This window comes from Trachurus japonicus, chromosome 2 (genome assembly GCF_045865225.1).
Source record: "Trachurus japonicus isolate A0001 chromosome 2, Traja_1.0".
Taxonomy (NCBI): Eukaryota; Metazoa; Chordata; class Actinopteri; order Carangiformes; family Carangidae; genus Trachurus; species Trachurus japonicus.
In genome coordinates this window covers 14,377,597-14,521,775 of record NC_140908.1, presented here as the reverse complement: position 1 = coordinate 14,521,775, position 144,179 = coordinate 14,377,597, and the positions used below count along the sequence as shown (strand labels likewise).

General features: G+C 40.3%; 1 protein-coding gene across 1 annotated transcript; it reads left to right on the top strand.

Moving 5' to 3' along the window:
• The first annotated feature begins 35,743 nt into the window (after positions 1-35,743).
• On the top strand, positions 35,744-133,775 carry nlgn4xa (neuroligin 4 X-linked a). Its single transcript, XM_085802331.1, has 6 exons — positions 35,744-36,229; positions 47,936-48,668; positions 69,576-69,728; positions 116,900-117,085; positions 122,414-123,203; positions 131,373-133,775. The coding sequence occupies exons 2-6, from the start codon at positions 48,218-48,220 to the stop codon at positions 132,274-132,276; spliced, it is 2,484 nt and encodes an 827-aa protein (XP_085658457.1). The 5' UTR covers positions 35,744-36,229; positions 47,936-48,217; the 3' UTR covers positions 132,277-133,775.
• The last annotated feature ends 10,404 nt before the right edge of the window (positions 133,776-144,179 follow it).

Here is a 144,179-nt window from a genome sequence, read left to right as displayed (position 1 = left end):
GAGAGTCAAAAGCTGATTTCATTTTAGCTCTAAACTCTGTAAATATATCACTTTATCGACATTTCAAACATGTTTAGGTGAGAAAGTAGCCGTTTAGATCAGCAGTGTGTCGTTAATTTGTCTAAATACCAGCTGTTTACAATTTTGTTCGGACGAATTCGACGCTACTCAAGCTAGCCGTTGTGACCAACGCACTTCCGGTTACTTTGACAAAATAAAACACCCGTTGCCCTTTACATACAGAAAACATTGACGATAGAATTTGTGCTTTTACTTTGAAATAGGAAGCTAACCTACCCTCGATGTAGCTAGCTTGAACCAAAATAAAGCGTCTTTGCTTGAACCCTCCGTTTTGACCGATCTCGTCCCGTTAGCGGCATTTGACCGCTCAAGATGCCTTACCGGAGAGTTTTGTCAGCTCTGAGACCAAGATCGGTCCGTTTACAGTTGCTGAAGAGTTTCTCTGATGACTTTAGGTGGAGGCAGGCTAACACTACCTATACACTTCCAGTGTTTGAGCTAAGCTAATAACGGGCAATACGGCTCTATCTCCCTTGTTACTGCACGCACAGTCGAAAGGATGGTGTCTATCTGCTGGTCATGGACTCAGGAGTGAGGCAAGACACGAAAAAAAATGTTGGCGTATCCCTTTAAATGCTGTTTTAGATGTGTCATCATTCACATGGCCCCTACAGTGCAGCAAAAAGGAAATGATCCTCATTTCTCTCAGATACTTGGAGACAATTTTGCACTAGAGCAAACAAACTTTTATGTATTGAACTTACATCTCTCTGCTAATTACACATACCAACCCTGGAGACGGTTGTGGAGAAACAGAGTACAGAAGGTCAATTTATTCATTTTTGTTGCTTCTGTTATTTAGTTTCATGGTATTATGATATATTTGCCTTTTCCAAAAATGACTTTTTTTTGTATTTTTTTATACAGTTCACGATAATGAGGAATTGTTGTATCTGTTTTGCTGTAAGGCAACAGTAGTGCCATACAGTAATGTGACTAGTTTGAGCTAAAACTGTTCAGACAGGATTCAGTTGCATAGCTTGGGGTTTGTTGTTGGATTTTTTTCTGTATCAGTGAAGACGACTTGGGTGGCATCAAAACAATTATTCAAACAAATTCCTCTACATTGCAGGATTTTGGACTTTCCAGCTGAACATGAGTATCAACGATGGATCAAGACCTTTTGGAACCGTCCAACCCTGAACCGGCTCACAGTTCTTCAGGAACTTGGTAGGTAAGAGTGTCTTCTGTCTCCTCATGTGATCCTGAATTGATTCCAGTTATTTAAGACCAGGGGCCGGATTCACCAATGTGTTCTTAAGAAATGTCTTCAGAAGAAAATTAAGTGCAATTCCTCAAAATCTTCTTAAGAACAGTCATTTCTTACGAATTTCTTATTTTTCCTACTTAAGAACTTCTTAAAATACGTCATTGCATTGCACGCACCACAGAATATAGTTTGCCTCTTAACCGTCACTCACTCACTAACCATGGATAAGGACAAAAAGAGATGCAGAAACTTTTAAAGGCAGGAGCTTGAGGTTATGGTGGATGAAATTAATGTATGAAAAAAATTACTACTGGGGAAAATTAATAATGGGAATAACAGCGGAAAATAAGACAAGAGGGTGGGCCAAAGTGGCTGAAGCTGTGTCAGCGGCCTTAACATGCTAACTAACAGTTAACAGGCTCTTTGTGTGATTAATTAAAAAAATATATTTACTGTATGACCTACTAGTCTAAACTTGTCTAAAATTTGTTGAAAAATGTGATATTAGAGGCTTACCTATTCACCGTAGGAATTTTAAGACAGGTCAAGATTGTCTTAAAGTTAAGAAAAAAGTTAAGAACAAATTTGAAAACTTTGATTTCAAGAATACCATTTATTCTTAAGTTTTTTCTTAAGAAGAAAGTTGAGAAAATACTTAAGATTTTTTTGGGAGAATATGACTTATTCTCTTTTTTCTTCTTAAGACTGAAGTTAAGAAAAAAATGACACTTACGAAGACTTTTTTTCTTAAAAAGGTTTTGTGAATCTGGCCCCAGGTAACCATTAAGAATTTTGACTAATTTGGGCTAAAAGTGGTGAAACATGGCCTGTTTTGGTTACTTAGCTTGGGGTCTGATATTGCATGTTTCGCCCAATCAGAGAAGAATGTATGGCTCTTTGATTGACTCCAGTAGCATCTTACCAGTGTAAGGCCTTGGAGACTTGAAGGTCAATAGAATTGGGAATATTATCTGATAACTGGGGTGTATAATGGGCCAGAAGATGATGATGATGGTGTGTGGCAGAATTTCATCAGTGCAGAACCGAGACCTGGGCTGTAATGCTACTGTATGTGTAGCTGTTGTAAGGTCATACAGGAAGCTTTTTCTCCTGAGCACCATCCATAAGGGGGCATTACTGCTTGATTGATGTACGGGATGTCAGTCATTTTGACAGCTTGTGGCGGATGCTTCGTATCAGCTGCATGTGAATATGTGGGTGTCATGGCAACATACAGTACTGTCCCTCATGGATCATGGAGTTGTGTATCGATTCTATATCTGACACGGAAGCCGGCAGACGTGGAAAATCACTGTCACAAGAGTGTGTATGTTTGAATTTAAAGGGATAGTAGCATTTTTTTTTAAAGGGGGGTTGTATGATCTACAAATAGCCCCTAAGTACTTAAATTGCAGTAGAAGACTCTCTGCACAACGCCAGCCCATAATAGCCCTGCCCAGATATTTACAACATACAGTGTTGTGAACAGACCCAAAGAAACGGCCTATTTTCGCGGCCTAAAAGAGGTTTTACCAACTCACGTATCCCTCCGCCCAGGGTTAGCGCCCGCCGATCAGCAGTTGGTTAGGTCTCAAATAAAAACTGTGTTTTTCCTGCACTTTGAAGGGCTGGAAAATATTATATTATAGCGAACAATGGAACTGTGTATTTTTTTTCAGGTAAAACCTCTTTTAGGCCGTGAAAATAGGCCGTTTCTTTGGGTCCATTCACAACAATGTATGTTGTAAATCTCTGGGCAGGGCTATTATGGGCTGGCGTTGCTAACGGGAGGAGTGCAGAGAGTCTTCTACTGCAATTAAAGTACTTAGGGGCTATTTGGAGATCATACAACCCCCCTTTTAAAAAAATGCTACTATCCCTTTAAATTCAAACATACACACTCTTGTGACAGTGATTTGACAGAAAATGCTACTATCCCTTTAACTGGAATCAGGACCCATGTCTAAATTAGAGTGCGAACCAGTCACCAGCTAAGTGACAGTGTTGTTGGTCGGCTGTTAAATCAAATGAGCTCATTAGAAAAAGAATGATTTCAGAATGAATCCGTGGCACATGCATGAGTGTGTCATCCTCATAATCACGGCTGAATGATCTTTAATAAAGATAAATGAAGCATGAAGCCTTAACTTCTTCCACTAACTTTACTCAGCTCCGTTCAGCCTTTACATTAACAGCATCTGGTGACGTGTAGTGATTGTACGGCCGAAGCACAGCTCATTCTGTCTTATACAGCTTAACTCTTTATCAATACGCTGCTCCTGCTGAGGGATCAGCTCCGAACAGATGATAAAGTCATTTATATCATCTTGCGTGTGGCTTGTCAGAGCCAAGTAAAACGATGGATGATATTAGCCCGAGGCTGGTTCAATACCTAATTTAACCTCCCTCTCTACTGTCTTAAATGATAGATCAATCACAGATCGACTTGATTTACATTTCAAGAGCAACAGGCACAGCCACACCGCACACAGAAAGCACATACCCATAAACCATGTGCTCAAATACAGATTTTTTTCATTTCCAAAAAATGACTTCATTATTTACACTATAATGAAATTGATCAAAATGCAAAGTGAAGCTCAGGCGCCAATATTGTGATGATTTTGTTATCTGAGGAGCCTTGTTGTGCATTGATAGAAACACCTCGCATGCCCAACAAGGCAACAAGGCTCCACTAATGTTTTATTAGTATTTTAATAAAATACAATATGTAACACACTTTGAACATCAATTTAAAGGTGAATCTGTATCTGGAAATATTGCTTACCAAATGTTGTTTTATAGCCTACAACTTAATAGTAAGGAGTATGTTGACTTTATTGGTCTCTTTCCATCAAGATTTATATAGGACTAAAGTGTAACCAAAAGTAATGAATCCAATGAGTTAACCCCTAACACCCACTGGCCCATTGATTAGAAGCAACAAGACCCACAGGCCAACACCATATAATATATTGAATGAAACTCTGAACATATTGAGTGAAGATATTCAGAGTTTCATTCAATATATTCAGAGTTTCACTCAATATATTCAGAGTTTCATTCAATATATTCAGAGTTTCTCTCAATATATTTAGAGTTTCACTCAATATATTCAGAGTTTCACTCAATATATTCAGAGTTTCATTCTGTATATTCAGAGTTTCATTCACTCAATATATTCAGAGTTTCATTCAATATATTCAGAGTTTCACTCAATATATTCAGAGTTTCACTCAATATATTTAGAGTTCCATTCCATATATTCAGAGTTTCATTCCATATATTCAGAGTTTCATTCCATATAGTCAAAGGTTCACTCAATATATTCAGAGTTTCATTCAATATATTCAGAGTTTCATTCAATATATTCAGAGTTTCATTCTATATATTCAGAGTTTCATTCAATATATTCAGAGTTTCATTCTATATATTCAGAGTTTCATTCTATATATTCAGAGTTTCATTCAATATATTCAGAGTTTCATTCTATATATTCAGAGTTTCATTCAATATATTCAGAGTTTCATTCTATATATTCAGAGTTTCATTCAATATATTCAGAGTTTCATTCTATATATTCAGAGTTCATTCCATATATTGAAGGTTTGGGGTAAACCTGCTATATACTCAATAATAAATATTAGTCCAGAGAAGTAGTATTCTTTAGTGGCAAATCAAATCAGTGAAAGACATGACCACGATTGATTGATTGATTGATTGATTGATTGATTGATTGATTGATTGATTGATTGATTGATTGATTGATTGATTGATTGATTGATTGATTGATCCCCGTTTTGGGGCACAAAATTGAGTTTGACATCTTCACCACTCAGCTACATCAGCTAAAGCTAAATTTACATCAGCTAAAGCTAACATTACATTAAAGTAGAATAAAATAATAAATTGTTGAAATAAAAAATAACAGATAAAAGACACAACCAAGACAATACAAAAATAAAAAGTCGTCGATGGGCATCAGTGTTTTGGAAGTGTGGGAAAAATCTGTTTCACCCAGTTGGTGGTCCTTTAAAAGACTTTCATGAACTCTGCCTACCTCTGACTGAGCTGGTCCGAAATTAGACACAACGTTTTGTTTAGTGCCTTATCACTTCTTATTGCTTTACTTGTCCAGTTTTTAGTGTGATCTGTCGACTCGGCAGCACATTATTTATTCATTCCAAAAAGAGCCTCTCTCTAAATGTGTTTTTTGTACAATTTAGTTGTAGAGAAATGTAATTTCTCCGAGTGTTGATACACTGCTCAAGTAAAAAGAGGAGCAAAGGATCAATTTTCTCAGCCTTACCCACAGCCTTGAGCTGTTTACGTCTAAGTCTACTAACTCTTTTCAAATGCGCATACAACCAACTACGACTGCTTCCTTACAATACAGCAAACAGAACATTAGATTGATTACATGTCATGAGAAAATACTGCAGTGAAAGGACCTTGAGGTAAAAAGTTTGAGATGAGCTGAAAAACATCAAAGCAGAGGAAGATGAATGTGAGAACTTATTAAATCTTCATGTCCTGGGTTTATTTTAATCTTTCATCGGAGAGGAAACAATATCAAGAAGTTTATTCCACGATATTGCTTCATTTATTGATGCTTTTAGGATAATTCCTCGCTGTATATCGGCTGCAACTTCTCTCTGAGACTTTATATTTCTCTGTTTATGGAGTTAGACTCTCCATTTTCTCTCATCACCTGTAATGCAAAGGAGGACACCCATTTCAGGGAGAATTTTCACAGTAATATCCCAACGCTGAGACACAAATCAATTGCAAGGGGCAAATAGCTTTTTGATTAAGATTCCCTGGCTGCCTAATGAAGAAAGCTCTCTGTGCCTATACCCTCCCCTTCCCCTCATCCTCTGTAGCCTTATTGGAGGGGAAGTTAGAATCTATTAAAATGGAGAGCTCTCGTCTGGAGATGTGGCACAGTTAGTGGGAAACATGCAGACCTCTGGACGTGAGGGATGAAGCGAGGGAGGCATTACAGATGGATGGAAGGCAGTGGGCGTATTGATCGCGCCCCAAAACTCATCAAGCCATTCCAAGAAAATGTCCGATGGATCTGACAGCCAGTCCACTCAGCCCTCATGGGTGGCTAATGACAAATCTACAGCTATATGTCATATAACCATAGGGCAGGCGCTGGCATTTGTCAGCAACTCCTGTTGCAAACTCTTTTTTTCCACCACACTGATAGCATTCAGATGTAGTGTAGTGCTGCTGAGGATGGGATGCCAACCCAAAGATGAAGGCTGGGAAGCTGCCAACAGTCATCACTTTAAAACTTTAAAGCTCCATTGTGATGAAAGTGAGATCTTTTATAATTACAAGACATGTCTAGGTTCTCTATTAATATTATTTAAAGGGATAGTTCAACATTTTGGCAAATTGGCCCATTGCCATAATCCCTATAGTTTTAGGAGTATGTTCGTTACCTTCAGACTAAAAACAGTTGGGTTAAAAAATAACCCAATTTTAACCCAACTGCTGGTTCAGATAAGGACAAACCCCTTTTTTGGGTTAATTAATCTTTTTGACCCAACCTTTGGGTTGAATATTCAACTGTTTCACTGAAAAATAACCCAATTACTTGAACAACCCAGGAATTGGGTTAAATTCATAGCCTATAACCCTGAAAATGGGTTCCACTCTGGGAAAATAACCCAAAAATGTAACTCAACACCAATAACTCAGAAATTGGGTTAGATTAATAACCCAACATTTTTTAGTGTGTTTAATTGTCGGTGCAAACTATTTTTAGAACGGTGGAGCAGAGTGGTGAGCTGCTTCGTTATTATCCCATAGCGTGATGAATGTGCAGGTCACAACTTGTCCACCAGAGCGTTTTGGAGTTGTTGGATTGTGTATTTGATGAGTTTTATGAGGGAAACCAAGAAATTCCATTAGCCTCCGTAGCGTAGGTCTGAGCAGCTCACGGCTCTGCTCCGCCGTTCAAAAAATATCTTGCACCGACACTTAAAGGCAACAAACCTGCTCCTAAAACTATAGGGATTATGGCAGTGGGTCAATTTGCAAAAATATTGAACTATCCCTTTAAGTATCAAAGTATTCAGTCCACAAATAAATGCACACATCCTATTTTTAGTAGTTTACCGTTAAAACAAGCTATCAAGACTTAGTGTATTTTGTGATGTCACAACTCCTGTACTTCAGCAACATAAAACAATTTTTTAATCAGATATACTTGCTTTTGCAACTGTAGTTGGGGTCACATCGTACTGGCTAGTTAGCTAGTTAGCACACTAAGCTAAAAGACACACACTAAAAAACGTTGGGTTATTTCTGTAACCCAATTTCTGAGTTATTGGTGTTGAGTTAAATTTTTCGCTTAACTTTCCAGAGTGTAACCCATTTTCAGGGTTGTAGGCTATGAATTAAAGCAATTCCTGGGTTGTTCAAGTAATTGGTTTATTTTTCAGTGAAACAGTTGAATATTCAACCCAAAAGTTGGGTCAAAAAGAATAACCCAACCTGTTTTGGTTAAAATTTACCCCAAAAAAGGGGTTTGTCCTTATCTGAACCAGCAGTTGGGTTAAAATTGGGTTATTTTTTAACCCAACTGTTTTAAGTGTGTGGATGTTGGAGGACGATCTTTGATTTTACACACTTCCTGACTCAACAATATTCTCTACACTCCATTCATAATTTTTCCTGAGGACCCACCAGGGCCTCTTGAATGGCCCCTGCATATCCCAGGATCCCACTTTGAAACACCCGACTGGTGAATCCATCATTCCCTCCGCGTGTCCAGCAGTTCTGCTCTCTGTTTGCCCTCCCCGGTTTCATAAGAGGCTTTCTGTGTCAGTGAATTTTCTGCACCCATGCCTCCCGTCCACACACTAACCCCAGGGGCGCAGCCTTGTTTTATGCATGTCCTCTTCCTGTCGCGAGGCCCATAAATGGTCTCTCAGTGGGGAGAAGTGGGCCACTTCTGCTGCATGCCACTCACATGGGAAGTGCAGGGCAGCTGAATGCCACTGATGGTTCTGCCCTGAGTCCTGTTTACTGTGTCTGATTAACCCCCCCCCTCACACACACACACAACTCCCCATCCCCATCCATATCCCTCATGCCTGCTCCCTTCCTTAATATACTCTTGCACACTGCACACTCCCTGACTCCAGGAAACTGGCTGTAAAACATTGATTGTACGGGTCATGCACTCAGCAACTGCTTGTTTTCTTCTGCTTGTTTTATTTTTTATAGCAGCAAATATCACCATTGAATCCATGACTCAGATTCAGCCGGTGGAAACGAGGGTACAAGGTACGACAGGAAGGAAGACACAGTTTTGCTTGACATTCAGACAGATGATCATTTGGGAAAAGGGCAAATCGTAAATGTTATAGACATTACACATTCAGAGGTCGGGTTGTTGAGTATTTTCTAAAACCAGATTCACTTGTGTTTGCTTATAAATAAACTTAACCCTCCTGTTGTCCTCCTGGGTCAAGGAAAAAAGGAAGGAAGGATGGAAGGAAGAAAGGAAGGGCAAAGGGAAAGAAGGAAGGAAGGACAAAGGGAAAGATGGGAAGAAAGAAGGAAGGAAAAATAGAGGGAGGGAGGGAAGAGATTGGGTCAATTGTGCCAAACAGGAAGGAAGAAGTAAGGACGAAGGGAAGGAAGTAAGGATGGAAGGAAGGAAGGGACAAAGGATTGTGGAAAGGAAAAAGGAAGGAAAGAAAGATGGCGGGAGGGAACATACGTATTTGTTCATGGAAGGAAGGAAGGAAAGAAAGAAGAAAGGAAGAGAAGGAAGGAAGGAAGGAAGGAAGGAAAAAAAAGATTGTGGAAAGAAGGAAGGGAAAAGGGAAGGAAGGAAGGAAGGAAAAAAAGATTGTGGAAAGAAGGAAGGGAAAAGGGAGGGAAGGAAGGAAGGGAGGAAGGAAGGGAAAAAGGAAGGAAAGAAAGATGGCGGGAGGGAACATATTCGTTCATGGAAGGAAGGAAGGAAGGAAAGAAGGAAGGAAGGAAGGGGAAAAGGATATTGGAAAGAAGGAAAGGAAAAGGAAGGAAAGAAAGATGGCGGGAGGGAACAGATTCGTTCAAGGAAGGGAGGAAGAAGGGAAAGAAGGAAGGAAAAGGGATTGTGGAAAGAAGGAAGGGAGAAAGGAAGGAAAGAAGGAAGGATGGAGGAAGGGAACAGATTGGGTCAATTTGACCCAGAAGGACGACAGGAAGGTTAAACTCTAAGGACTGAACCAAAACTGTTCTGATCGACTACCTCTACTACATAACTGGATACAAATAATGTAATAGCTGTATTTTACTTTTATTCCTTCATCCCTGTTAATCTAAGGAGCCCCTGTATTTATTTAAAAGGTGATGAACTTGAGATAATGTAATTTTAGTCCATTTTCTGCATGTGTAAAACATCCATTCATCTTTGTTTTCTTGTTAAATTTGCCTGTGTGGCTGTAATTACAATGTTTCAACCCTCCTTGATCTTGTCAGCAGATAATAACAAGACTCGGCTCCTGCGGTTGGAGTTATATATCTAACGAACCGTGGCGGTTACACAAGCGCGCGCTCGTCCCACGCGACGTGCCAACACTGATTGGCAGGTGGGGGCCATTTTATGTGTTTAATCAAAACCGCTGCATCGACATGAGGGCGGAAAAAGTTTGGATTCCACAAGTTGTCAGAAACTTTCTGTCCTTTTTTTCCCCCCAGCAGAAATAAACGTGAGATTTAGACTTTATTGCTCATTTCCTCCATCAAGACAGACGGTACACTGCAAAAACTCAAAATCTTACCAAGAATATTTGTCTTATTTCTAGTCAAAATAAATCTAATTATACTTAAAATAAGACTCATCACATAAAAAGTAGCTTGTTTTTAGACACTTTTTACTTTTTTCAAGCAAATTTTCACTTGAAATAAGTAAAAAAAATCTGACAGTGGAGCAAGTTTTTCTTTCTTATTACGAGCATAAAAAACTTGCTTTCACTGGCAGATTTTTCTACTTATTTCAAGTGAAAATTAGTTTGAAACAAGTGAAAATTATCTGAAAACAAGTTCATTTTTAGGTGATGAGTCTTATTTTAAGTGGAAAGAGATTAGTTTTGACTAGAAATTAGACATTTTGACAAGAAATAAGACAAATATTCTTGGAACGATTTTGAGTTTTTGCAGTGTAATGGTGTTTTTTTTTTTTTTTTAAACCACCAGTCAAAATTTTGATTAAGGTCATGACTGCTTCGAGTGACAAATGGTCGCAGTTGCAGTCTGCTAGGTGTAGCTATGCTAGGGGTCACCAGAGCTAATTCCAGTCGCTGAATGCTATTTAGTAGCAGTGTTTATTATGCTAGTGTGTTTTTTTTGGTTTGTTTATCTTTTTTCATCAATAATTTTAGCACTATAATCAGCAATGTTGCCAACTTGACGACTTTCTCGCTAAATCTGGCAACTTTCTAAACCCTCTTGGCGGCTTTTTTTGTCAAAAGCGACCAGCGACAAATCTAGCGACTTTTTCCGGTGCTGTTACAAACGTTTCTGGTTTGGAGACTCGGACCTGAAAGCGACTTCTAGCGACTTCTACGACAGCCAATAGCGACTTTCCTTACTAAGGAGTTGGCAACACTGTCTGCACTCACCACACCTGCACGCTAAAAACAGTTGGGTTAAAAAATAACCCAATTTTAACCCAACTGCTGGTTCAAATAAGGACAAACCCCTTCTTTGGGTTATTTTAACCCAACAGGTTGGGTTATTCTTTTTGACCCAACTTTTGGGTTGAATATTCAACTGTTTCACTGAAAAATAACCCAATTACTTGAACAACCCAGGAATTGGGTTAAATTCATAGCCTACAACCCTGAAAATGGGTTACACTCTGGAAAAATAACCGAAAAATTTAACCCAACACCAATAACTCAGAAATTGGGTTACAGAAATAACCCAACGTTTTTTAGTGTGTGTCTTTTAGCTTAGTGTGCTAACTAGCTAACTAGCCAGTACGATGTGACCCCATGTGGATTCATCCACATTAATATGAGACTTTTTTTATAACCAAATACAAACTCCTCGTCCCTTTAAAATTACTAGATCTAGGCAGGAGTACCTGATTAGAGAGTGGAGGAAGGAATGGATTAAAGGGATAGTAGCATTTTTTTTAAGTGGGGTTGTATGATCTACAAATAGCCCCTAAGTACTTTAATTGCAGTAGAAGACTCTCTGCACTCCTCACGTTAGGGCGTTAGGGCTATGGGCTGGCGTTGCTAACGGGAGGAGTGCAGAGAGTCTTCTACTGCAATTAAAGTACTTAGGGGCTATTTGTAAATCATACAACCCCACTTTAAAAAAATGTTACTATCCCTTTAAGACAATGAGAAAAGAGATGCTCATTTTTGAGCTAAATCAGCTACCAAGCAGACAAAATAACTCTTTGCCTTTGCTTTCACAGCAATGTCCATACAGTAGCTGTATTTTTAACTGTGGTTATAGCAGCATCTAGACTAGTATCCTCTTGGGAAATGAATGCTCTCAAGAGATATATGATGAAATACGGCATAAACTCCCAGAGGCTGCTTTTAAATTGTGATATGCTGTTGAAGCAACAACAGTGCACTGTATAGTGTTTATGGAAGGTTTAAAGGGGAGTTAATGTTATTATAGTGGATACATGTTGAATATTGTGCTTGTAGCTCTGGGATATTTGAAGTTTCCCCCATGCACATGTGTACATTTACAGATATGAAAAGTCTGGTAACATGAGGTGGTCCTCCTTGTGATGCCAAGCACATTCACAGCATATAAAGCACTGTGATGTTAATGCATACAGATGAAGGTACATTACGGTGGGCCTGGGTTTTCCACAGAGAGACACTGTTGTTTCTGATCTTTTCTTTCTGTTTGCACAGAGCAATCTGCAGCTAATTTGTCTGTCGAAGACTGTTTCAGAGAGTGTCCGGGGACTGCCTGCATTACAGTGCTGCATTAACTCACAAACCATTCAATTGTTTCATTATCCTCAACGCTAAAGGGGCGATCAATCAGCGACTGCCAAAATGTATACATCTCATATTCACAAATATACACTGAATATGCAGTTGTTTCTTCTTTTTATTTAAAATTTCTCAATTTCAGTCTAATAAAAAAACACATATCAATGTAAACACTGTAGCTATATGCTAATGTTCCTCAAACCTACAATAAACTACAAATAAGAAGAAAATGCATTGTGCAAGTTATGCTTGGAACAAAGTTTTCAACATTAAACATTCATGGAATTAACAATGACATAGCCTACCAGAACATTGATGAGGATAACAAATATGATATAGATTGAATTAAAAAAAAGACAGATACACAACCCATTAAGTAGAATTTTAGGGTAATAAAAATGTTATGTTTAAGTGCTAACATTGGCAATGGCAGTTTTTTAGACAAAATAATGTTGAGGTAAAGTATTGGCGAGTTATGGAAAGCAACTCTCTTTTTTTTGCTAGAAAGCTAGTTAGCATGCTAACCACCTAGCCTGAACTTGGTCGTTTCACAATACTGACAGTTTAAATTCCATCTGCTCAAAGGATGTATTACAACCTCTTGACACGTCAAATTCAACTTCAATGCTAATATTGGATGTACTAAAACTTTCACATAGCACCTTTAAACCCTCTGGTAAAGTGTTCCACAGTCTTCACTGTAACTAATGACGTTAGTCAACTGAACTGTTTGGCCTTGAAGAACATTTGTTGCATTCTTAATTGCCAGAGTCCACACAACAAGTAGCTACACATTAAGTATCCAACTGCACAATGAAAAGCAAAAATGTACTGTATCACCTTGACAATGCCATTCCACAACAACAGCAGCAACAACAACAACCAAATATATTCACAGTGAATCATCATCTTTAAGTCTTTTCTAGGATTAAATTGCCAAATTATAAAAATTGTATTTTCGGTCAGCACTTGGGCTCAAAAATATATATTTAAACAAAGGGACTATAATGCTTTCAGTATTGGTATATTCCATCAAAGTGTGTTGTGTTAAGGTATAAAAAAATACTTTAAAGAACGACAATGCTTGCAGTTAGAATGAAAGCAGTCTCTTTGAGCCTTTATTGCTTTGGCTCTCCTGTCATCAGTGGTGTGCACAGACTTTTTGAAGGGCAGGGGCGAAAAGGAAAAAAGAGGGCACATATAGCACGTCCTTGCCACTGAAGAGGGCACTTTAGCACGCGTTTTGGCTCCTAGAGGGCACTTTAGCACGCGTTTTGGCTCCACGAGGGCACTTTAGCACGCGCGTTGGTTCCTAGAGGGCACTTTAGCACACGTTTTAGCTCCTAGAGGGCACTTTAGCACACGTTTTAGCTCCAAGAGAGCACTTTAGCACACGTTTTAGCTCCTAGAGGGCACTTTAGCACACGTTTTGGCTCCACGAGGGCACTTTAGCACGCGCGTTAGCTCCAAGAGGGCACTTTAGCACACGTTTTAGCTCCAAGAGGGCACTTTAGCACACGTTTTAGCTCCAAGAGAGCACTTTAGCACACGTTTTAGCTCCAAGAGGGCACTTTAGCACGCGCGTTAGCTCCTAGAGGGCACTTTAGCACACGTTTTAGCTCCAAGAGGGCACTTTAGCACACGTTTTAGCTCCAAGAGAGCACTTTAGCACACGTTTTGGCTCCACGAGGGCACTTTAGCACACGTGTTAGCACCAAGAGGGCACTTTAGCACACGTTTTAGCTCCAAGAGGGCACTTTAGCACACGTTTTGGCTCCTAGAGGGCACTTTAGCACGCGTTTTGGCTCCTAGAGGGCACTTTAGCACACATTTTGGCTCCTAGAGGGCACTTTAGCACACGTGTTAGCTCCAAGAGGGCACTTTAGCACACGTTTTAGCTCCAAGAGGGCACTTTAGCACACGTTTTGGCTCCTAGAGGGCACTTTAGCACGCGTTTTGGTTCCTAGAGGGCACTTTAGCACACGTTTTGGTTCCTAGAGGGCACTTTAGCACACGTTTTGGCTCCTAGGGGCGCTCTAGCACACGTTTTTCAACAATTGGGCCACAAGGTGGAGGCAACTGCCACCCCTGCCCCCCCTGCCCCACGCCACTGCCTGTCATGGTTTGTCTTTTGTATTTCCTGTCCTGTTTTACTTAGAAATTCCCTGTGTCCTGCCTATGTGCTCTACCTCTAATGTGTCTCACCTGTGTGTGTTTGCTCCACCTGTGTCTTGTCTCCACCCTTGTGTATTTCACCTCAAATTGCCCTTGTCGGTTCATCGTGTTCAATACTCTCATTTTAGTTTTCTGCCTTATTTCCTTGTTGCCTTTTGATTTCCCTTTGGGTTCTCCAGCTGTTTTCAGTTGCTTTGCATTTGTTATAACGATCTTTAATGTGATAATTTGTTTATTCCCCTCCACCATTTGCGCCGTCTACCCTCTTTTTGGGCTCGACTGAAAACCTTCGCCTCGGCATCTCCGATAGTCTCAGTAGGTTTACAACTGCCTGCTAAACTTAAGTGGTTTAATAACCCTCCGTGCAGCAGACCAGGCAGCAGCTAGCTGCGGGAGTTCAGAGTCCTTCAGAAAAATTAATTTAAGTTGGCTAAAAAAGATGCCGCTGCTTAAAAAATACATGGCGGAAGGGAAAAACATTTCAGTGGACCTGAGTGAATACTAAGCAGCTCCATCTCCAGTCTGTGTTTCCTTTTGTGCAGAAAGTGATGGGGTCAGTGCAGACCGCTTTGAACCAATTCACAGTCTGGCTTCAACAGTCAGGTAAATCCCAGCGCGGCTCAGATCAAAGTGTCAGATGACAGCGCTTTCTTAAGGCTGAGCCGAGCAGCAGCCAAACGTTCCACTTGTTCCCAAGTGCACGTGTTTGAATGTTGGATCTCTTGTGCACAGCGAGCGGTGCAATATCACTGAATCTGGTTTCTAATTTCTTTTGGCCCCATTTATCTTGCGATCACAGCTTAATTATCTCATTATTCAAACATAACAAATGGGGCTCAAATTTAGCCTTTTTTTTTAAGTTTTTTTTTTTTTTTACTTTTCTGCAAGATTTAATTACAATGTTATCTTCGTATATCAGATACAGTTTTCCCATGATCGTCTTATTATCTGGATTCATTAATTTGTGGTCTTCCCTCTCAGACTCCATAGAAGGAGATGCAAAAGTAAAGAGAAGGGAGATGCGATCACACGCCCTTTTATTGAGATTACAAGATGTGATCATCAAACATATGTAGTTTGTTGTAGTTCTTTGAAATACTTCTCTGAGCAACCAGATTTTTAGTTCCTGTTGGAAACACTTTGCGTATTCATCTTTATTTTGGATATACTGACTAAAAGAGGTCCCTAACAGCTGGTTGTAGCTGACACAGGGCCGTAGCTAGGAATTCTGGGCACCCTGAAAGAATACTGAAGTGGGCCCCTGACTTTTCCACTTTTTTTCTTAGACTACGTATGTATTATTATTTTTTATTTAGCCTACTTTGTTTTGATGCTAATGCAGCATTACTATGAGTATTAGTCAGGGTCTAAGCAGAATAATTCAGTCATACAAAGATTAGACTACTGGGGTTTTTTGTGGGGCCCCACTGGGCGCTGGGCCCCTAGAATTATCATCACCTTTCTCCCCTATACAACGGCCCTGAGCTGACATCCATATAAATACTGGTAGGATCTGGACAAACAGGGTGCAGCCACCACCATGTGTTTTATTCAGGGGGACCGGGATGCTCCGCTCCACGATATAGAACGATCATTTTCAAAGTGTTACATAAGTTCACATCTGGCAACACGAGTGGAGACTCACTAATGGCAGAAAAGAGAGCAGCTCAACTGGATGAAAGGAAAAGCGAGGGAGAAAGAGGGAGAGAGTGTGTTCTCTGCAACATGTTGAGTGTTTGTTGTTCCTTGGAAAGGAGGGCACCCAACGCCGACTGTTCAACTGAAGTCACACCAAGTAAGAAGCTAAAAGGAGAGCTCCCCCTCCTCGTCCCTTTTGGTGTTTGACTGACAGCTAAACTAAAAAAATAAGGACCAAAACAAGCTAACGCCACTAACAGCATACAAGCTAACAGTGCTAACAACATGGGAATAACGGCATTACGAATAAACAAAGCTAATAAAAGCGCTACCTATTTCAGTAATGAGTAGCCTACTACTGACAATAAAATGCGCCGTTACTCACCGCTACTTGACCCAAGAATTTCGTCACAAAATAGTACAGTGTACGTTATATACGTACATTTTTTTCAGACCATTAACTGGTCAGAAAAAGCAGTTTATCTGGAACTAACTAACTCACTCAGTATGGGCGGTTAGAGGGGGAACGCAATAGTTAGTACTTGGTAATGGTACTTTTATAATGTAGAAACTCACTTACTAATTAATTTTTGGGGAAAGTAACGAGTAACTACTACTTTAAAACTACTTTAAAAGTAACGTACCCAACACTGGCTAACAGTAAGAGCCACAACTGATACTAGAGCTAGTAAGCTAACTAGCTTACAGAGAAATAAGCAAGGTCGTTTTAGCTAAAACAACTGCCAGATTCAGGTTATTTTTAAAATGCAGACATTAGTCAGGAAGCTAAATATGTGAAGCTGCTTTTGTGTCACATTAAAGCCGCTGTCTGGATGTTAGCAGCTGTTAGCATTGGTCCTTTTATGCAGATGCAGGTCAGTGGTTTGATTTAAATGGCTTGTCCACAAAGGAATAATAGCTTCCCTGCTGAATTCTGAACAGACACAACCTCTGAATCACTGCCTGGTACATCCATCTATTAATGGAGCCTCCCACTCATTGCCATTCTACACCTGTCCACCAGATGCCCCCAAGGGTTTCCCCCTCAGTCACCCGATCTCTGAACCTGACTGCATGAGATGGATGAAGCTTGCTGCTATACAGTCAATCTCTTTAGGCTATATGTTCTGGACAGGGCCGTTGCTAGGAATTCTGGGCCCCCTTAGAATACTAAAGTGGGCCCCTCCCTCTAACTTTTCCAGTTTTTTTTTTTTCTTAGACTACGTATGTATTATTTTTTATTTAGTCTACTTTGTTTTGATGCTAATGCAGCATTACTATGAGTATTAGTCAGGGTCTTATCCAGAATAATTCAGTCATACAAAGATTAGACTACTGGGGTTTTTTGTGGGCGGGCCCCACTGGGCGCTGGGCCCCTTTCTCCCCTATACAACGGCCCTGGTTCTGGAACCAGGCCCACAGAAACTAAAAGATGATCCCCAAGAATTTTTAGATTACTGAGGTAATTAATCGGAATGGAAAAGCTAATTGAAATGTGTACCAATTAAAAAGCATTGAGAAAAAATAATGAGAAATTACAAAGCCATTGCTTTAAAAACCAATGCAGCAGAAAGAGAAGTAAAGCAACAGAGGTGCTCAGCAGGTTGCTGTTGTTTTCTCTATTTTGTATCTGTTTCATTGATTTGTAGCTACTTGTGTGTGTTGTGACTCCATGGTGGAGGTCAACACTGCAGCGCTGTAAAACTGTGTGTCGCCACACTCCTCCTGTGGACCCCCTCCCGTTTTTTTTTTTTAGAAAAATGCCTGAAAAGCTCTCCAAACAGTTCAACGGGGGCGGAAAACAGCATTTGCATGGAGAGGCAGTGAAAATGAATTCAAGGCCAACTGTAAAATCAGAAGGAGTTTCCATCACTCATGCTAATGAGAAGGCACTCAGAGTGCAAACCTCCGTAAAAGCTGAACTATTCCTGAACTGGAGTTCCACCCAGCAGCATCATTTCTCCCTCTTAGATTTTAACTTAATTCGCCTTCCTGACCCTGAAAATACACCCGGAGGATCTGGCCTCTCTGAGAGCTTCATACCTAAGATGAAAACAAGATACTTTTGGTGAAGATTATAACCAAAATCTGAAGCCAATCATCTCGTCTGTCCAAGTTCTGAGGAAGCAAAAATATGCAAAATTGGAAGATTGTCCTCCAAAGATGATTGGCACCATTTATATTGTCCGATTGGTCTCATTAAAGGTTCCTCAAACCTTTAGTGAAGCAGTCGTCAAAGTATAATTTGAGCCCAAGTCCTGATCCAACTTTTTAGTTTAGTGTAAAACTCTCACCAAACCATAAGTAAAGTAAAAAAGTTCTGACCGTCCTCCCAAGACAATTGATACCATCATTATGTTCTTCTATACATGATCTCATTGAAGGTTCCTCAAGCCTTTAGTGAGGTAGTTAATCAAACCCTAGGCTATATTGTTTGAGCCCAAGTCCTGATCCCCCATAGACCCCCACTAAACCTTAACTATAGTGGTGATACATCATAAAACAACAAGATACTTTAAGCAGAGATGCAGAAACAGATTAGAACCGAAATCTGAAGCCAAAACTTGTTTGTCAAAGTTTTGATGGAGCAGAAAACATGAAAATTCTGAAAACCATCCTCCCAAGATGATTGACACCATCATTTATGTTCTCAGCTTGGTCCAGTCAGGAGAAACTCATCTGAGATACATTTAAAAACGGATGTATTTTGTAACAGTCAAGTGGTGTGGTCATTGTGATGTCAGATCAGATGTTTCATACTACAAGAAGTAGCCTACAGATAACATATTACCTGTTTTAGTTTGGGTTAATTGGTGGAAATAAATACAAATGCCTATATGGTACTGAATGAGGTCAGTTAAAACGAACCAACAGTCACTGTCTATCTTACATTATCTACTCTCTTGATATTTCATATACTGACTTTGACTTCTCTTTCTAAAGCTGTTTGTATTGTCTGCTTGGAAAATGATTCCTGTCTTCCTGAATGCCACCCAGCCTGCAGCTATTCTGTTGATAAACCTTGAGTTGATTCAGCAAGACTCTCAATGAGCGGATCACAATGTGTGCTGTTGCTTGGTTCACTTCTCTAACTAGATGCTGAACTCCTGACACATGTGAACGCCTCTCTGTAGCTGCTATTTGATATTCCTTTTTTATCAGTTCTGTTTTCAGCTTTAAAAATGAAAAGTGAATTAATCAAATTTTTCTGATATCCTCCATATTCTAATATAGTCAATTTTCTTTCGGACTACGGTATATGAAAATGATTGTGAGCAGGGAGGGAGGTTGAATCTTATCTTTCACTTAATAAAAGCAGCTCTTTCCAGCATATTAAAGGGGCTATATATAAATTTTCTCCAAAGGTGCTTTCTTGTTGGAAGTGGATGGTGATGATGCCAAGAGGTTTAGCCATGTTTGTGTTTATAGGACAACGTCTAAGCAGTGGCATTTCCTCAGGACATAGCCTACTGGATGCTACAGTGTTGAGACAAACTAGCACGCTAGCACGCTAACTTCAATAGAAAATAAGAAACAGAAGCAAAGGATTGAAGTTTGTTGTGTCTTTGAGACTGGTACTAAACTGCTAATACTGCTAACATTAGCTATGTAGCAATAGCATTGTGCTCCCTTGACAAAATGGTGACCCTTCCCGGCACTGGATGCTACAGTGTTAGAAAGCCATGAGACAAACTAGCACGCTAGCATGCTAACTTCAATAGAAAATAAGAAGCAAAGGATTGAAGTTTGTTGTGTCTTCGATGCTGGTAGCCTACTAAACAGCTAATACTGCTAACATAGCTATGTAGCAATAGCATTGTGCTCCCATGGCAAAATGGTGACCCTTCCAGTCACTGGATGCTACAGTGTTGGAAAGTCACGAAACAAACTAGCACGCTAACTTCAATAGAAAATAAGAAATAGAAGCAAATGGTTGAAGTTTGTTGTGTCTTTGAGACTGTAACAGCTAATACTGCTAACATTAGCTACGTAGCAATAGCATTGTGCTCCCATAACAAAATGGTGACCCTTCCAGTCTTATCACAATATAAAGTGAATACCGTTTTTTTGGATAGGTGATTTGGAATAGGAACAATTACAAAAACAAATGCACTTTAAATACCAAACAGTTAGGAGTTGTTCAGCCCTTCTAGAACTGCAGTGTTGTTATTGACTTAAGGAGCAGCCAAGTGTTGAACACATGTCCTTGTGGTGCTCCATTGATTTCCCCACACACTCTTTGACTTTCAGTCTCAAATGAGCTGGAAGCGTTGAAAGTTAACCGGCAGCTGAGGTGGAATAAATAGAAACACAGCGGCATTTCCACGATTGTTGAAGGAACCAAAGCACCGGCACAGCCAGGTTGTTGCCAATCAGCGATCGCGTGGGATTACTTTTCTGCCAAACAAATAATCCATTACTTTTCTGCCAAACAAATAATCCATCTTAATCCAACATGGCAGCTGTGTGGCCGCGGCCTCCCACCCTGCCACTTACTGTCCAACGGATAGAGCTTAAATGCAACTTCTACTGAACATTTGACACACAGTGGTCTGTTTCCTCACTTGCTAACTCACACAGCCTGCAGACATGCATGATTACACAAACTAATGCCCACAGCTTATGATTTTTTTTTTTTTTTTTTGTGATTAAACAAAGTTCCTAAACCCAGGCAGAGAGAGCTGCAGCATCCGCACCACCTGCCAGCGACTAATGGGCTCTCTGTGACTGCAGCCAGTGAGCAGACTGCTGCGAGGCAGGGCTCGCTTTTATACGGGTCAAGGTCATGGACTCATTTTGGTCCTAATAGTCCAGCTTTGCGTTCTGGGGGGTTGGTTGGATGTTTGTTTAACTGTTCTACCCAGGGAGTCCCTGTCCTGAAAATCTCCCCAAGACAGTGGACAGTAAAGCCACATCTTGTCTTCATAATTTGTTGATCTAATTGGTTTGAAAATTATAAAAACTACAACTAGCCTACCTACATTTGTATCCACTGCTAATATTTGAACAGTTATGTAGGCTCCAAAAAGTGTAATTTCCTCCATATCCACAACCAATCGTAAAAGTATGATTAACATGAACAATCTATGGAATTTTACATTACAAGTTTTTAAAGGCCGTTTTCTCAAAATGAGTTTTTCCTCATACTCTGAACCCAAAATCTCCACTTCAGCAGCACTTACAGACACCAAACCTTCCAGTTTTATTCCTGTCTATATTCCGAAGGTTTTTACAAAGGGGACTGTTGATATATCATTCACAGCCTGATTTATACATCATTTCATTCCTAAAAACAGGGCAAAATTAGATTTTTTAGGGCTGGTGACAGTATTTTCTCATTTACAGAGTGATAAAAAGAGATATCCAAAATCCCCTCTGTAAAAACTTCTGACTCTAATATGTCAACAAAATAAAACAAGAATTTTGAAAGGGGCTTTATCCATTGTTTAGAGTTCAGTTCGGGAAATGTATGCAAATTAGTGCATATTTCATCAGATATTGCCTCATTTACATATTTAAACATAAAATTTGACAAAACTTATAATACAAAAAATATTTGTCTGAATGTAAGTGATAAACTTGGGACGTTTCATGGTTATATCTGTAATTTAAATTTTTTACCCCATTCACCTGCAGTGTCTCCCCTTAAATATGAATAATACAATTATACATAAAAACAAATACAATACTCTGATATTATATTGCAATGCAAAAATGTAGACATCTTAATTGGATGGATGTCTTATGTGTTAAATGTTTTTGCCAGAGTCTATTGACATCCATTCTGGTGTTCAGGACCACGGACAGCGCTACACCCTACATGACCAAAAAAAACATGCAAAAAAAACAAAAACACACAGGTTGGTGTAGTTAGATTTTTTTTTTTTACAAAGAGCATTCACCTCCACCTACCAAACTAAATAACACCAGTACTCCTCAGGGCATCAAAGGTAAAACCTCATACAAAACAATAGGACCGAACTCAATGCAATTTTCAGTGCAGATTCTCCCCAGACCGGCAACAAGCACTTCTTTCTGTACAATTTCAGTACACACACACACACACACACACACACACACACACACACACACACAGGCAAGCCAATTTGAAACGCTACAACAAAACACATAGCACAGAGAGTGAGAACGAAAGAGAGGGAGAAAGGGGAGGGTGTAGGCTGACACAGATAAGAGACAGAGCATCCAATGTGGAAAGGGGAGGGGGGTAGGGGACCCCATCCTGAAATCAGATAGATGGAAAAACTCACTTATTCAAGAAACCGAGGACTCATTTACCAATTAGTTTAAAGTTATTAATGAGGACTTTCCATTACCTTTCTTGGCTGGAGGACCAAGTAGTCTATTCTTACTCTGCATGCTTTTATTGGAACTTGTCCAAAAGGACCCTCCTGGCAAAAGCGGGCACTCCCCACCCCCTCCCTGTCTCTGTGCACTAAGAGAAACTTTCCCTGTAGACAAATTCACCCCTCTGGGAATTCCCTCCCTAAGCCTCATAGAGTATTATTCTCATTTTACATCATGTAAAAGAATGTGATTGCTTTTTGTTGTTCTCAGACTCCAGGATGGTAGCTTCCTAAAAGTCAGCAAATCTAATCCACAAATATTAAATAAAATGATTTGAGCTGAGCCTAATAAACCGGGAAAAAAACACAGATGTATTGATCCATCCATCCATTTTCCAAATCCCAGGTCTGGCTCTAGTGGCAGCAAATCAATCAGTAGTAGTAGTCCAGATTTTTCCAGCTCCTCCTGGGGGATCCTGAGGGGGTCCAAGGTCAGATGTGATCTATAGTCCTTCTTGTGTGTTCTGGGCCTACCCTTGGGACTGGTTGGACAAGCCTTTAAGACTTAAAGGTGAGCCTGCCCACGAGGTACCTGGACCACCTCAACACCCTGACCTTCTGGATGTCCAAGTCAAGAGTGACGACTTCCCAAAGCAACATGAACCCCAATGGATGCATAGTCGTAGTGCAAGGAACTATGATTCATAGGCATTTTGCAAGTAGTACCTAAAGAACAAAAGCCATTTAGCCTGGGTTTACCCATGATGCCTTGCGCACAATTTTATTCGCTCTGCAAGTCAGCCTGGAAACCACGGACCCAATCACAGAACGGGGGAGGGGGCAGCAAGACGATGACGACACACCAAAGCGACTTTGTTGATAGCTTGTCGATCCAACATGGCGGCGGGCGCTTTACCTTTCGATGCAGCGTTAGAAAGTGTTTTAAGTAGTTTAGACCGCCAGTTTAGTGTTTTTTTGCCTCATCGTATTTCTGTCGCTCTACATCTACGTCATCGGGTATGATTGATACGATTGGCTATAAGCTACGTACAGACGCATTTGATAGACATTGGTAGCGCCCAATAAACAGCTCTGGGCTTTCGTAAACCACGCTTCAAATACAAAAAAATGAACGGCTGGTTCCCAGCCATTAGAAATGTTTCACTAACTATCAGCCATGTAGTATGCGCAAGGGAACAAAGTTGTACTTGGAACTATTATTGTTGTGGCCAAATGTCACTGCCCCTTGTTGCTGTTTTGGATAGTTCTAGTAACTCCAACGTCCTATCAAACAAGACTAGAACTCTCTTTCCCTTAGAACACTTTCTAGCTCTTCCAGAGGAATTGACCCTTTGTCAAGTCCTGCCCTCCACGGTTACTGTTGTTACGGTCACGGAAGGGTTCAAACCCATTGGAAACCATTGAAAATTAGGCAGATTTAAATTGCTTGTAAGGGAAATTTTAATTAACTTACACATCAGAAAAATGGTGTCCGTGATAGAAGACAGACGTGGCTAAAGAGCGATTGAACGGGCATTACTTGACTTTTCCGAAAAATGGGGAAAAATCATTGTTTTGGTCACTCACTCACTAGTAGCTAACGATGCTAGCTAACAACGCTTAATCTCCGCCTATCTTCCGTTTCTCCTCCTTCACAAAGTTCAAAAGACATTAGCAACGGTAATCTTACGTTTGCTAGATAACTTTGAAGATTAAAGTAATATGTAGTATACATAGGCTAAGTATGTTTATTGATGTCTTGGGTTTGGGGAATGGGATAAAAATTACTCTGGGAATGCGTTCCAGTCACTATTGCAGGAACTCCAGGCACATTTGAACCATATTGAAAAATTATTAGTTTGAGGGATGCGCTCAGACTAAGCCAAAAAGAGAATGATGGGCTGTTTTGAATGCCTCTCGGAAATGCAACACAGCCTTAAGATCTAACAGCCTTCAACGAGCCGCATTCCACATCACTGGCTTCACTTAAATTTACGAGCACTGACAATAATACTGTCTGTCCAAACAGACGGGGGGACATCATGCTGAGACATCTCCAGCAGATGCTGTGTTCGAGTTTAAAAGTTAAACTACCTGAAACTTCAGCTTTACCTGTCAGGTTTAAGGACTCAGGTATCTGATAGAAAGAAGAAAAAAAAAGGCAAAGATGCATTTTTTCCCCCCTCCTTGACAGTAGTCTCAGTGGACCATGATGCAATGCAGCCAAAAGACGGCAACACTTCAACAGAGGTGCGACATATCACAACTTCAGCCCTTTTGTGTGTCATTTTTGACATTTAAAAGCAACATATTTAGGTCTATTCTTAATAAATCAGGTCTATAGGCTCTATTTACAGACTCCAGTCGGGTTAAATTGCTTGTAAATTGGTTGGCTTTCTGTTGTAAGACTTGATACTTGGTAGCCATGGTAACCACACCTATTTTTTTTTCATAACATCAATACACCTGTTCAGCCTCTCCATCAGATGCTCGGATTAAAGCCAACTGAGTGCTTTTGGACAAGCCAAGACGTTGTCGGGTAATTGTGATGCAACGGCACAGAAAAAGAAAAGCAGAATAAAAAAAGAATTGAATGACATTAAGGCTTATATGTTGAGACAGAAAAGCCAGTGAGAAAGTTATTGCAACAGGACAGCTTTGTGACAGCTGAATACTACTCAAATGCACTGATTATACCTCAAATGATGACATACTTTGATTAAAATACACAACAAACACCAGCTGCGGCGCTGGAAAAAAACCCTGCCTCGCCACAGACTTTATGATATCCTGTACATATTGCGATCCATGACACCCCATCTGTCCGTCTGCCTGTGCGTTATGGCAGCTGCCGTTTACAATTTGGATCAAAAGCCCCGGTTTGGTCAGCGGATCGCTCTGAAATTTGCACGGTCTAAGGTCGGGGACGTACTGTGGGCGACATCAATCCAAATTCATGAGAGTCATGGGTGACGTGGGACAGCTGGGAGGTGCGCTTCTGGGTTTGGCAAAGCAGGGTCAAGGACAGGGAAGCGTGGAAATATAAATGCAAAAGAGAAAAAAAAGGTAGTTCAAGGGGAGGGAAAGTTAGAAAGATGAAGTATACAAAGAAAAGGTGTGTGGAATCTGAATTCTTCTGTGCACACAGGGCCGTTGCTAGGAATTCTGGGCCCCCTTGAAGAATACTAAAGTGGGCCCCTCCCCCCTAACTTTTCCAGTATTTTTTTTCTTAGACTACGTATGTATAGGGTTGCAAAGGGGCAGAAAATTTCCATTACATTTCTGGTAAATTTCCAGAAACTTTCCATGGGACGTTAAACTAGGATATTTTGGAAACATTCCATTGTAATTATTGGGAATTTATGGTAATAAACTGGAAATTAGCAGGAAATTGGGGGTAATTTAAACTGTATCATATCCAAACATAAATGTAAATATTTTGTTTTGTCATAAGCAGACATCCATGCAAAATAATACAATAAAAAAATGACATTTCAACAGATTTATTTGTGATTAGAACTTTATCAAGTTTTAATTCTTGTATGAACAATCAATTATTTTACTAAACAACAAAAACATGACTACTTGGATTAAATCTGTTAGTTTTAGCCAAGATTATGCTACAATATATTTTCCCCAACTATATTTAAATTCCCTGTTAAGGGCCAACCTTCAATTTTGTAAATTTAGTATTTTTTCCCATTTATTCCCATATATTCCCGTTAATTCCCATAGAAAGTTTACAACTTTGAAAGTTCCTGGAATTTTGCAACCCTCCGTATGTATTATCATTTTTTATTTAGCCTACTTTGTTTTGATGCTAATGCAGCATTACTATGAGTATTAGTCAGGGTCTTATGTAGAATAATTCAGTCATACAAAGATTATAGACTACTGGGGGTTTTTATGGGCCCCTTTGGGCGCTGGGCCCCTAGAATTATCATCACCTTTCTTCCTTATACGGCCCTGTGTGCGTACGGTACATTTCAGGATTAATTCTACGCAAGGTTTTGCACACGAGGACTCAGCTGGAGTTGAGGTTGTCCTTCATTTACAATGTCTGCAGGTCAGTGTGCGAGCAAGGCACTGAACCCAATTTCCACTTGATGAGCAAGTCGTTTGCTGCTGTCATTGTGCTAGTTTGTCCTAATAGGTTAAATGAAAGGGAAATTCTTAAGTGCTTTGCATAAAGGGATTATATAAATGCTGTCCATTTACCATTCCACAGAAGTGATGTCAGTGTCTGTCTAGACATTCTGTCTTAGTACATAGCTGCAGATCATCATTTAAACAGACAGTCTTGCTTCACAATGATATACTGTCCTGTACTGTATGTCTCCAGGAGATTCTATTCTGTTCTTAGACGGGAACAGAAACGTCAAAACCTACAGTCTGGTTCCACAGGGTCTTGGTGATTGACCCTGTTCTTAATGACCAACTAAGACTACGACTAAGTAATTCAAAAAACACCCAACACCAACTGTGACAATTAAATATTCAGTTTAAAGGGATAGTTCAACATTTTTGGCAAATTGGCCCATTGCCATAATCCCTATAGGCATAGCAGTAGGTTCATTACCTTTAATTGTCGGTGCAAGCTATTTTTAGAACGGTGGAGCAGAGCCGTGAGCTGCTCAGAGCTACGCTACGGAGGCTAATGGGATTTCTTGGTTTCCCTCATCAAACTCATCAAATACACAATCAAACAAATCCAAAACGCTCTGGTGGACAAGTTGTGAGCTACACATTCACCACGCTATGAGATAATAACACAACGTTACCACACAGAGTTGTTTTAGAGGTAAATACAGAGACTGCTTGATGAAAAACTGTCCCTGAAGGCAACGTGGATCAGCGGTTTTGCATGAATTTACCTCTAAAACACGATGTGTGGTAACGTTGTGTTATTATTATATCTCATATTTTTCCAGAGTGTAACCCATTTTCAGGGTTATAGGCTATGAATTTAACCCAATTCCTGGGTTGTTTAAGTAATTTCAGTGAAACAGTTGAATATTCAACCCAAAAGTTGGGTCAAAAAGATTAACCCAACCTGTTGGGTTAAAATAACCCAAAAAAGGGGTTTGTCCTTATCTGAACCAGCAGTTGGGTTAAAATTGGGTTATTTTTTAACCCAACAGTTTTTAGTGTGATGCTTTAGAAAAGCTTATTATGCTATATTACATTATAGTGTTATGTTTTGTCATTTGGGTCAACACGGATATTATCGGGGATATACATTAAGATCTCTTTATTCATCACCGTGCTGTGAAATGATTTCTGTGGCGGAGGGGGGAAAAAATAACCTGGATGATGTTATTGGATGCAATCCAGTCTCTGCCGTTTGTGAAATAGTCACAAAATTTCCACAAATGATTTGTCTTGACAAGATTGTTGTTTGCGGTATACAATATATGTAACAAAAATACAATACCCTCAGCTCATGGATCTCAGTTAACGTCATTGCTGCCTCCTGGATTCTGTAGATATTGTGAAATCTTTTAATCTTGAACTCACTGGGCATCATTCTCGCCTCTGCTTTCACTAGTGATAGTGTTGATATCTGTGAGGAAAAGCTTTACAAAACTCTTATTTTCAAGGTCCTGCTCCCCCCAGTTTCCACTCTGTTGACAGCTCTCACAGCTGCATGAGCGAAATTGCAGTAATCATTTATGTAAAATGATTCTCGATTCTGTTGCGCCTACAAAAACCAGGAGTCAAACTGACTCGTAACACGTCTGGGCTGAATAATAACACCAGGGGAATAAGGAGGACATTCGGAGGAGTAAGTGGGAAAAAGACGGACTGGTGGGGTCATATGAAATTCTGACAGAACTCATGTCCACATATCATGAAGCAGTAAAGGATGCCAAGTCCAATATCCGGGGTCCTTTTTCAAAACCACCAATTCTCTGTTTAATCCGTTTTCTAACAAACTGCAGTACCCACTATGTCTGTTTATGTGACGAAGCCAAGCTCTACCATATGAATCTAAAAAGAAATAAATGACTGTATTGAACTGGAGAAACATGTCCTACATTAAATTCAGTCAAACTATTGGATTTACAGGACACACAATGTATATTTTATTTTAGAGATTCTATATTTTACACTTTTCAGAAGCAAAGCACCTCAGTGTAGGAGCTCTAGCAGCAACGGTCAGAAAGGAGTTTCTCTTCTGAATTTTGTTTTTTCAGAAAAGAGGCTCTCCTCTGATTGGCTGCCAATGATCTAACAAAAACATAGGTGATAAAGTAAGTAAGTAAACTTGCAGGACATCCTGATAGCTCATTTTAAAGTAGTTTTTTTCTCAATACAGGCTTTGTGCATTTCTCTATGGACTGAAATTGAATACATTTTCTAATCAATATCTGTCTCTCTGGGCGGCATAGCGTGGAGAGTTCTACAGTGAGCCAAGAACACTAAAGGACCTTAAGTTCCTGTTTGGCATTGACGTTGGTGGAGCCCTGATTGGAAAAAAAACTGGTGAGTTTTATGGGGTTTTTTTGTCTTAAAGGGGCCATGTTATGCAAAATCTACTTTATACTGGTTTTGTAGCAGTTATATGTGTTCCCGTGGCCTTTCTATGACGCCGAACGTGAAAAAGGACCGTTCTCAGGAGAGCTACGAATACAATGTGGTTGGACCACTTAGAACTATGTGAAATGGTTGAAAAACAGGATAATATGGGACCTTTAAAGTCACGCCAACATTTTTTTTTTCGTGTCTTGCCTCACTCCCGAGTCCATGACCAGCAGATAGACACCATCCTTTCAACTGTGCGTGCAGTAACAAGGGAGATACGGGCAGAGCTGGTGCACCGCTGATTATCTTAGCTCAAACACTGGAAGTGTATGGGTAGTGTTAGCCTGCCTCCTACCTGAGCTGAAATCAGCAGTCAGAAACTGATTTCATTTTAGCTCTAAACTCTGTAAATATATCACTTAATCAACATTTCAAACATGTTTAGGTGAGAAAGTAGCCGTTTAGATCAGCAGTGTGTCGTTAATTTGTCTAAATACCAGCTGTTTACAATTTTGTTCGGACGAATTCGGCGCTACTCAAGCTAGCCGCTGTGACCAACGCACTTCCGGTTACTTTCACAAAATAAAACACCCATTGCCCTTTACATACAGAAAACCATGACAACAGAATTTGTGCTTTTACTTTGAAATAGGAAGCTAACCTACCCTCGATGTAGCTAGCTTGAACCAAAATAAAGCGTCTTTGCTTGAACCCTCCGTTTTGACCGATCTGGTCCCGTTAGCGGCATTTGACCGCTCAAGATGCCTTACCGGAGAGTTTTGTCAGCTCTGAGACCAAGATCGGTCCGTTTAAAGTTGCTGAAGAGTTTCTCTGATGACTTTAGGAGGAGGCAGGCTAACACTACCCATACACTTCCAGTGTTTGAGCTAAGCTAATTAGCGGTGCACCAGCTCTGCCCATATCTCCCTCGTTACTGCACGCACAGTCGAAAGGATGGTGTCTATCTGCTTGTCATGGACTCGGGAGTGAGGCAAGACACGAAAAAATGTGTTTTTGGTGTATCCCTTTAATAATTTGGGCGAACTGAACCAGAATCAAAGTATCTGAGGTAGGTTTCATTAGGGTCCACACTCCGGTGTCCTGAGAGCGGGAAAGCAAACACGCCAAGTCTCTGCCTGTTTATCAAGCCTGAATCCACCGGCGTCTTTTGTAGTTAGAGTCTAAACATCTCCTTTAAAGGCCCCTGTGAGAAAAAAGAGTGAACAGAAGCTAGCTGCTTCATCTCTATTGCATCAAGGCAGAGACTACTGTATGTCAAAAAGCCAATAAAGGCAGACAAAGTGCACTTGTTGCTAAGTATTCGCTGCAGAGACCTCGTCCTCGTCCTCGTCTTTCGCATGTCAACACCAGAGAGCTGGCTGCTCCTGAAGAATCCCATCGTCATGCCTCAGCGGCCTCTTTACCGCCTTTATGTATCTGTTTGCTACCCCGAGGCGACAGGGATCGTCTGTGCTTAAACACAGAGGAAGAGAGGAGTTCTCGCCACTTAGATCCCCCACCGCCCCCCACCCTCCTCTGTCTCTGTCTCTGTCTCTCTCTGCATGTGGTTACTGCCACTGTTTGTCTAAATCATCAGAGGCGAGCTTGTCCTCTGTGAAGTATGAAACGCCGCACTTCTTGCCCTCATCTGTAAGTCTGCAGGTCTGACAGCGTCTTCGTTCTGGAAGGAGACCACACAGCTGCACACCCGGGATCTACACTGGGAATCATGGGTATTTTTGTTTCTGCCAAATCCTCATCAAGGTTAAACAGGCTATTAATATTTAAATATTATTAGTGGTAGATAATTGCATTTTTTAATGATATACAGACTGATCTTGATGTTGAAAACATAAGAGTTAAAATTATCTGAATCATTTAAAATTGATGTTAGCATTAGCATTCAAGATAGCATTGGCTAGTTTTTAGCCTTAAATGTGTTTGCTTGTCTTCTCACCTCTGTGTTCACAAATAACTATAGGCTTACATCTATAACCAAAATAAATCACCAAAAACATTTATTTGTTTAGGTGCTTTTTTGAAAAACAGTCGCTATGGGGTCTGAAGAATAGATAAAACGCAAACCAACGTGCTAATATAAATTGATTTTGAAAGAGCAACAATCCATTGGGAAACTCCAAAAATGGCACGCGGCCCCAGTGGTATAACTTGATCACTCACTCAGTCACTAACTCACAAGTTAGTAAATGATTAACTCTACCAGTTAATTATTACTATACTATATTACTAATAATATTCTGCATGTTTAACTTTAAATGCACAAATGGGAGAGTATCTATAACTTAAAGGGATAGTTTCCTTTTAGAACATTTTGTCAAATTGGCCCATTGCCATAATCCCTATAGTCATAGCAGTAGGTTTGTTACCTACCTTACCATCGGTGTAAGATAATTTTAGAACGGCGGAGCAGAGCTGTGAGCTGCTCAGAGCTACGCTACGGAGGCTAATGGGATTTCTTGGTTTCCCTCATCAAACTCATCAAATACACAATCCAACAACTCCACAACGCTCTGGTGGACAAGTTGTGAGCTGCACATTCACCACGCTATGAGATAATAACACAACGTTACCAGACAGAGTTGTTTTAGAGGGAAATACAGAGACTGCTTGATGAAAAACTGTCCCTGAAGGCAACGCGCATCGGCGGTTTTGCATGAATTTCCCTCTTAAACAACTCTGTGTGGTAACGTTGTGTTATTATCTCATAGCGTGGTGAATGTGCAGGTCACAACTTGTCCACCAGAGCGTTTTGGAGTTGTTGGATTGTGTATTTGATGAGTTTGATGAGGGAAACCAAGAAATCCCATTAGCCACCGTAGCGTAGCTCTGAGCAGCTCGCGGCTCTGCTCCGCTGTTCTAAAAATAGCTTGCACCGACAATTAAAGGTAACTAACCTACTGCTATGACTATAGGGATTATGGCAGTGGGCCAATTTGACAAAATGTTGAACTATCCCTTTAACATGTGCTATATTCCATGCATTTCCAGAACTGAAATCTGCCAGGTTTAATTTTGTTGACACATTAAAATTCCTTTCACTTGTTAAAAGGTTTTGACAAAGGGAAGTTTGGATTGTTCTTTTTGTCATTGTCCAATGTCATGACAAATCATTTTCTGCCAAGGTTTAGGCAGAAAATGATATATAAATGAGACGATGAAAGATATAGGTGGACAACCCCTCTCTAAAAACCTACAGAGTAGAGAGTTATAATATTATATGGAATAAAACTGTACTTTATTGGAGATTTCTGGCTCAGAGCAGCAGAACAAAACTCATTTTGAGGAAACAGCGGATTGAAAAGCTCCATGCATTTTTATCGGAAACTGCTATTTACACACAGAATGTCTGATACAAATAACCAGGTTTGGATGCGGCATTGTGTAAGGACAGAGAAAGTGTTTTACAATGCTACCGGTGATGATTGTGTTGGTGCATTGGTGGATTTAGGGGAAATCATACAAAACGTTGTAGAATAAATAGAGAAAATGTGGATTTTTGGGTGTTTCCTCTTGCAAATCACTTATAAAGTCAAGCAGAGACAAATGTTAAAGACTAGTGTTTAAAGGGGACTGATGGAAATATTCAAGGTTTTTTATTTGAATATAAAGTGCTGTGAGTTGGCATTAGGGTTGCAAAATTCCAGGAATTTTCAAAGTTGGAAACTTTCCATGGGAATTAACGGGAATATATGGGAATTAACGGGAATATATGAGAATAAACGGGAAAAAATACTAAATTTACAAAATTGAAGGTTGGCCCTTAACAGGGAACTTAAATATAGCCGGGGAAAATATATTGTAGCATAATCTTGGCTAAAACAAACAGATTTAATCCAATATAGTAAGTAATATTGTACTCACCATTCATGTTTTTGTTGTTAGTGAAATAATTGATTGTTCATACAAGAATTAAAACTTGATAAAGTTCTACTCACAAATAAATCTGTTGAAATGTCATGTTTTTTAATTGTATTATTTTGCATGGATGTCTGCTTATGACAAAACAAAACATTTACATTTATGCTTGGATATGATACAGTTTGTTTAAATTACCCCCAATTTCAAGTTCATTTCCAGTTAATTCCCATAAATTCCCATAATTCCCATGGAACGTTTCCAATTTGGAATGTTTCCAAAATTCCCCATCTGAACTTCCCATGGAAAGTTGCTGGAAATTTACCAGAAATGTGATGGAAATTTTCTGCCCCTTTGCAACCCTAGTTGGCATTATTTGTCTTCCGTATTGCGACTACCCACATGTTGATGAAGGGAAGCCACTGTCCTGCAAAAACTCCTCGGCTATTTTGAGCGGACTGATGATGAAGTTGGGTCCTCTATACATGTTTTCTCTTCACTAGTCCTAGAGATGAGAAATATTCTACAATTCTGAGTCAAATTATTGCTAATGAAGGTCATAAATGTCACACCCAGAGGTTACAGGTGGATTTGCAATCCTGCAAAAGCATTTGATTCGGCTTCACTCCAGCAACGGTGACGTCCTGTCTCATCGGCCTGGTGAAAGTCACCCAGTCACACTGGGGCCGAGCCGCTGACTGAGCCTGATATATACTTCAGAGGCACGGTGGATACCCCCGACCGCTGAGGGTTTATGATGTGGGGAGAGGGAATAAATGATGACCATATCAAAGCCGGGCCTGCCTTCTGTGCAGCCGCCGTCCTCCAAGCCGCTCGCTCTTTGCTCGCTTCCACGGACAACGACGATGATGAGAAGCGTTGATTTTTCCCAGAACGTGACCTTGATATTGCAGGGAGGCCGACTGCAACTTCAAAAAGCTTTTGCATCCGTTTCCTTTTATCATTATCTAAATTTAAACACATCCCGTCGAAGGGAGGAGGTTCTGAATGTGCTTGTCCTTGATTTCTTGAAATGAAACAAGTGTGAACTGTGAACTACAAATACACTAGACAAGCACGTTATGGAAAAGCCTAGAGAAGACTTAGAGCAGTGGTTCCTTATCTTTTCCAGCTCATGTCCCACTTAAACATCTCAAAACTGTCTGACCCAGGAAAAATATGGAGGCCAAACGATGCCTCCTCGGAGCTATTTTTATTTGCATACTTGTAGTTCTTTGTTGCTAACCAGCTATCAAATGTAATAGTCCTGGTTTTGCTTAGAATGTAATCTTTTAGGACATCTTGAACCGAAATTGCAAATAACCAGTCTATACGTTATACTGTTCTTAATTATGAGCTACATGAGCTTCCGTAGTTGGATCAATCCGTAAATTCCCCTCAGACACAATTGAAACGTCAACATGGCAGCATGCGCTAATAAAAGAAAGGAGATTGTTCCCATAAAAGGCAAAGTCCCAGTCGTCTGGAAGTGGATTGTCAGGTTTTTAGCGTCCAATCTTAGTCTCAATGAACCTTTAACATGTTAAAAATAATCATCTCCAAATATGGATTACATTGTCTTTTGCCGATCAAACTTGCTTGTCCATTAGAAATACCTTCAACACAGAGGTTTGGAATCACTGGCCAAATAATGTTCTGGAGCATCAATTTTAGTTGCTGTAAATGAAATGTCTTTGAAGATAGTTGGACCAAACTATGTGCACTGAAAAATCTGCAGATTTCTTCATTTTCTTTGGTAAATAACAACTAATAATTTGGCTTGAACGCTTGACGGCAAGAAGGCATTAGTTGTCTTCCATATGGTAACTACCCATAGGTTGCGAATCACTTATAAAGTCAAGCAGAGACAAATGTTAAAGACTGGTGTTTAAAGGGGACTGATGGAAATATTTGATGTTTTTTATTTGAATATAAAGTGCTGTGAGTTGGCATTAGGGTTGCAAAATCCCAGGAATTTTCAAAGTTGGAAACTTTGGAATTAACGGGAATATATGGGAATAAATGGGAAAAAATACGAAATTTACAAAATTGATGGTTGGCCCTTAACAGGGAACTTAAATATAGTTGGGGAAAATATATTGTAGCATAATCTTGGCTAAAACAAACAGATTTAATGCAATATAGTAAGTAATATTTTACTCACCATTCATGTTTTTGTTGTTCAGTAAAAGAATTGATTGTTCATACAAGAATTAAAACTTGATAAAGTTCTACTCACAAATAAATCTGTTGAAATATCATGGTTTTTTTTGTTGTTTTTTATTATTTTGCATGGATGTCTACTTATGACAAAACAAAATATTTACGTTTGGATATGATACAGTTTGTTTAAATTACCCCCAATTTCCACTTAATTTCCAGTTAATTCCCATAAATTCCCATAATTCCCATGGAAAGTTTCCAATTTGGAATGTTTCCAAAATTCCCCAGCTTAACTTGCCATGGAAAAGTTTCTGGAAATTTCCCAGAAATTTAATGGAAATTTATATTCTGCCCCTTTGCAACCCTAGTTGGCATTGTTTGTCTTCCGTATAGCGACTACCCACATGTTGATGAAGGGAAGCCACTGTCCTGCAAAAACTCCTCGGCTATTCTGAGCGTACTGATGATGAAGTTTGGTCCTCAGTCCACTGCTTTCTATACATTTTGTTGTGAAGTTTAGCAGTGGACTTACTCAGAGGGGCCCCTATACTATACTATGGGTTAGGGCCCCGGGACTCCCAGTTCCATGCCAGAGCTGCCACAACACAGCAGCTGCTTAAGGGTGATGGAGAGAATGCGGCAATCCATTGGCTGCAGGCTTGGTAAATTTCAGTCAGTGTAGTCCAATGGCAAGCTAGATGGAGAGAGAGAGAGAGAGGGAGAGGAAAAGAGAGAGGGAGGAGGAGGAGAGAAAGACCTGGTTTCTCTATCACTAATCTTGTCCTCGCAGTACACTCGCACTATGAGAGCAATTAGATTCAGAACCGTTTCTAGAGCCTCTGCAATGACTCATTGAAACATCTTCTGTGCTGATAAAGCCGCATCTCTGTTCCCACTCCCCCCACCCCCCCTCCCCCTACACACACACACACACACACATTTCCCACTCACACACACTTTACCCACATGCACACGCACGGACGCGCGCCCAGGACGTATAGTTGGGGGGGCTGCCTTCAGTGGCAACACCGGGACTGCGCTTCTCCTTCTCCTCCTTCTCCTTCTTCATCTTACTTTGGATTTTGCAGAGCTGCGGACTGGACGTGGACTTTATTCTGGGCTTTTTTTTCTTTTTTGCTTTTGCTTTTTGACACCTACGCGGTCTGGATTTCGCCTCAAGTCGGGACTTATACAGAGATAATAATACATTAAAACGAGAAAAAAGAAAAAGAAGAAGGAGGGAGCCAGACGGTTGGGAGATTCAGGCTGAGGTAAGTGCGCTGCGAGCGGGATGGGATGCGCAGCCTTCCCAGCGTCTCCTCCACACAGATGTAGCGCGAATTTGTGCGTTTTCCAACCGTAGTCCTATCTGTCATCCTTCCATCTTTCCATCCTCTCATCATCCTGGCCATTTCAGAGCTGCATCTGTCATTTTTCACCATCATAAACACGCGTAACGTGGAGTTTTCTCATCCAAAAAAAACCCCGCATCATCAGCCAGCAGCAGCGGGTCGGGGATCAGTCTTGCGCACTTTTTTCATCCGACTCCAGCTTCTGCTTCTTTTTTTCCTTTTTGGGAAATGAATCGTGATAAAAACATAGACAAGTCGGGAGATAGATAGTGATCACAGCGCAAATCACAACAGCAGAACAGCTTGGTGATTATGCACGGGGAATCGGCGCTCCAGCCAAACTCGGTGCCAAATTATGGAGACAGAGAGAGAAAAAAAGCAACAGCTCGATGAAGTTAAATGGAAACGACTGGAGGGGCTGTGGTGTGGTGTCGTTAAACTCATTGCAACACAACTCAAACACAGTGTGTGAGGTGCAACAGAGACCGGCATCTTCCTCCAGCAGCAGCAGCAGCAGCAGCAGCAGCGGTGGTGGTATAGAAGCTGCTGTCTGCTGGGCGCATCTCCATCCAGGCAGCCACAAGATGGTGGTGTGGATTTCTGGATGTGGATTTCTGGGGAAAGGGGGAGGGGGGGGGGGGGGTTGGAGGATTGAAGTTTGAAGATTTTTTTTTTTTTTTTTTTACTTCTTCTTACAGCCACACCGCTGCTAATGCTGTGATTTTAAGCTTGTATTCACACTGGGTGGCATTCGAGGCAGCCTCTGCAACAAGGGGAGGAGGAGGTGGTGGGGGGGGGTTGCACTGCAGCTCCATGCAGGATGATGCTATAACGTGAGATGACCTTGTGTATGTGTGTATAAGTGTGTGCAGGGCCGTTGTATAGGGGAGAAAGGTGATGATAACTCTAGGGGCCCAGCACCCACAAAAAAAACCCCAGTAGTCTAATCTTTTTGACTGAATTATTCTGCTTAGACCCTGACTAATACTCATAGTAATGCTGCATTAGCATCAAAACAAAGTAGGCTAGATAAAAAATGATAATACATACGTAGTCTAAGAAAAAAAGTGGAAAAGTCAGGGGCCCACTTTAGTATTCCTTTAGGGGGCCCAGAATTCCTAGCAATGGCCCTGCATGCATGCACTCTTCTAATCGGTTTCAGCAGCTGTTTGAAGGCCTCATAATGAGACTGACATTCATTTTCTGTTAGAGATGTCAATGTTTTTTCCTCTCGATTGAAAGAAATGTGAGGAAACAATATTGCACCTGCTTTTAATGTAGCTAATAATAATAGAAAGCAGACTAAAGTGTAAGCAAATAGCAGTGGTGTGATGTATGCAAAACCTGGAGTTGCCATCTTTAAGATTCACATATAAAAACACTTTAAAGGTCCTATAAGGTATAAAGGTTTATTTCATTAACATCAAAACAAAGTAGGCAAAATAAAAAATGATAATAGATACGTAGATTAAGAAAAAAAGGGGAAAAGTCAGGGGCCCACTTTAGTATTCTTTAAGGGAGCCCAGAATTCCTAGCAACGGCCCTGGTGACTGGTGACTGATAACTGGATTGATTGGCAGGTGTGAACTCCAACTTCCACTGAGGTGCACAGTCATCATGTTTCCATCCCAGCTTTGCAGTGCTGATCCTGGAAGTCCAACATTCCTGGAAACACGTCAACACGGGAACAAATGCAGGGAATTACTGTCGTTTTTACAATACTTTCCCCAAACGTCACAGCTCTATAGCGCGTGAGGAGTGAGGAATCCTTCCCACCGTGCATGAAGGCCTCTGGTCGTTCCGTACTGTACACCTCTGTTGAGGTCGGCATGACGACACTGGGATGCTGAGCAGGCAGCTGTCCAAGCCATATGCACAGACACAAACATGCGACTAACAGGTAGAAACAGCAGGAGCGCTGCGTAACAGTGTTGACGCTGATGCGTTTTCATTTTGTTTACTGGAGCTGTGAAGGAGGGATTATTGCACAGTAAGATGTCCTTGTTGTTTGTGTGTGTGTGTGTGTGTGTGTGTGTGTGTGTGTGAGTCATACACACTCATTACCCCATCATTCCTTTGTTGTGTGTAGTGTACGTTCGCTGCAGCAACCTGCCAACATCTGCAGTGAATCTACTTGTTTAATTTCACATTAGTCATGTGTGTGTGGTTTCGCTTTTGTTTGTTCGTTAGCTGCTTTTGCCTCCAGGTCAAACTAAACATTAAAGGTCCATAAAGTGTAAAGTTAAATGTGCATTTTTGGGAATTAAAATGCAGCTCTTGGTGCTTTGTCAATACTGTTAAAGTATTAAAGCCTCAGTCCACAGAGAAATCCACTGAGGAACTGAGCCTTAAAACAAGCCGTTGGGACTTTCTGGACTTTGTGATGTCACAACAAAGTATAATTACTGTAAACACCAAATCTGAAACCAAATCCTGCAACTTTGGTACACACTAAAAACAGTTGGGTTAAAAAATAACCAAATAACCCAATTTTAACCCAACTGCTGGTTCAGATAAGGACGAACCCCTTTTTTGGGTTAATTTTAATCCAACAGTTTGGGTTATTCTTTTTGACCCAACTTTTGGGTTGAATATTCAACTGTTTCACTGAAATTACTTGAACTACCCAGGAATTGGGTTAAATTCATAGCCTATAACCCTGAAAATAGGTTACACTCTGGAAAAATAACCCAAAAGTTTAACTCAACACCAATACCTCAGAAATTGGGTTACAGAAATAACCCAACATTTTTTAGTGTGTAGCGGTTCCATTTTTGATGCATTGCTGGGAGGTGGACTTGTTTTTTGTGACATCACAATGTACAGGAAGTCCAAACAGCTCATTTTAAGGCCCAGTTTCTGAAGACAGACTATGTGCCATTCCCAGTGGATTGAGGCTTTCACAGATATGAATCTGTATGAATCTAGACCAGTGGTTCCCAACATTTTTTGGCTTGTGACCCCATTTTGATATCACAAATGTGATCACGGCCGTTAATCAAGATACGCCAGATTTTTATATGCTGCATTTTATTGGAACTCGATTTATAATCAAGAAAGTTAAAGTATAGACATATATACAGTTGTTTCGGATTGTGTGTGGTGTTTTTAATCATAATTTAAAAAAGAATAATTATTAGTTAAAATAAATATTTTTTTCCAATTACTAGCTATTTCAGGTGACCCCTTTTGAACTCCAGGCGACCCCATGTGGGGTCCCGACCCCAAGGTTGAAAAACACTGATCTAGACCCTAGACCTGCTTCATAATTAACAACACATGGACATCTACCTTTTATACCTTATGTGACCTTTAAAGTATGTTTATACGTGAATGTTAAATAATTATTCTAACCATTACTCTTAGTATCCCACAATGCACCCTGAAAAATAGTATACAACTGATGGTCACTAGCCAGGCGATATATATACAATCATACAATGTGGCCACACTGAAAGGCAGAAATATGACAGAGAAAAAGTAAAATGAAGGTAAACACTCAGGAAAATCCTGCAATTTTGGTAGTGGTTCCATTTTTGATGCATTGCTGAGAGCTGAATTTGTTTCTTGTGACATCACAAAGTTCAGGAAGTCCGAACAGCTCATTTTAAGGCTCAGTATGTGCTATTCCCAGTGGACTGACAGATTAGCTTTGACAGATACGAATCTGTTAAAATCTAGACCCTAGACCTGCTTTATAATTAAAAACACACATCTACCTTTATACCTTATGGGACCTTTAAAGTGTTTTTATATGTGAATCTTAAAGATGGCAACTCCAGGTTTTGGATCACACCAATGCTATTCGCTTACACTTTAGTCTGCTTTCTATTAATATTAGCTACATTAAAAGCAGTTGCAATATTGTTTCCTCACATTTCTTTCAATCGACAGGAAAAAACATTGACATCTCTAACAGAAAATGAATGTCAGTCTCATTATGAGGCCTTCAAACTGCTGCTGAAACCGATTAGAAGAGTGCATGCGTGCAGGACCGATCTTAGGCATTCTGGGCCCCCTTAAAGAATACTAAAGTGGGCCCCTCCCCCGTTACTTTTCCAGTTTTTTTTTTTAGTCTACGTATGTATTATCATTTTTTTATTTAGCCTACTTTGTTTGGATGCTAATGCAGCATTACTATGAGTATTAGTCAGGGTCTTATGCAGAATAAATCAGTCAAAACGTATTCGCAACCAGTGCACAGTGTAAATTTGCAGTCACTCAAAAGTGCGGGGGACATTTTCTAGTCCAGAGGACAAGGGTGCCTCTGACAGGATCATTTCATAATGATTGAAATGCAAATGACAGTGAGCACCCTCATTGGTATTCATAAGACTTATCTCCTATAATCATTAAGAGTGAGAACAATGTTCGCAACTACCACCCCCCACACCCCCCCCCCCCCCCTTACCTTTGGTGTGTTGAGTGTGTTACTGCCAAGAGCGCACTCTGTATGCGGTGCAACCTCCCCCCTCCCTCCCTGCCTGAAGGACGGTTTATCATAAAACGCCACGTTATTATAGATACTGTACGCCGTGTCAATTTATCACAGGAGCGTTTACAAGCCTATATAACCTCATAGTGAACAATGAGCAACAATTTCCGCGTTACCGTGTCGACCCAACCTCCTTTTTTTATTTTCTATTTTTTACAGTCTGAGGCAGCTGCGTTCATATCATAGTACATTTACTTTACACGTTAAATAATTGCTTTACTTACAATATCACACATCCCCTGTTGTTAGGATGTGGATATGTAGTGGTATTAGGGTAATTAAAATATAATTCATGTCCAGTGGTAGAGTCTACAAAGCTGTATGCATTAAGCTGTTTAATGAATCAGTAGAGCCATGTTTCTTTCTTGTGTTTTTATTCTTATTCCCTATTAATTAATATGTAAATGAGTTTAATGTGATCAGTGCTTAGAGGAGAAGCTGTGGTGTTTATTACCTTATATTCTTGGGTTAGCATGTTCAGTAACTTAACATAACCATGAGTGGTGACAATGCTAATGTGAATGTTGTGTAGTAGTGACTTAAAGTTTTTTTTCTCAATACAATAATTATTAATCTAGTTCTTTATTGATGTTCATGTTATTTTCTAAAATGACAGTTTCAACAGGATTAGACAAAAACAAAACACTGTATAGAATGTATTTAAATACAATTCATCAGTCAGCATTATTTTATTATTAAACAAGAGCAGCAAAAAATATGTTGCTGGTGACAAATGTAATGAAAACAACAAAATCAAACTGTTAAAGTGCATTTTTAGGGAACTATATTCAGCGGCGAATGAATACACATTGATTTTTATTGGAAACAAAAAGTAACATCTAGATTACCACTACATTTATTCATTCAAAATTCAAATATTTGTATTTCACATGCTTATTTCTGCACTTGTAGACTCTGTACATTTAAATTTGATGATTTGTGGCTTAACTAAGCAAATGTATATAATTTATATCACAAGAGTTTACCCATAGTAAAGAGGCTGGATTAGTTAGGCCAATATATTTGACCCCCCATGAGCTCCAAGTCCATTATTCAGTTAATTTACCATAATTGAATTCATTCTAAATGTGTTTGCTAATACTATATTCACCACCACATCATAATATAAACTGTAAAGCCACATTTAAACTCTAGAATTGCCCAGGCATCAGTGGTGTATTCCTGGTCATGGAAAACCCAGCAGTGATAGTGACTGTTACTTCACAGTCAGTTCAATCAATACATGAACAACTCTGTCCCAGAGCTAGTGACACTTTGCAGAGTCGCTCCATTAACGGTGTATCAGACCGTGACTTGGTGGACTCACACCGTGTTTGCTTGACTTTTTACAACCCAATAGTCTTTATTCACAATGACACAATCACATGGGTTTACTGTGCCGCCTCTGAAATGTCAGTTGTTCTTCAAAGCTCTCAGAATGCCACTAAAAGTTCGACCTGGGCACCATCAGAGTGGCACTTGCAGTTATTTATGAAGCTTCCTGTACTTACATCATTGAGTAAGAGTGGCACTTTGGTTTTGGCTAGTGGTTTGTATTTGTCAGTGGAAAGTAGGGGAAATTGGGGATGGTTGCAAAAAAAGTTCTCAATTTGGACTGGACCAACTAAACTATTATAAAAATAAATCTGTTCTCTGATTATCCATCACATTTAAATATGTCTTTTATACTGCTTATGTGAATGGAAGAAATTGGATAAAACTGCAACAGACCCCAATACTAGGGACGGTTGCAACACTGACAAGCTGCATCCAGTTGCAACATATAAAAAATAAATCTGTTCTCTGATTATCCATCGCATTTAAAGATGTCTTTTACACTGTTTATGTGAATGGAAGAAATTGGATTCAACTGCAACAGACCCCAATACTAGGGACGGTTGCAACACAGACAAGCTGCAACCAGTTGCTACGTATTAAAAATAAATCTGTTCTCTGATTATCCATCACATTTAAATATGTCTTTTATACTGCTTATGTGAATGGAAGAAATTGGATTGAACTGCAACAGACCCCAACACTAGGGACGGTTGCAACATGGACCGGTTGCAACACTGACAAGCTGCAACCAGTTGCTACGTATTAAAAATAAATCTGTTCTTTGATTGTCCATCACATTTAAATATGTCTTTTATACTGTTTATGTGAATGGAAGAAATTGGATAAAACTGCAACAGACCCCAATACTAGGGACGGTTGCAACACTGACAAGCTGCAACCAGTTGCAACATATAAAAAATAAATCTGTTCTCTGATTATCCATCGCATTTAAAGATGTCTTTTACACTGTTTATGTGAATGGAAGAAATTGCAACTGCAACAGACCCCAACAATAGGGACGGTTGCAACATGGACTGGTTGCACAAGCTGCAACCAGTTGCAATGTATTAAAAATGCATTACATTCCACTGATTAACTTTTCTTTTTGAATCAAAAAGCAAAGTTTTGATCATCACAAAACTGAGTAGCCTACATACAAAATTCTAAGATAAATCCCAGGAATATGACGTGCTGCAACCGTCCCGTGTTGCAACCGTCCCCCGAAAGTGGTACCACTTTTTAAATTTGTATATAATTGATCATATCAAAATAAAGAAACATATGATACCCACAGAATGAAAAGGGGTAAACGTAACCAAGATTTACAAGATTGATTTATCGGTTGTGTTAGATCTGTTCCCAGGTGTTGTGAGGTTGCAACATCCTTGGCCTTTGTGGAGAGAATGTGTACTTTCTTTTGCCTCCTGGCAGTACTTTTGTCCAGACTGTACAGTATTTCTCTTTGTTATGGTCATCCATGAACAAATCTCCTCTCTCAGACAGTACGCTTATTTTCAGAGTTTACAGGATGTGTGGAAGTGTAAACAGAACCCAGCAAACATCAGCTCAAATATAGATTTTAATATGATGAGGTGCACTAGCTCTGGAACCCTGTAGCATCACAGTGAAAGCTGAGCCTGACCTCATAAATGTCGGTTTAATTCATTCTGAGGCATTTCAGCGTTGCAGTGTATTCTGGGTATTCTCTTTTCAAGAATTTTGAAAGACAGTTACAAGGGCATTCGGAGATGAGACGGCAGCATAGAGGCCATTCTGCTCGTTTCTTTAGAGTTTATTTGCTGCAGTATCGTCTCATTGTCGGCTCCACGGCATTGTCAGGAAAACAGAAACTTGAGACTTTTTTTTTTGTTTTGTTTTTGCTCAAGTTTTTGCCAGTTGTCAGCAGGTGTCATTGATTGTTACCATGGAAACACCTGCGAGGTCTGAAATGAGCCTTGGGGGTAGGATAGTAAACTTAAAAAAAAGAAAAAAGACACATTTCCGAGTTAAGCCAGGGGAAAATTCAACCACAATTAAAGTGTTTTATTTTGAAACTGCCTGCATCTTGTGTGTCTGTGCCGCCCCCCCCCCCCCGTGATTACCTCATGTGTTCCACCGGTGTGTGATTGCCCCAGCTGGGTCTCGTTTCCCCCATCTGTACTTTACCTCAGTGTTTTTTTCCCCCATTGCCCTCTGCTGGTTTGTCTGCGTTCATTCCACCTGTGTGTTCCCCAGCGTGTCGTTTGTGAGTCAATAGATCACATCTTTGTTCTACTGTGCCTGTTTCTGAATTTCTGTTTGCCTTTTGGTCTCTTTGTCAACATGTTTTGACCTCTGTGCCTACAAATTTCAATTTTGGAAACACCCTCACAGATATCTTTGTTGTTTGACTGCGGCTGAGTGATTTTCCCAAAACACTGTTCAGTGTCCGTTTTTGTGTAAGTTCCTCCAGAGGAATTTCTTTATAGAGCTGGCTTTGTGGATGCAGGCACTGATGTGATGAAATGAATACTAAAACCAACATATTTTAATGTGGATTAACAGTTTCAGACTTTACCATTGACCCACTGCATACCACAATGTACAACTGCTAGAGCAAATCTTATAAACATACTTGTTTTTAAAAGAGCATGTTGCATAAAAGGAAGGGAGGACTATTTTTGTGGCAAATTAATACATATTTGGTTTTAAAGTAAGTATTTGGTGCAGCAGGATGGTGAGTTTAAATAAACTAAATGGTATTGTAGTATACGTGGTAACTATATGGTTGTGATGTAATTGGTTTGCTTGGTTTTGCTTTGCATGTGGAATTACAAACAAGTTGGTCTGTTATTTATTAGACTAGTCCAACAGATTAAAGGTACAGTAGTTTCTTGGGAACTTAAAGTGAATGTATTGCTGAGGCCTTCAAAAGTTGTGCATCCACTTACTATACTTTTTTGATCTGCTGGGGCCACCGTATAGGTGGCAATGTTCTGTGTGCACAGTACTTATAAATATTAAATGAACAAGTGTATACTTATCACCTTAAGCAAATGTCATATATGTAATTATATTACACTTCAATACAAGAAACTTATGTAAAACAGAAATATTGTGTGAAAAGAATTTAAATTATTAGAACTCATAAATGTATGTATACATTTAATCCAACGGTAACATACGAACATAATTCTATATGCATTTTAATAAATGTATAGGAATTTATCTTATCATATGTTATACTATAACAAATATTCATAGATTTTATTTAAATCTGTGCATACATAGATTTCTATGATTATTTCATTTACTTGTATCCTCATATAACCAGAGCTTGATATCAGGACATTTACATTATATTACATTTTTGCGTGGGTTGTGTATATTTGTCCCTCACTCTCATATATTACAATATTATTCCCCATCTATTGTCATCTAGTAAGTCTACATTTAATAACTTCCTTACATGACAAATACTATACAAATGTTGTATCGGTCGCATCGCTGCATTTACTGCAGAAACTAGATAACCTTTGATGATCGTAGCCTCACAATGTTATGACATCCTATTCCTAGCAGATAACAGCAGATAATAAAGCTTGTTCTGGGTGATAGTAAACTCAGCCAGCTCTGGTTATGATGCCGCCCTAATATGACACCGTGTTAGCCACTTTCCTGTCTCTGTGCTGATGTGTTCCCAGGCAGACAGGCCGACATGACAGATCCTCGCAGCTGCAAGTCGGGAACAGCTTGAATCCACTCTGTTCTGTTTCACTAATCCTTGTTTGAAAACTGTTTAGTTTTAAAAAATCGTGCTCACAAAGATTGGCATGTACTTTGACTCTATTAGCAGAATTCAACTCATTTATTCATGCAGCTTTTTCATTTATATTTGATTTCAGAAAGGAGTCAGTGCTGGTCAGCGTGAGATTTAATAATTGATTTGGCCTGACTTTGAGTGGCATGTAGTGTTTTTTTTTTTTTGAGTGAGAGGGTAATTAATCAACATTTCTGGATTGGAGCAGTCAGGCGTGGGATTTTCCTCAACCCAACCACTTAAAATATGAAAAAAATAAAAATATATATTTAAAAAATGTCTTAAGACCTGGGGGCAGTGGAATGGGGTGAGAGCTCCAACAGGAAATTGAATTAACAGTTTTGCCTGCCATCTGGTTTTGACACAAATGTCCATGAGACGCCTCCAAGCCCACAGAGCAGATTTCTAATTCAAAGGGCTTTCCAAAAAAACCCTCAGAGAGGAACCTGAGAATTAACTGCCATCAAATTATTTCAACCAATCTTCACGCCTCAGTTGGCCTACACTAGCCCTTGAACAGTTTTTCCCCAAAACAAAAGATTCTGAGTTTAATTGTTTGTTGTTATCAGGTTGAATGTTGAAAATCTAGTATAATTCACTGTGGCCTCAGTGGCAGCCTTTTACAATCCTTTTAACAAGAGTTTTCATTCATGCTAGCAGCAATGTGAGAATGTTCCTCACTGTGTAACAACATAATGATAGCACTTTAATGCTAATTTGATCATCTATTACCATATTGTAGTGGTGTCTAAAAAGATGCTAATCCAAGGGACTACATGTACAATGACTGGTAGTCAAGCTAGCTCCAATGGCTACTGGGGTTAATAAATTAAATAATGGATGCAATATTTCATACCTTGATTCCTTTTCTTTCTTTTTTCAGTCATCATTGCTGGTCCCAAACAAATGTTGTTGGGTTAGGCTTATCCTTTAAGTTGAGTTTTTAGTATTTGCTTATTAGCAGTGTATCAATCTACTAACCAGTCTGCCAACCTGAACAAACTACCTATATGAACATAAACATGAAACAACCTAAATTTGATGGTGGTTTGGTCTAATTTGCATTTGAATTATTGGTTAATTTTCCCAATTGATTAATAAGCCAAAAGGTAACTTCAACAAGTCTTACAGCTTTATCCATGATTGTTCTATGCATGGTGTCAAATCCTAATTGTGCATCATAATTTATCCATCTCGGCAGTATTTTTCCATTTTGTGTCAACAGACATAACTGAAATTGTTGAGTTTATGCCAACAAGACTTCAGAAGTTCAGAGTTGTGCGTTTTGTCCAATGCTTCCTGCCGAGGTACAAGGCAAAACCTGCCGAGTTCATATACAGTTACTCAAATTCACTTTTGTCATCTTAGGTCATGTGGGGTATAAGTTCTCAAAACTAGTGAGTGAACTTTATCCAACTGCAGACATGACAGGATATGTGAGATATGTTCACGTTGAGTGCCCTCGGAGATCCGTGCAAAGTTTCACAGCAATCCATCAGACAATAAGGAACACAAAAATGAGAGTTTGTTTGTGCCTCTGGGAAATCACAACTGTTGGACTCATCCATTGGGGGTCAATGCAAGCATCAAATTCCATTGCAGTTCATCCCAAAGTAGTTGGAATGTTTCAGGACTCATGGTAGAATTGGAAGAAATAGGCGGGTACCTCCAAATTTACCCAATAGATCCTCAAGGGACAATGAATGGATGAGAAAAATGTGGGAAAATCCATCCATCCATCCATTGTCCACCGCATTGTGGGAAAATCACAAGTGGGAAATCACAAGTGTTGGCTTCATCCATTGGGGGTCAATGCAAGCATCAAATTCCATTGCAGTTCATCCAAAAGTAGTTGGGATGTTCCAGGACTCATGGTAGAATTGGAAGAAATAGGGGGTATACCTCCAAAGTCACCCAAGGCCAAGGGACAATGAATGGATGAATAAAATGTCTTACCAATCGATTTGACAACTCTTTTTTCTCCTATTTTCAGGATTTCCCATCAAACTGGAGCCGAGGTAACCTAAGTGCATCCTAGGCTCTCTCCTGTTTGGGACAAGGGAGTCTCACGACAGCGATCTCCATGCCGGCTCTCAGGATGGGGAGCTTTGAGAAACCTACTTTGTTTCGTGGGGGCTCCTTCTCTCAGCTCGCAGCCTGAGGAGGGGCGGGTAGCGTTTTTGGTGGAGGGGGGCAGAGGGTTCACCGAGGACCCCGAGGTTGGTACCATAACCACGACCTGCCAGACTCAGGCTCGGCTCAGCACAGCGGGAGCATGTCGGCGCCTAGAGGTCCCTCATGGATGTGTTGCTCCGCCGCCAAGGGCAACCTTCTGCTGTGGATTGGGCTGACGTCCCTATGTGTGGCGACGGTTCACGCCCAGCAGCAGCCAGTGGTCACCACCAATCATGGAAAATTGCGGGGTGTGAAGGTTACTTTACCCAACGAGATCCTGGGACCAGTGGAACAGTATTTGGGAATCCCTTATGCATTGGCGCCAACGGGTGAGCGGAGGTTCCAGCCTCCCGAGCCGCCCATGTCCTGGCCTGGGATCAGGAATGCTACTCAGTTTGCTCCGGTTTGTCCTCAGTTCTTAGAGGACCGCTTTTTACTCAACGACATGCTCCCCGTGTGGTTCACCGCCAACTTGGATACACTGGTGACCTACGTGCAGGAGCAGAGCGAGGACTGCCTTTACCTGAACATCTACGTCCCTACAGAAGACGGTAGGTCAACTGAAGGTCTTCTTCCTGTCTTGTTCGTCTTTTCTTTATGTCATTGCATTGTTTCCTGTTGTTAAACTTGTGTAAATCTACCTTGAACATCAGTCACAAGTAACACACATTACGGAGAAAGATTGAATGAAGTGACTGGTGCTATGGTAGCGACTAACATAGTTAAAGGGATAGTTCAGTATTTTGGCAAATTGGCCCATTGCCATAATCCCTATAGTCATAGCAGTAGGTTCGTTACCTTTATTTGTCGGTGTAAGCTATTTTTAGAACGGCGGAGGGAAATTCATGCAAAACCGTTGATGCGTGTTGCGTTCAGGGACAGTTTTTCGGCTCCGTCTCGTAACGTTCCATTATTATCTCATAGTGTGGTGAATGTGCAGGTCACAACTTGTCCACCAGAGCGTTGTGGAGTTGTTGGATTGTGTATTTGATGAGTTTGATGAGGGAAACCAAGAAATCCCATTAGCCTCCATAGCGTAGCTCTGAGCAGCTCGTGGCTCTGCTCCGCCTTCCTAAAAATAGCTTGCACCGACAAATAAAGGTAACGAACCTACTGCTATGACTATAGGGATTATGGCAATGCGCCAATTTGCCAAAATGTTGAACTATCCCTTTAAATGACATGTTTTGATTCCACCAGAACAATATAACATATGAAGATGATGAGCCATATATAATTTGGTTAACGTAAGTCTTTAACCACATCTAAAATTAGTTGAAAAATGTTTGTGTCTGTGACTATGGCTGTCGAGAAACATTTTACATCTTTTATCGAAACGTAGGAGTGTTGTGACGGAGGATCACACTGCAGTTAATACTCGACACTGTCGGGCTTGTTGCAAACACTGTCACCACTGCTACGATTGCAGTGATAGCTCGGCGTGGTAAATGTTGATCTAAGGAAAATGTCTTCATTAAGATGAGCGAGTGTACCATTTTTAAATGGCTAAATCCATTTTCTGCCACTAATCTGGGTCAAGGTTGCATCTTGTAATTATTTCTATAATTAGGATTTATTGTCATGTGATGCTGGGAAGTGGTGTAATAATAAATAAGTCTAAGCTTGAATATAACATAATATAGGGTATTATCTTGAACTGATCCTTCTGGAACCCTTATAGGACATAAAAGAATTGATCACATGGGTATACGTGGGTGGGGGAATTGAAGGTCCAATATTGTTGAGTATGCTTTTTTAAAAATATATAACAGCAGGTCTATGGCCTTTATAATAGTGTGAAGGAATCACACACTAAAAACAGTTGGGTTAAAAAATAACCCAATTTTAACCCAACTGCTGGTTCAAATAAGGACCTTTTTTGGGGTTATTTTAACCCAACAGGTTGATTTATTTATATTGGGTTATAGAGCAGCTCTCCGGTTGTGATAGCGCTCCGGCCGTCACATAAAAAAAGAGTAAATAACGGATATTCACAGGTAGCTGTGGTGGCGGGCGGAGACAGATAGCATTTTTAAAATTAACCGGCCGGTTAAGTCACAGAATTACCCAACCCTTAACCCAATGAATGGGTTACTCACTGAAAAATAACCCAATTACTTGAACAACCCAGGAATTGGGTTTAATTCATAGCCCTATAACCATGAAAATGGGTTACACTCTGGAAAAATAACCCAAAAATGTAACTCAACACCAATAACTCAGAAATTGGGTTACAGAGATAACCCAACATTTTTTTAGTGTGCAGTGTACTGAATCCAGAGAGAAATGCACTCAGCCGGTATTCTGAAACTGAGTTTTAAAACTAACCATAAGCACATCCTAGCTTTGTGATGACATATAACATAATTATTTATAACATATACAATTTTATTGGTTAATGGTGTAGTCATTCTGTTCTCTGCAGCTGTCAATCAAATGCGCACACCAACACGAGGCTGAACATTTGTGACACTACCTCAAAGAGCTTTTGTTTCTTTAAATAATGAAAAATTAACTATTGAGAATAATTCTTAAAATCACTTTGACATGACAGAGCTTCATTCAGGGATGTGAAAGCTTCCTTTTTTTTACAGTGTATTTTTATTGTGTTTTCAGGAATCGATGTGTCGTAACCTTTTGCGGTGAGCATGATGGTGGAATTAAACTTGTTGCCTCGTAATTACATGGGAGCTCTTCATGGATCCCTTGATTTCGCCAGCAGTCTAATCAGCGAACAATGGTTCAGCCAAAAAAAAAAAGAGAGGAGCTGCAGAAAGCTCTCGTCAAAAGTGCTGAGAGCTTTGCTTTGTGCTACGGCTGAGAGGAGTGCTGTTAACCAAGAGCGATGTAAAATTAAAATAAAAAGAAGCTCAGAGTGTACGCTTTTGTATTGCTCTCAGGTTGAAGGCTCGTCCGTAATGGCTTGTTTTCTGCACTCCCTTGTTTGAGTGAGCACTTGTGACTTGGAGTGGGTGTGACACTCGTAACAGCCGAGCACTTTTTTTTTTTTACCCAGCAGCGGCCTCGGAGTGTGTCCCGTAAAAAAAGCAGTGTGTGTCAAACATAACCCCGAGTGGTGGGAGGTCAGGGGGAGCAGGCTGTTTTAGGAAGCAGTGCAGGACAGTGTGGGATAGCGAGGCGCATTAAATGTGTGTCTGGCTGAGATCTTTGACAGCTCCGTGCTAAATTTAGGTTGAGCTCTTGAGTACATGTTAGATTAAAAAGTGCAGGAGAAGGATAATCTCACAATCCTGCACCAGTGGGCTTTTCTCAAATGATTCAGAATCTACCCGAAAAAAAAAAAAAGTTATTGTACTTGACTGCAGTACATGTAATGCAATTTGTTTTATGTGCATTTTTCCAACAGTATTAGCAAGCCAGTAATCAGGATTTTACGTTCCGCTCTGGCCAAGCTGCACAGCAGAGAATAGTTACGCAGAGCTGCATGCTGCAGTGGCATGCACATATTTTTGAAGGAAAAGGAAAGAAAAGGGCACATATAGCACGTCCTTGCCACTGAAAAGGGCACTTTAGCACACATGTTGGCTCCTAGAGGGCACTTTAGCACATGTTTTGGCTCCTAGAGTGCACTTTAGCACGCGTTTTGGCTCCTAGAGGGCACTTTAGCACATGTTTTGGCTCCAAGAGGGCACTTTAGCACGCGTTTTGGCTTCCAGGGGGCACTTTAGCACACGTTTTGGTTCCTAGAGGGCACTTTAGCACGCGTTTTGGCTCCTAGAGGGCACTTTAGCACATGTTTTGGCTCCAAGAGGGCACTTTAACACATGTTTTGGCTCCTAGAGGGCACTTTAACACGTGTTTTGGCTCCTAGAGGGCACTTTAGCATGCGTTTTGGCTCCTATAGGACACTTTAGCTTCTAGAGGGCACTTTAGCAGCATTTTGGCTCCTAGAGGGCACTTTAGCACACGTTTTGGCCCCCATGAGGGCACTTTAACGCGCGTTTTGGCTTCCAGGGGGAACTCTAGCACACATTTTTCAACAATTGGGCCATAAGGGGGGGCGACTGCCACCACTGCCCCCCCCTCCTGTGCACGCCACTGGCATGCTGTGATCCTGCAGGGCTAGCCCCAGCCAAAAGTGGGTTTGTTGTCGTTTGTAGCTGCATTTTGGAGTTCAGTTTCAGTCTTGTGTTGTCCTGAGGATAGTTGCAACAAATCTTACTCATCCAATTGCAAACATGCTATGTCCTGACCTTTTGTTTGAATGAGTCAATACTGATTTAGTTTGAATCATTGTTTTGATGCATCATTCTTTAGCATATGTCAAGGACAGAGAGCCTATAGCTAGCACATGATGTTGCTTCATGGTCGATAGCGTGGGGGCACTTGCAACAGGTTGCAACTCCTTAAGTTAAGCAGCCAAATCAAAACAGACCCTGCAACAGTCATTTTCAACAGTAATTCTTCATTATTTGTATAAGTGACTGAAGAAATGCACATTTTCCAAATTACACTTGTTGCTGTTTGAAATGTAATGTCTTTTTAATATGTTGCAACCACACCCAGGGCTGGGATCAGTTGCAACATCTGAACTTTAATTGTTCCAAAATATTACTATAAAATTGTGGTATAAATAAAGAATATAAAACATATTTTTCAGAGTTCTAAATTCTAAAGATAACTTAAATGTAATGTATTTTCATATTTCGCAATTGCTGCTGATCTGTGTTGCAACCATCTCCAGGATTGATGCCAGTTGTACCTCTGAATTCTTCCATTTAATTAAATATTGTGAATGATATGTCCTACTGTATATGTAGTCATGCGTAAAGACAGAAGACAGATGAAAGTGTAATATGTAAAAATGTGTAATGGTTCAGTCCAAATAGATCAAAAAAATATAAGAACATGAATAAGAAAAAGTGCAACCATGCATAGTCTCTGCTGCTGTCACAATTGAGCCTTTAAGTTTGCAATGATTATATCAGTAAAGTGTTTGACCTTGAACATATATTAGAAGTTTGACAAAAATATATACAATTTAAAGTTCACTTTCAACCACATCTTAGACTTTTCAGATGTAGTTTGCTCAGCTGCCTTATTAAATTAAGTATACTCCGTCGAGTAAATTCCATCCAGTGATGAAAACCTCTGTAACAGTGGAGTCTAAACATAAAAGGTGTCTGAGAATTAAATGGGCTGCAAACACAAAATCCTTTTTACTGTTAATAAGGCAGCAGCATGTAAAATGTCCCAATATAATTTCACTTTTCTGTTGCAGGGAGCATCACTTGAAAACCGTAGCAATGAATTCTCTAATAGTGGCTTTATTTACCGGAATGACAGAGAGAAGCAGGCTTACCGAAGCAGGCCCACACTAGAGGCAAAGACTTTATTTCTAATTTCTAATTTCTAATTTCTCTGCTCCCTGATGCAAGATCAACATGCAATTATTATTATTATAGCTTTTCATTTCAAAAATAAATGAGTGAACGAAACAACCTGTAATGTTCTCAATGGTTGTTGCACTGATGGAGTTTCTCTCCAGTGGATGGGTCTAATCATGTTAATAAAAAATAAATGAAGTAGTATATAGCATATGTAGAAACATGGTTATCTATCTTCATACTATATGTGTTTTTTAATAGCATAACTACTATTGAAATTACTCACATATTTACAATATTTACACTTTTTATTTGTCATTTCTTATGCACCAATGTACATAAACGTAACATACACATAACAAATTGGTGTAATCTCCATTGAAACTTCTCCAACTTCACAACTAGACTATACTTATACTGGATTGATGGATGGTTTATACCCTCTATATATAATTTGTAAGCAGTTTTAACACTTTATATAAAATAATATAATTGTCAAGTTATTAGCAATTAACCACAATTAGCATCTGGATGGGAAAACTGTTTAATTTGGTAAATCAAATTGTGACATCTCAGATTATGACTTTAAATTACCAGACAGAATGGTTAGCATTAAAGAGTAAAAACACATCATCATCGATTGTTGAGTTACAATAAGACTCCATTTTACTAGCAGTGGAGTAGCAACCCTCAACTTGATCTTGCTAAATAGAGAGCCCTCATTAATAGTAGCATAGCGTCCCTTACAGTAGCTTTATCTTGCTAAATAGTGAGCCCTCATTTAATGTATTAGTAGCAGAATAGCGTGCCTTAACTTGATCTTACTAAATAGTGAGCCCCAGGGCCGTTGCTTGGAATTCTGGGGCCCCTGAAAGAACACTAAAGTGGGCCCCTGACTTTTCCACTTTTTTTCTTAGACTATGTATGTATTATCATTTTTTATTTAGCCTACTTTTTTTTTATGCTAATGCAGCATTACTATGAGTATTAGTCAGGGTCTAAGCAGAATAATTCAGTCATACAAAGATTAGACTACTGGGGTTTTTTGTGGGGCCCTACTGGGCCCCCCCTTTCTCCCCTATACAACGGCCCTGGTGAGCCCTCATTTATGTTGAAAAAAAAAAAACAGTTTTAACTTGTTTTTAATCCTATTTGTGATTTATTAAGTTTAAATAACCAACTTAATTACAAACTGTGTACAAATCCTTTACGTGGCAGTACTTAAATTCGTAATAGGTTGTGTTATTGTGCGTCCCCAAATGGCAACTTTCCCGCAGCCTCCAAAATAGACCGCTGTTCTGCATCACCACCATGACTTCATCCATTTATCCAACAGGGTTTTTGAAAGGTTTTCATCAGAGCCGGCATTGTGAAACATGATGCACTACATTAGTCCAGGCAGTGCTACGTCTCTAAGCTATTTTAATGGATTTTTGAAAGCAACGGGCGCCTGCGTGTATGTGTATGTGTATGTGTGTGTGTGTGCTGGAGGTGAGGTGAACCTGTAGGAAAAACACACATTAAAACCACCTCAAGTGGAGTTACGAGGTTTTGTCCATCACAAAAAAAAGAAAATGTGAGGCTTGCTCAACACTCCTTGCTTGTTAAATGGACCAAAGAGCACTTTGTAGATGTAGATAATGTACTGCTGCAGTCATCCCGTTATTTCCTGTTATTGCAAATAGAGAAACACAAAGTCTGAAGAGCGATGGGAGAAAAGAGTCATAATAATAATATCTCCCCAGCTCTGTGGGGAGTGACAAGTCTATCCCAGTTAGAGCTTCCCCTCGCCGCCCGTCATCTTTATATCCCCCAAGTTGGCCTTTTCAGAAATCTGGTGTAATGTCAAAATATCCTGCCAGCCGAGGATCAGGGACAGATTTATAGTTTTACCGCACCTCGAGTGGGTCGACAGATTAAGAGACTGCTTATTGTCTGTCATCTGATTTGAAGTTGAAAGAGGAAATCCACTACGGTCTGGTTCTGAGCACTCTCGAACCACTCCATTGTCATCGCGTTTCTGTTTAGGGGCCTATGCAGCTGGGACCCTATTGTTATTATCGTCAGTATTCTTCTTCTTATTCTTCTTTTTCTTCCTAAGAAATCCTACCTCTCATACATGAAAAATGACCAAACTTTGCACAAAGGTCCAGTCCCCAGATATTCTCAGATATCAGAACAGACATGTCATAATCCTCGTGGGTGGGTGGGTCACAATAAGTCTCTCAAATTAAAAACTTTGAAAAGTTGTAACAAACCAACCATAACTGCTGCAGTTTTGCAACTTTCACCAAAATGTAGCCCCAATACTTGAGAAGCTTTTGTACGATTGAATCCAGTGTGGCTCAGTTGACACCAATTTGCTACACTGCATCTTCAGACTGTCCTCCACAAAAATACCACCCGGCTTTTTGATATTTGAAAAACTGAGCCTACAGTGCATGAAAACGTATGACTGAGCCAATTCTTGTTAAATACATTTTCAATCTTCCTGAAAAAAATTGACAAAATGGTTGATAACGTTTCGAAGATATCAGGATTTTATCTCAAAAAAGTGAATTTTGTAAAACATTTTGAATTCTGCTCTAATGGGAACAATTACAGTCAATGTAAGAATGGCATTTTTAAACATCAGTTTTTCACCGATAACACTTATAAGCAGGGCCGTTGCTAGGAATTCTGGGGCCCCTGAAAAAACACTGAAGTGGGCCCCTGCCCCCTGACTTTTCCTCGCCACTTTTTTCTTAGACTATGTATTATTTTATCATTTATTATCATTCTTTTTTCTGTTACTCTTTGTTCTTGACAGTGCCTGATGCAGTATACCCAATTATTATAGTTTGTGGGGAGCTACTCTTGCTCTAACATGGACTAAATCATTTTTTATAAGAAAGTAGGGGGTTATTGCTTGGAAAATAAACCGTATTTCACGAATATTACATATTTTGTGGCTTTGTTTTGATGCTGATGCAGCATTTGTAAGAGTATTAGTCGGGGTTATATGCAGAATAACTTAGTCAAAAAAAGATTAGGATACTGGGGGTTGTTGGGGGCCCTGCTGGACTGTGGGCCCCTTCTCCCCTATGCAACGGCCCTGCTTATAAGTGACCAACATTTCCATGCTGTCAAAATGCAAAATATGTATTTTCAGATTTTTGTCTTGATAACAGAATTTTGGACATTTTGACAACTGTTTGAAATCTGCCTTGACAGCTGCTGTCAACACAGTGACTGGCTAAATACATGTGTACAGCCACACAGCAAATCTCACCTTCTGCCTATTAGCTCCATGAGTTAGGAAATGGTTGTTAGTGTCAGAGGTTATGAGTTCAAACCTCAGCTAAGGTGATATTAATGTTGTAATGTTGATGTTCTTGTCCTATTTTGTCTCTTTTTGCTCAGAATTGCCTAAATTTGTCTAAAATTGCCTTTAAAGGGATAGTAGCATTTTTTTAAAGTGGGGTTGTATGATCTCCAAATAGCCCCTAAGTACTTTAATTGCAGTAGAAGACTCTCTGCACTCCTCCCGTTAGCAACGCCAGCCCATAATAGCCCTGCCCAGAGATTTTACAACATACAGTGTTGTGAACAGACCCAAAGAAACGGCCTATTTTCACGGCCTAAAAGAGGTTTCTACGTGAAAAAAAACACAGTTACATTGTTCGCTATAATATAATTTTTTCCAGCCCTTCAAAGTGCAGGAAAAACACAGTTTTTATTTGGACCTAACCAACTCACGTATCCCTCCGCCCAGGGTTAGCGGCCGACGATCAACAGTTGGTTAGGTCCAAATAAAAACTGTGTTTTTCCTGCACTTTGAAGGGCTGGAAAAAATTATATTATAGCGAACAATGGAACTGTGTATTTTTTTTCAGGTAAAACCTCTTTTAGGCCGTGAAAATAGGCCGTTTCTTTGGGTCCATTCACAGCACTGTATGTTGTAAATCTCTGGGCAGGGCTATTATGGGCTGGCGTTGCTAACGGGAGGAGTGCAGAGAGTCTTCTACTGCAATTAAAGTACTTAGGGGCTATTTGGAGATCATACAACCCCACTTTTTAAAAAAATGCTACTATCCCTTTAATGTTCATTTAGATCTCACCTCAGTGCAAGGGCCAAGCTGACAAACCAAGGTACTGGCTGCTGTGCATGAAGAGAGAAGCTAGTTATGAGAGTGTTGAGGTGCTGAGGCTGGTTTTCTCAGGCTCTGCAGGAACAGCAGGGCTGACTGGAGGTGGCATGCAGCTGGATAGTGAATTAATCAGAGAGAAGATGTTTCCTCAGGGGGCTATAATACAAAACCAAGGCTGCCTCGCCTCCATTTTTTAATTGTCGACATCTCCAGCATTTACGTCTCAACACTCGGATGTTAAAAAAAAATCTGCCTATTCCCTTTGCATGCTCTTCCACGGCGGCTTAATGTTTCAGCAGCGACCGTGATTTATTCCAAAGCTTCCAAAAGCTAGAGTGAATTTTTCAAGCTTTTTGTGCAAGCTGTTCCTGAAATTAAAACACTCTCCGCAGCACTTTACAGGGGCAAAGATAAAATGAAGTAAACCAAGGGAAACATGGAGAGGGAGCAGCTTGGAGAGTGCATTTTTCTGAACCGACCGCTGCTCACTTTTATTTACTCGCATCTCGCTGCCAAACACATCGAGTGATTATGTAATTTTTGTCGGGTGTAAAGTCAGCAGTAGCACTTCCGCTTGATTCTGTGTCGGCTGCTGTCCAGATCTGTTCTAGGAAGTGAGGTCAACTCACATCAACTTTATAGGAATTCATGGTTTTGGGGTTTGTTGCCATAAAGAGTTGTAGAATTGGTAAGAATAAAATGAATTCATCTGTAAGAAAAAGAAAAAAAGAAGTCCAAATGTCAAAAAAAATGAAGTAATTGTCCTTTTTAACAAATGTTTCAATCCCTTTCATTATTTGATTTTGTTTAATTTGTGCTTTTAGATATTCCGAAAACAATTTAGTTTTTGTTGCCATGAATAATTAATGATAAGGCTTTAATGAATGAGATCAAAAATATTGTTTTAACTTGCTTCCTGCTGGTTAACATATCAGTTAATGACTTTAATAAAAATAATGCTAATTTTACTGCTATAAAAACATTGTTAATTAGTAACCCACAATAAAATTGATAATAATTTAATTACTTTTCCAAAAAGAAATTGCTCTTTTTGAGGATTTTTGTCATTTCTTCATATTCTACTACGTTTTGGTTTGATTGGTTTCATTTAGACACTTGAAATCCTCCATATATGAGATTTGCCTGTATTTAAATCAAGCTAAGCTTAAATGCTTCTTACTAACTGACCAGAGACCAGATGGTGTTTTGGCACAGGGATCCTACTATTACTATGACTACTACTACTACTGCTGCTTATTTTATTGTATTTACACCAATCACTGTTAGAATGTAACATATGGGCCTTTTTTTTTTTGCCTGTTGTAGCTGCTGTGTATTAAATTATTGCAAAGGTCATTCCAGTCAGCATCTGTGCTGATAACAGCCACGTGCACTCTGGCTGTATACAATTGGTTTATATATTATTACCACTATGAAGTATTGATTTCACACGGGTGTGAGTGTGTTGTGATTTATTGACACTTGCATGTATGTCGTTGATGTGCATTTATCTGGTTGTGTGTGTGTGTGTGTATGTGTGTGTGCGACCAGCCTGAGCAGATGTGTGCCGTTCACGGTCGACTGGATTACACACTGATATGATGTCGGTCCGTGTCTGCGGGACTATTGTGTGAACGTGTCACCGTCTCAGCCATGTTGTCACATTGTGAGCCGTGCTGTTCGTTATTCTACACTTTCTGCCACACGACTGCTACTTCCACGTTGTGAATGGTCTAAGAGCTCATTGGCTGTTGGGTAGCTCAGATAATGGGCTGCGTTTCTGCAGCAAAACCCCTCAATTTGATCACAATTGATTCGTTTCATTATAGTAAAGCAGCACTTGGAGTAATAAGAACATATTACGTCTTCTACTTTAAAGGCTCACTCCTTGGATATGTGCACTCACCATTAATCTTGCATAACGTGTCACAGGTTTGAGTTGTAAGATGTCAGCCTTGAGCTGCTGGGGAGAATCTATAGTAGCCTACAGTATATAAATATACACACATACATATTGTATATCTTTTTGTTAGCCCAGATGTCTTTATACTCAACTTGGAATAACTGCTTTTGCCTATTTTACACCATCCACCTGTAATTTATAACAAAACACTCAAAACACCACAGTCAGTTCAGACTGTCAATCTCAGATATTTGAACTTCATGTTGCACTCATTCTAATGGAGTCATTAAATTATATACACATTGCATATTTATTTATTTATTTATTTATTAAATTGATGTTTTGCAACTGGTATTTTTTATTTATTTGGCATTGATGCATAGAATTTGGACAGGGCTAAGCTAGCTGGTTCCTTTTTTTAATGCTAAGCTAGGCTAATAGGCGTCTGGTAGTGACTAGTTTTTAGGTGACATAATACTAGCACCGTGCATTTACACATAAAAAAGAAAATGGAAAGCCTCTATCTGGGAAGTAAGTTTATGAAATAGCAACAAGGGAAGTAAGTTTATGAAATAGCAACAACTTTTTGCTTTTTTGCCCCTCTAGGCTACCGTACGATAGCCTTTTTTTATTTTTTTAAATCCCCCTTTTTGTTACAAAAACAAACTTTTTTTTTTCTTTTCAAACATTTCCCCTTATTCTACTTCTCTCCTCAACACCAGGGGCCAACACAAACAGACAAGGCGCAGATTTCTACAGTAATGGTGACCAAAATAAAGGTATTTTTTCCATAATTCCCCCCCAAAAAAACACAAAAGCCTGCCACTTGTGCATGACAGCAGACATAAAACCTCTTTTTTTTAATCAATTTCATTTGACCCCTCTATTCCGCTTTCTTCTCTTTTTCCCTCCCCTGAAGTGCATTGAGTGCACTCCTCTAAGCTTTTCATTTTTGTTACAAAGGATCTTTTCCGAGGCTTAAGGGCACCTCTTGACGTGAAGGAGGGCCTAATAATCCTTTTCTCACCTTTTTTTCTTTCTTTTTTTTGCCAACTGATCTAAGTTCAGCGCTGCATGTTAGTTTACCTCCTCTGATGAATTACATTTTTTTAAATGTCCCTCTCCCCACTCTCTACATTTTCCTCCGTTGCTCGGCGAAGCATGAGCGCTAACCCGTGTTGTTTTGACAGTAGAAATTTGTTCATCAGTGGCGACATGTTTTATTCTTCCTTCTATTAACATCTCACTCCTCTGCATGATAATAACCAAAGACTGCAGTCGGTTTTTCTTTTTTCTTTTCCCTCCTCGGGGACTGACACATGACTGGAGGTTGACAAAGCCACAGGAGACATTACAGTAAAAGGACACCATTTGTCTTCCGGGCGTCCAACGCACAAGTGCCAAGAAAAAAAGGCAGTGACATTTCTGAATCAGGTTATTATGGCGAGTTTTTTTTTTCTTTTTATTGTTTTTTTTTACGGATGTTGCTCTTTTTGATATAATCTCCACTATGCATTCTTCTGCATGAGTTAGCAGAAGCCACTCTATCAAACCATAATAGAGAAATAATGTGTGATGTAGCATATTTGTCTTAATATTTGCTCGGAATGTCTTTTTTTTTGCTCTTTTGTGGCCTTCAAATCATCCAAGTAAATGAAACCTAAACACATCATTTGGTTTGGTAGTTACCAGTGTCTTTTGCCATGGTAACAGTAGTAATATAGTGTGATATTCCCATGTTTTGTTGACCCATCTCAACCTTCTCCTCACCTGGACTTGGTTGTTCTATATTTTGCTACCGCCCATAATTACAAGGTCCATTAGATGTTACATGGCAACAAAACACAACCATCTGTCATAATATAAACTGTGTTATGAGGACAACGGTCTCCTATTCATAACAAGTGGACTGTTGTTTAGGTGTGAAGTGGGTGCAGTGACCCTTTAATCCAAGAGTTCAATGCTGAGTATTCGTTCTTTGTTGCCTGATTCTTTGGTCCTTAAAACAAGATAGTCATCAGCATAGAAATGAATCTCAATTTCCTATGTATGCTGCCGGACGCAGTTTTATAAAACAATACATGTTATTTTCTTTAGGAAACTTGTTCAGGTTGTCTTGTTGCTGTTTAGTTGTTGTCTAGGGTGGGATCTTCTAAAAGCCTGGTCAGGAAACACCGGCATATATTGGATTTGCATCGAACAGATGTAGCGTAGTTACCTCAAATTACAAGAGCCAGATCGCCGAGAGACGCTCCTGTGTTGTTAAAGTAGATTAAAAAACACACCATCTGCCCACAGCAGGTGTGAGGGAAGAGACAGTTTCCACCTCAGACCTGTGAGAGGAAATCTAACGCCTTTTGATTATGCAGGAAGAAGTGCACTGCAAAAACTCAAACTCTTTTTGATAGTCTTATTTCTAGTCAAAACAAATCGAATTCTACTTAAAATAAGACTCATCACATTAAAAAGCAGCTTGTTTTTAGACACCTTTTACTTCTTTCAAGCATATTTTCAAATCTGATAGTGGATCAAGTTTTTCTTTCTTATTACAAGCACAAAAATCTTGCTTTCACTTGCAGATTTTTCTACTTATTTCAAGTGAAAATGTGTTTGAAACAAGTGAAAATGAGTTTGAAACAAGTGAAAATGATCTAAAAACAAGTTAATTTTTAGGTGATGAGTCTTATTTAAAGTGGAAAGAGTTCAGTTTTGACTATAAATGAGACATTTTGACGAGAAATAAGACAAATATTCTTGGAAAGATTTTGAGTTTTTGCAGTGTGCTCCTACCGAGCTGAGTTTTAGTGTAATAGAGATGAAGATAAAAGCCAAAGAAGAGTAAAAGTGTCAGCTTTTGATGGTCTACGGAAAAAAAAAAGGGCCAACGCTTGCATACCTGGAGAACGGTCTGGGTAAAGAGGCCCTATACCCCCCCTTTTCGGCTCGCCTGGGATCGATGCACTCTGACTGTTTGAACATCTGCAGTGGCAATGAATTACTCGTGTGGCTCCCTTGTGGTTCCACCTATACCTCAGCGACTGCCGCTGCTGCATAGAAAGCTGCCGGCACTGCAGACAGCAGCTCTCAGACCTCCCCCACGCTCATCACTCGCTCCTGGAAGTTTGCTCATTATACCTTTAAAGGAGCCTTTGTCGGGAGTGCTCGCCTTAAGACGGCTATTTGATTCCAACTCAATTATAATTATTCAATTATGCACCGAGAACATGGAGTGTTAAGGGTATTACTTGTGTTGTTCTTTCCTTTCATTTGAAAAGAGATACTGTAGGATGGAAGAGTATGGGGAGTTCAAAGCACATATTCTTTGTGAAATATAAATATATTATGTATATATAGGAAGTTGGGCATCCACTCTAGACTTGATTGTGGACAGTAGGTGGAGGGAAAGAGTAGGGTAAACTCTTTGTTCATGAAGCAGAATACAGCACCATCTATGTGTGTTGATTATTAATTTTAAAGCAACATATTAGCCAAATTAGTACATCAATGTTTGATGCTTTTAATTTGGTATTGTATGAATGCTAATGTAAGAGTTATTATCCCATAGATAATATATGGTAATTAGGACTTTAACACATGTGGTATTATTAAACATTTAGCCTATTTTATCCAATCATCCAAAAGAAAACTCAATAAATGCTTTTTTTTTTTTTTTACCTCATGAGTATTTAATGAGTTTACCTTGAATGTGTTGCAACCGTTCCCAGATTGGTTGTTATCTAATTAATTAGATAGAATTAATTAATTAATTAGGAAACCGATGATAATTTCATGAATAAAAGTTTGGTTGGTCCAGTCCAAAAAGTCTGTGAGTAACTGCCATAGAAGTAAAAAGTAATCCCTAGTCTGTTATAGCAACAAAATGAAATATGACATTGCAATATTTTCTGAATATTTCATTCTAATAGGTATTAGAAAAAGGGTGATGAAATAATCTTTAAATGGCTAGGTTATTTATGACTTGTGACTTTATATCTGGTTTAGTCCCACTAGAGTTGTATAAAGAGAAATGCAATATTTGAATTTTTCCATTCAGATATACACATGCTCAAATATAGTATATCTAAATGTACTGTAATCCTAATTAAACTGCATTAAGAAGACGTAATTAGAGTCTGGTTGGTCTTGTCCAAACAGTCTCTGAGTAACTTTTCTATGTTTTCAAAAAAGAGTTCCTTCAAAATAAAAGCTGAAATTGGATCAAATTATAAAGATATTGGAGCTACGTAATTCAATCTTTCAATTTGTTGCAACTGATCTGCATTGCAACAGTCTCTATGGTATTCTTCTGAATTCTTCCATTGAATCATGTCGGAATGAAACGAATATTGAAATTGAATGATTAATTAGCGCTCATGTCACTTTGATAATTGGTTTGGTCCCAACAGTGTTGTTGTAACAGGGAATTGCAAGATACGTTGAAAAGCTGAAAAATGAGACGGTTGCTAAATATCCACGTTCAATTTTTGATTTTCAGTCGTTATACTGTTTTCCGGAGTTGCTCAGCAGTTCCTGACAGGTTTGTGCCTGGCTCAGTGCCTAATAGTGACTTTCTGTGGAAAGTCAGTATTGTCGGTAGAAGTGTATTGAACGGGAAGTGCGGCGAGCATGATGGGACAGTGTTGGAGTGGACTTCCATTAACTGAAAGCAATGGAAAAATTCAGATAGAGCCCCCCGCCCCCTTTTAAACAAGCCCCCCCCCCTGTCCTCTACCACCACCTCTCCCCTGTTCTCCCATATAAAGATGAGTAATGTGTGCAGCCAGCAGAGGAATATATTATCCCTCCGGCTCGGGTGGCAGTGATGAATGTGTGGGACAAACTCGCTGCACAGTCACCCAGGCAGCTCCGTGGAGTGTAGAGAACGACGGAGTAAAGAGAAAGAGGAAGAGAGAGCACTTGAAGTGGTTTGATTTCTTTAGTTTTAAAGTGATACGCCAACATTTTTTTTTTCGTGTCTTGCCTCACTCCCGAGTCCATGACCAGCAGATAGACACCATCCTTTCCACTGTGCGTGCAGTAACAAGGGAGATAGAGCCGTATCGCCCGTAATTAGCTTAGCTCAAACACTGGAAGTGTATGGGTAGTGTTAGCCTGCCTCCACCTAAAGTCATCAGAGAAACTCTTCAGCAACTCTAAACGGACCGATCTTGGTCTCAGAGCTGACAAAACTCTCCGGTAAGGCATCTTGAGCGGTCAAATGCCGCTAACGGGACGAGATCAGTCAAAACGGAGGGTTCAAGCAAAGACGGTTTATTTTGGTTCAAGCTAGCTACATCGAGGGTAGGTTAGCTTCCTATTTCAAAGTAAAAGCACAAATTCTATCGTCATGGTTTTCTGTATGTAAAGGGCAACGGGTGTTTTATTTTGTGTAAGTAACTGGAAGTGCGTTGGTCACAACGGCTAGCTTGAGTAGCGCCAAATTCGTCTGAACAAAATTGTAAACAGCTGGTATTTAGACAAATTAACGACACACTGCTGATCTAAACGGCTACTTTCTCGTCTAAAAATGTTTGTGATGAGATATATTTACAGAGTTTAGAGCTAAAGTGAAATCAGCTTCTGACTGCTGATTTCGGCTCAGGTAGGAGGCAGGCTAACACTACCCATACACTTCCAGTGTTTGAGCTAAGCTAATTACGGGCGATACGGCTCTATCTCCCTTGTTACTGCACGCACAGTCGAAAGGATGGTGTCTATCTGCTGGTCATGGACTCGGGAGTGAGGCAGGACACGAAAAAAAAAAATGATGGTGTATCCCTTTAAGTTCATTCCACTGACCGGATGGGGACACGGCACCCTGAGACCACCCTCTTTTCCCACCTCGCTGTAAAGCAACGGCTCTAAATCTTGCAGGGGATTTTGGCGCCACACACTCCCCTCCCCTCCACGACAACAAAAGACACGGGTAGTAACAGTCAATTTGCCTGTTTTGGCTGATGGAGAGCCAGCTGAATAGTTGTGTCTGAGGCCTGCAGCGACCATCAGATGTGTATCAGTTAGAGTCTATGACAACTTAATGGCAGCGCTTTTGTTTTACGAGCGTCTGCCTCTTCAAGGTTGTTCCCGCCGCCGCCCACGCCGCCGTTTTTTTCCTCCGGCTGCCACCTAATGTGGAGCTAAATAACAAACCGGAACTCGCTGCATCTGTAATCAGCAGGTTTGTGTTTAACCGAAGCCGGTCCAGGGTGCTGCAGACCCCTGACCGCTCAGAGCCCATCACCCCCTCGGTTCTACCTGAGGCGCAGGCACATTAGCGGCGCCCGAGCCTCCACTCGAGCACAGTGGAGATTAATAACCTGCCGCTGAGATTTGCTTTTCACTCCTTCCCCTCACTGTTTTCTTTTGCGGAGGAGGAGAATGATACACTCCTCCTGCCCACCATAACCTCCCCCTCCTCCTGGTGTGTTGCTTCCTGCCAAGCCTGCCTAGGTGCAACATGTATACAGTGCTGCAGCCAGATTCCCTGCTGCAGCAAACTGGAAGAGAAACCTGTAATCGGTGTGGGCAGTTGGCAATCTCTTTAAGCCAATCACAGAACAGAATGGAGCTCTTTACCTAGCTTTTCCCCTTCATAATAGAGGTGTTTAAAACAGCATGGGTGTTCTTGAACAAGCATCATTTTCTAACACCAGTGTTCAAATAATGGCTCTCAACATAGAATCAAGGCACATATGAAGTGTCGATCCATCTTTTTGCTTATAAGAACCAAAAATAAATGTCTTAATATAGTAGCTAGCTATTATAACGAATCTAAAGGTTTTGTGACATCACACAGTTCAGGAAGTCCTGACAGCTTGTTTTGCCAAAATTAGAGGCCTAAAAATACAGTCAATGTAGCTACATTTCCTTTTGGAGAGGTATATGTGGTTAGTATATTTTTACAATGGTCAGTAGAGCTAGCATCTTTTGAGAACCATTAGCATTTTTAGCTTTTTTTTAATGGTCTGCACAGCTAGCAGAGCTAGCATCTTTTCAGAACTGTTAGTAAAATAAGAATCTTTTCTGAATGGTCAGCTTATTACCATTTTCTGAGAACTGTTAGTGTACCATCTTTTTTTTTTAATGGTCAGCGGAGCTAGCATCTTTTCATTTTTAGCATCTTAATGGTCAGTAGCGAGCATCTTTTGAGAACCACTTGCATTTTTAGCATATTTTCTTAATGGTCTGGAAATCTAGTATATTTTCGGAACTTCAAGTAAAATAATCATCTTTTCAAATGGTTAGCTTAGTTCCCATATTTTGAGAATTGAATCAGAGCTAGCATCTTTTCAGAACTGTTAGTCTACTTTGCATCTTTTATTGAGCACCTGTGCTCTTTCTTAGGAGTGACTGTGTTGTGCTAATGCTAATCTCTGTATTGACTATTGGGTTCAGGTTTATTTTGGTATTTTTTCAGGTTTCAGGTCAGATTTTTTACGTCTGTTGAGGAATTGTTGTCTGACTAACATTATTAGCCCTAAAAAAAATGTGTCCAATTAAAATTATTATTAGCGATGAACAAAAGGAATGATTTAAAGACACAGAAGCAGGGTGGTATTGCATGACTGTTGCACCAATGGTGTAAGTGCATTAGCAGCAAATTAAAACAGAGCAGCTAAATTAGTAACAACATCCTGCTCCTCTGCAGTGGTGCTAAAGTGGAGCTGGCTCTGCGTGTCTTTGCACTAGCAGGAGAAGGAGTCGGCCAGCTCCTCTCTCACTCTGATATTTTCTTCAGCAGATGCTCTCATCCCGAGTGACATTTGAGAGACTTGCAAGCGAGCCCGGTCGGCGGGGCCGGGGATAATGGTTTCGTTCAGCGTGTTGGTTCCAGGCAATCGAGGCTTACTGTAGTGCAGGAGATCTGAGAGATTCAGCGCCGTGCGAGGACAATAATGATACTTCTTTTGGCTTTTTTTTTTTTTTTTCCCCGGCAGAAAGATGTGCTCAGACAGTATTTATGCATCACACTCGGTAGAGAGCACCCAGAGGATTTCATGTAGATGATGAAGACGCTGCCGGCTGATTTATTGTAAACTCTGCTTGTTCTAAGGATTTATATCATCTCCTTCCATCTTCTGTCATGCAAATGACCTAGTCTTAATTTATAATCACCACCTACACATGTACTAATCACCCAGCTTAATCACAACTGGAGAGCCTCATAAACAAGGTATTCATCTGGCCTAATTGCAGCATTATACACAGAACAATTGAAGGCGGCAGAGGAGACAGATGCAGGGATTGTAGGGTTAAAGCCATGGAAACTCTCATCAAGGTTTGCATGAGGGTGCAGTGTCAAGCTATACATCTAAGACTGTTGCACTGTAAAACAATCAACGTTAAATTAAAACAAGGAAAGTGAAATTAATCTCATTTTGAGCAGATTGATGGTGTTTACTGTTGGTTTGTTCATGAGGACAACAATTAAGAATGTTGTCCATGTGTGTGACCAAGATTTGCTCCAAGCTGTTAGCATGCTTGATGACTGTAGCTTAGCGTACACACTAAAAACAGATGGGTTCAAAAATAACCCAATTTTAACCCAACTGCTGGTTCAAACAAACCCCTTTTTGGGTTATTTTAACCCAACAGGTTGGGTTATTCTTTTTTTTCTTTTTTTCTTAACCCGTTGGGTTAAAATAACCCAAAAAAGGGGTTCATCCTTATTCGAACCAGCAGTTGGGTTAAAATTGGGTTGTTGTAAACTTTTCTACCAAGTGACACCACTGTCACAGAAATAAATGGCAGTGGTGTCACTGGTTAACAAGTTTGGAGCGCTCCCTGCAGACCTAGATTGAAAAGTGGTTAAGTGGTCCTTCAAGTACAATTACTTATCATTAGTACCTCTTCAAAAGAGAAAGAAAACTTTCTCGATTGATTGAAAAAAATAAATCCAATTACTTGAACAACCCAGGAATTGGGTTAAATTCATAGCCTATTACCCTGAAAATGTGTTACACTCTGGAAAAATAACCCAAAAATTTAACCCAACACCAATAACTCAGAAATTGGGTTACAGAGGTAACCCAACATTTTGTAGTGTGTAGCTTCATCTAAGCCCCAGACCGTGGTGAAAGGATATTATGGAGGTTTTACTATAAGTGCAGTATATTTTAACGGCTCCTGCTAGGATATTCAGCCTTGAGAGCCAAGTGAAATGTATTAATTCTTTTTTTTTGGTCAGGATTGTTTTTCAAAGTATTTCTTTTGTGTCCATCTGTGAAAACAGTTGATTTGGTTATTTATTCATTCATTTTGCCAGGATAATTGTGTCTTTTTTCCCATCTGTGAAAACAGTTTTTGTGTGAGAATAATTTATATATTTATTTTCATCTGTGGCCATTAAAAGGAGTGGAAGAGGGGGGAAAATTAAACAAATTTAGAAAAAGTAAACTAAAAAATGAGCCCGGAACAAAATGTAATTATTTTCACAGATGGTAAAAAATCTCACTCTCCATATTGATTTTTTTTTTCCTCAAATACATCATTGCTAGAGACCATGTTGTAAAAAAGCCAGGCCTACAGTATGTATTGACAAGCATTACTGTAGCTTATAAGAGCTGTATAGTTATTGTATTGGCTACATTTGTAAATATATAATAAATAAATAAATAAATAAATAAGAAGAATAATGGAAGGACCTTTAATCCCCATTTGCTCTAGAGCATATATTGACATTATGTATAATGAATATATTCAGTATATGTCAGATTGTTTGGTTGAAGGAGCAATAATCACAGGTTTCCACTATTCATTTAATTTGATAAAGTGCTAAATTATTCAAAAGGAATGTCATATGCAAGTTTATTATACTGACTTAAATATTTAAAAAACTAAATCTAGATTGTGACATTGTGTCTGCTCAAGGGTTTTAAGATTAAAATATATAGTAGGTGCCACCGTACGGCCCTTAAAACATCAGTTTATCTTGTGCAGTTAATTGAATTGCCACTCAGTAAAGATGGAGCCTTTGGGGCCCTTTATGATCTGTGCATTCGTTGTACTTTGCGGATCTATGCCTTTTGTTCGTCTTCGTGCCCTAAATTCCCGCCCGTCTTGTCCCTTTCTCTGCAGATATCCACGACGAGAACGGGCTGAAGCCGGTCATGGTTTACATCCACGGGGGTTCCTACATGGAGGGAACTGGCAACATGATCGACGGCAGCATCCTGGCCAGCTACGGGAACGTCATCGTCATCACCATCAACTACCGACTGGGGGTGCTCGGTGAGTCTGGGCCGATTGAATCAGTTATTGATTTAATGACTAATTGGCTCCTGCTGGTTCACCAACTGGCTGGAAGTGGGGGGTCAATGGGGCTACGAAACTCACGTTCAAGTTTGGGTGTTGATCCAAGTCCTCAAAAGCTTCTTTTTTTTAAAATAGATTTTTGAATCTTTGATGTCTTTAATTAAACTGGAAGTGCTCATGGTCTGGCTGTTACCATACCATTTCACCGTAGCAAATCAAGCAGGTTAATCCATCTATACTTGACGGCATTTGTGGTTCCTAGGATTTTTTTTCCACCTCCTGTGCCAGTCAGTTGCTAATGGTTGTGTAGGAGGTGTTTTGCATTTTCCGGCATTCTCCTCTTTATTTCAAATGGTTGTATTGCAGAGCAGCCTTGAACGACCCACACAGCACCAGATAAGCACATGCAAATTAAACAAAGGCTGTTACATTTGTGCTTTTTTTTCAATTACTTTAAAGCAGAACTTTGCAAGTCGGCCGGAAATAGCTCGCTCCTTCGTTGGTTTCTCTTTTTTTTCCTCTCCGGAGCTCCCCCACAGTTCTGGTAGGCACATGTCACTGTCGTAAAAAAAAAAAAAAACTCGCCGCCACCACCTCCGCCCCCTACACGTGCTTGTGTTTACTGCTGTTTGCTAAGCCCTGCTAACACCGAGCTAATGCTAACACGGAGCTAACGCTAGCACAGAGCTAACGCTAATAGGGCCACACACAGACACAAAGACACAGACATACACACACATGAATAAAGGTTCCAAAACGCGAAGGTGTGTGTGTGTGTGTCATGATGTATTACATTATCTTATAAAAGACCCATGGTGTGTGTGTCTGTGTTAGCATTAGCTCCCCGTTAGCCACAAGCTGAACTTCCTCAGTACAAACATTTCATGTTTCCATGGTTTCCTCCGACTTTCCGAACTCAAACCAATCACGATTCGTGACATGCATGACGTCATATGCGTTCTTATCTCGTACTGCCGTAAGGCAGTTTCTCGCGATACTTCTATCCATTGACGAGATTTGTAACACCGAGACGGACGACTGATCTTGCAAGTGCGGTTTTCAGCCAGTGGGGGGGGTGAGCGCATTGGCCTAGACCCCATTCACTTCATAACAGGTCGCTCTACCATCACAGTGACTCTGAGCCACAATAATTACAGCCCAAATCCTGCATAGTTCCGCTTTAATCATCCTGCAGCATCGAACATCAAGCAGCCTGAAAAACTCAGGGAAAAGTGGTATCTGGGCTGGTATCGACACCACACCGCTGTGTGCATCTTATTTTGTCCCTGTCTAAGAGATGAAAGCTGTTTCTGGCTGGCGCAGGGATACTTTATCTTGCCTTTGACATAAAGGTTTGGCTTCTGAATGTCCAAGAAAATGAGCAGAGGCTGATAACATCAAATGTTTATTTTTGGGGGGAAGGAAGGAGTTTCGAGATTTGAGCCTCTTTATATTGAAATTCTTTTGGAAGGAGCAAAGCTGTGGCTTGTTGTTTTCAAGCTGAACATGTGTTTGTTGTGGAAATGACATCTGTGACAATTAAAGGTCCTATATTTGTCCAGTTTTCAGCATATATTTTGAAGTTTTGGAAGTTTTGATACCCCTACTGTGACTTTAATGCTGTTAGCCTAATCGTTTATTAAAATAATATCTCAATTTGCATTAAGATATGTCTTTATATTCTAATCAAACTATTCACAGTTGACTAAAACTTTAAGAAACTCTCCTGTGTCGTTTTAAAAACGTACAAGCTAACATCAGAGAGGATGGACCATAATTAGCCTAGTAGGCTAATTTACAGTAAAATCATATTAGCATATATTTCATTTTACAATATAAATTAATTCATTACCATGGTAACATTTTCAAGCCACCCATTTTATGTTTAATCCTGCTTGCAACCCGACTGCTAGCCTATGGAAGACGGAAATCATGGTTAGCTTGCTAGCAAGGTAACCATGATTTCCGTCTTCCGTAGGCTAGCAGCAAGCTAACTAGCGAGCTAACTGTTGCATTAACTTTAATGCAACAGTTAGCTTGCCAGTTAGCTGATTAACACAAGCTTACCAATTATCAAATTACATCATTTAACATTTTCTATTGAATTTTAAAAAACACAATTTAGCCTACAGATTGTGACTGCGTGTTTAGCTAACCAAATGCTAGCACTATTTGTTGTTCCCCAAAAAATAATTTCCAGGGAGACAGAGCTGCAGGAAGATTTTTGTCCCAGTCTTCGATGTATATCCTTAAATCTGTGTATTTAAAGCTGTACACCCATTATAAGCCAGTGATATTTGTCTTGATACTAAGTGCACCTCCATGATCATGTTTCACGGATTTAGATTTAGCCCCGAGCTGAAGTCCGTGACACCGATCTCGGTATTAGAGGTAGATTTCAGTTCATCTGGAGCTGCGATGTGGTTTCATGCGGTTCCTCTGCTGTTTGCATGTGGTTCATTGTCTGTCGGATGTGAAAGCCACACTAACTCGCTGCCGCTTTGCTCTGCTCTGCTTACCATTCGTTATAAGGCCGAGCTGTCTGCACCAGTCGCTATATTTAGTCGCCGGAGAGCCGGGGGGAGAAGGTGTTCTGGAAAAGTGTGCACAGTGGAGGAGAGAGAGAAGGAATGCAGATGAGAACACAGATAGAGAGAATGAGGAGAACAGATAGATACCTTGATAACATGCCGGATCGCTGGTTCGTGTAAAAAGGCATCAGGCAGTGAGCGGGTGAATGAATTGCAATGGCACTCCACTGTCCTGCTGTTATTACAGACAATTAACCAACCAGAAGCGCCCCGCTGTCCCACTGTTATTAGAAACACTGAACTACCCACATATAGTCCACTGTCCTGCTATTATTACAGACAGTGACTCTCCATTGCCCCATTATTATCAGAAACATTGAACTAACCACGGATAGTTCACTGTCCTGCTTTTGTTACAGACAGAGACGATCTGTTGTCCCACTGTTATCAGAAACACTTAACTACCCACAGATAGTCCACTTTCCCACTGTTATTACAGACAGTGAACTAACCACATGCACTCCACTATCCCACTGTTATGACAGACAGAGAACAAACCAGCGCTCCACTGTCCCAAATTGTACTTACAGGAAAAGCATATGGACTTAACATGTGAACAATTTTGCACATGGAAATCATGTTATTTGCACATGGGAAACAAGTGGTTTTGGCCCAATTGTATGTGAATCACATGTGAATTCCTATCTGAACCAATTTTTCCACATGTGGAAACATGTTTTTACACATTTGTAAAATTTCACATGGGATTTTTCCACATGTGAACAATTTTGCACATGGGAAACATGTGGTTTTGGCCCAATTTTATGTGAATCACATGTGAATTCCTATCTGAACCCATTTTCCACATGTGGAATCGTGTTTTTACACATTTGCTAAATTTTTCACATGTGAACAGAAAAAGCACATGAACTTCACATGTGAACAATTTTGCACATGGGAATCATGTTATTTGCACATGGGAAACGTGGTTTTGGCCCAATTTAATGTGAATCACATGTGAATTCCTATCTGAAGCCATTTTTCCACATGTGGAAACATGTTTTTCTACATTTGCAAAATTTTGCACATGTGAATCACATGTGAAGTTCATGTGCTTTTTCTGTAAGGGATAACACTGAACTTACCACACATACAGCTGTTATAAGAGACATTGAACTAACCATAACCCATAGCTGACCTGTGGGAAATGGTGTTTGCTGAATGATGAAAAAAAACACCTCAATGTCGATCTTTTATTTTTCGTTGCCGTAGAAACATATGTTTTGTGTCACACCCACACCTCTGAGTTTTGGTCCATGTTTGGGTCAACGGGGGGGCCTTTAATGCATCAATCAGGCCGTGGCTGTAATGTTTTAAGCTGATAAGCTGACTACACAGCGCTGGAGGTGTTTTGTCACCACTTTCCGCCCCAACAATGGCTCGGCCAAGTGATCTCTGCCAACTCGGTCACCAAAACAACCTTCCACATCCAGCTCCTGCAGCTGCTGCAAAGTAAAAGCCTCCCGCTGGTTCCCCCGGTGGAAGGCTTTTAATGTGAAGCAGCAGCTGCAGGAAACGTGAAGATTACATTCAGGGAAACTGCGGGAAAGTGAGGTAGAAACCTGTTTTGGGTTAGACATTGGTTGGTGCGGGCATGAGGTGAGGCAGGAAACTGTTCAAGTCGATAACTGAGCTTTAAGGATGGAGGGAAGGATGGCCAGCTGGTGGGATCTTGGGGGGATAAAGGTTAGTCAGGACTCGAGTTCACCATGAGGTCTGGATGCTGCACCGTGCTGGCAGCCTGGATGTGGAGGAGTGGTGCTGATGAGATGATGAGATGCAGATGTGCTGGCTGAAGCAGACGAGGCGGGGCGGAGCGGAGCAGCACACCTGGAGCCCCGAGCTGGAGATTAGCAGACGTCAGCCAGACTTCTGTGTAGCAAGTTGGAGAGATTGGTGGAAAAGTCAGTAAAACTGCTGGATTGAAATAAAAGTACGTAGGCTGTGGTCATTGCGCCTCTAACAGATACCGCAAGCTTTTCAAAGCTTTATTTCAAATTCACAATGTCATACATTCCAATTTGAACTCATTTGAGGAAAAAAAAAACATTTGCTTGCATTTAAAACAGTACAAGCTTACAACAATCGTAACATATCCTCCAAAAACTCCTTAGAAAACCCTTTTAACAGGGAAAAATCTGAGAAACCTCAGCGTGAGCAACAGAGGAGGGATCCCTCACCCAGGACGGACAGACGTGCAATAGATGTTGTTACAGACAAGACAGGTAAAATAAAATAAAATAAAATAAAAATAATAATTACAGGGGTAGACATTTCAACATAGTGCATCAAGCGTGTTTAAGAACATAGGACTGTAAACTCAAAGAGCAATAAGAGACTCTGACATTGTTTCATACAACTCATTTATGGACTGGTTTTCCTCCGATAGATAACACCTTTAGGGATGTTATATAGTTTTTAATTTCATTCTTAAAACAGTTTATGTTGGGCTGCTTGCTGTTATTCCATTTATTCTTGTGTATATGATACTTTGCCATAGTGAAAATAATGTTCACCACCATTTTGGATACCTTTTTTGACGGACCATCCATATATATACAGTAGATCATCACTTGAAATCTGTTAAACAAAGAATCGTTAATCCCAATATTTAACCATCGATAAACATCTTTGTGACTGAACAAGAGACAGATACTACAAGCTGCTGCTGCTGGGAAGGTGCTAACGTGCAACAGTGCAGCATGTGTGTGTGCGTGTGTGTGTGTGTGCATGAGTGTGTAGCGCTGACATCTCGTGTGAAGTGGACGGCGAGCTCCGCAGGCGGTGTCGGGATGAGAGAAGAGGAGTGTGAGTGGAGAGAGAGAGAAGTCATCGGATACTCATCACCCGTCACTTCAGCCTCACACAGCTGTCAATGGAAGCTCATGTTTCAGCGCCGGCGGCCGGAGGTGGAATTAGTCCCATTTTTTACTCTTCTTCTATGGTTTATTGGAGGTCTTGAGTCAGAAAAAAAAGGGAATTATGGGAATTTATGGGAATTGACTGGAAATTAACTGGAAATTGGGGGTAATTTAAACAAACTGTATCATATCCAAACATAAATGTAAATATTTAGTTTTGTCATAAGCAGCTAGCCATGCAAAATAATACACTTAAAAAACATTTCAACAGATTTATTTGTGAGTAGAACTTTATCAAGTTTTGATTATTGTATGAACAATCAATTATTTTACTGAACAACAAAAACATGAATGTTGAGTAAAATATTACTTACTATATTGGATTAAATCTGTTTGTTTTAGCCAAGATTATGCTACAATATATTTTCCCCAACTATATTTAAGTTCCCTGTTAAGGGCCAACCTTCAATTTTGTAAATTTGGTATTTTTTAATTCCCATATATTCTCGTTAATTCCCATGGAAAGTTTCCAACTTTGAAAATTCCTGGAATTTTGCAACCCGAATAATTCAATTGAATTGGATTTGAATATATTTGTTTTCTGATTGATGTAATAAAATTCTAGCAGATGGTGGGTCCAGGTGGGCGGGGCTTGGGGCATGAATATAACTGCTTTGTTGTGACATCACAAAATTCAGGAAGCGCTGATGGCTTAGTTTGAAGTTTCCGTATCATATAAAATGAGACAAAATAATCTTTTTAAAATTATTTTTTAATATATTTTTGTTATAATCCAATATGTTTAAAGTGTGTTTTGTACACATGTCCTTATCAATAAAATAAATAAACAAATCTGTGAAGTAAGCACAAAAATAGATGAAATTGGAAGTATTACAGTGCTTAATCAATACTGAAATGCACACAGCCTGTTCCTGGATTTTGTGACGTCACAACAAAACAGTCGCATAAACCAAGCCCCCTCTCAACCACTGACGATCGAGTGTCTTTTTCATTAGAGCCTGAAAGAGATGTGAAGCTTCATCTGATGGTTTTTGGTTCTCAAAACAACAGATCCATCTCCTTATAGGTCAAGACTTAAAAGAAAGCTCAGGAAAAGTGTAAAGTATGGGACCTTTAAGGCGGGCCTGGTGTCGGGGTGCTTTACTGCAGGTCTAAGTCAAGTAAATTGCCTAATTTCTTATTTCCCTTGAAGTTTGCTGCAAGGAACATAGTCATTATGAAGAAAGTAGGAAGCTCCATTAATTACTGGAAACTTTATTGCTCACATGTTCCACCACACTCGTATTCAAAGTTCATATTTTCCATGTCCAGCACTGCGAACGTCTGTTGCGCGCCGGCTAAAAGACTCTCCGGGTTATACCAGCAATTATGAGAATTAATGAATTGGAAGTGAACCAATTGAACACTGTCTCTATTTTCCTTATAATTAGCACCAAATTACAGAGTTCTTTCCAGGAAACGTCTTTTAAATTATTAAAGGGGAGGCATTTACCGCAAATTACAAAGTGTTTAAAGTCTCCGAACACAAACCATTAAAAAACCACACAAATTCAGAGCTGTACTAATGCATGTCAGCTTGTTTTTTATTGTTTTGGTTTCGCCAGACTTTTCAAGTCTCGGCCTCAATTATTCATGCTCGGCTTGGGGTACTTCTGCAGAGTTGAAGGTCTGAATGCTGCACTAGTTGTGGCGGGGCAATGTCTTAAGTACCGGAGCTGCAGTGTTGTCCATCAGCGTTGTCCAGATTTCATTTCCAGCAGTGGGGTTTAGTTGTCGGAGGTGCCAGGATGAGGTCTCTTGGAAAACAGCGAGCGCCATCTGGCCACAGGAAGCTGTGGCCCGAGCCAGAGCGACGGTGAGCTTCATTACGCTGCTCTGGGATCTGTCAGAGGCACATGGTGCTCTCCATTTTCCCTTCCTCCAACCCCCCCCCCCGAACTCAACTCAACTCAACCCCCCCACTGTTGCCCATTGTGACCAGACGTGAGTTGACTAGCGATGGCTTGCCGCCTGCCCAGAGATGTGTTGCCTCTTTGCTCTTAAAACCTCAGCACATGCACCATGTTGCCCTCTTTATTCATCAGATGTTTCTGTTTTATTCACCTGTCATGATCTCGCCTCATCATGTTTACAAGGTGAAATAAAACATTATGTCATGTACTTCTTATTAAAGAGCTGCATATAGTCACCTAGTAGATAAGTTTCTAATCTATTTTAGCTGTTTGGTCTCCACCAATGAAGAGAAATGGGAAATAGCTGGGACAGGGCCGTATAGGGGAGAAAGGTGATGATAATTCTAGGGGCCCAGCGCCCAGTGGGGCCCATAAAACCCTACTAGTCTAATCTTTTTTTTTTTGGGATCAAATGTTTATTTAACGAGAATACAAATTACAACCAAGAAACATGACTCATTAATGACAATAGAGACAGTACAAAACAAAACTGACTGTAACAACTAAATTGCAAAATAATAATAGTAATAGTGTTAACCTTGCACTTCAATAAGGTGCAAGAAAAACCAAAACAAATGTGCATAAAAATGATTAAAAAAAATTAAATTAAAAAAAAGGAGAGAAAAAGAAAAGGAAAAAGGAAATGGGGCACCACCCCCACCCCCCACCTAGTAGTCTAATCTTTGTATGACTGATTTATTCTGCATAAGACCCTGACTAATACTCATAGTAATGCTGCTTTAGCATTAAAACAAAGTAGGCTAAATAAAAAATGATAATACATACGTAGTCTAGGAAAAAAAAGTGGAAAAGTTAGGGGGGGGCTCTTTAGTATTCTTTAAGGGGGCCCAGAATTCCTAGCAACGGCCCTGAGCTTTAGATTTTCTACTTAAAATTCAACTTATCCTCAGCTGATGGAGGTACTCAAGGTAAAGGAGGAAAAAAGAGTAAATTACAGCAATAAAATATATTTTACAGCAGTATAGTTGTACTGTTTCCATGGAGACAGTTGATTTGCTGCCATGAGCTCTTACGATATCTATTAGGGACTTTGAGCATTGATGGCTGAAGTGTCGGCGCCTGTATATGTTCCAACATCTATAGCTGTAGTAATGGAAAATCAAAGGAACCTACGCAACATTTAACTCTAATGGCTGCTTCACTACTTCACTTCGGGAAAATTATTGTGTTCAGAACGTTGCCACAATATGTCTTTTAAAATAGCCTGAGAGATATTGATATTAGCTCGAGAGGACAATTTAATATCAGATGAAGAGTTTGTATGATTCTGTCTGTGATTTCAGCACCACGGACAGCGTCTCAGTTTCATCAATACACAGCACAGTGAGGTTATGGGCTGTTTAGGTTATTCGGTATGCGATTTCTATACGATATTGCACAGCTCAATTCGAGGGGATACTTTATGATGCAATGATAGTTTATATTATTGCAGATTTATCAAAGGCTAGATAACAAGTATATAGTGTAACATGTAACAACAACATGTAAGAGCTCTCCAAAGCCCTTCTGGCTGAAAAAATAAACAATATTAAAGTTTTGTTGGCACAAATTAAAGTCAAAGAAACAACTAAGAGCAAACAAACAACTGCTCTTTCTTTTTGCACAGAGGTTCATCATCTTCTGTTGTTTTTTTATGTTGTTTTTTTCCCGTTATAAAACACACACACACACACGGTGCTACAGCTGAGCAGCATTGGCACTTAGATCTTCCTATGTTGAACTGCTTTTACACAAAGTGCAACCAAACACCAGGCTGAAGAGAGAGAGACAGCAGAGCTCTTTTTTTCGTTGTTAGTTCCTCTGATCTTCCTTCAGGGGGACTGCGCTGCTAACTAGCACGTACTGTAAGTCCTCCTGTGTAACTTTTTGCTGCAAAATATGAGTGGAGGCACGAGTGGAAGTCCACATGTGTGTTGAAAAAAAAAAAGCTTGAGCTAGCACTGCAAAAGGGAGAGGGAGACGGTCACACCGATTCATAACTTTTTAATCGGTCCAAGCTACATTGAGACGATTCATTAGTCCGTGTACCGATGCACTCGCATCTTTTTAATCAAAACAGATTTTCCGATTCAAATCGGTTATTCGTTACACCCCTACAAAACAGAAATCTAAACTTAACTAAACACCTGGAGTTTTCCACTTGAATATTATTCTTAAGGTTTAATTTTTCCTTAGCGAAGGGAGTTACTTTGTGTTACAGCATTGAAACTCTACTGTGTCTTCAAGGATGTCTCTTGGTCATGAGACATTGTTGTCATCTTCACAGAATCTGCCCATTTGCCTCATTTATATCCCCAAAAAGTAGAGAGTTTTTCCCCCTTAATTTGGCCGCTAAGGTCTTTTGCGGAATAGTTGAACTGACTTTAATTATTTCCTAAGACTGGGACTAAGATAATGAGAAAAATATAAATACTTAAGTGAACATTTTAAGGAAGAATTTAAGAGGACTTAGGGAGGTTTCAAGCAACTGCTTTTATTTGAAGAAAACCTTAAAGGAAAGTCTTAACTTAAGGTGTTCTTTAAATAAAGATGGACTCCTCAGCAACCTGTCGCTGATGTCACAGAGGTTGCTTTGAAGCTGCTCCACCTTCTCCATCTTGGCAGTCCCTGACTCCGCCCACTTTCTGGCTAATCCAAAAAAAAAACTGGACTCTCTAAGTAGAGTCAGGAGACGAGGAAACTGCTGCGCTTTTCAATCTGTCCCTCTGCTTTAATTTCAAACTTTTGTTCGGTACTTTGAAACTAAACGCCTATCCTCACCTGCCCTCCATTATCCACGTTATTCTTCTTCTTTCTGCTTTTCCATTATTTCATTCTGCTTCACTCTGTTCTATTCTGGTCTGTTAGTGGCCCCTCTAGTAGCTGCAGGGCAGGTACTCAGCCTCCCAGCAGCCTCCACTTCCTTCTCCTTTATGACTCCTCCGTGCCTGCAAGGACAGCCGTGGCTGGGAGGAGGTCATTACCACTCCAAAACCCCCCAACCCACCCCACCCACCCCCACTCCACTAACCCCACTCCCCGCTAGCTAGCAGAGTGACGAGTGATGACACGCGAGGGGCAAGAGGGAAATGTGCCGTCGCTGTAGCCATCTCATGACAACAGTCAGCGGCGGATATATCCACTCTAGTCATGAGTCAGACGATGAGGTGATGCCTTCTGACATGACACAGAAAGGCAGAGGGCTGCAGCTGCAGCTCAGACCCCGCTGCTGCTGCTGCTGCTGCTGCTGCTGCTGCTGCTGCTGCTGCTGCTGCTGCTGCTGCTGCTGCAAACAAAAAAAGGAAAAGACACTCTGCAAAAACATGCTCTTCGTCTTGGCCGGCAACACATGATGAGGGCGAGAGGAGGAGGGTGAGCGGAGTCATCTGTCGCTTTGGCAAAACAGTCATTAACATGACAAATGGCGCTCTGTGTGTGCCTGTGACAGTGTGTGCCACTGACATGGTCCTGACTAATCAGCGGCGTCCACTAGCTGTCAGCGCTTCAGCCCCGTCTCCTCGGCCCACATGTTGACATCATCTCTCTCGCGTCGATTCGGGTTAGAAATATGCCCGTTTACTTTGTTTTCTGACAGTGAGATGAGAAGATCGATCTGTTGAGTGCAGAGCTTTAGTCAGGACATGGTTAGCCATGCTTAACAGCTAGCCTGGCTCTTTGCTTTGCTGACTGCCTTCAAAGCGCAAAACCTGCCTAATCACCGCTGAGGGGCTCATTTCGCATGATTTTGTTTCGCTTTGTACTATGATCACAAACAGACCTTTAAACAACAGCAAACATGAATTGTCCGACTTTTTTTTTCTGTTGTGTCTTTGATTTTTTGCCTCTGGGTAAAAAATATGGTCCTTCAAAGCTTCCATACTATCACTTTTGGCTGAATATAATTGGTCCAACCTTCTTCATCATCACAACTGTTTAGATTCAGTTTGTGCACAGATTTTCACTTTACTGTTATTTACTCAGTATTTACTTCTTCTTCTGTGGTTCATTTGAGGTGTTGATATATTTTTGGTTTTAAAGGGATACGCCAACATTTTTTTTTTACGTGTCTTGCCTCACTCCCGAGTCCATGATAAGCAGATAGACACCATCCTTTCGACTGTGCGTGCAGTAACAAGGGAGATAGAGCCGTATCCCCGTAATTAGCTTAGCTCAAACACTGGAAGTGTATCGGTAAAGGTGGGTAATGGTAGCCTAGCAACTCTAAAGGGACCGATCTTCGTCTCAGAGCTGACAAAACTCTCCGGTAAGGCATCTTGAGCGGTCAAATGCCGCTAACGGGACGAGATCGGTCAAAACGGAGGGTTCAAGCAAAGACGCTTTATTTTGGTTCAAGCTAGCTACATCGAGGGTAGGTTAGCTTCCTATTTCAAAGTAAAAGCACAAATTCTATCGTCATGGTTTTCTGTATGTAAAGGGCAACAGGTGTTTTATTTTGTGAAAGTAAACGAAAGTAACCGGAAGTGCGTTGGTCACAACAGCTAGCTTGAGTAGCGTCGAATTCGTCTGAACAAAATTGTAAACAGCTGGTATTTAGACAAATTAACGACACACTGCTGATCTAAACGGCTACTTTCTCACCTAAACATGTTTGAAATGTTGATAAAGTGATATATTTACAGAGTTTAGAGCTAAAATGAAATCAGATTCTGACTGCTGATTTCGGCTCAGGTAGGAGGCAGGCTAACACTACCCATACACTTCCAGCATTTGAGCTAAGCTAATTACGGACGATACGGCTCTATCTCCCTTGTTACTGCACGCACAGTCAAAAGGATGGTGTCTATCTGCTTATCATGGACTCGGGAGTGAGGCAAGACATGAAAAAAAAATGTTGGCATTTTACTTTAAGGCCAAAAAAACATCCTAGTGTTGTATTACACCTCCTCTCTCAGGTTTTTTTTCCTGATGGCTCGTTTTAAGGCTTAGTTTCTGATACAGCCTGTGTGCTTTTTTCTGTGGATTGATGCTTCTTTAAATTTACATACCTAGAGCTTAATAATCAAAGAAAACATAGAAATCCTTTGTACTATAATATGTTACCTTTACCTTCTCATCTTACTCCCTGTGTTAGGTGAACTCTAACTTGCTGGACAGTTTCTTCTTACATAAGCCTTGCGTTTGTGTTTTCTAACCAAACCTGGCTTTTAAAGGTCAGCATTGTCACGGCTCTGTGCTCAGCAGCCTTCATTGTGATTCCAAACAAAAACTAAATTGTATTGATATTCATGTTGAAGTTGTGTATCCTCGCCCAGCTTCTAGCTGTCTGAAATAACCGGGAGGGCTGCATGCGTTCACAACAAAAACGTTGTTGCTCGCGGGACTCGTTTTGTCGCAATCTGAAGCGTTTATTAGCTTTAGGAGCTGCTCTCCATCCAGACCCAGAATGCAACAGATGCACTGGAGGGATTTGAGAGTCCAGATGGTTTTTCCCTTGGAGGAGATGGACGTCCCTGTCGGCCTCAAACTGCACATGGACACGGCTGTTCGCGGCTAATAACAGCTGATAACATGGAAGAAAGTAGACTAGTGGTTAAAAGGTTGTTTTTTTTGGGGGGGGGGGTCAGTAAATCTCCCTGATCCGGCTGTATTGTTTTCAATCTCCCTCCCATGACAGATGATGGCTGCACACTGTAAAAACTCAACATCTTTCCAAGAATATTTGTCTTATTTCTTGTCCAAATGTCTCAATTCTAGCCAAAGCTAATCTCTTTCCACTCATAACCTAAAAATTAACTTGTTTTTTGATAATTTTCACTTGTTTAAAACAAATTTTCACTTGAAATAAGTAGAAAAATCTGCCAGTGAAAACATGTTTTTTGTGCTTGTAATAAGGAAGAAAAACTTGTTCCACTATCATATCTTTTCTAATTATTTCAAGTGAAAATCTGCTTGAAAGAAGTAAAAAGTGTCTAAAAACAAGCTACTTTTAATATGATGTGTCTTATTTTAAGTAGAATGAGATTTGTTTTGACTAGAAAGTACATTTTGACTAGAAATAAGACAAATATTCTTGGTAAGATACTTGAATTTTTGCAGTGCAGCAGCAACAACCACCCTTGACACCCCCTCCTCCACCAGTCTGTTTTCCAGGAGAATGTGTTAGATGAGTGCGATATACTTCCTTTTGGATAGATGCTGTTGTAAGCAAAGGGTAGTCAGGATAATTGCAGGCTACAAATGAATTTTCGGCAATTACAGTTGGCGAGATGGCGGGCTCGTTTTGCCTGAATTGAAAAGCAACACAGCAGGTCTGGAGGATAATGAAAGGAAACAGCAAAATAGCTCATTCAAATGGTCACTTTGACAAAACAAAACACACCGACACAAACACACACACAAAATATCCCCCCAAAAAACATCTAAATCAGAGACAGCTAAGTGGAGCAGAATGACAGTGAAGATAGTTGCATTAGCTTTTAATCTCTGACAGCAGCGTGTCACCGGGTTGATTTGTTATTCTGCAGCTTTACAGAGCCGGTGTCTTTATTGGCTTAGCAGTTACAGTCGCTCATTGAATATCAGTGCAGTCCATTTCCCCCACTGCCTCCTGGGAAGTGCATGAGTCACTCCCAGTGACCCCCCTCATCACATTTCCATTCAATCATCGCCTTCAAAATGGAAAATCTGATGCCCACATATAATTTCCTCCAAATGGCATGCCATGTGTTTGTTAACATAATGGGCTACCTATTTCCTATGTGCTGCAGTGTGCACAGAGGGGCCGAGACCTACATTGTGGGTATGAAAACATATGTTTTCCCTCTTTTCTATTGTAGCTGAAAGTTTATTGAAAAAAAGCCCCAAGTATAATGTTGGTAAAATAACATAATCCCCCTTATCAAGAGTCAAAATAAATGAAATACTGAAAGAATGTATGGATTAATATGGATTGATTGATTGAGTTTTCAGTAGATTTTATAAATTACTAAACTATTACCATTTTAATTTTCAAATAGGAATTTCAATTATATTTTTCATTTTCTGCTGATTTTACTTTCTGTTTTACAAAATTCTGAAGGGGAAAATTGGATGATGAAAAGATACAACCACAAAATGGAGAGTGGTGGTTAATGTAAATACAATAAGAGATTGGCATTGTTTTCTAGTGTAATTTCTTTAGTTTCAGCTTTATCCATGCATGTTCCTACAGGACTCATTGCCATCTGACTTTTTTGTTTCCATTTTCTGTTGATTTCAGTTGAAGAGAAAACAGAAAACATTTTTTAAATTTCTTTCTTATTGATACTGAAAAAGCAACATTTCATTTTGCATTTTTATATAAAATCTAAGAACCATGTGTTCCTTTTTGTATTTTTATTCTATTCATTCATTACATGAAATGAAAATGAAAACCAAAATATTGAGTAGCTCTGTAAACTGGAATGTGGCATATTCACATCTGCACCACTGCCCTTGTAATGTGGAACCTATACAGCACACCACTGTCTGTGTCTTTTACTTACAACTCCCTGCACATGTTCTATTCTATGTGCAGGTGAATTGCTGTGATCCACTGAAATACAGCACCTCTTTTCATTTCCCATTGGTATCTTCTTGCTATGACACCATTGTTCCATGGTTAGTACTGTAAAAAACATACAGTGGGCGATGTTCCCTTGAACTCACTTAGGCCAAACAAAACCTGTCACATCATAAAACAGACGCATTTTCCTAAAGTGATGTGTCCCAGTTTTGTTGGGCACAAACAGATGATGTAGTCCTGCAGATGGAGGCGTCAGGTCAGAGAGATTTCTCTGTACCATTATTGCAAATCCATGCTTTTATTTGAATCTTCCCTCTGCTTGGCTTTAATATACAAATTCATCTCCAGAATACTCAGAGGCTCATATCACAGTCATGCAGATTTGATGCTGTGCTGCTTTGATTTCATCAAAATAGTTTATCCTGTGGTTAACCTTTATCTTCAATATTATTGTGTTTCTTTTTTTTTCTTTTTTAGCATTAGCATTTCAAAGCACATTCATCACTCATTTGCACAGGAACCAGGAGCTGAGCCCAGGCCCTGGAATCTGAATGACAACTGAGGTGGGAGCAATAATACGAAGCAGTAAACATCACTGATGAGAGGCGACCGGCTCGACAGCTTTGTCTCTGATGACTCGAGAGGTGTCTGCGAATGTGCAGCTGTCACTGTTAGGTTTAAAATCACATTTTCGCTGTGTTATGTCTGCACAAAGGCTCCGTGCGCCTTCATCCGGCTCCTGCATACACTCGATGCATCAGAGACAGGAGGCAGAAAGGTAAAAGCCGCCGCCGTCGGAGGATATTTACTGACGTTTTCTTATCTGCGGCCCGTCACATCCTGCGCTCAAGGTATGGAAATAAGAGAGATGGAGGGAAAAGAGATGAGGATGGACATTCCTTCTCCTAGCTGCCACTCAGGGATTATATGATCAGCCGGCGAACGGTGACAGTGTTGGCGACAGACCCAGAAACCCTTTAAAACAGCTACTTTTTCTTCTTCATCTCGGTGATTTTCCTCCCGGTCAGCTGAGACAGCTCAGCCCTCCACTGTTACGGAGATCTTAAATGATAAACAGTGAATTTGAGGCTTTGTTGTCATCGCTAAAGAGGATCACGCTCAGCTGTCACGCGAGGGGACAGGTACCAATTCCTCCACCTGCTGAAGATGAAATAGACCAGAATGCACTGCAGTCGCATCCCGTGTCAGAAAAGAACTCCCCGTAGTGTGTCGGAGTTGAGTTTTTACCCCTGTTCCCAAATGCCCAACAGTTGAGTCGAGGTGAGAGATGCAGCACCTCAAACGACACTCTTATCTCACCACCTGATCATCCATCCCGATCTTCAAGCCCCTGCTGAGCAAGTTTCCTCCTTATCCCACCTCTGCTGCAGTCGGATTCTTCAGTGCAGCCTTCTTAAAACAGTCACTACAAGCACAAGAGCAATCATTTATCATTTATCTTAAATGATAAACAGTGAATTTGAAGTTTTGTTGTCATTGCTAAAGAGGATCACGCTCAGCTGTCACGCGAGGGGACAGGTACCAATTCCTCCACCTGCTGCAGATGAAATAGACCAGAATGCACTGCAGTCGCATCCCGTGTCAGAAAAGAACTTCCCGTAGTGTGTCGGAGTTGAGTTTGTACCCCTGTTCCCAAATGCCCAACAGTTGAGTCAAGGTGAGAGATGCAGCACCTCAAACGACACTCTTATCTCACCACCTCATCATCCATCCCGATCTTCAGGCCCCTGCTGAGCAAGTTTCCTCCTTATCCCACCTCTGCTGTGGTTGGATTCTACAGTGCAGCCTTCTTTAAACAGTCACTACTAGGGTTGCATAGGGGCAGAACATTTCTGGTAAATTTAGGGAATTTTGGAAATATTCCAAATTGGAAACTTTTCATGGGAATTATGGGAATTATTGGGAATTTATGGGAAATAACGAACTGGAAATTGGGGGTAATTTAAACAAACTGTATCATATCCAAACATAAATGTAAATATTTTGTTTTGTCATAAGCAGACATCCATGCAAAATAATACAATTAAAAAACATGACATTTCAACAGATTTATTTGTGAGTAGAACTTTATCAAGTTTTAATTATTTTATGAACAATCAATTTTTTTTACTGAACAACAAAAACATGAATGGTGAGTAAAATATTACTTACTATATTGGATTAAATCTGGTTGTTTTAGCCAAGATTATGCTACAATATATTTTCCCCAACTATATTTAAGTTCCCTGTTAAGGGCCAACCTTCAATTTTGTAAATTTCATATGTTTTCCCATTTATTCCCATATATTCCCGTTAATTCCCATGGAAAGTTTCCTGGAATTTTGCAACCCTAGTCACTACAAACACAAGAGGCCTCTCTTGTTGTGACGGAGCTGGAGCAGCCTGCCCAGGCCCACGAGCTGTCAGTCACTTAGAGTTAGTGCTGCTCTCTCTGCCTCTCTGGGCCGGACTCTGCTGCTCAGCTGATTTCAGGATAGGAATATGCTTCCCAGCAGCACTTGCTTTTGCTTTTGCTGATGTCTGATATGATGTGCTGTGCCACTGCCTACAGCAGCCGCTTATGGTACCAGCAGCAGCAGCAGCAGCAGCAGCAGCAGCAGCAGGAACCATGGGGAGCGGCTCGGGATGCGCTCCGGGGTCCCTCAGCTGGGGCAAAAGGGGTATGATGGAGAGGCTGAACGGGCTCAGATATATAATATACACAGCCTGAGGGGGGGGGCTGCTTATGTGCATAGCACAGATGGTGGGAGTGTCGCTTCTCCTGCTGGGCTCTCACATGCTCATGTATGGGCTGCATGTCAAAATGAACTCATGTTGCTAATCACAGCTTGTGTGTTGCAAATTTGGTGAAACAAGTGGTTTTATAGTCGGAACAAAATTAAATGCCCCGGGTTGCATGTGCGTGGTGAGGGAGGGACTCGTGTGAACGGGGTAATAACAGCCCTCCGCCGGTTGTAACAAAACCATGAATTTTGTACACTCCGACTGACCATCTGGTAATATCCAGGTCAAAGATCAATCAGGTTGAACCAGTTGCATGTTATCCTCTGGAATTATGTTATTTTTAAAGATATTTTTGGGGCATCAAGCCTTGATTTAGATACAGAATTGACACAGGCAGTGAAAGAGATTGGCTTGACTTGCAGCAAAGGATGGTGGGTCGGACTCAAACCCATTGCCACTGTGGTTAGGACTATGTCTATGTGGTACTTGTTGAGACACTGAGGTGCCCTCTGGAATTATCATTCAGTGATAGGCTTAATTTCCTGATTCACAAGAGTCCTAGCAGGCTGAGGATCTACTGAGCTAATAACTGCACTAATCAATAAGGATGGGAAAGATCACACCCAAGTGTTTTAAATTAGACAGAAGAGAAAAAAAGGGCTTCTCCACGTACCACCCCGGAATGATTGCCGCTCAGAAAGATCAGTGAGACCTTTCAGGTCAGTCCGGAAACAAGGACCAACAGAGCTCATCAACTCATCAGCGTTCTGGCCAATTCATTAGGGAAGTGGAAATTAAGGGGTGTGCAGCACTTTGAGGACCGACTTGGTAAAAGGTTTCCTTTTTGTTTTTGCTATTTTGTTCACTCTCCTTTAAATTGGCACATTTGATTTTCAGATCAAAAATATATTCTTGCAAATAATCAGAAACAGGAAGCAATTCCGCAATGCTTTTATCTTTGAAAGCCTCAAGAAATAGTGTCCATTGATCTTTAGGGTGTACTGCAATGAGAAAAGTATTTTTTACCTGGGCTACCTCATATGTTGTGTGTGATATGTTTGCCTTGAAACAATGCTGTTTTGGAGCATAAAATGTATTTTCAGTTAGATAGGGACAGTGATGAGGAAGTTGGGGATCCCTCAGCTCGACCAAAATTGACACAAATGTTCTTTAAATGAAATCTGACCAAACTTTTTTTTGTGATTTGCAAAATTATTTTCTGTACATGATACAGAAGAGAACACATTGCCTTTAATATGTATCCTTCAAGTTCTTTGTTGAAATCTAATGCTAATTTTAGTTTTCCCAAAAGCTTCTGAATTTTCTCGAATTGTTGCTTGATCAGGGCCAATAGAAAGTACTCAGATGTCCTCTTTTGTAGGCCTTGGTTAAAACCATCAGTCTAACCTTAGTATGCCATAAGGACAAAGCCAAAACAGTTTTAGAATTTTTTGTGAATTTGTTAAACAGCTGAATGTAGCCAGAAGTAACACATGCAGTGACCCAGGTGCACACCCACAGATACCTCATGAGCCAAAAGAAAGGATCACTTTCCAACTCCATCCATCTGGAAGCCCACACAAACAACTAGATTCTTGCCAAAACTGAATTGGGGGGTTAAGAGGTAAACTTTCTTTTTTGTTCCTGCGAGACTGCAGGAAAAGCAGCGCTCGCTTGGCTCAGCCCGGCACAAATTCGATCTTATGTAATGATGGAGTGTTCCAGTGCCAAGTTGCGAAGCGGCAGACCACCAGAATGCACTGGGCCTCCACCACAGAGAGGTGGGCTCATTTGCATGATATCTGTGGGGCAGAGTGCTCCCCAGATGCAAAAAGGGCTGATTAAAGAGCGATGTCGCTCAACAACTTGTGGGCAAAGAAATAGAGGAGTGAGATGGCTGACCACCAAGCCGGCCAGCGCTGCTTTGATGTTTTCCGAAAGACACGAGCGTGGAGGCGGTGGCTGCTGCCTCTCTCCCTAATTAATCCATCTGAATCCTAATGAATGTGGCTCCTCCACTCACATAACGTAGGAGCACAGACTAGAGGGCAGAATCGCTTCTCTTCGTCCTATGAATATGAAAGGCTGGGACAAGAATCGGTGTATTGTGACTATAAATACACAGTCATTTACTTAGTATTAACTTCTTCTTCTATGTTTTATTTGAGGTGTTGATATATTTTTGGGGTTTAAGGCCAAAACAACATCTCAGTGTAGTTTTACATCTCTTCTTTCAAGCTTCTCTGTGGGGCTGTAGTTATAACAGATCAGTGAGCCAATTAGAGGAGAGTGGGCTCTTTTCTGATTGGCTGGTGTTTTCTGAGCAACCCAATTAGAATACAGAGACTAGAGACAAAAGCAGAATGCTGCACGTTTAGGGTCTTGTGGCATGGATAAGAGTAGAGACACAGTTGTGACATCACAACGTCCAGGAAGTCCTCAGAGCTTGTTTAAAGGCTAAGTTTCTGATACATGCTGTGTGTAATCCACTATGGAGTGAAGTCAATGACCCAATCAGAAGACAAACTCAGTGTATTTGTACGTTGTATCTTTTTTTACATTGATGGTCATTATCAGACACGGTTCCTATCAAAAAAACAGACTAATCATTTTGAATCAACAACTCTCCAAATCAAGCTAAATGAGGCTAGTTAGCTTCGGTGCAATTTCACCTCCGAGTGAAATTAAAAGCAACAGTACTTTTACTTCTGCAGTAATGTTTCCATCCCTTATGAAAACTCTCAGGCAACGATTGAAATAATGATATTTAGCTTCTTCTATAGGTTAACGATCAAGGGTTGAGGCAGTTATGTAACTAGCCTGACAATGTTAGCAAACAAATAAGAGGCCCAAGTAGGATTACAAATAATAACTTGTTCTTAATGACTTTTTTGCCTGGTTAAATAAAAAAATAAAAAATAAAAATTGAGCCAGTGCAACACCACCAAGCTGCTGATTATGGGTAGTTTGGCCAAGCTACATAGCTAGGTAGCTAGTTGTTGACAACACATTGGATTGAATGTGACTTTTCAATATTGTATCTGTACAGAACGCCCATGGTTTTTCAATCAGCCCTGCTACCTGGATTACATCCCATATAACTGAGATGAGCGAAGTCCTGTTCTCCCTGTGCACCCTGAGGACCTGGGTGTCACACCGCTGCGTTCATGTGTGATAATTACAAAAGCAGCCAGCTGAAGTGAGAACTTAAAGCGAGACTATATTTCAGCCATGCAAGCTCCAACAGCTGTAAAGGTCAAAATGTAATATGCACATATCCTCTCCTATAATAGAAACAACGACGATTGTAATGCATTAAAAGGCACGAGGCTCACCACTCTGACGGTTACTTAAGAGTACTGTAAATCACTTTTAGCGGGTTTCCTGAGGCGCTGTGCACTGTGGCAAGCATTTCACCATGTTTTACATATTCCACTAATAGAGCATTGATTTCACACTTTGTTTTTCGGGGGTGCCATTTACGTCCCCCTGTCAGCTCCCCTGTAGGAGTTGCTGCCACGGCGGTCTCCACAAAGAGGATTAGCGGTTGCTCTGACATGCCTGTATGTTTGCTTAATATTGATTGCTTATGTCACTCGCGTTTGTTTATTTATTTTTCCCATCCTGCTTTGCGACCCACTTCTGTTTGAAGTGATGAAACGCAGCCGGCAAAAAAGAAAAAAAAAGAACCGGCACGTCAGGGGGAAAGGCCTCTGCGGTCAATCTGATGTGCAATCACAGATATTGATTGTTTATTACATAGAATTCCCCCCACCCCCTTCCTTTTCCGCCGCTTCCCCCTCCTCCCTGTACACACTAAAAACAGTTGGGTTAAAAAATAACCAAATTTTAACCCAACTGCTGGTTCAGATAAGGACAAACCCTTTTTTTGGGTTAATTTTAACCCAACAAGTTTTGGGTTATTCTTTTTTGACCCAACTTTTGGGTTGAATATTCAACTGTTTCACTGAAATTACTTGAACAACCCAGGAATTGGGTTAAAGTCATAGCCTATAACCCTGAAAATGGGTTACACTCTGGAAAAATAACCCAAAAAATTAACTCAACACCAATAACTCAGAAATTGGGTTACAGAAATACCCCAACATTTTTTTGTGTGTAAACCTGTCAGGGCTTGAATTTTGCTCCGTACCTGTTCAGGTGCATCTTAACCAATAAATGCAGGCTAATGCTTGGTTGAGCAGAGTATCTGCTGGCAGTGGTCAGTTTCCTCATCTCACTTGATTGATTTTCTAGAGTCAGAGTGAACATCAGAACAACTGAAGCATCGTATTGTGTAGTCTGACAGCGGAGAGGAAAAAAAAAACACACACACAAGCTGTGCTGTATTTTCATACTCTACAAAAAGCATTCCTTCCTCCCTGTCTCTCCCCATCTGTCTCTCTGACCTGCTTGTTCTTCTTTTTATGGTCACTACCATCAGTCTGCCTGACTGTGCTCTCCAGCCGCCTTACCAAGAATGGTAAAGCCTGGTTTATGCTCGACGCAGTCGCGAGTGCGCGAGGCTCGCGCGCCACAAATGACGTAAACGCGCACCTCGCGACGGCGTCGCGCGCTGGCGCGCCGCGCTGTCGCGCACCTCCAGGATTTTGAAACTTGGCGCGCGCCGCGCGAGTGTCGCTCGGTTCAAAATGGATGAATTTGAGGGAAGACTGGCTGAGCTGGTACGCTCTAGCATTTGTACAACTCGTAATTAAGTTATAAACACCATCAAATGACCCAGAACTCGAGGAACTATGCAAATCCGGTCCCTCCTCTCCTCCATGTGCATCTGTTTACAACAAGCCGGCGAAAAATCAATACATGGAGCGATCGATAACGTTATATAACTACTACACTGATGTTGCAAGGACGGTTGGTTTTCAAATCATGTAGTTAACTATCACAATTACACCGGAGCTTTTTAATTAAGGTAAATAGTAGAGCTATAGGAGAAATCCTGCTTACTTCTTCTCTGTTTTTAGTTGCTTCTGCTACTTCCTATTGTATTTTTTTTATCTACCGCCCCCTGTCTTTGCTACGAATATTGCAACGGTGAATGCGGCAAGTATAAACGCCTGTGCGCTCTGCCGAGGTGCGCGCGCCAACTGCCAACGGAGCCAGGCGAAAGTATAACCTAGGCTTAAGGCTGGAGATGTCACTGTATGGAGGATCATTGCTGCCAAGAAAATACATAGGCTACTATATCCCATATAAGAATGTAACAAAGTGTTTTCATTTTGTTTTTTTCTAACATAAATTAAGTGTTGGGTGCTGAAATGCAAGTTGCATATAGAAATAGCCTAATAATTAAAAAACAAACAATTTTATTTATTATATAAAAAAAATTAAATACACATGCTTATAGTTAAAGTTAAACCCTCACATTTCTAACTTACCACGGAGTATTAGGGCCACATTGACATATAAGAAAATCACAAACTTTGAGAATAAAGTCGTAAATTTACGCCTTTATTCTCGTAAATTTACGACTTTATTCTCGTAAATGTATGACTTTATTCTCGTAATTTACAACTTTATTCTCGTAATGTTTTCTCGTAGGAAATGTACGACTTTATTCTTGTAATGTTATGACTTTTTTTCTTGTATGAAATGTACAACTTTATTCTCATAAATTTACGACTTTATTCTCGTAAATTTATGACTTTATTCTCGTAATTTACAACTTTATTATTCTCGTAGGAAATGTACGACTTTATTCTCGCAAATTTACGACTTTATTCTCGAAGTCTGTGTGTTTTTTTATTTGTCAATGTGGCCCTAATACTCCGTCATACTAACTTCACCATGTATAACAATGAAAAAAAAGATGCAGGAGTGGGTAGTTATGTAATGTAATTACACCACAACGATGGCTGGCTCTACTGCTGTAATGTGGTTTTAACAGGGATCACAAAGAGATTGAAATCTGGGGTTTAGGGGCATTTGTGAAAATAAAATCACCATATTTACAGAGTTATTACTACAAAAATCCTCCCGTAGTGTCACACAGAAGAGAAAAGTTTGGAATTCAAGCTGAATTCATAACCATTAAAACAACATTTTCTGTGATTTATAATTCATATACATCACAAGTAGAAGCATGAATGATTTAGAGAAATTGTCTCCTGCCGCAGCCCGATGATGTTTGAGCCAGATAGAAGCAGCGTCTTGTAACTTCTTCCCTCTGGCTGTGTGTTATGCTGTGAGTACAGATGTGTGTATGTGTGTGTGTGTGTGTGTGTGTGTGTGTGTGTGTGCGCTGCATTGTCAGCTGGTTGGTTCACGTGCGTCCAACAGCTCTGTGGAGGTTGACCTGTTGGACCCTGATGGATTTGATAGCCCGGCTTTTGGAGGACAGATGGTATGCAGCGAGGTGACGGGAGTGGGTTGCAGTGTTTGTGGTGTGTGTGTGTGTGTGTGTGTGTGTGTGTGTGTGTGTGTGAGGTCAGCTGATGAACAAGGGGATTTAATGCCTTGTGACCCAGATCCAGCTTGAGCAGTGATGTGTGTCCTGTGTTCATTGTTGTAGTAGTAGTTTCATGGTGGATGTGGTTCCACAGCATCGTGTTATTTTACACTAGCTGCCTACTTACCTCTAATACTACTACTACTAATAATTATAATATTTTTAGTATGCTTTTAATAGGAGTATGTTTTCACAATATTAAAGGGGTTTTGTGTACTACAACAAACCCTATATCATTAAAATATGTTGTAATAAGGAAGAAATAGAGAACATAAAATGAGTAATGACATTTATGTCATTTATACAGTATATAAGGTAGAGTATGAAGTTAAAGGTCCTAATGTTAAAAAATAAATAAATGGTCCTTACTGTATGTCCATAGCCATCACTTTCTGAAGCCCCGCCCACTTCGACCCACAATCCAGCCCTTTAGTTTCTCTGCGTGTTAGCATGAAATTTGCTACATTTTAAAGGGATAGTTCAACATTTTGGCAAACTGGCCCATTGCCATAATCCCTATAGTCATAGCAGTAGGTTCGTTACCTTTAATTGTCGGTGCAAGCTATTTTTAGAACGGCGGAGCAGAGCCGCGAGCTGCTCAGAGCTACGCTACGGAGGCTAATGGGATTTCTTGGTTTCCCTCATCATCAAACTCATCAAATACACAATCCAACAACTCCACAACGCTCTGGTGGACAAGTTGTGACCTGCACATTCACCACGCTATGAGATAATAACACAACGTTACCAGACAGAGTTGTTTTAGAGGTAAATTCAGAGACTGCTAGATGCTGCGTTGCCTTCAGGCAACGTTCATCAACAGTCTCTGTATTTCCCTCTAAAACAACTCTGTGTGGTAACGTTGTGTTATTATCTCATAGCGTGGTGAATGTGCAGCTCACAACTTGTCCACCAGAGCGTTGTGGAGTTGTTGGATTGTGTATTTGATGAGTTTGATGAGGGAAACCAAGAAATCCCATTAGCCTCTATAGCTGAGCAGCTCGCCGCTCTGCTCCACCGTTCTAAAAACAGCTTGCACCGACAATTAAAGGTAACAAACCTACTGCTATGACTATAGGGATTATGGCAATGGGCCAATTTGCCAAAATGTTGAACTATCCCTTCAACATTCATACATTATAGTGTGGAAAATTATCATAGAACCGTCATTATGTAAATATTGTGTTCCATTATGTTTTTGACTAATAGCGTTTGAGCATGGAAAACAACAAATTGACCCTGAAGGTGTCGCTAAGGAAGCATTTTAATTTGGTAATAGAATATATTGTGAAGACAAAAATGAAGCAGGACCAGCGCTGTGTAAGTCTTCCTGTGTGTGTGTGCGCCTGTGTGTGTGTACACTGTGCATACACACTGTATTATCTGCTTTTGACTGCACAAATCTGCAAACACTGGTGGGTTTTCAGCAGAGAACAGCGCGGACCGTAGGGATGTGATGACAGCGTGCGTTGTTGTTACTCCCCCTCCATCACTGTCACCGAGCTGTCCCCCACCTGGACGAGCTGTCACTCCGATGGAGATCCCCGTCCCCCCCAACCCCCCACCCCCCTGCCCCTCCCATTACATTACTTCCCCCTGCCCGTCCTCCTCAGCGCTACCTCGCCACACTCGGTGGATTTGCCGCACACAGGCCCTGATGATACCTGTGACAGCTCTGTCACACATCACACACCCCCCTGCTGTTCGTACGCAGAGGAGTCCGAGCCTGGGGGGTGTGTGTGGGGGGGTGGCGGGGTGGGGGGCACAGCTGGGGTCAGACCGGGGAGCTTGTTAAGCCTCTTGTTGCTACTGAAGCCCCCTGACTTTCTGCCAATTTCCTACGGTGTCGTCTTCCACTCCGTCTAATGACAAGCAGGGCCGTTGCTAGGAATTCTGGGCCCCCTTAAAGAATACTAAAGTGGGCCCCTCCCCCCTAACTTTTCCACTTTTTTTTCTTAGACTGCATATGTATTATCATGTTTTATTAACTTGGTTTTGATGGAGCATTACTATGAGTATTAGTCAGGGTTTAAGCAGAATAATTAAGTCATACAAAGATTAGACTACTGGGGTTTTTTATGGGCCCCACTGGGCGCTGGGCCCCTTTCTCCCCTATACAACGGCCCTGATGACAAGTGTGAGGAGAGCTTACATGACAGCAAACCTGCATCTCAATTAAAGTAGAAACACTTGTATCCTTTTTAATATGCAGGATCAGGATATAGAGGATCAGACTTTTCTGAATCTGGTCTGGAATCTACATCTGGGTAGATTAAAGGTAAATACAGAGACTGCTTGATGAAAAACTGTCCCTGAAGGCAACGTGCATCAGTGGTTTTGCATGAATTTCCCTCTAAAACAACTCTGTCTGGTAACGTTGTGTTATTATCTCATAGCGTGGTGAATGTGCAGCTCACAACTTGTCCACCAGAGCGTTGTGGAGTTGTTGGATTGTGTATTTGATGAGTTTGATGAGGGAAACCAAGAAATCCCATAATGAGCCTCCGTAGCGTAGCTCTGAGCAGCTCGCGGCTCTGCTCCGCCGTTCTAAAAATAGCTTGCACCGACAATTAAAGGTAACAAACCTACTGCTATGACTATAGCGATTACATACAGCAATGGGCCAATTTGCCAAAAATGTTGAACTACCCCTTTAAAAATGCTTGCAAATATGACCACATTTATTTCACAGCAAATAGCATAAGACCTTGCATAAAATAAATTCTATATTGACCTCTACTAACTTCATCCTTCTACTGCAAAACACAATTTTCCTTATTTTTTTATCTTTTTTAATGTGATATATACATATTTATGTACAGTACATAATAGATGTACACATAACAGCTGTGGTTATATATTATATAATATATAACCACTGCTGTAAGGTGTTGTAAAGTGTTTGAATTTGGCCTGGAGAAGTTATCTGACACTAAAACTCTCACAGACGAAGGCAGGTTTTCAGGATCAAGAATGAAAGAGAAACACTGCATAAGAATAAAACAGGCAAAAAACTTTTTAGCACACAATCTGAATTACAACGCCGTATAATCGCCAGAGGTGATTCTGCAGAGCATTATGATGTCATTCCATTGCAGGTTTGTGCAACTGTGAGTTGTCTTTTTGTTCTATTGAGTGAAATTGTAAGTGAAGCTTGGTTTGATGGATTTCCAATGATATGCCGTTATGCTACAATAACACGAGATATTGCATTTTTATTTTTTAAATACAGGTGTTCTGATTACTGGGTTTTAAGTTTGCAATTTTTAATTTGGCCTCAATCAGGATCAATGGGAAACAAACCTACAATGAAGTTGGTCATAATTACACTTTCTTTACACTGTATACATTTGACCTTTGACCACCAAATTTTTGGGCCGTTTTGGAAATAAAAAAAATTCAACCCTGGACCATTATTTGAGGGTATTAGATAACTAACCTAGAACTAACTTTTTACTTTTTTGATCCCCCTCCCACACACAAACACACACTGCAAATTAAAGGGATAGTTCACCCAAAATTGAAATTTCACTCATTATCTACTCACCCTCATGTCGACTAACTTTTATTGAAGCCCCGAAATGCGAAATTGTCCTGAAAAAAATTAAATAAGTCTATATTTCAATCTTGGTTTGTAGCGGAAGCTTCTCAAAGCTCCTCTTCCCGGTTCGTCCAAATTTGACGAACTGGGAAGAGAAGCTTCCGCTACAAGCAAGCTTGAAATATAGACTTATTTAATTTTTTTCGGGACAATTTCGCATTTCGGGGCTTCAATACAAGACGGACATTACATACGAGCAGCATGGAGGTATTTGGATGTTTTTTGGTGTGTCTTTTTGTTACGAAGACAGTTGGTATCGAAATTTCAATTTTGGGTGAACTATCCCTTTAAGGTCATTAAAGTAACCATATATGATTCTCCAACCTTTGAATACTTTTTCCAAAAAACACTGATAAAGTTAAAGGAACATTTATTTAAACTAGAGAATGCATTTCCTGAAGGAAATACGGGTGAATGCTGAAAGCTGAAAGCTGGAAGCTGAATAAATTGTTGAAACATCAAATGACGCTGAATTAAGTGAAGAAATTGATGGAAAAAACAGAGTGGGGAAAAAAGTATTATGCCTTTAACTTTCATAACTTGTTTCATTTGTTAACAAATAAGTTACTGAATGTGGTTATGTACCCAATGAAGGGTCAAAGGATTCATATAGAAAACAGGAAGAGAGTGATAGCAGGGAAATAAATAAGGAAAGAGAGATGAAAGGAAGGATAATGAAGAGGAAACAAGCCAGGAGAAATAGTCACTCCTGACTTTGATTCCAATTCTCATTTCTGCTTTTTAATTCATTTGCATCCTCATCAAAGAGACCCCCCCCCCCCCCTCCACATACATCGGCGCGGTAATAATCAAATCATTGGAAAATCGCCTCCTCGTCCTTCCGCGAGTATCCTGAAGGTCGGCTTTTATCCGCCAGTATGACTAAGTGACTCCTTCACCCTCTTTAAAAAGCCCCGTTTCCCGAGGGCCGTCATCACGCACAGAAACATCTGCATGTTTCATTTCGGGGAAAAACTTATTCCTCTCCATGTGTCCTCATTCCGTCCTCTGCCGAATGCAGATCTGCCATGGCTGGCTAGGTTTCGGGAGCAATTTGAAAAACTAAGAGGGGGGCTGACATCCCCACTCAGCTCAGCCAAATGACGACAGGGGTGTAGAGGAGGGGGGGGGGGGGGGGGTGAAAGTGGATGAGTGTTGGAGGAAAAGGCGGAATATTCCAGAGGGGAACGCATCCTGTAGGCTCTTGTTGTCACTCTCACTTGTTGTGTGTGTGTCGTCACGTGGTGATGAGGCTTTAATGATGTGGGTGCAGCCATGCCCTGCACACTAAAAAATGTTGGGTTATCTCTGTAACCCAATCTCTGAGTTATTGGTGTTGGGTTAAATTTTGGGGTTATTTTTCCAGAGTGTAACACATTTTCAGGGTTATAGGCTATGAATTTAACCAATTTCCTAGGTTGTTCAAGTAATTGGGTTATTTTTCAGTGAGTAACCCATTCATTGGGTTAAGGGTGTAAAAATAATTCAATGTTGTAGTTAGCATAACCCAACTCTTGGGTTGAATATTCAACCCAAAAGGTGGGTCAAAAAGAATAACCCAACCTGTTGGGTTAAAATTAACCCAAAAAAGGGGTTTGTCCTTATTTGAACCAGCAGTTGGGTTATAATTGGGTTATTTTTTAACCCAACTGTTTTTAGTGTGTGGGCCCCCTCTCTCCCCCACCATTGCCCCCTCTCTGCCATCACTGATGGAAGTGAAGGCGGCGGAGGAGTGGAAGGGAAGTGGGACTGACACACGGCCCGAGTCTGACGACTTTACCGGAGTGACAAACCGCCGCGGTGTCGCACGCCTCGGGCCCCCGCCGTGATGGGATGTGATGAAACGAGCGTGTGGTTTGGATTTCAAGGTGAAGTCGTGAACTGTATGCGCTGATGCCGGACTTTCCCACGCGGAAAAAACCTATAGGTTTTAATATAGGTTTGAATATATGTGACATACATAACATATGCTATATATATGGTATGCTATATATATGGTGCATATATGCACAGATAAACTGCATATAGGTTTCATATATGCGCATATATGTATAGGCTATCCTATATATCCTCATGAGGATATATAGGATAGATGAATGAATATATGAATATTCCTTTCATCCTTCCTTCCTTCCTTGACCCAGGAGGACAACAGGAGGGTTAAAACAACATGCATACAAATTGAATACACTCTTCTTATGAGTTTCTTAGTAAAGGTAATAATAAGTTACTAAACTTTGGGATAGATGTATATTTCTATAAAGAAAAAGTCTGCAATCTAAGTACAGATATACATCAGAAAACATGTTTATATTGGCTAGACATACAGCACAAGAAACGCCCCAAAGAGATTCTACACATTTCATATTTGAAAATGTAATATATGTACATACAGTTGTGTATGGGTTTAAAAAAGAAAAAAGTAGTGGATTTTGAATTTTACTGGTTCAGTTCAGTTTGAAATTGAAATCAAAGCAAGATAATTAGTTAGTGTATTATGTGTTTTTCTTGTGTGAGAAAAATATTAGATCTTGGATTTCATAAGAAGAGATACTATGATAACAATATTTACACTGCAAGTCTTAAGCTATTCTCTCATACAAGATATGGATCATTATTTGGAAATTAGTCACTTGTAATGATGACATACAGAGCTCTTTATTATGAAAAATACCTCCTAATCATGAGTCTGTATCACAATTACAGAACTCTACATTAGTAATGTCTTCATTTGTAGACATTTGTAATATGTATAAAAAAGAGAGAAGAATAAGAATCAATCATTCTATTTGTAATAATATTTACAAATAGACCTCTGTAATTTATATTTAAGAAAAGATTATTTTGGGATTGGCTGTGGTTAGAATGACCTCAGGAAAACCTTTCAGCTGGTTTGTAGTCATTGGATTAATTAATTTAGCTACATATGAGCCTCCAGTGAGTCTTATTATTGATTATATTCCCACCTGTGTCAAGACTTAGGTATGCTTCTTTGGATTTTTGATTGACACAACCAACACAAACAGGACCTTGGTGCAAAACTGGCCCTGAGCTGTAGGTTAATGTAACACAATATTACCAATTGAAATGTATAGAGTTGTGGATTTAACATTCTGATGGCCTTATACTTGGTCTTTACAAATGAACCATGATGAATATTGGCTGTTTGTATTGTTTAAGGAGGAACGTGCTTTCATTACACGCGCAGCTAAGGCTAATGAGACATTTAAAGTCAAGTAAAGACGCCGGCTTTATTTACTTACCGTGCGATCCTACCTCGCGTGCCGGAACGGCATCTTTCCCCATTTTCAAAATGCCTGCAGTGTGCACGGCTGCTTGTGCCCGTGAATTGTTTGTGCAGTTCTGCAAGCTGTGCAAATGTCTCCCCACGGATGTCAAATAGATTCTAATTAGCTCTGCAGAATTTAATGAACATACGCCAGCGGATCACTGGGGTAGCACCCCGGCTGAATGGATGTGTAACCAATCACACTTTTCCACAGTCGAGAGCGGCTCGCTGCAGCAGAATATCGCCCTGGCACAGTCCCACTACACTCCACTTTTTTTTTTTTTTTTTTTTTTTTACCCCCCTACATCGTATATCGATGACTTTCACTCTGCATATTCAACATTTTGCCGAGGGCAAGCGAGCAGAAAGCTTGTTTCACTAGTTTCAACTTTTCAACATCTGTAGTGTGTGTGTGCGGATGTGGGGTTTGTCTCTGTCTTCCTTGTCCTTGATTTTCACATTGATTTACCTCAGTCGACCCCCGTTTTCAGCTCTTGAAGTTAATCAAATGTCACAGTGCGGCGACACGCTAACAGTCCCACCACCTGCAGCACCGTCTGTCCCCCCCAGACCCCCACCCCCACCCTCACCCCTGCCGATCTCACGCACCACCTCGGTTCACATGAAAAACGTGGATCTGGATTATGTTTACACCACCTGTTAAAAATGCAGCTCAGGTGCATGTGGAGGAAAACAGTCAAGTTTTAGTTTTAATGGGACAATCATAGCTGACCCAGTCCAGTAGAGACATTCAGATCAAGGACCTGTTTAGCCTAGCTTAGCCTAGCCTAGCTTAGCTTAGCTTATTTTATTTTATCTTATCCTATCTTAGCTTATCTTATCTTATCTTAGTTTAGCTTATCTTAGTTTAGCTTAACTTAATTTAACTTAACTTAGTTTAGCCTACCTTAGCTTAGTTTATCTTATCTTAGCTTAGTTTAGTTTAGTTTAACTTAACTTAACTTAACTTAGCTTAGCTTAGCATAGTTTAACATACCTTAGCTTAGCTTAGCTTAGCTTACCTTAGCTTACCTTAGTTTAGCTTAGCTTAGAGACAGCATGTAGCCTAAATAAGAAAGTGTATCAAAGACAGGGTGTGTGCACCTTGAAAGACTTTGGAGTTTAAACTTTGATGAAAAGCACTAGTATGGAAAAATGAGACCCATTGTTTTGGAGCATTGAACACTATCCATTCCTACTCTCTGTTGCTTTGATTCTTTTTTTGATTTGTCATGTGCCGCCGCCCCCCAACTTTATTTAAGAATGCCACAAACTCACTAGAGTATCCCTTTAAATAGAATACAAGTGAATATGCACCATGTTCACATAGTAGGAGTTTATTTAGTATGAAACAGTATTGTATTCTGGCATTAATATCAAAAATGTTGATATAAATTTAAAGGTCCCTATGTTTTACAGAAGATATATTTGAATCTCTTCTGATTGGCTGACTGTTTTATGAATGATTCAACACAAGTAAAACAGATGTCATATAAACACTAAAAGAAACCAAATCGTGACAAGTCAGACATTGGGATTGGCTAGAGGGCATAGCTGATGGTGACATCACAAAGTTACAAAAGTTTGCTGTGACATCACAAATTTACCCAAAAAATGTGACGCCTTGTTTTAAATCTAAATCCTGAACCGGGCTGCGTGTATACACAATCTTTTTTTTTATAGAAGCTACAAAAGCACTTCAGGGTTTATTGTTTAATTTTATCTGGTGCATGTTACCATAGTGATAAGCAATTAATGTAATTACCACAAAGTAATTTTCACTTTGCAGTTGGATTATCTTCAGCCTTTAGGGCCTCTGTAGATCTTGACTCCCATGGCAATTTATATCACAGTTACAAGTACTTACAGTATATACACACTAAAAAATGTTGGGTTATTTCTGTAACCCAATTTCTGAGTTATTGGTTTTGAGTAAAATTTTTGGGTTATTTTTCCAGAGTGTAACCCATTTTCAGGGTTATAGGCTATGAATTTAACCCAATTCCTGGGTTGTTCAAGTAATTGGGTTATTTTTCAGTGAAACAGTTGAATATTCAACCCAAAAGTTGGGTCAAAAAGAATAAAATAACCCAAAAAAGGGGTTCGTCCTTATCTGAACCAGCAGTTGGGTTAAAATTGGGTTATTTTTTAACCCAACTGTTTTTAGTGTGTATAGTTATATATAGTGATAATAGACTTTTGTTGCTTGTAGAAGAGTTAATATAAAAACTATTACTTTTACTACCTGCTTTTGTAGTATGGCAATACTTTGTCATACATTAAATGACTTGCTTTTCATGTAGCATTCAACAGAACTGTTGATACTGTCACACACCCCGATGTACAAACACAGAATATATGCATAGATCTGTGTTTTTTTTTCTGCCCAAAGCTTCGCTCGCCGAGATCAGCAAACTCCCCGTTATTCCCTTTGATGCCGCGAAGCAGACATCTCTCATCGTCAAAGTAAACAACAAGGAGAAGACCGGCGCTCTTGTTATTGGGAGGGAAGTCACATCTCATCAAAGGGTTTTCTTTTTTTTTACTAGAAAAAAAAGAGGAAAAACCCAGACAACAGATGCATATTGTTTACCTGCTTAAAAAAAGAGAAAAGAAAAGAAAAGAAAGAATAAAGTCCCCAAATAATTAAGCAGGGCAACGTCTCTGTTCTCTTTGTTCGGCTCTGTGTGAACTATTAAGAGAGAAAGATTCACACGATGAGTGCGTCACTTCAAAGCTTCAGTCTATTGTTAGCTGGCTGCTTGCTGTGTTCTTAAGGCTCGATCTGAGATGACCCTAACAGATATATTTGTTTTATTTTCCTCCGTCGCTATCAAAACCCGTGAAAAGTCCCAACCCTGTGACAATCAGAAGGTGCAGATAATTATATTCCAGCAGGTTTTACAAATTAGTCCATAGCTTTTGTTGTTATCAAGGTTACATTAACACAGCCAACATGTTTTTGTTTTATTTAACTAATTCATAGAGCCACAGTGGGGCCACAGCTTCCATTAGGAAAGCCAAGGTCATGCCTCGGAGTGAATTAATTTATGTTTATGTGGGAGTTTAATCACCTAGACAACATCATGCAATTACACTCTGCTTTGAATCCATCATGTCTAGAGGTCACATTTATATAACGCATAATTGATTGTTTGAATTCAAATAATCCAGAAAAAAAGGGCATACGAACGAACGACCTTCGTATTGAAAAAAAATGACATTTTTACTTTCAATGATGCAAAAAATCTATTCATAAAGGATGATATTATGAGTTTTTGTAATAAGTGTCAATAAGATCTTCATAAATTCATATTGATGTAGATTGTATTATACATTTATTATGTTAACTAAGCACTTTATGAAGTTACAATAAGGCTTCATTAAGGGGAATAAATCGTCCCACTGGTAGAGCCCCTGTAGACCTGACTAGGAGACCCTGCCAACTCACTCTAGTGGCACATGTTAGCTTATTTGCACTTTCCTCTTGGTGGATTGGCTAGTGAATAATATATAAGAGCAAAAATATTCATTTCTTGTTTTATTTAAGTGATAAATAATGATTGAGGTCTTGAAATTGCATCTTCTGAGTTAGGGCTGCTAATTCAGTCATAGCAAAATGAGGTCACTCTGAGTTCACAATGTGGTAATATTAGCCTGCAGAATTTTGCTAGCATTTTAGCATTATTGTTTGTTTGTTATTATTGATCTGGCTAACACGAGCTTCATACATTTTCATGTTTTATTCAATACCATAAATATAGTACAGATGCAGAACAAAACATCTAAGTGTCATGACTTAATTTCCTGTTATTATGTAAAAAACGATTGACTTTTCGTGGCGTGAACCTGACACATGCTAGCATCGGGGTTAGCCTCTCTCAGGTCATCAAACCTGTAGCACTCTATTTTCTCAACACAATGTTACAAGGGCACAGCCATTACATCTCTATTTATAACATAACGCTTACATTCTGTGCAGAGGTCACTGTGTGTTTCCCCTGTGCCTCCAGCATTCCTTGGCCTCCTGCACCAGGAGTAAGTAACACAGTACAGTAATGGTGGAGAAAAAAGAAGTTAAAACAGTGACATTAAATTGGTAATTAGCTGCGTAATAAAGTCGCAGCAAGACAAAACTGGAGAGTACGTGTTGTTGAACATGATGGATGGCATTAGTGGAGTGTCTGTAAAATGGATTTCTGGGACTTTGTGAAGGTAGGGAGAACGTGCTGTAGTGGAAATACAGTGTTGATGATGATAGGAAAAAAAGACTCTGGTGTAATCATTTGAAATACCTTGAAATACAAGTGCGCTTACTGCTTACCCAATAACACATTGGCATTGAATAGAGCGGTAACTTCATCTGATTGGACGCGAATGTCCATTTATTAGGGCCACGGGGCAAGCGCACCAGGCACTGGCCCCTACAGCTATGAAATAGCTGCTTTGCCCCGGGCACTACTGTTATTGTGTGGATTTTTTTCCTACTTATTATTCTACCTCATCTTTTGGACTATTTTCGATTCGCTACTACATCCTGAGGTCGCCACGTGCGCTACGAGCTTTATATGTAATTTGAAGTCAATATTCAGCTTCTTTTATCTCACATTTGAGGCATTTGGTGAAAATAGAATGGACAACATTTATGCTCAAAAAACAATTTTACAAAATTTCATTTTAGACTTGTTTTCTACACTTATCTATTACTGTATTCATATCCTATTTCAAGCACCAAAACAGTTCATTCTCATGACTGAAGGAGTGTTTTCACAAGGGATTGACATTTTTCAAAAAGCAGACCTCAAATTTCCAGCATTTCTAAATTATTTCTTGATACAGTGTTCTAGGGTGTTCAAACTGGCCTCAGTTTGCTTACAGCAGAGGTTCTAATATTTAGACATAAAACATCTGCAAGTATCTTAAAAAGATAAATTTAAGAAAATATGTAAAAGTCGAGAAGATGGCCTCAAACCTCAGAGGGCATAAACATGTCTGTTAGGGCTGTCCCGATTATCATATTTTGATAATCGAATATTCGCGGACATAAAATCGATCAAAATCTATCACGGACTTCATGATCGATTACCATGGCAACGAAGCTTTGATTTTTTTGGGTCAGCCATAATGTCTGTATTCAGTTTTAAGAAGTGATTCGGTGTTTTTGCGCTTAGAGGGGGCCACAAACAAAAATCTTGTTTAGGGCCACCAAAATCCTAGGGCCGGCCCTGCTAACGTCGATCCGACTGCGACTTGTTCCTCTGCTGTCACCCAGGATCTGCCGCACGGACGTGACCCTCAAATGATCCGGTGTGGGCCGACGGCTGTGGTGTGTTTGTTTCACTCGCTGTGCTGTCAGTCAGGGTGGGGTGAGGGTGGGGGAAGTTATGTTGAACACCAGGCGTTGCCCCATGGGAGCTTCCTGCTTTGTCTTTAATTATCAATTGTCTTCTCTTCACCTTTTATGATTGCACTGGTGGGCGACTGACGGGAGGGGTGGGGTGGGGGGTGTTTGGGGGGGGGGGGGGACTTCATCTGAGCTAATCCCAAACCATTCCCTTCCCATCATTCCCTTTGATAATTAACATTTCATCTCGGAGCTGCTGGAGAGATTATCTTCTCAACAGAGAGCACAATTAACTACTATTACTGTCATGTTGTCAGTGTGTCCTGCCTCTCTCCATATGATAGGATGATAAAGGAGCTCCATTTTTTTCATTGCATCTTTATTAAAATTTTAAATGAGGAAAAATGTGCCGGTTTCCACTTTTTTTTCCGATTGCAACCATCTGTTTCCCAGAGTGAGATACGAGCTCCATTTGCAGCTGCTTCGCCGCTGACAGTTGAGTGTGAACTCGCGGGATGTTTGTTTGAGCCTTTATGTCCAAATGATGATGTCTCGCATTAAGGCAGCGAACCAGAAAAGTGCATCCACGTCACTGCAATCTGCCCACAAAGCATTAAAGAGGAAATGGAGGAGAATTTGTACTGCAGTTAATGATGACAAAAATTAAAGGTGCCATTATGTTGCACTTGACAGGTGTTTTATTTTGAAGTTTCATGAAAGCGAACAATTTATATTAAGGTAAAAACGCTTTAGATGTTCAGATGATGGAGTATTCTCTATCCAGCACTAGGATCTTTTATTTCGTCTGAATCAGGCTTCTCTATGGAGCTCAAGGGAGCCAATGAGGAGAGAGCCTATGATTCTCTTTTCTGATTGGCTAACTTTGTTAGGAGTGACTGAATAGAAATACAGCAGATTTCAGATAAAACACCCAGAGGAAACAAACCCTGCCAGGTTGCATTGTGGATCTGAGTGGGCGGGGCTTTGGACACTTATTTGTGACATCATAAAGTCACGTAAGTCCTGATGGCTCATTTTAAAGGCTCAGTTTTGAACATTGACTGTGTGTATTTCTCTTTGGACTCAGGCTTTGATACTTGCACAGTATTAATACAGATCCTGGACCTGCTTTATGACCATGAAGGAAATGTAAATCTATCTCTATACAATTTAGGACCTTTAAGGCAACTTGTATGAACTGTTCTGTCATATCTTGATAAAATATGAATACAATATAACAGTTTTATTTACACTTGGCCTCATTTATAATGGTGTCTGGCCAGTCTGGACCTCATATTGATAACATATTGGTTTTCCTGGGTTGGCTGCTAAGTTGGGAAGGAGGTGGTAACAGACATGTAGCTCCTTGGTAACTGAACTTGGGCACTTCATCAGTTTAATTACAACAATTACAGTTAACAGTTTGCTGACAGCGATCCATAACCCGACACAAACACGTGGATAAATCATAGTTATGGACTTAGAAGGCAAGACAAATGTTCCATTGTCTTCACAGGCTCTCGGTATCACCCACGCATCCTTCAGCTGATTGGGGATCAGTGCAGCTCGGTGTGACTTGTGTAATATTGCTTTCTCCCACCGCTTTAATGAGACAGGGACAAAAGAATGACGGCTAATTTCAGTGCAGCTTCACCTCCATTAAGTCAAGTCAGTTTTATTTATACAGTGCAGAATCATAACACAAATTATCACAGGGCACTTTTCACAACAACAGTAATAATAATTATAATATGAGTGATAAGGTTGCAAAATAAATCTCACTCATACTTGGGCCATAGGGTTGTTTCCTACACTCTTAGAAATAAGGGTTCCAAAAGGGTTCTTCAACAAGGGCTGAGGTTCTACCTGGAGCCAAAAAGGGTTCTCCTATGAGGACAAGCCGAAGAACCTTATATGGTTCTACTTAGAACTTTTATTTCTAAGAGTGTATTCTGAATCCGGCTCGTATACAACCTGATAGCCAGATGCTACTTCCACATCTGGACCAATTCCGCCACAGCAACAGAAACAATACAGGTAGATAGAGTTGCAAAGGGGCAGAAAATTTCTGGTAAATTTCCAGAAACTTTCCATGGGAATTTATGGGAATTATTGGGAATTTATGGGAATTAACTGGAAATTGGGGGTAATTTAAACAAACTGTATCAAATCCAAACATAAATGTAAATATTTTGTTTTGTCATAAGCAGACATCCATGCAAAATAATACAATTAAAAAACATTTCAACAGATTTATTTGGGAGTAGAACTTTATCAAGTTTTATTTCTTGTATGAACAATCAATTATTTTACTGAACAACAAAAACATGAATGTTGAATAAAATATTACTTACTATATTGATTTAAATCTGGTTGTTTTAGCCAAGATTATGCTACAATATATTTTCCCCAACTATATTTAAGTTCCCTGTTAAGGGCCAACCTTCAATTTTGTTAATTTTGTATTTTTTCCCGTTTATTTCCATATATTCCTGTTAATTCCCATATATTCCTGTTAATTCCCATGGAAAGTTTCCAACTTTGAAAATTCCTGGAATTTTTCAACCCTACAAGCCAGAATCTGCCCAGACTCGTGCCAAGTACCAGGACAGGGATGTGAACAACCATGATGTGGGTGTTTTTTGTTTTTCTTTCCATATATATAATCAAGTCCAGATCCAAAGCCAGCATTCCCCCATGAGGGAGCTGATGCATCCAAACGATTTATTTGCGCTTCCACTCTTGGGTCCTTCAGTTGGAGTACGCTGCGATATGACGGTACGGCTCCAGCATCTCAAGAAGCATCCTCAGAGGGCTTTGATTCGGCTCATTCATCTCAATTTCGCAAGCTGTTCCCTTAGTCGCAATTCTTAATTTGGTTTGTCATTTAAAGTTGCTGAATTAAAAACTACTTACCGAGGTGTAGCCAATCAGACCTTATTGTGATCATCACATTTCAAATCCTTATGTTCCCAACCAGACTGTCTTGCATTGGTCTTTGAACCTAGATCCTTTGGTCGGATCTGTTGGGCCTCTGTAAATACTGTTATAGAGTGCATTGAGATAACTTTGGTGTGAATTGGTGCCATTTAAATAAAATGACTTGACCTAACAGAATCTCCAGGGCCCAGTTGTTCAAAAGGTGTATTGTATTTTTGAAATCCCTTGTTTTGTCATCTAGGATCACGTAATCCGTCTTACTTTTATCCCAGTTGTTCAAAGCAAAATTGGATTGGATCAATCTGATCGAGATGCAAACTTTTCAAGATGACCAAATCTGGATAATGAGTGCTCTAAATGGGACTACATATCACACTTAAGTCTACTAGGTTAAAACCAAGATTGGATTGCATGGTCTAATCCAAACTCAGAATCCATTTTGTTTTTTGTTTTGAACAGCCCATTTTCAAGATTTGATCCAATCCATTATCCAAAAATCCCAACAGATTACCTTTGAACAACAAGCCCAGAAGTCCGCATCGGGTTCTTGAGCCTTCAAGGGAATGTAGTGGGTTCCCCTACTTGTTTGGACTCACCTGTGAGTTCTGCACTGCAGACGGGTGCCCTGAAGGTCCACACCTTGGCAGAGAAAGTGCAATAAGGTGTCACTGTGATCGCTTGGATGCTTTTTACGCTTTGCTTTCTACAAAGTCTGAGTTCAGAGGAGGATAGCAGCCCAGACATTCCTCCCATTCCAGCGTGAGTGATGTAATGAAATTAAACACATGCATTGACTCATATGGCTCCGGCCTGTGAACATTTTGTGCCCAAAGCTCAAGCACTTGGCATTCTGCCGGGTCGCTGTCCCTCCACAGAGCCGCGGTGCCATTTCACTCTGTGTCATTTGTGTCACTCACGCCGCTTCCCGCTGTCAACCGATGCCGCTACTTTTTTAAATGAAACTGTGTAACGAGAACACACTGTGGCATTTAGATAACACTGTGATGGTATTTTCAGGACTTAAAAAAAATCATTTTAAATTTCAGCTCAGATATTTTCTGCAGATTAAGTCAGTTAAACTGACTGTGCTCATTATTGGCTGCGCAAACACAGTTCTGTTGTCAAGTGGAAATCTCCTGTGGCTGCGAAATGCCAGCGTTTCGTCGGTTTGTTAAATCTAACACATGGACTTTATCCAGTGGGGGTTGCAGGTTTGGATGAGTACCATGAGGTACTGACCACACTGGGTGATTTCCTCCCTTAGCCATTGCACCCAAAATAGTTTCTGCACATTTTCCAACTGCAAATTAAATGTAAATTATGCGAGAACATCCCAAGACTTTGTTGCATGCAAGCATACATTCCGATTATGATATTTAGCACAGTTATAGCTAACGTTATAGCTAACGTTTTGCAAGCTAATTAGCTTGTTGACAAGCTAAGCTAACAAGCAAGGTGTCGTAAGTGCAGACACATATACCTGGTAAGTAGTGGTGGACAACCAGCTAAATTATTTGTCAAGTTCAAAGTCCAAAAGTTGAGACAATACTGACTAAACCCAATAAACTAAAAATCAACCCCACCCACACATGTAGTTGCTCTAGAGGCCAAGCTTTGAGCAGCTTGCGGCTCTGTTACGCCGTTCCAAAAATAGCTTGCACCGAGAAATAAAGGTAAAGAAACTACTGCTAAAACGATAGGGATTATGGCAATGGACCAATTTGCCAAAACTATCCCTTTAAGTGTTGGCCACTTAAGGAAACCAACTGTACTGTATGTTTAACTAATGCACATAAAATACATTTTCAGAGCTGGATGCATGATTAATAAGCAGTATATCTTCATAATGTTGATAGAAACTCATAATAATAATCCATCACAATGTTTCCACAACCATTGGCATAATGCAACAGCCTGTTTTGTCCTACCAGATGTCAGATAACCCCAAATCCCCAAAATCGAAAAAGAAAACCCTTATAAATAAAAAACAACACTCTTCTCCCAGTCACTGCCTTACTTAAAATAGATAAAAATCAGTCAGAGCAGACTCTCATTAGACCTCCCGTCTCAGTTCTGTCCAAACCTTGTGCCTGTGTCCACTCTGTGCTTTTCATGACTGACCTACATTAAGCTCCCCAGTCCCTGTCAAGGCAGTATTAATACAAATAGGGGAGGGGAGGGATTAATGCCCCCCCCCTCCTCCTCCTCCTCCCTAGAGCAGTGGGAGCGCTGCTGATGATGAAGTGCTTCCTCTGGGCTCAGTTGAGAGATCACAGTGTCACTAACAGCACAGCAAAAAAAAAACCTTATCTGGAAACAACAACGAGCTCCTCTATCAGTTAGCAAAAACTATAATAGCTGTTACATCTTACAGAGGCTTTCACGTGCTATTTTTTCCCCCAAACATAAATGTTAGAGGCTGAAATAAACCACTGTGACCTTATTATATCCACACTGTCAACAATTTATATAATACGGCACTGACTCAACATTACACAGCACATCAAATTCATGGGCATCTGAAAACTCCCCTGATGGAGGGAATGTATTTGATGGAAGTATTTAATGGTTGTTTTGTAGGAGCTGAAGGACAGGTCCCATTTGCAACCCAGTGCTGAGGCATTATGTTTTCAGGTTGTCTGTGCATATATCCTCTATTCCCATATTATCTGAGCTGAGTTGAGCGGATTCTGGTGGTCAAAGGTCAAGAGTTGAATATATGCTGCTTTCTCCTGATTTCTTTGAGTTGATTTTCAGACATTCTTGGTGCAACCCAGGGTTGAAAGCAGCAAAATAATTAATAAGTGCAACAATACCAAAAGGCATGCAAGTTGGGTGCTTCATATCACGTAGGCTATACAGCCATATTTGTGTATGGGTATCCTAGCTATCTTTGTGCTATAGGGATATTCTGAACACCAATCTTAAATCCAGTTGAGTCATTACACAGCCTTTATTTACAATAACTTTAAAAATCACGTTTCATAGCAACTTTGAGGACATTTCCAGACTTTATCTTCAAAAAAAGCATAATTTTGCTTGTGTCCATTTAATATATTGGGCTAAAAGTTTATTTATTTTTTATCTGGTCACCAAATGCTTGGCATACCAGTTTCTCCTTTTAATTCTGAATCCATACATACCTCATATGTTAAAATTGGGTAATCTAATCAAAAGTTGTAGCAGTTTACATATTTTACGGCGCCCTCTAGAGGCCATTTTTTATCTGTGTGTTTGACACTCGGACTCAAATTGTTCTATAGACCCTAAACTTCAACTTGGAAGTGAAAACCAAACTTTAACACCAATTTGAAATGACTGAGCCTTAAACGACCCCACTAAATTGATTCAAAGTCAAAAATCTGCTAATCATGATGTCCTAATGTGTTGCAAAAACTCTTATGGCCATCATCACTGGAGGTTTTGATTGTATTTTCTGGTATTGGATTGGTTGGGCCTCCTACTTCCACTGCTGATATGGAGATTGTTTCTCTTTTTGAAAAAGCTGTAGAATATTGTGTCGCAAGCAGTCACTTATTCCTGGAGGAATTTTCTTAAAAGAAAGAAAAGAAAGTCTTTATATTTCTTTCAGTTGTGATTCACAGTTACAAAGACTTTTCCGGATGAAACCTGTAACCTGCTGTGCGCTGCTGTCTCTTCGGCACACATAGGATGAAATTGCATCCTTCTTTTTTTGGGAGTTTCCAAAACATTTGCCTCTTTCTGTGAAATCGTATGGAGACCATGTTTAAAATGAAGACAATTTGTCTTCATTTCTCACCGTTTCCCAAAGGGAATCCAAGTCTTATTATTATTGCATTACATTAACCGAGCAGTTATCTGTGGCTGTCAAGTGAAACTGTGAAAACTGACACCATTTGTTTGAATTTCCTGTCAGCAGAGCGGTTGAAAGGGTAGACAACATTTTATTCACATAATTCACCCTGCAGAGTATTTTTAAATATGTACCATTAGAGTGTTTTTCCATTTCAGTATTGACAGCTCTCCTCCGGCTCTGACAGTCTTTTTAAATCACGACCTTGTCAGTGGAATGAATGGCCGTCAGAGCGCCAAGTATGAGCCACTCGCCGTGACGACTGCTGCTCTCTTTCCCTCTCTTGCATTTCACAGGATATAAATAAGGACAAGCAGTTTATATGACTTCCCATTCGTCAAAGACCTGTCATGTTTTACATCTTCTTTCTCCAAGAAAATACCAGTCTGATGTCAGAGGTTATTTTATTTATCCCGGATGGTTTTGTCAGAGGATGTGTTTGTGTGATAACAGACACCGAAATACTGAGCGTGTCAAGACCTGTCATCCATCTGATTACACCTGCACACATTGTGACTCATTTTTGTGACTCATCACATTTCTTTTTTGAGTAATGCACAAGTTCTTTCATATAACTGGAGTAAATTCTGCTTTTTATTAAGATATACAAAAGTAGTATTGTTGATAGCTGTATTAATATAAGAAATCAGGACAGGATACCCAGGTTAGCTACGTTGTTAATCTGTCAAGGCTATGAAGTTGAATTAGAAAGTCTGAACCTGAGCTAAGGCTAGCAACACTGACAGGCTAAGGTAGCAATGGCTAAATGTAGATTGTAAAAATATTTATTTATGCTGAATTATTGGATATTTTTAACATTAGAGTCTATGGGGACTCTAAGATATTACAAAAGTACTGTTGATAGTTGTATTAATATAAGAAATCAGAGCAGGATACCCAGGTTAGCTACGTTGCTAATCTGTTAAGGCTATGAAGTTGAATTAGAAAGAACCTGGGCTAAGGCACTGACACTGACAGGACAAGGTAGCAATGGCTAAACATGGATTGTAAAAATATTTATTCATGCTGAATTATTGGATATTTTAACATTAGAGTCTATGGGGACTGGGTCACATTTTGAGTTCCCCTCTAGTGGCCATTTGAGGAAATACAGGTTTTGGTACTTAAGTGTTAACACTGACAGGACAAGGTAGCAGTGGCTAAACAGACTCAGTTCACGACCAAAGGCATTTAACTTGGCAAATGTTTGGGGCCCCCAAGGTGAGAAAGGGCCTCACATTAGCATAATTTGCATTGACAACTAAATATTTAAACTGTCTTTAAAGCCATTAAACATTACTAATACCACTAGTAGACGCCAGCACTAGTAGGCTACTATAAATCCTCACTTGCCATTTGTTTGAAATAGTCACTGGTTTTGACCCAAGTCGTCTCCAGTAATTAAGACGGATTTTGCGAATATTTGGGGCCCCAAGGGGAAAGGGGGCTTTACTTTGCCATATTTAGCAATGACAACTACTATATGCAACTTTAAACCTCCCTTAAAGACATTATGGGGCACTGTTGCTACCAACTAGTACCACTAACAGTGCCAGTACCGGTACTAACATTAATCCTCACTTGCCATTTGTTTGATATAATCACAGGTCTTGCTAATTTTCTGAAATGCTAATTAAAGTGCTAATCTGATCCCTCAGCACCTGCAACCGTTTCTTATGATTTGACATATACAGCCCTGTTTTAAGTCTCTTTAGTCGTATCTCCAGGCGATGGACTTAGTTATGTATGCACTCTATTTTCGAAATGAAACTTTGACTAAATCTTAGCGAGCCCCCCCTCCCCCTCTGCTCCTTTGTGGCTCGGTTCAAGACGAGGTGGGTAAACATGGGAAGAGGAAAGAGACAGAGCGAGGGCAGGAAAGGTGGGGTGAAGAGACCGAGGGCAATGCCAAGGCCTGTGGTCATCCTACGGGGTGTATGCTGCTGCCAGAGGCCTTGTAATCCTCCCCCACCCCCCCACCCTTGCCCTCAGTCACCCTCTCTATCATCCCCTCCACCTCACCATGACAAACCGGATCTGCTCTCTATCAAACAGCCACAGGCTACCTCTCACCCCCCCTCTTTCTTTCCTCTTCTTTCTTACCCAGTGGTCCTCATCCCATTTGTCATTTACACCGCCTCGGTCTTGGTCAGGCCGCCTGCCGTTGCTGCCAAGCTTGGCCGCCGAGCTCCCGGGTCCTGGCAAGGAAGAGCCACCAGTTCCCCCAGCGGCAGCGTTTAGAAAGCCACTTAATGGGTTTAGGCGCATTTGCTAATTTGTCAACAAGTTTCGGATGTGGTGCTCGCTGCCAGGCCGGTCGGTCTGGCTCTTGACTGGAAGGGATCTCTGTTGGCCCAGACCGTTTCTGGAGCCACGAGTGAGATCAAATTAAAAGGCCTTGCATACTTGACTATCTGTGTTGGCGCTTCCGGGGACTGCTGAACTCAGTCTTACAAACGATCTGGTGTACCGACTAATTATCATTATTGTCCAGGGTTTTAATGGAGTCCGACTCCTTCAGTGCAGGAGGGAGGAAAGTAAATAACTTCTTTTATATTGGTCTGGTGATGATTAATGGAATTGGAATGTGGAATGGAAACCACCCAATCTCACCCCCGACTCTTCTTTTAAGTCCAATTCCCAATAAATGTCATCTCTAACGTTTGAGTTGGGAAGTGTAAATTTTACAAGCAGCCATCCTGCCAAAGTAGAAGTTCAGTTCCAATGCACCTTTTTTCTCACTTCAACTGTCTTCATGTACAAATATAAAAATATTTTCCTTTTTTCTGTTGCATGTCTTTATGAATCCTGTCCAATTAAGCTGTAGAAACATCTTGTAGGTTCACGTAGGTCTTGGCACAGGGTCTGGATACTTGGTGTGATATTTCAGTTATAAGGCCATGCTTTTGCTTGGTAATGAGGTATTGAGTGTAGATTCATAATGGAGTCCCATCCATCCATCCATCCATCCATCCATCCATCCATCCATCCATCCATCCATCCATCCATCCATCCATCCATCCATCCATCCATCTATCTATCCATCCATCCACCCTGGGTCAAGCAAAGTAGTCCTTCATCAATCCATTCCAACTCGTTATGTTGAAGGTCAGGTCACCCAGGTCAGATGATTTACATAGTCAAGCCTAAGGCTTCTTTCTTTTTGGATGCCAAGTCATTTCTTTTTTTATCCAGCAGTATAACAAAATGTGCAAACTGTAAATCTTAAGTTGGAACCAATTGGCTTCGAGATCCTAGAGGCCACTATCTTCTCAAAAGTCGTCTTTGCCCGTTGTTATGTAGTTGCTGCTTTTAGAATTCTAGAATCAGTATTCGTGATGGGCATTATTCCTTGTGAAGTTACCTCGAATGTGTTTGGTATTTCATAACCCGACCAGTATTCTAGTATTTGTCATTGTCATTATTTAACTGGTCACACCTCTGTATTGACTAAACTGGAAAGGAATAGTTCCTAATGAGATTATAAATAAAATGAATGACCTTGGCCAAGATAAGCAACAGGAAGGGGATGGATTGATAACCAATAACCAATAATAAACCCATTCTGAGCTAACTGTTTAATCAAGCCTTAATCAATCCACTGTCACAGTTGCACTTGTGTGTGTACTGTCTACAGCAGATGTCAGAAATATACAAATTATTGTTGAAAATGGCATTTTAGATTTAACTTTAATACCCTCAAAGGTTGTTTTTGATGAAATTGATGACCTTTTAGAACTTTTTTGGACATATTTCACTGCAACCTGGTTATTTTTTAAAATCCTGATGATCCCATCTGTATTTCATCAATTCATCTCACTTTGACAGTGAAGGAGGACTGCGCTTCAGTTAACAGATTAAAGAGAAATTCTGTTTTTTAACTGTCAGTCTACATGAAATCAATGCCAAACACCTCAGACGCTCCCCAGTAAGGCTGTTTCTGATCTGTTTTTCTTACCCCCCCCCCTCTTTCTTGTTTGTTTTCATCAATCCAGGGTTTCTAAGCACAGGAGACCAGGCAGCCAAGGGCAACTACGGCCTCCTGGATCAAATTCAGGCTCTCAGGTGGATCAAAGAAAACATCCAGGCCTTCAAAGGAGATCCAAAGAGGGTGACCATTTTTGGCTCCGGCGCCGGAGCATCGTGCGTCAGCCTGCTCACCCTCTCGCATTACTCAGAAGGTACGTGTCCTCGCTCACAGGCGTGCACAAGCACACAAGACACACTCACACGAAAAAAAAGGGACTTCCGCTTCGTTCTTTGTCATTTCTGCTACTGTGCTTGTCTGGGATGTCAGTTTTTTTTTTCTTTTTTCCCTCAACTCTGGACCCATTCGCATATGCAACCGTTTGATGTTTGACTACAGAGAAGTAGTGCGCAGTCCTAGTTTTGGTTAATCTCAGACCACCATCATGGACATGGAGTGTTGTATGCAAGATATTCTTTGTCCCCCTGCGTCAAGGAAGGAAGGATGGATGAAGGGAAAGAAGGAAGGAAGGAAGGACAAAGGGAAAGATGGGAGGAAAAAAGGAACAGAAAAAGGAACGGAAAAAGGAAGGAAAGGTTGAGGAGGGTGGGAACAGATTGGGTCAAAAAGGAAGGAAGAAGTAAGGACGAAAAGGGAAGGACAGAAAAATGGATGGGAGGGAATAGATTCATTCAAGGAAGGAGGGAAAGAAAGAAAGGGAAAAGGAAGGAAAGGAACATGGATGGAGGGAGGAAACAGATTTGTTCAAGGAAGGAAGAAGGGAAATAAGGGAGGAAAGAAGGAAGGGAAAAAGGATGGAAAGATGGAGGGAGGGAAGAGATCAGGTCAATTGGATCAAAAGTGGAAGGAAGAAGAAGGAAGGAAGGAAGGAAGGAAGGAAGGGAGGAAGGAAGGAAGGAAGGAAAGGAAAAACGATTGTGGAAAGAAGGAAGGGAGAAAGGAAGAAAAGAAGGAAGGATGGAGGAAGGGAACAGATTGGGTCAATTTGACCCTTAATATATCAAAGAAATTGTCATGAAATGTAATTTGTTATCCAGGGAGCGTTGGAAATACAGCTTTAAAACAAAAAAATGTGATGAGAATATTCAGAATTCAAATGTTAAATGACCTCGGGACATTTCAATGAGTACTACCCTCAGGAAGTTCATTCTTTACTGCTGTAACACTCATGAAATCACCATTACTATTTCAATTTCAAGACATTTTTCTTCCATTAATTTGTACTTTGTACCTCCATTACTTACTCTGTTCCAGGCAGAACTTGAGGCTGAAATAGAACCAAACTGTTCTCCACTATTGGGGAGTTAATGATTTGCTACCAACCTTAATATTTTATATTTTCAACTACGAATAATTAGTCTGTGTGGTTTTATTTAGTTCTGTGTAAAATATGTGTACATACGTATATACAATTCTCTTAAATGAAACGCATGTAGACCTACACGAAAACAAAAAATTGATGAGTAAAGATGATAAATGAAACCAATTAGAAATTGGAATAATTTCATATATTATATATTAAACCTATAGAAATATACATGCGGTATAGTTACTTATATTGTAGACATATGTTACATGACTGCAAAACTGATAAGTGTGTGTCGATATTATACATCAATATTATTATTTCTCATCATCAACATGAAGATGTCCAATTAATGTAAAATTGACAGAATGGAATACGTATATAAGCATGTAGATTTTTTTGTGTATTACACTAATGAACTTGCATATAAAATTAAATGTATATCATTAACATATGCATACACATGTGTATTTCATATGCTGTATGTTATAAACCTACATTTTCTAAAGTGAAATATTACATTTCTTTTACTAGATTGCAGATTTGATTCATTTTTTCCTTAAAAATGTTTTTGCACATAGTGGTAATTTATTTCATTTGATTTATTCACCACAAACAGCACGAAAATATAACACAGTCCCAGCAACAAAATACTGTGTTCACCACAGGCAAAGTATATGTTCATTCATGCCTCATTTTTTAAACATTTCTCCAGCTCTCTTGGAGGTGAGGAAATGAATGGCACATATTCCCGATTACCATATTGTATTTATATAATAGAAAACTTAAACAGAGCAGCCAGAGAGATCATATTCCCCATCTTTTACAGAAACTCCTGGCTTTCACAAATGAATAGTTTTGTGCAACGCAAATTTATACAAAAGACGAGGGAAAAATCGGGCCGACCCATCTGTCAGGAAAAAAAAAAAAAAAGGGACTTAGAGGAAAAAGAGAAAGAGAAAAAAGGGGAGGAAATAACACTGCTGCAATTCTCAGGCCATTTTTACCCTGAATCGGTGTGGGACAAATACAGGCTTTGTGAAAAACACACCTTCCCACAAAATCAAAATCAACCTTTTTATCCTGCCGGTAGAAGTCAATTGGGTTTACCTTAGCAAGGGAGGCTTCCGATCTCCCCTTTGGTCTCGCGTTGCGGTTATTAGGTCTGTTTCATTCTTCTTCATCTTGCACTTCAGGGAGTAGGAAGGGTTTACTTTACATGTAGATAAAAGTCCTCATGCTCTGAAGGGCAGCAATCATGACTGACAGAGTCGACAAACACGCCGAGCGCTCTTGTTGATGTATAATACATCAATGAAAGGGGTAATGCTGCCTTTAACTCTGTTGTAAAGCTCCTATGAAGACAGTCGTACCATCAGTGAGTCACACGCCAAGGTCATAAAAAGCTCTGTATGTATATTTTTGAAGTTAACATCCGACTTGAGGTTTAACCGACGCTCCACATCTGAGTGAAACCCCATCCGCGGCTGCACCAAGGCCTTGTGGGAAATGTCTTCGTTGCGCTCAAAACATACTTTTCAAGTTGGCCTGGTTGAGTCATCACCACTGCATGTTTGCATGAGTATAAATAGCGCTCTCTGAAACAAAAAAAAAAAGTATATATATATTTATATTTTTATATAAACACACATAACTCCAGTCTTCCTGTGGCCTACATGCTGATTGGCAGCTCGTGGAGCCCTGCTACCTATTTGAGGATGTGGAAATTGCCTAAGGTGTTGTTGCTATAAGCAGCAAATATCTCTAATGTTCCAGTTTGTTCATTAGAGGCACACAACTGTAACATCACTGTTCTGAATCATCCATTTCTTTGTCTTGATGTGTTTTACACTGGTATAAAGAGAGACTGAAATGAAGCCATATTTGTAAACTGGCCAATTTATCATTTATTAGAATTCTATATTAGGAAATGATGCATTTTAATGTGGATTTTTTTTTAATGTGAGACATATAGGTAAGTAACTAGACATGTCACTGTGTGGGGTAATATTATTATAACCACAAATAAATCATCAGGAGATAATAAGATGTATGAAATATCTATAGCAAAAGTAGTTCATGCAGAAATGATTTATATTTATATGATTTAACATAATTGTAACAATGTATATTAACATTATATATTTCAATTTCTCATTAATACATATATGCAAACATACATACAGTATTTGTATGGGCAAGACAGATGTTAATATTTGAAAGAAATAATTCTTATTTCTGATTGGTTATATTTTTGCATATATTATATTTAATGCCACTATGCACAATTTGAATTTGAAATTCAATATGTACATATATTACAGTTGTGCATAGGTGTATTGTAAAAGATTTTATAAAATTGCAATTTATCAAGGACTGTGATGGATGAAAAAGCTTTTTAACTCATTTACAACAAAGTTTGATAGAACAAATTACATGATGCATCATATAACTTATAAACTTAAGCAACTAAAAAAAACCACTTCAGAGGTAATGTATTGTTCATCCAAGGATTTCCTATATGAGGGAAAAGATGGAACCACACAGATGAAGTGCTGAAGAGAAGCACTTAGTCTCATATTATTAACCAGTTGAAAGCATCAGAACACAAAAAGGTGCACCCTGGACCTTCTCATGAGCTTGTTCCATAGTGTCAGTCTAAATATAATTGAATATATATATATAATATAATTGAAGTGTAAACGTATTACTCTGAATGAGGCTGATGGTCACATTGACAAAAGGAGTGAGACGCTACAGCAGAGACTCGGGTTGTGATTAGCTAAATGAGCTGTACTTGAACTAGCTGAAATGATGATGTCGCTCATACTATTGAAAATCACTGCACCCATCAAGTAAGTGTGCACTTACTGTTTCTGAACTCAGTCCAAGCTGTACAAAAGGTCCATTTCCATGTTTTGTCCATTTCCATGTTTTTGACCACACAGTCCATTTCCATGTTTTTGACCACAAAAACAAATGTTTGCTGTGTGGTATATTGATGTGTTGATGAAAAGAAGGGATCACCGCTGACGCGTCTTTGCTTGTAATCAAAAAACAACTTCATTAACGAGAAGAACAGTGTACAAAAAATGTCGAATCCTGGAACATCTCAGGTGCCAATATGAGATCTTCTCGCGACTGGCCCGGAGTTCTGACTTATATACCTTTTCTGACTCCCCCATCTCCAGACAGAGAGGAATCTCTCCCGTCCAGATAGCCAATGACCTCTGACTTGACCTTTTAACTCTTAGGCTAGAACGAACCCAATGCCCTGTAACTCATGTCTCTTACCCATTAGAGAAGACAACAAGATCATTCAGTCATATTGAACCATGCATATCCCATTAGGTCAGATGACTTCTAAGCAAATTTTATACCATGGTCTGGATGAATCCTCGATTCTGATTGGCTGCTGGGTGTCCATTAAAAAGTGATAATGGACACCCATAAAGATGTTCCGGTAAAATAGCCTGATTACGTTCTAAATATTACTGCGCTGGCTCAAACGCTTGTTGGTAACCACGGCAACGGACACTCGGACCAAAACAACTTTTTTTCAGCGCATCACGGCACTGGAGTCTGTAAACACACCAGCGGTAAGAAGTGCACTGGACCTCTGAAAAACCGTAACGTTTAAGCTGTCACCTCACCTCCCTTCACTGATCAACCATCAGGCTGTGGCAGAGTCACTGGCTGCACGCTGCGGTCACAGCGGGTCCCTCTTTTTTTTCTTTTATCGCCGACGAGAGTTATTAAATAGTCCGCTCAGCCGCTTATTGTTACAGACGAGACGACGTATGATTTTAACCGTAAAAACAACATTAAATCATGACTGAATTATTTAATATGTATTTATCTCGTAAGTGACCATGGTATAAGCGGGATAATGCCCTTCGAGGTGTCCGATTATGAGAGATTAATGGACTTCGCGGAAGCAACCGTTCACGCCTCCGCGTCGTCCATTAATTTCTGATAATGGACACCTCGTCGGGCATTATCCCTTACATAGAACCCATGAAGTAGAGCATCTGTTCAAAAAAGGCCTACATACATACAAATAAGAACATACAATAGTTTAAGATATTAAAGTAAAAAAGTTAAGGAGTATAATATACTACAGCTGCTTTTCACCCAACACAAACACGAACCCTTTGCTGCCAGTGCTGTGTGCATGTGTGTCATTCTCTAATACTATAATATCTCCAATTTCAGATCTGTTCCAGAAGGCCATCATCCAGAGTGGCACGGCGCTGTCCAGCTGGGCGGTCAACTACCAGCCTGCCAAGTACACGCGGGCCCTGGCCGAGAAGGTGGGCTGCAACATGTTGGACACCGTGGACCTGGTGGAGTGTTTGCAGAACAAGAACTACAAGGAGCTGATCGAGCAGTACATCACACCGGCCAAGTACCACATCGCGTTCGGGCCGGTGATCGACGGCGACGTGATCCCTGACGATCCCCAGATCTTGATGGAACAAGGGGAGTTCCTCAACTACGACATCATGCTAGGGGTCAATCAAGGCGAGGGGTTTAAGTTCGTCGATGGTATTGTGGACAGCGAGGACGGGGTGTCCGCCAACGATTTCGACTTCGCCGTGTCGGACTTCGTGGACCATCTGTACGGCTACCCAGAAGGCAAGGACACTTTGCGCGAGACCATCAAATTCATGTACACGGATTGGGCGGACAAGGAGAACCCGGAGACCCGACGCAAGACTCTGGTTGCTCTGTTCACCGACCACCAGTGGGTGGCACCGGCGGTCGCCACCGCCGACCTTCACGCCCAGTACGGCTCGCCGACCTACTTCTACGCATTCTACCACCACTGTCAGAGCGACATGAAGCCCAGCTGGGCCGACTCGGCCCACGGCGACGAAGTTCCGTACGTGTTCGGGATCCCCATGATCGGACCCACCGATCTCTTCAACTGCAACTTCTCCAAGAACGACGTGATGCTGAGCGCCGTGGTCATGACCTACTGGACTAACTTTGCGAAAACAGGGTGAGTGCCCCTTTGTTTCATTTCTATTCTATGATTTGCCATCCACACACCATCCATTGAGAAATCTCTTTGACCATTTATAAGGGTGTTCTTCATGATAGCAAACCATTTCTTGAAATGACCCATCTTCTGTTGATGTTTTTTGAAATTCATCACTGTGACAAAATACCCAATGCGTTCAAGGTTCAAAGGTTTTAACCGTTCATTAAGCTATGTAAATGGAATTGCTCAGTCCTACTCTACTCAACCAACACTGATTGCAGATCATAAGAGATAAATACCCATATAAAAATATATAGCAAAAAAACACACTATAAAACATCACGAGGAACTAAATTAACTACAACTACTGATGGAGTGGTTGAATCCAAGTATGGAGGTCTGGACTGATGACGCAGGGTTCAGTAGCACTGAAGGCATCTTTTTATAAACTGTAGGTTCTTGTTTTATATTTTTTCTTCCAGTCAACTTACTGTTGGTAAGTTACTGTTAGTGCTTGATGGCCCAATGGTAGATTTTAGGGGTCAGGTTGAAGGTGGAAGTTGAAGTTACCCCAAACCTTATGCAGATGTATTTATTGCATAGTGATGTCCTCTACAGCAGTGGTTCTCAACGTGGGGTCCGGGGACCCCCAGGGGTCCTTGAGAGGGTTCAAGGGGGTCCCCAACTTTTTCTTGAAATTTTACCACTTTTTATTTTTATAATTTTTATTATTATACTTTTTTTTTTGTTTGTATGTTTGTTTTTAGAATTTTACCATTTTTTTTCTAGAAAATGTTTAACTGGTTTTTTTTGGGGGATAATTTTTTAACCACTTCTTCCTACAAATGTTTAAACATTTTTGGAGAAATTGTACCACTTTATTCCAGAAATTTCTCCATAATATTTCCAAAAATTCACGCCATTGGCCCCGATTTGAATGTACAAAAAAAGTAACGTTATTCAGGCTCAGAACAAATATTTCTGTATTTCTGGTGTTTGCTTGAAAATTTTGTCGAATGGGGGTCCATGGTCTAATACGGTCTAACAGTGTATTCCCAAATAGTTCTACAACTTACCATTGATGCGTAATGTGACTGGGGTTAGGTGTAATATCAGGTTTGGATGATCTTACCTAACTTTTGTCCCAGTAAAGACATGGATTCCATTTGTCCCTCAGACTTTGAGGCACCTCTTGCTCAGATATGTGTATCCTCCTCCACTTCTATCAGCGTGGGCTCTACTAACCTTGGTTACTAAGGCAACTGTGTATTATAGCAGAGCGGCTGCACATTCACGAGGCGAGATCCAAACAATCTACACACAATGGACCTCGTGTGTCGATACTTACGGACTCAAAGGAAGAAATTCCTCCGCACCAACAAAAAGTTTTGTTGTGAATAGCGGTTTGATGATTAGCAGATGAGTCAAAGAGATCAAGTGGAGGTTAATAAAACAAGCCAAATCCTCCCTCGGTGCTGTGGAAGTGTTGGGTTTGATGAGAGGATTTGCTTGCTGTGTATATTTGGATCATGTTTTTTGTTTTCATGCACCTTGAGATTAGGTATCTAGGTGTTTGCAGGCCAGTCACACTGAAAATTCACTTTAGGTTGAATAAATAAAGTCTTGATCAGCTTCATAGGCTGCAGCATGCCCTCCCCTTTTCCCCATTTGGCTCCCATCCCAGTAGATGTCTGATCAGCGGGGGACACTTTGCGAATGCTCTTTGCTCTCATTGAAAGCCAATTCATCACTGGGAGCGTGGCCATTTTTCAACAAGTCTCCTCCACTCTTTGCAAAAGGTCTCCCGCCGTGAATCACAACATATTGATGCTCTTTGAAATTCTTCCCCGATGCCAGTACAAAAGAATTGGATGCTTTGGATGTACACAACAATATGATGGAGTGTGGCTGTGGTGATTATGTATTGGCTGTTCCGTCTGGCAACATGTTGTGGCTTTCAGGCAGCTTAATAGATCTTGGATGTAAATATTAAAGGTCCCATATTGTAAAATTAGATTTTCATGACTTATTTCATCATAGAGCAGGTCTGGGTTCTATATTGATCCTGTGAAAGTATCTAAACATTCAATCCAAAGAAAAATGCACATAAACTGAATTTTAAAATGAGTTGTCAGGACTTTGTGAACGAAGCTAGGGATGTCACAATTACTTGTTTTTACAATGAATCGCGGTATTAAACGCCATAATTAATTGATCGCAAAGATTCCTAAATACCGTCACTTTCCAAAAAAAGATTATGTATGAACCGTGTCGGCAGATGTGCGCCAAAGTAAAGGTAAATGCACAGATACTGGTCCATTTACCTAACGTAGCATTGAATTGGTAGGAATTGAAATGCCCGAGTGCCATTCGTAATTGAAAAAAAAAATTTAAATTAACTTAAACTTTTGGTATCGATGACAATTAATGACTTGAATATTTAAAATATTTTATAATTAATAATGTATATTTTAACTAGTGTTGTGAAATTAATTCATGCATAATAATCGTGATAATGGTAATACCATGATTATTTCTCTGACAATAATCGTACCAAAAAAGTCTATTATCGTGACATCCCTACTTGACCCACTTGGACACTCTATCCGCATTTGGCCTCTCTTTGAGTGTTTACATTGAATCTGCTACTTTTTTATTCGATCACTTAGAAAAGTCAGCCAATCAGAATAGAGGTTCTCTTCACCTGTGTGGAAAGTGTCTATTTTTTTGGCCACAGGTCTCAGATTTTATCTGCAACACTGTGACAGTATCTGTCAAATTTAATCCTTTTTAAATACCACTTCCACAGAAATTAATCCAGATATTCTTTCTCTATTGATAACTGCCCTGTCCAACTGACAAATGTACAGTTGGGGCATTCAGAACAGCATTCAGAGAGGAATCAGAGAAATAAAATCCAACAGCAGGCTGTAGGGCGGTTTGGAGAGCTCTGAGGACAAACAGGACAAGGTTAACGTCCAAGCGCAAGTCTCCAGTTGAATCCAGTTATCTGGTTGAAAGAGAGTGAGTGAGTCCAAAGTTGGTGACAGGAAAGGAAATGAAAACTGCCTGGAAAGAGGTGAATGAATGGATATAAATACCGCCTTTGGGAAAAAGGCGGCAGAAACTTGGAGGCAGGGCGCGAGAGCCGGTGGAGCAGTGAGGGAGGCAATGACAGAGAGTGTGAGGGGCAGGTTTGACAGCTACAACTGGTGGCCAGAGAAAAAAACAAGACAAGGTCGTCACCAGATTGACGAGAGAAATTACAGCTTTACCGAGGAACATCTGCAAAGGCCGCTCCAACCGAGCCTTAAGGACAGTGATTGCTCTGTCCCTCTAGGGTTGAGGGTGTACTTATCCTGTAAGGTGTAAGTTGAGGTATTCAGGTGATTGTTTTCAGCATTTCACCCTTCCTTCATTTCATTGAATAGTAATGTCTTGATATTTTATGTGTTAAAGGTCCCATATTGTATAGCTGTAGATTTCCATGTGTTCTTTGGTTGTAAAATAGGTCTAGGGTACCCTCCTGTTACACCGCCTCTCACACTTTCCCACCCCCCCACGGTCAAATGAAAAGTCACTGGGGCCTGAATTTTGGCAAGGAGGTGTATGTTTGGGTAAACTTTGGATGTCCCAAATTTCAGAATTTTTGGACCCGTAATGCATTTTAACCACATCCATGACAAAATGTCTACCTCCGCCTATGGGTTTATTATGGGTATTTTAAAGTAAAATTTCTCAAATTTTATGTTTAAATATGTAAATGAGGCAATATCTAATGAAATATGCGCTAATTTCCTGAAAGAATCTCTTTTTATCACTAAAATACTGTCACCAGCCATAAAGCCCATAGAGCCCCATAGAAATTTTGTGTTTTTGCAGCAAAAACAACTGGCCAGGAAGGGGTTAAACATTTTGAAACCCATGTCAAAAGTGATTTTCATGTTTAGTCAAGACCCAGCCCTATATGTATCACAAATACTTTGGGAGTAACTGATGTCTAAATTTTAAGTCGAGAAAGAGAATACTCATTAGCCATTAGACAACTTTAGTCTCTGGAAAACATATGATTAATATGAGATAATTTAATTAACGTAACATTAATTAGCAGATGGACAATTTAATTAATCGTGTTGGATGCTGGCTGCTTTAAAGCTGCTCTGGTGTCAGACTCAACAGACTAAAGACTTGATGGAAACATACGCAAGGAAAGATACAGTGTAGTTCAAGAGCATCAAAGACCTCAAGTGTTGTTTGTTTCTTGTGTGTGTGTGTGTGTGTGTGTGTGTGGCATATTGTACAAGCATATGCTACAGCTGAGATGACAGGCCTTAAGTGAAACCCCACCACATGCTAGCAGAGCCTTATGTATAATTCCATATGTAGCCACCAGTTGGAGGGCAGACCTTTCATTACAGCTGAGTCCAGGCTTTTTAATGAGAAAAGCACCTTGGGAAAAAAACGCAGTAGGGGACATATTGGACCAGTGTGTTTGCAGTACCTTTAACAGATCAATTGTCATCTTGGCAACAGCGACTCGTCCTGGGGTCCATATTAATGAAATTACTGTAGAATGGGATAAATTCACCGGGATTCCAGAGATCGGCATTCCAAAGTCCCCAAACCTGGATGCTATCCGGTTATTACCCATCCAGGTATGTGGTGTGCAAAAAAGACACTTAAGGGGAGAATGAATAGGGTAAAAAAATTTAAATAACAGATATCACCATGAAACTTCCCAAGTTTATCACTGACATTAAGACAAATATTTTTTGTATTACAAGTTTTGTCAAATTGTATGTTTAAATATGTAAATGAGGCAATATCTGATGAAATATGCGCTAATTTGCATACATTTCCAGAACTGGAATCCAAAAAATGGATAAAGCCACTTTCAAAATTCTTGTTTTATTTTGTTGACATATGAGAGTCAGAAGTTTTTACAGAGGAGGATTTTGGATATCTCTTTTTATCACTCTGTAAATGAGAAAATACTGTCACCAGCCCTAAAAAATCTAATTTCGCCATGTTTTTAGTAATAAAACATTGTATAAATCAGGCTTTGAATGATATATCAACAACCCCCTCTGTAAAAACTTTCAGAATATAGACAGGAATAAAACTGGAAGGTTTGGTGTCTGTAAGTGCTGTTGAAGTGGAGATTTTGGGTTTAGAGTCTGAGGAAAAACTCATTTTGAGAAAACGGCCTAAAGACTTGTATTCCATCGATTGTTAATGTAAATCGTACTTTTACGATTGGTTGCGGATACGGATGAGATGACAATTTTTGGAGCCTACATCATTGTTCAGGAGAGAGAGAGATTTACAATGATACCTGACATGACCTGGGTCAGACAACAAGCACAGCACAGTATGTCACAGTAGCATGCTAACTTTTGGCGAATTCAGGAGAAATTTACCGACAAAAGAGACAAAATGATGTAAAATAACCACCTTAATGTGGATTTTCTAACATTTCTTTTGACTTTTCTGAAAGAATACATGTTAAGGATAGGAAGGAAGGAAATTTAGTTTAGTCGATGGAATATATCTTTAGGTATCTGACCAAAAATCGTAACTTTACAGCTGAGGTTTTTGTCAACTAAGCAGTCCCACATTGTAAACCCTCCCCCAGTGAAGAATTGTGGAACTGTATGTGTAGAGAATGTACAATTTATAGATACAGTGGTGGAAAATATAATGTAATTGGTCAAACATGATATTTTTAATGGATGCTGGATGATTAAACGCAAATAGGAATACCATTATGAATACAGTACCCGTTGTACTTAGGTATGGAATTGCTTTATTTTAGAAAATAGAAATCATAGGAAAAGAATCAAAAGAAAATAAAAAATGTTACAAAGATGACCAAGCAGATGGTGTTTATGTGAAGGCCTGTTGTGTTTGCAAGTCTGATCTCTCAGTACTTCAGCATCAGACAACCGTCCAAAAACTCAGTTCCTTATCCTCTGGATGATTCTACTGAAACGGAGCCAATGGTTTGGCTCAGACCTTCCCAGGATGTATGGATCAGCTGTTTGTTTGTGAAACTTATCTCCAGCTGGGTATCAATTACTTCTCAAAGAGGAAGCTGTCGGTCTTATTTGAGCTGACCAACTTTACATTTCACCTTATCACTTTTGATAAGGTTGTAATCTGACTTTTACCCCCCTTTTTCTTTTACTGTTATGGAAGTCTGTGGTCTGTGTGATTAGCTTTCCCTTTACTTAAACACAACAAAGGCTAAATCTGAAATGTAGTTATTAAAAAACTAACTTTTTGAAATACAAATTTTATAATTTCTTTGTACTGTAGGTGTGATATACAACTCTTCCATTAGCATTTTGAAACCCTAACCCTCAAAGCATGACTGAATAATCCATTGATTAGACAGCACAAACAACATAATAATGATTTCAATTCAAATTCCTTGTATTTGATAAAGGGGGACAATGTGCATTGATAAACATTTTAAAATAAAATGTAAAAGTACTCAATTCTAGCTAAAAAGCTAATTTCCATTGAGTAGTACAGTATTTAAAAACATGGGGCAGGTACGCCCTTTTTTTTTTTTTTTAGAAAGAAAAAACAAAGATAATGAAAAATGAAAAAATGAAATTAAGTAAAGTTCTTCCAGGGTTCTTCAATGGTTCTCCAGTTTTGAATATGAGAATCTAAATTTTGACACTTTTTTGATTCCATTCATGTTCATATATAGGTTTGATACGGGTGTTCACACCAGAAATGCATTCCTCTAGCCTGTTTAATCAATTATAGAGCTGATTTTCATTTTTCAACAACCTCATGAACACAGCTTTTTATATGTTCCTGGATAATTAACCATCACTGGAGCTTGACTCATCTTGTTTAACCCCCTGTATACACATTCACACAAATAGAAATACCATTATGAATACATCACATTCATTTGGACTGATGAGTGCATCCACATGGTAAACATCTCTATCTGTACCTGTATATACAGAAATGCATCATTATTGTTGCCACTCATAAATACAATGCGTGAGTCAGGATGAGTCCTTCCTATTGGGTATTCAGATATAGACGGAGAAACATAAAAACACATTGTGTTTGGCTCCAAGGTTGTTTTCTCGCCTTCACCCCCACCCCCTCCTCTTCCTCACCTCTCAAGATTTAATGAAATCGCTCGCACAATGTCACTGGAGAGGCAGCTGTATCCAAAAACTACAAAAAAGGAGAAGTAGAAGAAGGGGTGGGGGAGGGGGGGGCATGCGACAGCAACAGACCTGGAGACGTGTCAGCGGTGTATTAAGGCCACGGAACATTTCGTCAGCCGCCGCATTCAAATTCTGAGCGACCTCGAAAACACATTAGATTTGAAGAGAGGGCGGTGAAATAGAAGAAAGGCTTCAGCTTTATTGAGTAATGACTCATCTGGAAGTGTCACAAATTACTGCTAAGTGAATCTAATGGACAGTTACATTGTTGATTTGTATTATCATGCTCCTTTTAAACCAAGGGAAATGCCATTTACAGAGTCACATCAAAAACATGTTTTTAGTCATTTCACTAGGTTTTTAAAACTCTACTGCTGTTCTCCTGGGTCAAGGAAGGAAGGAAGGAAGGAAGGAAGGAAGGAAGGAAGGAAGGAAGGAAGGAAGGAAGGAAGGAAGGAAGGAAGGAAGGAAGGAAGGAAGGAAGGAAGGAAGGAAGGATAGGGATAGAAGGAAGGAAGGATGAAGGGAAAGAAAGAAGGAAGGAAGGCAGGCAGGAAGGACGAAGAGAAAGAAGGAAGGAAGGACAAAGGGAAAAATGGGAGGAAAGAAGGAAGGGAAAAAGGAAGGAAAGATAGATGGAGCGAGGGAACAGATTGGGTCAAAAAAGAAGGAAGAAGTAAGGACGAAGGGAAGGAAGGAAGGGAGGGGGGGCAAAAAGGATTGTGGAAAGAAGGAAGGGAAAAGGGAAGGAAAGAAAGATGAAGGGAGGGAACAGACCATGTGAATTGGATCAAAAGAGGAAGGAAGAAGAAGTAAGGACGAAGGGAAGGAAGGAAGGAAAGAAGGAAGAGGGGAGGAAGTGAACAGATTGGGTCAATTTGCCCCAGAAGGACAACAGTCGCATTCTCAACCGGATTGTACAGATACCTAAGAAAGGTTTGATTGTCTGATCTAATCCCTTGTGTCCTTTGTTTTACTCTCTTAGGGATCCAAACCAGCCAGTTCCCCAGGATACAAAGTTCATCCACACGAAGCCCAACAGGTTTGAGGAGGTCGCCTGGACCAAGTACAACCCCAAAGACCAGCTGTACCTCCACATCGGACTCAAACCTCGAGTCCGTGACCACTACCGGGCTACCAAGGTCGCGTTCTGGTTGGAACTGGTTCCGCACCTCCACAATATAAATGAGTTTTTTCAATACGTATCCACCACGACCAAGATACCCCCACAGGACACCACCCCCTACCCTTACACCAAACGCTTCCCTGGGAAAAACAACTGGCCGTCCACCACCAGACACCCGGGAGTTCCGCCGGCCAACACCAAGCAAACCACCGACCAGCGCAAGAGCGGCGACCTCACCGACGAGTCCACGGTGGTGATCGAGACCAAGCGGGACTACTCCACCGAACTCAGCGTCACCATCGCCGTGGGAGCCTCCCTGCTGTTCCTCAACATCCTGGCCTTCGCCGCGCTCTACTACAAGAAGGACAAGCGGCGGCACGAGTCCAACCGGCGCGTCCCGACCCCGCAGCGCAACTCGACCAACCCGAGCAATGCGCCGTCGGCCGCCAACGACGTGGCGCACCTGCAGAGCGAGGAGCTGATGTCCTTGCAGATGAAGCAGCAGCAGCTCGAGCACGAGCACGAGCACCACCACGAGTGCGAGTCCTTGCAGACGCACGACACCCTGCGCCTCACTTGCCCCCCGGACTACACCCTCACCTTGCGCCGGTCGCCCGACGACATACCCTTGATGACCCCCAGCACCATCACCATGATCCCCAACTCCCTGGCTGGCATGCAGCCTCTGCACAACTTCAATACCTTCGGTGGCAGCCAGAACAGTACCAACTTACCCCACGGCCACTCCACCACACGGGTATAGCTCTCGCATAGCACCGGATTCCTCCAAAAGGCAAACACAACACAAGTGACTGTGTGAAGCACAGACTCCAAAGTCTTAGCAGATGCTATTTTGCTACCATGCCTTCTTGAAATGTACAAACAGTATAAATTGATCATGAACTCATGAAAATATTCAAAGTGAATGTTACTATAGTAATAACTCTATTTGGAGCTGAGCTTCATGGAAGGTTTTTGCGGAGTTTTACCAAAAGAAAAAGGCAACCAGGGGATGACTGTTAATATTCCTACGACACAAAATGGACCGTTCCTGTGGGACAATTTGCAGAGGCTTCTGTGCCATATATACAACAATGGGAAGATAGTGGCAACTTAATGAGCATCTGGAACATCATCTTTCATGATCCTTCACGCACCTGAATTGGGCACACAGTTCTACACCCCAGCCTGAAATGTATTTATGAAAACTTTGTAAGAAAAGAAAAAAAGAAACAAAGAAACAAAAAAAAGGTATATAGTTGTGTGTGGAAATTTCAAAATCTAAAAAAAAGAAAAAAATGATATTAAAAGAGCTCCTTCTGTTTTTCACATTTATTTTTTTTATTTGTTTTTTTCTGTGTAAATATAATCAGACATTCCTCATTCTTTTCCGCCCCGATTACAAACCTGCGTTTTGTTATTTCTCACACAACGACCAAAATGCGAACACAATCCCATCCTCAACGAGTTGCACATTGTTCCGTCTGCAGGTCATAACACACGGTTACTGTCTCGTGCATTGCTTTGTGTCCACTCTCTTAGACATTGCATGTCCAGGAAGAGCTTTACTCTGTATTTTCAGACATGTCCTGAATAGGAATGAGGACTGACTGGATCTCATCACCTGCTGTCATCCTGTTAATGCTTCCAGTAGTTTTCTTTGTGGGCTTCTTTTCTGTCTTGCAATCTCAGCACTGCCTGAGCTTATGATGTGACCAGCAATTTATAATTTAGAAATAAAAAAAGGCAGTGATTTTTATTTCTTTTCTTTTTCTTTTGTATCAATATTAGTTGGATATGTTTGTAAAGAAATATATGTTAGATATTTCAAATTGTCATATGCTAGCAATATGTAAAGTATTGTGCCAGGCTTGTGATATTTTGGGTTACAAAAGCAAGTGAATGTGTAAATATTAATGATATTAATTATTATAAAATTATAACAAAGTAACCATTAACTCTCTTTCTGTTTTGCATCCTATTACGAGAAAAAAAAATGGAAGAACATCCAGAAGATTTTAAGCAACATTTGTAAATTCTATAAAAGATATATTCTTGCCATTTGGTCCCTAAACCAGTCGAGATAACAAGGGTTTTAATGTAGAGTTTTAAAATCCTTAGTTTGTCTTATATATGTTTGCAGTTTTGCCTTAAGTGATGATAGAGATATTTCTGGCTGGACACCTGTATAAAATTTTTCTGCAACATTTTTAATAAAATATCACAGTATTTTCTAAAAAAGAAAAAAAAAGAAAAAAGAAAGGAACAAAGAACGTTTAATTGGATTTGATTGATTGGATGTTGTGTTTGCGAATGTATTTGTGTTGTATGTGGGCAAAGGTGAGTCATTTTTTGAATGAGCCTCCTTTTTTATAGAAGTCTTTTTTTGTGTTTTTTTGTTTGTTTTTTTTACACATTGTACTGGGGTTCCAATCACTGTTGTCCATTCTAAAATGGCTTCATTTGGTTATTGTAAAGAAGTATGGGTTTAAGCGCAAAAAAGGTTTGGAAAGGCTTGGAAAAAAGTCAATTTCAGTGAAAATGAAGAACTTGTTAGAAATCAAAAAACCACCAAAGTAGTTAGAATATCATCATAAACATGCCTCTCTACTGGTCTACCGATCATTGCAGTGGTTACCAAAATATTAGTTATAGATTGATCGGGATAAAGCACAAAAAATACTTTAAAAAGTAGAAAATTCTGGGGAAAACAAAAACACATTTATTAGTTGAATAAATGTCCAATTCACAGTATAACAATAATGAGTCATTGTTAGCTTAAATGTTTATAGCACAATGATGCGGGAGCATACCTATGTTCCCCGGGTCCTATGTTCCCCCATCAGGGAATATAGGACCCTCTTTTTGAAAAAGGGTCATATGTTCCTCGTTTTTACCAAAAAAAGTCCTATGTTCCCCGTTTTTACCAAAAAGGGTCCTATGTTCCCCGGTCGCCATACATAGGCTACTGGGGAACATAGGACCCTTTTTTCTTTTGTCTGAAAAAGGCTCCTACTGTATGTTTCCCGCTGGTCGACGGACTCTCTCTACTTATCTGGACTCTATCTGGCCTGTCTAGCCTCTACCTGGTCTTTTTACTAAACTTAACCAACTCCTTTCTTCATTGCCTAAACCCAACCAATGGGACAATTCCACTTCTCACTCAAAAATAGGCAAAAATATGCCAAATCACTCACAACTCCACTTCCAGGTATGGGTACAAAACGTGCATGTTTCCCGGGTCCTTTTGGGGAAAAGCGGGTAACATAGGACCCTTTTTTAGACAAAGGGTCCTATGTTCCCTGGTCCCATACAAAGTGGGGAACATAGGGATGATCCCCAATGATGCAATCAAAAGTCTGTTTTCAAAGATGCTAGCTTGCATACTTGTTTCAGCAGTTCAGCGTTGCAGCATTGCGGTGCTTATTGAGCCCAGACTCAATCAGTTCCAGCACTTTGAAACTTTTTTTGAAGAATTGACTTGCATCTGCAAACAGTTTGCTCTCTGCTAGCTAAGCTGATTCCTCTGACTGTTTTTGGCCTTTGTGAATTGCCACTGTGCTCCGTAAGGGAAAACAAGCGAGCTGAATAGTAAAAGAGTGCTGCTGCCGTGGTTACGGGGCATCTCCCTTGACAATTGGAGCATGCTGTATTCAGTAAAACTGTCTTGAAATCACCCTCTCTTTCACCACCACCACCCTTCCTCCCTTCTCACTCTTCAATCTATTGATCCGCTTTGCAACAAACCAAGCAAATTAGCTTTTGATGCAAAACAAAAGTGACAGAGGGGAAATTGAAATCTTTAATAGTAATCTGCGGCTACTGAGGCACAGTGGATGTCTCCATACAGTCCTCTGTGACATTTGCAAGCTAAGGGCTGATGTGTAAGATTCTTTTCATGGGACAACTTTCAAGAAAAACTTTCTGTCCTTGGTGAAAAAGCTTGATTTGTAATCTACACAAGCCTTAAAGAATTGCCGTTGTTCTGGGTCAAACTGACCCAACCTGTTCCCTTCCTCCATCCTTCCTTCTCTCCTTCCTTCCCTTTGTCCTTACTTCTTCTTCCTTTCTCTTTTGATCCAATTGACCTGGTCAGTTCCCTCCCTTCATTCTTCCTTTTCCCTTCCTTCTTTCCTTCCCTTTTCCCTTTCTTCTTTCCACAATCCCTTTCCCCTTCTTTCTTTTCTTCCTTCCTTCCCTTCGTCCTTACTTCTTCCCTCCTCTTTTGATCCAATTGACCTGGTCTGTTCCCTCCCTTCATTTTTCTTTCCTTCTTCTTCCCTTCCTTCTTTCCCTTCTTCCTTCCTTGAACGAATCTGCTCTCTCCCTCCATCTTTCTTTCCTTCCCTTTTCCCTTCCTTCTTTCCACAATCCTTTTTGCCTCCCTCCCTTCCTTCCTTCCCTTCGTCCTTACTTCTTCTTCCTTCTTTTTTGACCCAATCTGTTCCATCCCTCCATCTATCTTTGCTTCCTTTTTCCCTTCTTTCTTTCTTCCCATCCTTCCCTTTGTCCTTCCTTCCTTCCATCTTCCCCTTCGTCCTTCCTGCCTTCCTTCTTTCTTTCCCTTTGTCCTTCCTTCCTTCCTTCCTTTCGTCCTTCCTTCCTTGACCCAAGAGGACAACAGACATTGAGATAAATGTTTATCCTCTTAACTGGTGTGTTGTTTATGCTTTGAGTATGTTGGGGAGAGGGTGGGTTGGGGTGGTGGGGGGGGGTTCGGGATGCAGGTATGTGGTGTTGGAGAGAATGGAGACTCGACTGGAAGTTAATTAAGCTGGCACCGGTGCTCCATCGCTCAACCACAATCCCAGAACTGTCATTCAAGTGCACCACTCTCCAGGCAGCCATTACCGAGGCGTATTGATTGTCACGGTGACAAGGTAGTGCACCAAATGGGACTGGGCAGAGATGAAGGTTGTGTGCGTGTGGTTTTGAGATATAGGTGCTATATGGACTGCATGCAAAAACCACACTGTGACCATCTGCGGACACCACCAACAGTCTTGATACATGAATTAAAATGCAGGTAAATACCTCAGCAGTTGATTGCATTCCCCCCTCCCTGGGTAGCTGGAGCCTTAATGGATGAATATGAAACCTTCTGAGACAATATATATGCAGTTAAGTGGCGAGGCAGCAGTAATGGCCTCCAGAAATCCCCTCAACATCTATTATTTTTAGAAACTATTTTCCCCAAATCACATTCAGCCTCTTCTATACTTTTTTCCTCATCGGATGCGGCACGAACAACGCGACCGGAGGAATTTTCTACCTCACTTGTTGTCCATGTAAATGAGTGACTCGGAGGTGATGGCAGCAAAAGGATCATGGGACTCATGCCAGGTGAATTTTCTTAAATCCCCTTTCTGCAACGCTGCGCCCCCACACAATTTCTAAAAATGGCTGCCTGGTATTAATGAACCCAGTGTGTGTGTGTGTGTGTGTGTGTGTGTGTTTGGCACCCTGTGTGGCAGGGTGGCAGCAGGTTATTTGTCATATCTAGAGATTTTTTTTAAATACATTATCATTTACCCAGGGCTGGATTAACACGGAGGGGGGTCGCAGAGTAAGACTGAGCTCCAAGCCCCGACTCATCTCCCTGCTCCCCCCACACTCTCAATGGAATGTGTAAATATCATGTAGCCTATTAGTCCACATCAAACACAACCTCATTATACTGTATGCGGTCCAGATCTCCATAAACCAACCCAGCAGGCAGCATTACACCAAGCTCCAACCTGGTACTACCATCGAAACCCCTACAAGACAAGGGTGTGTATGTAAGTCTGTGTACATTTGGTATAGTTTGATGTGTAAAAACCAAGCCTATTTTCTAGGCCTTTTCTCAAAAAATTGCATATCCATAATAAAATGAGTACAGTATAGCTCTGCAACCACAAGGTCTATTTGAATACTTTTGGTGTCATAGTAAAGGAAAAAAATTCAGAAATTGCTGAGATGTGTAAATTTCAGTATATGTGTTACTGGTGAAGAGTAAATGAAGATTTCACACAGAAAAAAATGTATATAATTAATATTCGAGTGTCCTTCAGAATGATGCTGCTAAAGCTCCAAAGCTCTATCAATTGATTGTGCAATGTATGAACATTATCTCTGCAGTGGTTGATTCTGATAAATTGAAGCAGTACAAAATTCTTGAGATTTTACTACAAAATATTCAGACGAGCTTTCCAAAAAGTCCATTTTTGGCACAGCTTGGAACCACTTGCTACTATAAACCATTTAATTTAAAGTGTAATCTTTATTTTCACACAATTTGCATAAACTAACAAAATAACAACTACTTTCTAGGCCCTCTGTGTCCCTCTGCGTAAAGCTGCTTATTTGGGTGCAGTTATGCCTGGCTCTATCTCATTAGAACCGTTAGAGTCAATATAATGAGGCTATACCCACGTTGATGTGATTGACAGTACTGGCAGCCAATCAGAATCAGCCTGTTACGGTGCTCACAAAGGTTCCCCCCCGCTCCTAAAACCCGCCCGGACCGATTTAGATGTAACACCGGTCAAAGTTCAAACTGGCCCCCAATTCCAATCCGCCCCCTAAAGACTCAGGCCCTGAACCCTCACTGACTAAAGTGAGGTCAGCTGTAAGTGACAGAGTGTGAGAGTCTGTGAGGGTCCAGATGCTGTAAACATGAATGGAACAGCACTTACACACTCTCACGACACGTTACCTTGACAACAACATGTTGTTGACTCCGGTCTTGGGCCGATAATTTACCGTACTTTCAACGCGCACAAGGTGTGTGAGGGGGACGGACTCAAAACAAAATGTTCCTGGATCAGATCTGATCAAATCATCATCAATAATCACAAACTGCACGTTAATACTGACAGTAAACTTCTTCTTTTTTCTTTCTTTCTTTCTTTTTTTTGGTTGTTGCTCTTGTCCATTAACAATAAAGAGAGCGGCGGAGCTCTTTTTTTTTTTTAACACTTGCGTTCCGACGGAATCTCATGTGTTTGACTTCACAACGCTATGAACTGTGGGTAATTCCCCTACCCAAAGTCAGCATCGGTGCTGACTTACGGTAAGGGGGCAGTAAGGGTGATCTGACAACGAAACAGCCCTCACACACTCACGGACTGAACCTGAACGCGCCTCTAAGTCAGTGAGTCCGTGAGGGGTCGGATTGGAATTGGGCCGATGTGTCTGTGTTTGCTGGACTTTGCTAGTTTTTGTCTTCTCTCTCTGCCATGCTTTGTGTAGCCGTATTTGAGTAGTGTTCGGGCTGTGTTTTGGTCGGTTTTTACACGTTGTGGGCCAGCTTCTGCTGTTTAATTTGACATATGGCTATATTCTTTCATAGTGCAGTGGTGGCTCTGTGGTTGTTCTGCATGGATCAAGTCCACCAAATGGAGGACTTTGGGTACCAGGCTTTGTTTGCTGGACCTGCATTTGCTGCTGCTACCATTCAACAAACTGTTGGACTGTATTATATGTTTTCACAATTTTGTCATGGACTTGGTACCAATGGTGTCAATACTTGTAACACCCCTAGGTGCTACCATTTTAAGGTCAATGTTTACTGTATCAGTGTTTTTGTATGGTTGCATGGTTACTTGGGTTAAACTCAGGAATGTAATTGACTTGCTAAGGGCTTTGGAGAAAAGTATCTACACTGTAAAAATCAAAATCTTTCCAAGAATATTTGTCTTATTTCTTGTCAAAATGTCTCATTTCTAGTCAAAGCTAATCTCTTTCCACTTAAAATAAGACTCATCACCTACAAATTAACTTTTTTTTTCACTTGTTTCAAACAGTAAAAAGTGTCTAAAAACAAACTACTCTTTATGTGATGAGTCTTATTTTTAGTACAATGAGATTAGTTTTGACTAGAAATGACAGATATCCTTGGTAAGATTTTGTGTTTTTGCAGTGTATAAGTTTCATTGAGTGAAGACATTCCCATTGTCTTGGAGGTTGTCCTGGGCAATCAGCAGTGAATCAATTCACATGTGAGGCTCGTCGGCTGATGCTGCTCACCTGGGCCTTCCACATTATAAAAACTAGGCCATGTCTTCATTTGCTTTCTCGCCCTTCAATCTAGTGACATCCTTTTGGCTCGGCTCAGCGTTCCCGGCGCCAACACCTCCACAGCACACATAACACTCATCCCAGCGCTTCAGCCAATGTTGTGTTTACAAGAGCAGACTGAGTGTGACAGTGACTCACAATCAGAAAGTGACGATATAGGCTGGCCTGGTCAAGCTAGCATGTTAGCATGCTAACTTTGGAAAAGAAAGAAACTGATAGAAACAGGAGGCAGCTTTTGGGTGAATAAAGGAATGAAGATTGATGCTGAAATTGTTTTGTTTCTTCTAAACTGGCAAGAATGCTAATGCTAATGCTAGCTATCAAAACACACAAAAGGTAGTACCTGAATGGTTAGATAAAGGTTGACTTAAGAACTACCTGGAAAATGTTGGGGAATATTCCAGCTAATGGGCGCCATTTCAGAAAGCAGGGTTAAGTTAAAACCTGAACTCTGGGTTGGCTAATGTAGCAAGTGCTAAGTTAAATTGAATGTATAGGCTGATCAGAAGATGAAGCGGGAGGACTAGATTATTCTGAGGTAGCCTACAGAATTAGAATGAAAAACCAAAAGACACTGGAGTTGAATGAAGCAAAGTGTATTGTACACAGGTGATAAATATTTACAAAATATACAGTTGGCCAAAAGCTTAGAATTAATAATTTGATTTTTATTATTATTATTGATTATCACTAACCCTGAGTTTTGGGTTTCAGAACAGGTGATAACAGTTAGTTCAATCAATTCTGAGTCAGTTTGACCATGGGTCATGTCGAGTGTTTCACACAAACAACATTTATTCTAGCGTATATATGTTTGAGCATGCAGGTGAAACTCAACAGGCACAAATGAACTTGGCAGCAACTGAAGATGAAATATAAAAATAAAGTTTGTTGTGGTAATTTAATTACACGCAGTCATGATGTTGTTTAACCTGCATTCAACATGTGATATCAGAATCACAATTGAGCCCCACAGGGAAATCATTTTGTTACAAAGCTCCCAAACAGAAAAATGTAAAAAATTAAATAAAAGTTAGCCTATGAAATCTTCTCAGCAAAAAAGTCAACTTTTCAGCTGTCCTGCCACTAGGTAGATAATACTGTATTTAATTCAACATCTAAATGTCTTTACACTGCAGTCTCCAAATGTGTGTATAGTCTATTATGCATCAATCACACCTGGAAGTAAATTGATAAATGCATCAAGTTTCTTCATATTGATAGACTGATAAATGGAAGAAAAAAAAAGAGACGGGTCAAAAACCAATCCTTAAGGTGTATTAAAATGAGTGACACTGTTTTTCTTCCCTTTCTACCTAACTACTTTGCATCAAACTGTTTTCCATTTAGTCCATTAGTACACCCTACCCCACTTTTGAGTAAGGATACTTAGAACATTTTTCTGCCCTTAGAAGAACAATTTCTTCAAAGCAGTTCATTGCAATTATAATGAGCCATTAAGGATGACACAGTTCCTGTAGCACAACACACCTTGCTAGTGAACATAAATACATACACATAGACGTTACATCGTTATTTTTATATGCAAATTAGAGGCGTGTGCAGACATATTTTTTTCCGGGGAGCAGGCATAGTTTAAGGTATCCATTCATCTATGTTGACTTCAATTAGAAAAATATGCCATTTGCAATTTGCCGCAGCAAAATTGGATTGTGATCCGTTCCATTGTGTGGGCCTCATTTGTGTGTAATGGACTGGCCAGCAGGACCCTGGTGATCCTAGATGGACTAATGCTGTAAGCTGGGGGGCATCTGGGGGAAGCAGCTGGCCCGCTCTAATGTTCTCATTTCTCTTCACTTTCCCATTGTCTCATCACAACATCAAACTGATGCCATTCAATTAAAATGTTTACAGTCAACAATGTGAACCAGGAGAGCAACGGGGGCGGGGAATGAATGAGAAAGTCTGTACACTAAAAAATGTTGGGTTATCTCTGTAACCCAATTTTTGAGTTATTGGTGTTGGGTTAGGTTTTTGGGTTATTTTTCCAGAGTGTGACCCATTTTCAGGGTTATAGGAGTTATATGAATTTAACCCAATTCCTGGGTTGTTCAAGTAATTGGATTTTTATTTTTATTTTTTTTTACAAGAGTTTACTTTTAATAGGTTTATATTAAAACATAAGATAATTAATCAAGAAAGTTTTCTTTCTCTTTTGAAGAGGTACTAATGATAAGTAATTGTACTTGGAGGACCACTTAACCACTTTTCAATCTAGGTCTGCAGGGAGCGCTCCAAACTTGTTAACTAGTGACACCACTGCCATTCATTTCTGTGACAGTGGTGTCACTTGGTAGAAAAGTTTGGAGCACTCTCTGTAGTTTTTAACAACCAAACTGTTGGGTTAAAAAAAAAAACAACCCAATTTTAACCCAACTGCTGGTTTGAAGAAGGACAAACCCCTTTTTGGGGTTATTTTAACCCAATGGGTTAAGAGAAAAAGAAAAAAAAGAATAACCCAATCCGTTGGATTAAAATTTACCCAAAAAGGGGGTTGTCCTTATTTGAACCAGCAGTTGGGTTAAAACTGGGTTATTTTTTAACCCAACTGTTTTTAGTGTGTGCCTTTGGTTTGGTGGTGGTGGTGGTGGTGGTGGTGGTGGGGGGTTGCGGTGTAATTACGCCGCCGAATGCGACAGAGTGACTGCCGAGCAGATGCACTGCCATCTTGTGCGCTAAGCTGTCACACGGTGGAACTCGTCCAGCTTTACTACCTCGTTTCTGATGGCAGATGTAGGATTCAGTTCACGATTCCTCTCTTCTTATTGGTTGGCCCGGCCACAGCAATTGTTTCCATATGCATGATGCTGTGTGTCAAATACGCTGGCAAAAGTAAAAGAGTGATGGCACCGCGTGAAATTGGACTTCATGACTGAAGACTTTTTTTTCAATTGGTTGAATATGGAGTCTGACAGTTATATTGCAGTAGTGGCATAGACACTATACAGAATGTATAACAAGTATAAATGTATAAAATGAGAGAATGTATAAGTGGAATGATTCAGGTAAAATTTCCACTCCAAGAAAATTGGACCAATTTAACAAAACAAAACAAAAGGACCAATTTTTGCTGGGATTCATTGAAAATAACATTCCATCACATATTTTTTTATTAAAGGGATAGTTCAACATTTTCTCAAATTGGCCCATTGCCATAATACCCATAGTTTTAGGAGATGCAGAAACTGCTTCCCGAAAAACTGCCCCTGAAGGCAACACGTATCAGCAGTTTTGCATGAATTTACCTCAAAAATCTCATAACGTTCTGTTATTATCTCATAGCGTGGTGAATGTGCAGGTCACAATTTATCCACAAGAGCGTTGTGGAGTTGTTGGATTGTGTATTTGATGAGTTTGATGGGGAAAACCAAGAAATCCCATTAGCCTCTATAGTGTAGCTCTGAGCAGCTCGCGACTCTGCTCCGCCTTTTTAAAAATAGCTTGCACCGACAATTAAAGGTAACGAACCTACTTCTAAGACTATAGGGATTATGGCAATGGGCCAATTCGCCAAAATGTTGAACAATCCCTTTTAATATTTTAAACATAAAACACCACATCAGTCTTATCCTCATGCTGGAACAAAACATTTGATGTATCCACAATTACCTGCACCCTAATCCTTGGTCAAATTGAGCTCAGTGCTCTATACATAGAATAATGTTAGTCTGTGTAGGAAAACACAGGGAGTCTGATGGAAACCACAGCATGTAGGACGTCGAGGTCAACGCCGGATGATATTTTGCCCTGCCACTTGGTTGCCAGATGAAACAGCACAGATGATTTATGGGCAATGAAGGGGGGGGTTGGTTGGTTGGTTGGTTGGCTGGATGGCATCAGTGCATGGAGCAGTGTTTTCACTGGCCCCGGCAGACACAGCCAAAATTGGGTTACTCACAAAATGTAAAAGGTCTGTCTCAGACTAACAAATTTAATCATGGCTTTCCTCCCCTGCAGGTTGTTTTAATACCGCTGGATTACAGAGGTCTCTCATCCCTCCCTGCCTCTTTACAGCAGACACAGATGTAGTCCTGTCAATGCGGCTGCAGCACAAACACAGCATTCTCTGAGGAGGGTGGGAGTTGTTGTTTTTTTTTGTGTGTGGTTGGCTTGGAGCATAAATCAAAGGTTTAAAGGCAGAATCCGGCTTTGAAATGTAAGAAAAAGGGTAGTCATCTCACTGCCAAAGTTCAGTCTACAGTTCTTTAACGACGACAGTAATTTATTTGTTGCTAAATGTCAGTGTCGGAACTGTAATGGACGACATATCTGGTCACGTTCTAGCTTGTAATACCAACACCAATGCTTCTCTGAGATAGATACTAGATTTTTAAGGGTGTAGTGGAACCTAATGTTGTTAGTAAATGGATTTCGGAGCAGATTTTCTTGAAGGTCAGTGGTCAGATGGTCCATTTAACAGGACTCATTGTGATAAATAAAGGGCTGGAAAGACAAAAGAAGTGAAGAAGGAGGATTTTTTACAACCTGGAAACCCTAAGAGTCGGATCAGAGATTGTAGAAATCCTCCTACCCTGATAATGAGACTGAACTGCCTTTTTAATTAGTGTTTATTTATTCAGGTGG

What these genes read in the sequence shown, in the direction of transcription:
- nlgn4xa (XM_085802331.1), top strand. Translation starts at nt 48,218, where the DNA reads ATGTCGGCGCCTAGAGGTCCCTCATGGATGTGTTGCTCCGCCGCCAAG. An exon ending in CTACCGACTGGGGGTGCTCG is followed by an intron (nt 69,729 to 116,899) that starts GTGAGTCTGGGC and finishes TCATCAATCCAG; the next exon opens with GGTTTCTAAGCACAGGAGAC. An exon ending in CCTCTCGCATTACTCAGAAG is followed by an intron (nt 117,086 to 122,413) that starts GTACGTGTCCTC and finishes CTCCAATTTCAG; the next exon opens with ATCTGTTCCAGAAGGCCATC.